A 122,496-nucleotide genomic window follows, 5' to 3' on the forward strand; every position below is an offset into this window, starting at 1 on the left:
TAGTGTAATCACTGTTGTAATGTAGGAAACACAGCAACCAATTTGAACACAGCAAACTCCCACAAACAGCAATGTGATAATGACCAGAAGATATGTTTTTAGTGATGCTGGTCAAGGGATAAACCATGGCTAGGACACTGGGGAGAACTCTTCTGCTCTTTTTCGAAAAACTGCCAAGGATCTTTTACATCCACCTGAGAGGGCAGGCGGGACTTCAGTTTAACATCTCATCCATAAGACAGCACCTCCGACAGTGCAGCACTCCCTCAGTACTGCACTGGAGCGTCAGCCTGGATTATAAACTCAAGTCTTTGGAGTGTGACTTGAACCTGCCGCTTTAATGATTCAGTGGTAAGAGACAACTACCAACTGAGCTAAGAATGAGAATAAGAAGCTAGCATCTTGCAGTGGATGCCTGTAATGGAAAGTGTTGCACTTCTCAGTATTAATATCACTCAAAAGAAAGAAAAAAAGCATAATTAATAAATAAAATAACAACTATATATAGTAAGAGCAGACCACAGGTTTAACACATCAGCATTATTAATATCCTCTAGATCAAAAAAGGGGCAGGGTGAACAGTCAGAGGTCATGATACACATTGGTACCAACCACACAGGTAGAAAGAGGGATGAGGTCCTGCAACAAGACTTGACGGAGCTACGTAGCAGATTAAAAGGCAGGACCTCAAAGGTTGTAATCTCTGGATTACTCCCGTTGCCACGTCCTAGTGAGTATAGGAATAGGAGGACAAGGCAGGTGAATGTGTGGCTGAGGAGATAGTGCAGGAGGGAAGGCTTTAGTTTCCTGGATCACTGGGTCTGTTTCTGGCAAAGGTGGAACCTGTACAAGTTGGACAGGTTGCACCAGAACCGGAATGGGACCAACATCCTTGCTGGGAGGTTTGCTCGTGCTGTTGGGGGAGTGGGGGGGTGGGGGTTTAAACTAATTTAGCAGGGGGATTGGATACAGAGTGGAGGTACAGTAGGGGGTGATACACAATCAAATATAGAAGAGAAACTGAGTCAGTCTGGAAGGCAGAGCAAATATAGACCTGTTAAGGCACAAATGAAAAATGCAAGGCTGGATTGCATCTATTTTAATGCAAGGAGTCTTAATAGGAAGGCAAGTGAATTGAGGGTGTTGATTAGCACATGGGATTATGATATTATTGCTATCACAGAGATATGGTTGAGGGAGGGGCAGGACTGGCAGCTCAATATTCCAGGGTATAGAATCTTCAGGAGTGACAGGAGAGGGGGTAAAAGAGGAGGTGGCATTACACTATTGATCAAGGAGTCAATTACTGCAGTAAGGAGGGATGATATCTTAGAAGGTTCCTCAAATGAGGCTATATGGGTAGAAATTAAAAGCAAAAAGGGGCCAATCACTTGGCTGGGAGTGTACTACAGGCCTCCAAAGAGTCAAAGCGAGATAGAGGAGCAGATATGTAGGCAAATCTCAGAGAGGTGTAAAAATAAATAGGGTAATAATAGTAGGGGATTTCAACTTCCCCAATATCAACTGGGATACCCTTAGTGCAAAAGGCTTAAAGGGGGCAGAATTCTTAAAATGCATTCAGGAGAGCTTTTTGAGCCAGTACGTAGAAAGTCCTACAAGAGAAGAGGAAATAGTGAGAGTTCAGAACCAACTTGTACCCGTTAAGGTGAAGGGTAGGACCAACGTCCAAAGAACCTTGAATGTCAAGGGATATAGAGGATCGGATAAGGGGAAAAAAAGGAGGCTTATGGCAGATTCAAAGCGCTGAAAACAGCGGAGGCACTACAGGATTATAGAAAATGTAGGGGGGTACTTAAAAAAGTAATTAGGAGAGCGAAGAGGGGGCATGAAAAAACACTGGCGGGCAAGATAAAGGAAAATCCTAAGGCGTTTTATAAGTATATTAAGGGCAAGATGATAACCAGGGAAAGAATAGGGCCCATTAGGGACCAAAGTGGCAATCTGTGTGTGGAGCCGGAGGACATAGGTGAGGTTTTAAATGATTACTTTTCATCTGTGTTCACTATGGAGAAGGACGATGTAGATGTTGAGATCAGAGAGGGGGATTGTGATATACTTGAACATATCAACATTGAAAGGGAGGAAATATTAGCTGTTTTAGCAGGCTTAAAAGGGAATAAATCCCCAGGCCCAAATGAGATGTATCCCAGGCTGTTATGTGAGGCAAGGGAGGAGATAGAAGGAGCTCTGACACAACTTTTCAAATCCTCTATGGCCACAGGAGAGGTACCAGACAGGGAATGTGGAACCATTACTCAAGCAGGGTAGCAGGGATAAACCAGGTAATTACAGGCGGGTGAGTCTAACTTCAGTGGTTGGGAAACAATTGGAAAAATTCTGAGGGACAGGATTAATCTTCACTTGGAGAGGCAGGGAGTAATCAGGGATAGTCAGCATGGCTTTGTCAGGGGGAGATCGTGTCTAACTAACTTCACTGAATTTTTCGAGGTGGTGACTAGATGTGTCGATGAGGGTAAAGCAGTTGATGTAGTCTACATGGACTTCAGTAAGGCTTTTGATAAGGTCCTGCATGGGAGCTTGGTTAAGAAGATAAGAGCCCATGGGATCCAGGGCAATTTGGTAAATTGGATCCAAAATTGGCTTAGTGGTAGGGGGCACAGGGTAATGGTCGAGGGTTGTTTTTGCAAGTGGAAGTCTGTGACCAGTGGTGTACCACAGGGATCGGTGCTTGGACCCTTGCTGTTTGTAGTGTACATTAATGATTTAGACATGAATATAGGAGGTATGATCAGTAAGTTCGCAGATGGGCCGAAGGGTCTGTTTCAGTGCTGTATCTCTCTATGACTCTATGACACGAAAATTGGTGGTGTCGTAAATAGTGAGGAGGAAAGCCTTAGTTTACAGGATGATATAAGTGGGGTGATAAGATGGGCAGAGCAGTGGCAAACAGAATTTATTCCTGAGAAGTGTGAGGTGATGCACTTTGGGAGGAGTAACAAGGCAAGGGAATATACATGAGAACATAAGAACTAGGAGCAGGAGTAGGCAATTCAGCCCCTCGAGCCTGCTCCACCATTCAATACGATCATGGTTGATCTCTTCTCGGCCTCAACTCCACTTTCCTGCCCATTCTCCATAACCCTTTAACCCATTACTAATTAAAAACCTGTCTATCTCCTCCTGAAATTTACTCAATGTCCCGGAATCCACCGCACTCTGGGGTAGTGAATTCCACAGACTCACGACCCTTTGAGAGAAGTAATTTCTCCTCATCTCTGTTTTAAATCTGCTATCCCTTATCCTAAAACTATGACCTCTCATTCTAGATTGCCCCACCAGAGAAAACATCCTCTCTACATCTACTTTGTCAATCCCCTTAATCATCTTATATACCTCAATTAGATCGCCTCTCATTCTTCTAAACTCTAGAGAGTAAAGGCCTAAACCGCTCAATCTCTCTTCATAAGACAAACTCCTCATCTCTGGAATCAATCTAGTGAACCTCCTCTAAACTGCCTCCAATGCAACTACATCCCTCCTCAAGTAAGGGGACCAAAACTGTACGCAATACTCCAGGTGTGGTCTCACTAATGCCTTGTACAGTTGCAGCAACACTTCTCTACTTTTATACTCTATTTCTTTAGCAATAAATGCCAAAATTCCATTTGCCTTCCTTATTACCTGCTGTACCTGCATACTAGTTTTCTGCAATTTATGCACGAGGACACCCAGATCCTTCTGTACCGAAGCACTCTGAAGTTTCTCTCCATTTAGATAATAATTTGCCTTTCTATTCTTCTGACAAAAATGGATAACCTCACACTTATCCACGTTAAATTCCATCTGCCAAATTTTGGCCCATTCACCTAACCTATACATATCTATTTGTAAATTTCTTATTTCTTTATTGCAACTGACTGTCCCACCTATCTTAGTATCATCTGCAAATTTGGCTACAGTACGTTCAATCCCTGTATCCAAGTCATTAATATAGATTGTAAATAGTTGGGGCCCAAGGACCAAACCCTGTGGCATCCCACTAGTTACATCTTGCCAACCAGAAAAAGACACATTTATCCCAACTCTCTGTTTTCTGTTGGTTAGCCAATCCTCTATCCAAGCTAATAAATTGCCCCTAACCCCATATGATCTTACCTTGTGTATTAACCTTTTGTGCGGCACCTTATCAAATGCCTTATGGAAGTCCAGATATACTACATCTACAGGATCCCCATTATCCACTTTACTTGTTACATCTTCGAAGAACTCTAGCAAATTAGTCAAACACGATTTACCCTTCATAAAACCATGCTGACTCTGATGGATTGCGTTTTGACTTTCTAAATGTCCTGTTATTACTTCCTTAATAATGGATTCTAACAATTTCCCAACGACAGATGTTAAACTAACTGGTCTATAGTTTCCTACTTTCTCCCTTTTTGAATAAGGGTGTTAGATTAGTATTTTTCCAATCCACTGGAACCTTGCCCGCATCCAGGGAATTTTGGAATATTATAACCAATGGATCCACTATCTCCGCTGCCACTTCCTTTCAGACCCGAGGATTTAAGCCATGGGGATTGTCTGCCTTCGATCCCAATAGTTTGCTCAATACTTTTTCCCTAGTGATGATGATTGGTAGGACCCTACAGAGGGTCAGAGGGTCCTTGGTGTACTCGTCCATAGTTCACTGAAGGCAGCAGCACAGGTAGATAACGTGGTTCGGAAGGCATACGGGATAATTGCTTTTATTAGCCGAGACATAGAATATAAGAGTAGGGAGGTTATGATGGAGCTGTATAAAATGCTAGTTAGGCCACAGCTGGAGTACTGTGTACAGTTCTGGTCACCACACTATAGGAAGGATGTGATTGCACTGGAGAGGGTGCAGAGGAGATTCACCAGGATGTTGCCTGGGCTGGAGCATTTCAGCTATGAAGAAAGACTGAAAAGGCTAGGGTTGTTTTCCTTAGAACAGAGAAGGCTGAGGGGGGATATGATTGAGGTATACAAAATTATGAGGGGCATTGATAGGTTAGATAGGAAGAAACTTTTTTCCTTTAGCAAATGGGTCAATAACCAGGAGGCACAGATTTAAAGTAAGGGGCAAGATGGTCAGAGTGGATTTGAGGAAACAAATTTTCACCCAGAGGGTGGTTGAAATCTGGAACGCACTGCCTGAAGAGGTGGCAGGGGCAGGAACCCTCTCAACATTTATGAAGTATTTGGATGAGCACTTGAAATGCCATAGCATGCAAGGCTATGGTCCAAGTGCTGGAAAGTGGGATTGCAATAGTTAGGTGCTTGATGGCCAGCACAGACACGATGGGCTGAAAGGCCTGTTTCTGTGCTGTATAACTCTATGACTCTATAGAACAAGGTACTTACTCAGTGCTGAAAAGCTAGAAACAGCAGAGGCCGGAAGAGACTTGGGAGTCCATGTACATAGATCATTTAAATGTCATGAACAGGTACAGAATATTATCAAAAAGGCTAGTCGACTTTATATCTAGAGACTAGAATACAAGGGGGTATCAGTCATGCTTCAGCTCTTCAAAGCCCTGGTTAAACCACACCTGGAGGTTACTGTGAGCAGTTCGTGGCACAACACATTAGGAAAGATATATTGCCCTTGGAGGACGTGGAGAGTAGATTCACCAGATTGATACCTGGACTCCAAGGGCTAAAATTTGAGGTGGGATTACACAAACTAGGGTTGTATTCCCTAGAATTTAGAAGGTTCAGAGGTGATGTGGAAGTTTTCAAGATGTTAAAGGGGAATTGATAGGGTAGATGGAGGAAAACTATTTCTGATGGCTGGGGCGTCTAGAGGACATTGCGTAAAAATTAGAAACACATCTTTCGGGGTGAAATTAGGAAACACTTATAAATGCAAAGGGCTGTAGAAGTCTGGAACTCTCTTCTGTAAATAGCAATTGATGCTAGATCAATTGTTAATTTTAAATCTGAGATCGATAGATTTTTGTTAACTAAAAGGTGTTAGTGGATATGGGGCAAAGGTGGGTATATGGAGTTATGTCGCAGATCAGCCATGATCTCATCGAATGGGGGAACAGGCTTAGTGGGTTAAATGGCCTCCTCCTGTTCCTATATGCTTTCAGTGTCCAAGATATGACAGAAATGACAAGAAATGTCATGAGGTTTAGATGATGATTTCAGGGCAACATGTCCTTCACAGAATGAGTCAACTCTGACCTCTAATTTCACATGTACATTCAAGGGCTGATTCTGCAATCTGCAACTTCCAGCGAGGTGTAGCACTTGGAGGGCTTGGAAGTCGCAGGCTTGATATCCTACCCATTGAAAGCCAGCCTTTAAACAGCGAAAGCTAGGCATAAAATCGACTGCCTAGTGCCTGTTTTTCAGGGGCTACACAGCTTCCTGAGGCCCCAAAATGGGGAGCTGGAAGTGGGGCTTGCACAATTCAGATCAGAAATGCACCACCTGCCAAATTGGGTAAGGATAAACAAGAGGGATCCTTTACCCAGACCTGGAGCAGGCTTTAGGCACTGAGCATATGCAAATAAGGGGCCTAATGACTGCTTCAGGTCCCCGCTGTAACACTGGTTGGCCCCAAGGTAGCCAGCGCCAGCACATGCAGGGTAAACCAACCTGAACCAACCTGCTTACATCAACAAAAAGGTAAGGATTTACAACAATCACCATTCTGATAATAACATTGCAATTATACCTAAGTGTCTATAATGCCAGTCTTCCTATTTCCCAATGTTCAATTTGATTAACATAATTTTCATGAAAAATTTTAAACAACAGCTCGATTCATTTTAGTGGGCGTTCTAAATGAAATTTCTGCTTCCTTGGCAAAGGCATCACCATCTTCGAATGGATTGACCTTGGTAATACTATTGTCAAATTATCCATACTAAATTATCATTAATCACACAGTCAGCAATATTGCCAAGGCCGCAATACTGCAAAAACAATAACAGCATTTCAGCGAAATACTGATAGGTTGTGCGTTTACAAAAGTAACTAGAGCTGGTTACAGTTGTAGAGTGAAAGACAGTAAAAATAAACAGTGTCTGACATTGAGAATATGGGTCTGCATAATGAGAGTTACTAAGCACATTTTAATTCTCTGTTTCCTGATTAATGAATTATGTTTCAAACCATTAAGCTTTTTAACCCTAAGACTGCTTGCAAGTTCAGTCAAATGCTGTCTGCCCTTCGCTGATGGCTCTTATCTGCTTTCAGCTCACACCGTGCACAGTAGCCATCAGCTGTGGCTCAGTGGGTAGTACTCTTATCTTTGTATCAGGAAAATCGTGGGTTCAAGCCCTCCTCCAGTGACTTGGCCACATTATCTCTGATGATACGCCCAGCCGAGTGTTGCTGCTGTCTTTAGATTTTAACCTGAGGCCCCATCTACTTTCCCAAGTGAATGTAAAGGATTCTATGGCACTATTCAAAGGAGTTCTCCCCAGGGTTCTGGCCAATATTTATCCCTTAACCCAACATCACTAAAACAAATTATCTGGTCATTTATCACATTGCTGTTTGTGGGCCCTTGGTGCGCTCAAATTGGCTGTTGCATTTCCTTCATTACAGCACCAGCTTCACTTCAAAAGTGCTTCATTGGCTGTAAAGCACTTTGGGACATCCTGAGGTTGTGAAAAGTGTTACATGAATGAAAGTCTTTCTTTCTTCATCAAATGTTACACTCCACAGGGGTGACGATAAGACTGTGCAACACTGAGAGCGTGCTTATTCACAAACATAATAGAAAATATGCACAAATCTCAGTACTTACAGTAAACATTTTAACATACATCTAACAATATGAATTATTTAATTTTTATTCAGTATTATACTTCTTGAGAGATTTACAATTTGAGATTGGTTTGAAATCAGAATATGTGCAATCCATCTCCTTCTCCCTAACTCAATTCGACGACCAATCAAAATAATAATTTTTCATTTCTGAAAACAATGATAGCTTGCTGTGTGGAACAAATAAAAGGGAAATCAGTCATTGGTACCAATTTCTTCTGAAAATAGATCAGGTTTGTGTTGAGTTAATTCACTGTTCAGTAAATTCCTTCCAGTAAACATATGTCCTTCTATGTGTGTCACAATGAAGGAATCCCTGGCTGTTCCTGACAATAGCAGTCATCTCTTAATGGCATTTAAAGTTGTACTGGTGGTTTCAATTATTCTGCATCCATCTCCCTCCCACACCCTCTGCATTCCAGCCCACAAACATACAAATTAGGAGCAGGAGTAGGCCATTCGACTTCTTGAGCCTGCACCACCATGGCTGATCTGATTGCAGCCTTAACTCTACTTTCCTGTCTACCTGCTATAACCTTTGACTTCCTTGTCAATCAAGAATCTATCTAACTCAGCCTTAAATATATTCAATGATCCAGCCTCCACTGCTCTCTGAATTCCACAGACTAACAACCCTCTGAGAGAAAACATTTCCCTTCATCTCCATCTTAAATGGGAGACCCCTTATTTTTCAACTGTGTCCCCTAGTTCCAGTCTCTCCCATATGGGGAAACATCCTCTCAGTATCCACCCTGTCAAGTCCTGACTCGCAATCACAAATATTATTGTATTTCATTTTGTTGGCCCACTCACATTATTATATAGTGAAGGTCCGTTCTCTGATGCCACTCCACTCCCAAAGGCTTCTCTGAGGAATAAGTATGTCTCCCAGTTGCATCTTATTCCAATCAGTTTTGTTTGTGTACTTACAAACATTCGAACAATGACAGACAGGTTAAGATCCTCTGGTCTATCCAGCCTGTCCCACACAATTGTGATACCTTGTGCAGTACAATCTACACACTCACCACAAACCGCAACCCCCCCCCCCCCCCCCCCACCCCCCACCTTCCCCCACTCCTGGCCACCCGAAACCATGTGATCACTTGAGAGAGCTGAAAAACCAGATTAGAAACACAGTCCAATTTGAGGAGAAAAGAAAATCTGAGGAAATTCCTTTCTGACACCCTCTTAAGCTACGGAAACTAGTCCAGGGTATCACAACAGTCTCTTCTGACCTGTTAACTAAAATTCCCATGTAAAATGTTTAAGTGATTCTACATCTTGGGAAATGACAGTCGCACTTCCCAAATGCTGAACAAGAGTGCGGAATTGTAGTCCCTATATTATCAATACTAAAATTAACAGAGCATGTTAACACAAAGAATCACAACTTCAATTGAATCCACAGTAGAAACAGATCCTGACTGAACTGTCATTCATTTCCATTTTACCACTGTCTATTACTTTCATCTCATCCAATTGTCTTTATTTGCTATTTAAAACAAGGTTGGCAAACAAACAGGTGGCTGACTTGACACCAGATGTAGTAGGTGGTTTCATCGTCTAGTAAACCCTAAACCCAGCCTTTGCATGGCTCTTCAAGAGGTTAAAAGTCACCCAAGGTGCTATATAAATGCAAGCCCTTTAACTTTACTAAAGAATACTGAACCTTTCACCTGAGTTCGTCCTGCTGTTCCCATTTCTCTTCTTGCCTAATTTCTCTTATATCAGCAAGTAAAACATATAGAGCTAAAGTATCTGCTTGACTAAACTGGAATTTTTCAGCACAATAGCCCCAAAATTGGCATAACCAGAGCAAAAGATTGGGAAATTTTAAGAGAAAATTGGGTTCAGTGCAACGCGAGCTTCCACCTTTTATTGCACTAGTTTATAAAACATTATGCTAAAAGCAGGTCCTGCCACTAAACTGGCCACGCCCTAAGGGTGAATTAATCACCAATGGGATTTTACACTAATTGCGTACATCTGTAAATCTTCAAGGGGGCTCTAAAAATTAAATTGGATCTTTTGAGCGCACGGACACTGATAAGCAGGTTTTGAAAGTAAAGTTTAAAATAAAACCTAAGAAACTGGCTATTATATCCCAATCTAACCAGAAAATAGTTTTGTATCTTTTTTGAGTCATTTTCAGTCATTTAAAACCCAAGTTACACACAGGATATGCATTGACACTGTGGGCTGAATTTCCCTGTTCCATTGGGGTCAGACTGGGAGGTGGGAGGTGGGAGGGGTCGGAATATTGGGACGGAAGCCAGACATCTTCACGTCCCAGATATTCCGAGGGAGGCCAGCACAGCGGGAGGACCGCACGCTCACATGCGGAGGGAAGGTAATTAAACCAGGTAAACAAGCAATTAACTGCAATTTTACCAGGGTTTTCAGATTTTTCCTGGAGCTTAGTGCCTCGCCAGGTATGAGGAGGTGGTGAGCTAGTGGGAGGTCAGTACTGGCTCCAGACAACTGTAACAACTGAGGCTGAAGAGTGTACTATCTTTCTTTAGTTCCACTTCTCCACGGGTTATAACATATATTTAAATGTTTTACTCAGTTACAGATCCGGTCAATTATATCTTCTATTTTTATTTCAGAATAAAATCCACCAACCAGGTTTCTTTAAGAAACGAGAAAATGATCAATTTATTATAAAATAAGACTTACTCAATAAAGATGCAAAGCTTATTAACACACAGGTTGAAATATGAAAGTTCCCTTCTAAATTAACCACACGCAGGCACGCACACGCACAGACCAGTTAAAGAAAAAATAAAGACGTTTTCTCTGCAGGACAAAGGACAAGAAAAATACTTTGGTCAAATACTTGTGAATTCCTGAAGGAAAGAAAGGAGATGTGATGTTCTCCGCTGGACCTTTGAGTCTGGCGTCCAGGTATTCATAGATGGCTGTCACTGGGATCTTTCTGGAGCAGTTCCCTTCCGGCAATGTCGAGGATTAGTCTGGCAGGCTTTCCAGGAGAAATGTGGCATCAATTTCTCCAGTTCCCACACTGGATTTTCAGGGTTTCTCAAAGAGGTGGAAAAGGATGAGCTGGTGGCTGCTCTCTCAGCAGGCTGACTGACCCCCAACTGATCCAAAATGAAACCCACTCTTTACCGCCATAAAACTTGACATGTCACTACTCTGTAAACAATTCCCCTAGTCACCAAGGCTCCTGCTGTTTACTTAGCTTAAGACTTTATTTTATTCGTTTGAGGAATGTAGGCATCGCTAACTAGGCCAGTATTTATTGTCCATCCCTAATTGCCCTTGAACTGAGTGGCTTGCTTGGCCATTTCAGAGGGCATTTAAGAGTCAACCATATTGCTGTGGGTCTGGAGTCACATGTCGGCCCGAGCAGGTAAGGACGGCAGATCTCCTTCCCTAAAGGATATTTGTGAACCAGATGGATTTTCTTTTTTACAACAATTGACAATGGTTTCATGGTCACCATTTGCCGTGATGGGATTCGAACCCATGCCCCAGAGCATTAGCCTGGGCTCTGGATTACTAGTCCAGTGACTTCCAGTAAGGGTTTGTTTATAAACAAAATCTCAGGACCTTCCAGTGACCTTTAAAAAAAAAGAGTCCAGCATCTATGAAATCTCTTCAGTCTTTAAAATGAATCCATTTCCACAATTTTTTAACACGAGTCCTCAAAAAAATATTTACAAAATGGAAGCACTTCCATAACACAGCAACCATCATGAATCCTAATGTAGCTTGGCAGGGAGGGTGGAACAGCATGGGCATTAGCACTGTCAGTGGGGAGAAGATGAAAAGTTGCCAGAACTGCAGGGGGGCATACCACCAGAGTGTCATCTCGGAGCTGGCACTTGTATGTGTAAAGCAGGGGGTTGGTGAGAGGCCCTGGAGACTGAGAGCATCCACCTGCCATGGGCCTCATTTACTCAGGTTTCGGGTCCTCCAGTGAGGAGGAGCAGCAGGGAGGGAGAGATCTGTAGCCATAGGCAGCAGGTCAGCAGCAAGTGGAAGGCGGGGGGCGGGGGAGAACACAGGAGAAGGGAGCAGAAGGCCATGCAACCAGCCTCCGGCACGAAGAGGTTACCACCATAGAGGGTATGCCCACCCAGGTTCAGCTACCTTCAAATGTCAGAGCAGTAGTGTCGAAGACTCCCCCTCTCCAGGGAGGCTGTCACAGAGCTGTGTGCCGGGATGAAGAATGAGATGAGCCCCATGGAACATAGAGCCACCCAATGCCAGTGGTGCTGAATGTCACTGTGGTGCTGAATTTCTATGCCTCAGGATCATTCCAGGGATCCACTGGAGATACGTGTGGGATCTCCCAGTCTGCAACTCATTGCTGCATCAAGATGGTCACCAATGCCATGTTCAAGAGAGCCAGCCAATACATGCACTTTTGCACTGTCCAGACAGCCTGGCTGAGAGGGCCATAAAGGGTCATCACTGGATTTGCCCCAGATGTAGGGTGTCATTAATTGCAGCATGTGGCCATCAAGGCTCCCACAGACCAGGCAGCAGCCTTCAGCAATAGGAAGGGCTTCCACTCGCTCAACGTACAACTGGTCTGTACTTCCTGCAGGTTCCCAGGAAGCAGCCAAGACACCTACATACAAAGGAAGTAGCAAATGCCAGACCTTTTAAGGCCCCCTGCACACCTTCAGGGATGGATACTGAGTGACAAGGGCTACCCATTGAAGACATGGCTACTGATACTTGTATGGGACCCTAGCACTGCTGCAGAGGAGAGGCATAATACCTGCTCCGGGACAACTCGTACGACCATCTGAAGATGCGGTTCAGATGCCTAGATAGATCTGGTGGATCCCTTCAGTATGCCCCAGCAAGGGGTCTCATGTAAAGTGATGGTGTGCTGTGCTCGGCACAACCTCATGCTAAGGAGGGGAAAGCATTTGAACAATGAGGATATTGTGGAGCGTGATGCCTCCTCCGATGATGAGGAAGATGCTGCCCAAGCACAGCACACTGAAGAGCCCCAGGGACCACAGGCAAGGCAACATGGAATACACACAAGGGAGGCTCGGGACACGCTATTACATGCATATTTCACATGATTCTTAGTGACAAATCCATACAATTCAATAAAGTTTCAGCACTCTGCAGCCCTGCTCTGGTTTCCTTCATTGACCTTGCCATTTGCCTGCACCCACTAAGACATTGGACTGTGGTACAGGGAATGCATTGACCTCATGCAGTGTGGTCCCATCTATCACACCCTTTTACAGAGCCAGGCTACTTCTGAAGTCCCAGCAGCCCACTAGAAATGCAAGGATACCTCTTGCCTTGCCACATCACACATTTATTGGTGAACTAAAAAATTGCAAGGTAGCGTGATTCAACAAAATATCAATCTGTGAACCCCAAGCACCTTTAGGTGATCTTCTTAAATCTCGTACATGGTGCTCCCCACTGTGCTGTCAGCTGAGATGGAGGTAGGCTGTTGACCTTATTACCCCATTGCGCTGAATGACCTTGGCGTTGACCTCTGGCTGTCTGAGGCCTGGAGGGTGTCAGCATACGGAGGGGCTCCTGTTCAAGTGTCATCATGGCTAAGTGAGGCACTTGTGTCACTGGTGGAGGGGCTGAGGAGCCACTGCTCACTCCAGGAGTGTCCTGAGAGCAGCCCCCAGATGCTGCAGGCAGCCACTCCTCTACCCTTTCGGGGAACACTTGACCCTGTTCACGTGAGGAGTGCGAGGACCTGGTGGTGATTCCAAACGCCTTGCCCCACATCACTCCCACCCGCCACCCCCCACCCAAGCTCTCTTCGTCCAGCCATTGGTGTGCAAAGCTCATAGAGTTGAAGATGGCATACAGATCTGCAAGCATCTCTGGCATCCACTGGCTAGTTTGCTGAATATGGCTCTCCATGAGGGTCGCCAATCTCTCCACGAGGGAAGGCAAAGTGCGCACACGCAAGAGACATGGCGGCACTCATGCCTGGATGGACTCCTCCATCATCCGTGCCAAGGTGCACCCAGTCTCTGGAAGTTCCGCCAGATGTTTCCTCACCTCACGCTGCAGCACCAGTCTATGCGCCTTGCTTGCCCCCTATAGTCCTCTGGACATCCGTAGCACAACCTCCGTCAGTTACTCAGGTGTGTCGGGACTGTGCTCATCAGATTGTGATCCCAAATCTACTCACGAGCAGATAACCACTGAAATGAGAACATCTGCGCTGGTGAAGAGTGCATGGAAATGATGTGACATGGAAATGATGCATCCTCTGAGGGTCCCTCCTCCAATTCAGAGATGGACGACTGTGCCCCAAGTCTCTGGAGCTGTCTGATCTTGTCTTTACCCTGCATGAGAGAGAAGATTAATTTGAGGGTGATGTGCATTCCATCACGTCCTTCATACTACTCCTAGTATGGAGCTCTATGTGACCTGTGGTGAACATATGAGCACAATGCCTCGTGTTTTTCAAAGGCTCTCTTGTGCTCATCCATTAGACCACTCACGCTCTCAGGGCTCCACTCCTGTCTCACCATCAGCAATGGAATGGCTGCCATTCTGGCCTCCAAGTTTGAGAGCCTCTTTGCCCTTTCCTTCACATTGTGGGCAGTGGTAAGCACATAGAGGGCTATTGTTAGACACCCGACAAAGATACACACAATGCCTATGATGGTGGCCACCTGACTGTCGCTGGTGGTGCCATATGGATGCCTCCTGCATGCAGCCACTCAGAAGAGGCAGTGCAGGAGTCTACTCTGATGGATGGGGCCATTCACCGAGATGCTGCCTGGCCCCATTGCCATTGTCCAGGTTGTCATTCCTTTTCTAGCCAGCTCACCCTCACGGATAGTCACGTGTAAGCCCCTAAAGAAACAATGTGTGGCGCACTCGCCTTGGTGGATCACATGTGGTCATTAACTCTCTTGCGGCACTGCAGCCAGATTCGAGGGATGACCCCATGGCTGCTGACCTTCTCTGCGATCTCCGTCCAGTCTTGCTTGGTCTGGCGGGTAGGTCTCCTCCTCTTGTCCCGGGGGCAAGAGGACCTCCCGTCTTGCCTGAGCAGTCTGGAGGAGAACCTGCAGGGAGGCATCGCTAAACCATGGAGCCACCAGTGGTCTTCCCTCTGCAATTCCTTGACACAACTTCTTTCTCAGGTTTTCCACTAAGGCTTCTTTTTGGTTGGATCAATTTCACTGAGTACTGGAAGCCCTTTAAATATGGCGCCAGCACTTCCAGCAGCGTGGTCTCATGCCACCACCGCTGCCTTACTGGATACTTCCTCCGCCTCCTGGTTGCTAATTGGCCAGCCACCACAGAATACTAATCCCCAGCCCACTCCCCCACCATCCAAGCTACAATAGCTCCCACTTCCGATCCTGGCAGTGGGACATCAAGCCTTGCCGCAAAATTCTACACTGTGAATAAATATGCTTAATTTATTTGAAAAACCCATTTTCAGTTATATTAATCAAACTGCACCAAGTTACCAAACTTAAATATATCAAGGAATATTTTTTAGAACAACATTTTTTTTTAAATTACATTTTAAATCAGTGCCCAATCGTGCTGGTTCATGTTAGATTTTGTGTTCAGCACTATGCAAATGAGTATGAGCAGAAACACAGAGGATAAAAACATTTTTCAAAATGGATGTATATTGGGTGCAATTTACGTTGGAATTGCCAATTGCACCCAAAATGAAAACTCTACCCAATACTGATTTCCATTCTGTCTGATGGACACATTGGTAAACTGACGAGAGATCATTTACCTGAAACTTTAACTGTTTCTCTCTCCATAGACGCTGCCCAACCTGCTGAGTATTTCCAGCATTTTCTCTTTTCCTATTGATCAGCTTGTGTATGTGCAATCACTGTCACCTGCAGTGTAGAGTAGGTAAGGGGGCATTTAAGAGAAGTGTTCAAAATTATGAATGGTCTTGATAGAGTAAATAAGGAGAAATGGTTTCCATTGGCAGAAGGGTCAGTGACCAGAAGACACAAATTTAAGGTAAAAGAGGTGAGATGAGAATATTTTTGGAGTGAGCAGATTCAATGGTAACTTATAAAAGAGAAGTGGATAAATACTTGTAACAGAGAATATTGCAGGGCTATGGGAAAAGTGTAGGGGGAGTGGGACTAATTGGATAGTTCTTTCAAAGAGGTAGCACAGAGATGATGGCCCAAATGGCTACCACTGTACTGTGCTGATTTTAGGTGGATTCCTGAGCATTAGCAGCCTCTGCGCTTTGCAGAGTCATTTCAAGTTGAGGCAGTTCATTATAACTGCAACGTACATGCCTTGCAGTAGTAGACGCTAAGAACATTATAGCACTTGTTGACAACAGAGTTGGCATACTGATGGAGACTTTGATAACCCTGTCAATATACTAACTCCACTGATTAAACTGCTTGATAAAACTGCCTGGAATTTCAATTTGCTCCTAATTCCTGTGGTCACAGATGAAGGGGTCTCAGTGTGATCTGGGAAAATACACGCAGTCCACTCAATGCAAGATCAACAAAAAATCCACAGCCTCGAAATCCTGAGGTGTGCACAAGACACGCCCTGTTCTGCCCTTTTTTCAGCGATTAAAATAAAACTGGGGCCTCCAGGTGTTTGGCTTTCAAACCCGAGAACCATTTCCTTTAGGCTGCAACTTTATTTTTCTCCATCTGTTAATTTCTTTACTCTTTCTGATCTACATTGGCTCTCAGTCCATCAATGCTTTGATTTTAAAATCCTCATCCTTGTTTTCAAATCCCTCTATGACCTCGCCCCTCCCTATCTCTATAATCTCCTGCAGCCCCACAACCCTCCAGGCATCTGGCAAGTACTTCACCCCACCAGTGGCAACTATGTCTTCAGTCTTCTAGGCCCTAAACTCTGGAATTGCCTCTCTCCTTTCCATCTTTCTACCTCTCTCCTTCTCTAAAACTCTGCTTAAAACCTACCTCTTTGACCAAGCACTTAGATACTTGTCCTAATTTAAGCGCCTTGGGACATTTAACTATGTTACAGGCACTATATAAATGCAAATTATTGTTGTAATTTCCTCTTTGGCTCTATGTCAATTTTGGTCTGATTACACTCCTGTGAAACACCTTGAGACTTTTTCCTACATTAAAGGTCCTATATAAATGCAAGTTGTTCTGCATTATGTGCCCTGCAAGTCGCAAGAAAGGCAGTCCAGCAGCAGCATTCTCTCCCAAGCCAACCTGCCCAGCATCGGGGTGCTAAACACCCAGAACCCGCTCCGCTGGGCTGGATATGTCATTGGCATATCTAACACCAGACTCCCGAAGCAGCTGCTCTGCTCAGAACTTCATCGAGGCAGGAGACTCCCAGGAGGACAACAGAAACACTTTAGAGATGTCCTCGAAGCATCCCTGAACAGATCAAACATCCCTGTCGACTCATGGGAGTCCCTGGCTCGTGACCGTCCTAGGTGGAAAAAGCTCATTTGGGAAGGCATCGTACACCTCGAGAGACTTCATCGGAAACATGCAGAGGAAAAGTCAAGGTGTTTCGGAGGGAGCACACAAACCTCCAAACTACTCATCGACTTGACCCTTCAAGCACCACCTGCTCCTCACGTGGCAGTCTGTAGATCATGCATTGGACTTATCAGCTATCGCAGTACCCATCAAACCAGAGTGGAAGCAAGTCCTTGATCCCGAGGGCCTGCCGAAGAAGAAGCCTGCAAGTCACACATTGTTCAAAACCTTCTGCCAATGCTGCAATGCAACAGCCACTTGAAATTGTTTGGCAGAGATGCATTTGATTCATTGAGGAAAAAAGCTTAACTTCCAGTATGCACTTCCACAAACAATGAGGTAGGGTGTTTGTAAACAAGATAGAGGAACATTAGTTCTGCTTAAAGCCACCTGCAGGGGATAACTTACGAATACTAATGCAAAAGTTGTAGGCCAAGAATTTGTGCTTTAAACGGACAGCATTTCAACTTGCATATCAACTTGTACGTGGTTCATGAGAAAAACCTTGCTTTTTATCTCCACTGGGATTGGAGGTTGTATTACCCAATCAGATATCTTGAAAAGAAGAACGACAGCTTCCTAGACTCAATCAGATTGGCTGGGGAGTGAGACTGGAGCCTATCAGACGAAGACTTGCTTTTGAAAATTGTTCTTTTTAAAGAAATCTTCTGAGCATACCTGGCTGCTGACTGCTATTTTCTTCAAAGATTGCATTTATTTGAAAGCAGGAAGATGTTCCCTGGTCCATTCCTGCCACTGAACTCAAGGAATTGACAAAATAAATTATTCAAAAAAATCTAACTTGTAATGGGATAAAGGCAAAATACTGCAGATGTTGGAAATATGAAATAAAAACAAAAAGTGCTGGAAATACTCAGCAGGTCTGGCAGCATCTGCGGACAGAGAAGCAGAGTCAATGTTTCAGGTCTGTAAGGTCATAGGCCTGAAACGTTAACTCTGCTCCTCTCTCCACAGTTGCTGCCAGACCTGCTGAGTATTTGTAGCACTTTCTGTTTTTATTTCAGATTTCCAGCATATGCAATATTTTGCTTTTATTTTTGTGTTTAATTCACTGCCACTTCTCTTCCAGGAATGCCTACCTTGAAGAAGTTCTGCTCTTCTCTAAATTGCAATGGGGTTGGGAACCACACCCAAATACAAAGTAAATCTCACTCCTCTGGCACTTAAAACCCCCTTCTGTAATTTTTAAATTCAACATAGTTACAAACTGCAGTAAAATAGAATTTTGCATTGACCTCCAGCTTATGTTTTGGTAAGTCCATGTCCCATTGCACCTATGTTCAAGACTGCATGAGCGGTCAGTTTTTTTCTTACTATATTGATTTCTTTGCAGCTGCTGATCAGCTGCTGTTAGTTTTCCAAGTTGCTGTGCGTGACTTAGAGACAGCTTATTTTTCTTCATCATAAAAACAAGAAACTGCTGAAAATCACAAAATCTCATAAAAATTTACAGCACAAGAATAGGCCATTCAGCCCAACTGGATTCTGCTGGTATTCATACTCCACACCAATTTCCTCTCATCAGTCTTCATTTCACCCTATTAATATATCCTTCTATTCCTTTCTCCCTTATATGTTTATCTAGCTTCCCCTTAAATATATCTGTGTTATTCACCTCAACCATTCCATATGGTAGCGAGTTCCACATTCTACATTCTAACTACTCTCTGAGTAGAGGTTTATCCTGAATTCCCTATTAGATTTACTAGTGACTAAACTTATATTGATGGCCCCTAGTTTTGCACTCTCCCACAAGTGGAAACATCTTCTCTACATCTGCCCTATTGAAGTCCTTCATTATTTTAAAGAATTAATTCTCAAATTGAAAAGAGTCCCAAACTGCTCAGTCTTTTTTTTTCCATAGCTGTTCCCTCTGCGTTCTGGTGTCATCCTTGTAAATAATCATTAAGTGTTCCTACACAGAAATAAACCATTCAGCCCAAAACTGTACTTGTGTTTGTCTGCTCAGCATCTGCTTAGTCTAATCCCATTCTCCTGTAAAATAATTTTCAAGCAACTATCTAATTACGATTTTAAAAAATGTCTGAAATCTGCTTCAACCATTCTGCAATTCTAACCAAATACTGTACAAAGATTTATTTTTTAACTTAATTCTTATGATCATGTGTTAAATGTGTGCCCTCTCAGTATCTTCTCAGCAACCAGTGGATCACTATTTATCCTAATCAAGGCACCTAAAATAACATACAGAGCAAATTCAACACTAATCAGTTTCCAATAGCTGTGTTGGGGGGAAGGAGTTGATCTTTTGTCATTCACTGAATCCCTCACTGTCTGGGCACTTCAGCATGAAGCACTCAGAGAGGGTCACTCAATTACTTCTTTAAGCAGATGAATGGCCCATGGCATATTAGGTAGGGAAAGGGAATGACTTTTTTGTTGGAATTGGATAATTATCTGAAAAGGAAAAATTTGCAGGACTATGGGGAAAAGACAGGGACTAGGACTAGGTGGGTTGCTCTTGCAGAGAGCTGGCATGGACATGACAGGCCGAATGGCCTCCTTCCGTGCTATAAACATTCTATGATTCTAATAAAAAAGCAATAAATAAAAAGTAAAGACTCAATAGGTTGGGGCTCTTTTCTCTAGGCAAGAGAAGACTCAGAGGGTGACCTGACAGAGTTCTTTAAAATGATAAAGAGGTTGATAGTGTGATATGTTTGGTTTGTCTATCTAGGAGTTTTCAGTAAGTTTTAACAATAACTAGTTTATTACACATTAACTTAAACATGTCTAACTCTGCTGATGATCATGATGCTTTTCCTACAAGGCTCTCGCTCATGTGATCTCTTATATTATCATATTACTCACACTGTCACAGACATTAACCCTTTCCATCCCTTATACTACAGATAGGGATGTTTCCACTTGTGGCAGAAAGACTGAAACTGGGGTCCATAATTATAAGATAGTGACTGATGAATCCAGTGAGGAATTCAGGAATAACTTGTTTTGGTAGTACAGAACTTGAGTATTGCTGACAATGGAGACATTCTGTTTAAGTTTCTCATCTTGCACTCATCAGGCCCATTTGCAAGAATACCAATCTAAGAGAAACAACAAATTTATATTGTACGAGAAGAGAGTCCTGATTTGTTGGCAAATGGTCTCTGATTGGTAGAGGCATTGCCATGGAGAATAAACTGGTGCAATCTAACAGAGTCCACTTGCCAACCAATCAGCACTCTCTTCTCATACAGTATAAATGAGTTGTTTCCCTTATAATGGTATTCTTTCAAATTGTCCTGATGAGTGCAAAATGAAAAGCTTCAACGGAATGTCACTACTTTCGGCAATACTCAATTAACTTCTTTGCCGAGAGAGTGGTGAGAATGTGGAACTTGCTACCACATTGAGCAGTCGAGGCAAACAGCATGAGTGCATTTAAAAGGAAGCTAGATGAGCATGAGGGACTGGGTGAGTTGCTTTTGCAGAGAGCCAGCATAGACATGACGGGCCGAATGGCCTCCTTCTGTGCTTAACCATTCTGTGAGAAAAGAATAGAAGGATATGCGGATACGGTTAGAGGAAGTTAATAAAGTGGGAGGAGACTTGTGGATCAAGAAACACTAGCATAGACCAGTTGGGCCGAATAGCTCCTTCTGTGCCGTAAATTGCGAGGTTGCTCTCCTCTCCAAAGCTTGGGAAACTTGATAGTGATTGACAGGTGATTGATTCAATGTGGAAGACTTTTAAATGCCCTCTGAAATGGCCTAGCAAACCACTCAGTTATATATAACCGCTATGAAGTCAATAAAGAATGAAACCGGACGGACCACCCGGCATCGATCTAGGCACCGGAAATGACAACGGCAAACCCAGCCCTATCAACCCTGCAAAATCCTCCGTACTAACATCTGGGGGCTTGTGCCAAAGTTGGGAGAGCTGTCCCACAGACTAGTCAAGCAACAGCCTGACATAGTCATACTCATGGAATCATACCTTACAGTCAATGTCCCAGACACTGCCATCACCATCCCTGGGTATGTCCTGTCTCAACAGCAAGACAGACCCAGCAGAGGCGGCGGGCGGCACAGTGGTATACAGTCAGGAGGGAGTTTCCCTGGGAGTCCTCAACATCGACTCCAGACCTTATGAAGTCTCATGGCATCAGGTCAAACACAGGCAAGGAAACCTCCTGCTGATTACCACCTACTGCCTCCCTCAGCTGATGAATCAGTACTCCTCCATGTTGAACACCACTGGAACAAAGCACTGAGGGTGGCAAGGGCACAGAATGTACTCTGGGTGGGGGACTTCAATATCCATCACCAAGAGTGGCTTGGTAGCACCACTACTGACCGAGCTGGCCGAGTCCTAAAGGACATAGCTGCTGGACTGGGTATGTGGCAGGTGGTGACGGAACCAACAAGAGGGAAAAACATATTTGACCTCAGCAATCTGCCTGCTGCAGATGCATCTGTCCATGACAGTATTGGTAGGAGTGACCACCGCACAGTCCTTGTGGAGATGAAGTCCCACCTTCACATTCAGGATACCCTCCATCGTGTTGTGTGGCACTACCACCTTGCTAAATGGAGTAGATTTTGTAGATCTAGCAATGCAAAACTAGGCATCCATCAGTTGCTGTGGGCCATCAGCAATAGCAAAATTGTATTCAATTCAATCTGTAACCTCATGGCATAGCATTCCCCCACTCTATCATTACCATCAAGCCGGAAGACCAACCCTGGTTCAATGAAGAGTGCAGGAGGGCTTGCCAGGAGCAGCACCAGGAATACCTCAAAATGAGGTGTCAACCTGGTGAAGCTACAACCCAGGACTACTTGTATGCCAAACTGTGTAAGCAGCATACGATAGACAGAGCTAAGCAATCCTATAAGCAACGGATCAGATCTAAGCTCTGCAGTCCTGCCACATCCAGCCATGAATGGTGGTGGACAATTAAACAACTAACTGGAGGAGGTGTCTCCACAAAAATATCCCCATCCTCAATGATGGGGGTGCCCAGCACATCAGTGCAAAAGATATGGCTGAGGCATTTGCAACAATCTTCAGCCAGAAGTGCCAATTGGATGATCCATCTTGGCCTCCACCTGAAGTCCCCAGCAGCACAGCCAATTCGATTCACTCCGTGTGATATCAAGAAACGACTAAAGGCACTGGAAACTGCAAAAGCTATGGGCCATGACAATATTCCGGCAATTTTACTGAAGACCTGTGTTCCAGAACTTGCTACGCCCCTGCCAAGCTGTTTCAGTACAACGACAACACAGGCATCTACCCGGCAATGTGGAAAATTGCCCAGGTATGTCCTGTACACAAAAAGCAGGACAAGTCAGGACCGCCCCATCAGCCTACTCTCAATCATCAGTAAAGTGATGGAAGATGTCATTGACAGTGCTATTGAGTGGCACTTGCTTAGCAATAACCTGCTCAGTGATGTTCAGTTTGGGTTCCGCCAGGGTCACTCAGCTCCTGACCTCATTACAGCTTTAGTTCAACCATGGTCAAAAGAGCTGAACTCAAGAGGTGAGGTGAGAGTGACTGCCCTTGACATCAAGGCAGTATTTGATCAAGTATGGCATCAAGTAGCCCTAGCAAAACTGAAGTCAATGGGAATCAGGGGGAAAACTCCCCGGTGGTTGGAGTCATACCTAGTGCATAGGAAGAGGATTGTGGTTGTTGGAGGTCAATCATCTCAGCTCCAGAACATCACTGCAGGAGTTCCTCAGGGTAGTATTCTAGGCACAACCATCTTCAGCTGCTTCATCAATGACCTTCCTTCAATCATAAGGTCAGAAGTAGGAATGCTCACTGATGATTGCACAATGTTCAGCACCATTCGCGACTCTTCAGATACTGAAGTAGTCCTTGTTGAAACGTAGTAAGACCTGGACAATATTCAGGCTTGGGCTAATAAGTGGCAAGTAACATTCGTGCCACACAAGTGCCAGGCAATTATCATCTCAAACAAGAGAGAATCTGACCATCTCCCCTTGACACTCAATGGCATTACCATCGCTGAATCCCCCACTATCAACATCCTGGGGGGTCCCATTGACCAGAAACTGTACTGGAGTAGCCATATAAATACTGTGGCTACAAGAGCAGGTCAGAGGCTAGGAATCCTGCAGCGAGTAACTCACCTCCTAACTCCCCAAAGCCTGTCCACCATCTACAAGGCACAAGTCAGGAGTGCGATAGAATACTCTCCACTTGCCTGGATGGGTGCAGCTCCAACAACACTCAGAAGCTCAACACCATCCAGGACAAAGCAACCCGCTTGATTGGCACATCTCCACAAACATTCGCTCCCTCCACCACTGACACACAGTGGCAGCAGTGTGTACCATCTACAAGATGCACTGCAGCAACTCACCAAGGCTCCTTAGACAGCACCTTCAAAACCCGGGACCTCTACCAACTGGAAGGACAAGGGCAGCAGATGCATGGGAACACCACCACCTGCAAGTTCCCATCCAAGTCACACACCATCCTGTCTTGGAACTATATCTCCATTCCTTCACTGTCACTGGGTCAAAATCCTGGAATTCCCTTCCTAACAGCACTGTGGGTGTACCTACCCCCCATGGACTGCAGCAGTTGAAATTGGCAGCTCACTCCTACCTTCTCAAGGGCAATTAGGGATGGGCAATAAATGCTGGCCTCGAGAGTAATGCCGACATCCCATGAATGAATAGAAAAAAGGTAGCGAGGGGGCGGAGACTCGGCCAGGTGCGCGGTGACGTTCGGAGGCACCTGCCAAGAGGGGAGCAAGTGGGCGCGCGGGGAGGGGGGAACCCGGCGCGGCTGGCGTTGCCAGGGAGACGGCGACAGTGATTGACAGGTGTCCGCGGTGACGTCAGCCGGTATCCCCGCTCCCCGGCTGGCTGCAGCCGCAGTGACAGCGCTGAGCCGTTCAGCTGCTGCCCTTTTCCCTGCAGGTCAGTACGGACAGTCTCCAGCTGACGCTGCTACAATTCATCAGCCATTCAAAATCCTGGTCGGCGCTGTCGATCAGCATAGGTTTGCAATGGCTTCGGGACTGCTGGTGAGCACTTATCGCTTTGAATATGTGCATTTCATTTTATTTAGCCTTGTTTCTGTATCTATCGGTGCATTTGCTTCGGGTGGGCTGGCATTCAACAGGCATTCGGACAGCATTCACTGCTTACAGTGCCATTGCGGGTCGTTGCTAACCGCTGTGACTGGTGCAGTTGATTTTGCAATTTGCAGATATTACGTTGTGATTTTTGACTCAGCGGTCTATTTGAAGTGCACTTGATTGAAATTTCTTCTGACTCGCATTTGCCAAATGGCCTTAACTTTGAGTAACGTTTCTGACATTCATTGTGAACAATTTATTGCACACCTGATTCATTCCCACAGATTGCAGGAAACTGAATATGTATTGTGAGCAAATCATCATTTTTGAATTCTTACATTTTCAGCATATGTTAAAATTGGAAAGCTCCTTCGGTTCCCTCTCCCTCCCAGTTTTGTCATTTTCGGTGGAAAATCCAACACTGAAGGCCTAGGGCATTTGTTTCAACAGCTATCTGCCCCTTGAGGTCAGTGCTATCCCAGAATTTCATGATGTAGTGAGGTTGTTTGACCTTATTGTATTGCCGTCTGCAGGACTACATTTGGTAAATTGCCTCTTGTGCCCTGAATGATTTGGGGCAATACAGCGAAAGTTGCCTCACTAACTAATGTTTCAGACATGTACCTGCATTTAAAGATCATTGGTAACGTCTGAAGGCATTCAGTTTAAGATAGTCAAAGGATTCATTTGAGCAGATAGAAAGCATCTATTTCTGTGGGTGGAGAATCTAGAACCAGGGGACATAATCTCAAAATTAGAGCTAGCCACTTTGAAGGGAAGTCAAGAAGTGCTTTTACGCACGAAGGGTAGGAGAGATCTAATTTTCTTCCCCAAAAGGCTGTGGATGCTGGGAGACAATTGGAGCTTACAAGACTGAGTTCAGGAGATCTGGAATAAAGGCAGGGAAACAGATTCGCGATCAGTCATGTTTGACTTGAATGAGGAAGCAGGCTCGGAATGGAATGGCCTACTCCTGTTCCTATAAACAGATCAACTGGCAGCAGTATTGTGCTTTATTGAATGGTTTCTTTTTCCTCGGTCACTTTGCATTGTCCACCTTTTCTTATTTGCTTAAATGTCCAGTTGGCACAGAGGATAGGACTGTGAGCATTATGTTCTATTAAAAAAAAATATTCCGCTGTAGCAAAATGAGATCCTGTGATTATAATTCATTTTGTCATGTCTTGTTTTGCATGCTTTTTTTATAGTTTTTATTTAAATATATTTTGTTGCACTGCTTATAGTGAGGAGTCTTAATATCGAGGTGATAAATGTTAGTATTACGATTCAAGCCTCTTCCAGATAGTTTTTCTTTTTCCTCACTTCGAGTGCCAAATTTCACATCCACGGGCAAATCTTTTGCTCTCTATGAATCAAAACAAGATTGCGTGTACCAAGGTATCTGAGTGAATAATGGGAACATAGGAATAGGAGTAGATCATTTAGCCCCTTGAGCCTGTTCCACCATTAAGTGGCTGATCTGTAACCTAACTCCATATACCCGGCTTTACCCCATATCCTTTTGATACCTTTGGTTAAGACAAATCTATCAATCTCTGTTTTAAAATTAACAATTGATCCTGCATCAATTGCCATTAGCAGAAGAGGATTCCAAACTTCTATCACACTTTGCATGAAGAAGTGTTTCCTAATTTTGCTCCTTTTAAAAAAAAAAAGCCTCTTTTACTCAGATATATTGGAAATAATGTGGGCTATCCTGGTAATTCCTGATGTCTGTTGAAAATTCTAGAAAAGATCACATTGTCAGAAAATACTTATGTCTCGAGAGAGATACAGCACTGAAACAGGCCCTTCAACCCACTGAGTCTGTGCTGACCCATTTATACTAATCCTACATTAATGTCATATTCCCTACCACATCCCCACCTTCCCTCAATTCTCCTACCACCTACCTATACTAGGGGCCATTTACAATGGCCAACCTATCAACTGCAAGTCTTTGGCTGTGGGAGGAAACCGGAGAACCCGGCGGAAACCCATACGGTCAGAGGGAGAAATTACAAACTTTGCACAGGCGGTACCCAGAACTGAACCCGGGTCGCTGGAGCTGTGAGGCTGCGGTGCTAACCACTGCGCCATTGTGTGTGTGTTTTATCAAGGTAATATGAACAGAAACACAGTAGATTGTGAACATTAAATATTGTTCATCAGTAATTTAAAGTTGCTTCTGATCTTTAAAAGATCTGAATTTCTCACTATTTTGTCAAGTGCGAGAGCTCATAGATTTCTTTGTCACTAAGATTGATGTTATGCTCCAGAAAGCCAGTTGGTGAAGGATAGTACTGGAGCCAATCTTTACTCAGTCTAACATTTATTTTCAGCATGAAACATTACAAGTATATGCCTCATAAATCAACCACCTGCAAATAATTAAACACAATTGATATATAGTTATCAGATTCCATTCTTTCTCTTTAAAGAAAACTTGAAAGTTAATATGCACAAACAAAATTTCAAAACAAGTCAAAAATTTTCATATTCTGTACAAAGCTTTATGTTATGAGATGACCCTCCTCTAGGACCCCCTAACAGTTTCGTCATACACACGTTTATTTTTCTAAAACAGTTGATGACTTGCATCAACCCATTTAATTTTAGAGTTTTCCTTTCTCTCCAGCATTTGTTTCAAGCCAGCAAGGTCAATCCGTAAGCTTTTCTCATTCACTTTTTGTAGAATGTACATTATTCCGCAATGAACAATTATCTATATAATATTCAATGGATATACTATCTTCAGAATGCCCCTTTTATAGAATCTTTCTTAAAATATTTGACAAATAGAATCCCATATCCATTGCCTCAATGAGAGCCAGTGTTTCGGAGGCTAAAGTACTGTAACAACTTTTTATTTTCTTAGCTTTCCAAACTAAAGGACAACATTTCCCATTTTTACCCATCAGAAATATTAAGAAACCAGCTGCACTCAAATGCCCAAAAGGAAGATTAGCATGTGAAATATCACTACAAATAACTAGTTTCATATTCTTTAGGTCACCTAAGGATGAGAACTTAAGTATGCATTTTTCCAGATTTAATTTTTGCATTGTTTTCCTTTAAACATTCTCAATTTTAGGGTGTTTCATCATTGTTCTTAACTCCAACAAATCAAAACTAGCGTCTGGTCTAGTCTGAGTGCACAACCAGTTCAACTGACCAATGAATCTTCACAATTTCTCTGTCTCTTCTTTAGATTTAACATCATCTTTCTGTGATGACTTAGCATGATTAACTGGGAGGGGAATAACACTTTCCAAATAGGATTGTTGATTTAAAGTTATTCCAGGTCTACTCTGCTTAATATGTAAACCAATATATTTAAAAGCCTCAGAAGCCTGACTCTCAATCTTAAGTTCTACTCTAATCTTACTAAGAACACATTTCTCAAAGTCCGCAGCACCACCTTGTAAGAATGCATCACGAAGATGCCAGAAAGTTTCCCTTTATGATACCAATAAAACATTGTGTGATCTGCATTTAGTTGAACACAACTTATTTTCAGCAAAACCGATCTCACCAAAACATACCACACCCTGGAAGCGTCATTCGGGCTGTAGAGGCATGTGTTTAGTTTTCATAGTTTCCCTTCTGCATTTGCTGCCTCTTTGGGCAGTTTCAGAAACACTTCTCTCTGAAAAGTATCGCTCTGCAAAAATGCAGCTTTTATGTAAAGTGATCTACACCCCCATAAATATGTGGCCATAAGACCTAAAAAGATTTTCAAGATTACTTTTCCAGCTGTGGGAGAGTCCACTCTAACATCTGTATCACCCTGTTGCTCTTCAAAACCCCTAGTAGCCAATCTTGCTTTAGCTTTATAAGTCCCATCTACAAGGACCTTTTCAGTACAATCCATCTATGTGACAAAGCTGGCTGCCCCATACCTGGTATCTCAGAATAAATGCCAAACTCTCTCCAACTATCTAATTCCTTTCATTTTACCCCTCATACTAATTTATTCTCAGGTTTATTGGCAGCCACCTAAACTTCATGGTCATGTGGACTTCTGTGTCTGGCTCTGTTCCGAGACTGTTCTGTAGTCTTCATTTCATTGTGTAATCTATTCAAACAAGGCCTTTACTTGCACCTTGATGTCTGTCTGCTACTCCTACTGTGAGATCCCCCTCTTGCACTGTCGGTTACTCTTTTTCCATTACATGATTGTTTACTGACACAAGAGTCACTATTAGAACTTGCGCTGCGATTTTTTTTTTTTACTCTCCACTCTTTCAGTCCATTCTGCCAGTCCATGGACCTCTCTTCTTGGCCATCATCCTGAACATTCAACCTATATTTAAACTTGCCAGTAGCTTTTTCTGCATGCCCCACAATTGTCACATCCCTCCATTCATTAGACCCCTTTGGAATATATGTCACCTGAGTACCCACTCTGGGCAATTAGCCTTTGGATGCGATAGCTCTGTCCTGTGCATCATGATCACTCACATTGCCACTATTCCTTGATTGACTGTATTCTGTTCCTCAGGACTATCACCACAAAATGTATGAACAACTGAGGTACAAGGTGCCTTCTTTACTTCTACCAGCTGCTCACAGTCTGAGATTTTGTAATCAGTCATGAGGAATGAGCCTCAACAATTTGATAACTACTGTCTTAGTTACAACCTATTACCAGGGCCATCCATTCCCTACGACCCTCTATCTTATATTATACATTTAAGGGGTAATTTCAGAATAAGTATATTCCTACTATGAAGAAAAGTTCTAAGGGGAGGACCCACCATCTGTGGTTAACCAAAGAAGTTAAGAAAAGCATCAAACTTAAGGAAAAAGCATATAATTGCACAAAGATGAGTGGCAGGTCAGATGATTGGTCAGAATATAAAGAACGGCAGAGAATGACTAAAAGGTTAATCAGGCGAAAGAAATTAGAGTATGAGAGGGAGCTGGATGGAAATGTAAAAACAGATAGCAAGAGTTTCTGCAGGTATTTAAAAAGGAAAAGAGTAAGTAAAGTGAGTGTTGGTTGGTCCTCTAGAGAGTGAGAATGGGGAGTTAATAGTAGATAATAAGGAAATGGCAGATGAAATGAACAAATATTTTGCTTCTGTCTTCACTACAAAGGATACAAAAAACATTCCGGTAATAGCTGTAAATCAGGAGGTGAAAGGAAGAGAGGAACTTGGTGAAATTACCAAGAGGCAGAAAATGGGTAACTATAAGCCAGTTAGCTTGACGTCTGTCATGGGGCAGGTGTTAGAATCGATCGTTAAGGAGGTTATAGCTAGGCATTTAGAAAAACTCAAGGTAATCGGGAATAGTCAGCATGGTTTTATGAAAGGGAAATCATGGTTAACCAAATTATTCAAGCTCTTTGAAGGAGTATCATGCGCTGTAGATAAAGGGGAGCCCATTGACCTACTGTACTTGGATTTCCAGAAGGCATTTGACAAGGTGTCACATAAAAGGTTATTGCACAAAGTAGGAGCTCATGGTGAAGGGGGTAACATATTAGCATGGATAGAAGATTGGCTGACTGGCAGAAAACAGAGAGTCTGCATAAATGGATCTTTTTCTGAGTGGCAGGATGTGACGAGTGGAGTCCCACAGGGTTCTGTGCTGGGGCCTCAACTTTTTACAATTTATATCAATGACTTAGATGAGGGGAGCGATGGCCTGGTAGCTAAATTTGCAGATGACACAGAGATAGGTAGAAAAGTATGTTGTGAAGAGGACACAAAGAGGTTGCAGACCGATATAGTTATGTTGAGTGAGTGGGCAAAAGTCTGGCAGATGGAGTATAATGTAGGAAAATGTGAAGTTGTTCACTTTGGCAGGAAGAATACAAAAGCAGTGTTACGACCAGGTGAGAAAGAGGTCTAGGATTCCCTTTCAGCCTTCACCTGGTCTTGCTGTAACAGGGTTTAATTTTAAACGGACGGTGTTCTGAACTCCCCCTTGGTTTATCCTTGTTCACCGTTTTCCAATTATAAGGCAAAGAAACCAACACAAACAGGCTTTCTTGGGTTTAAAGAAGAAAAGTTGAAATTTAATGAACTTAAACTCTAATTCAGTTAGCGCCTACAGATACACGCTGCGCCCCACGCTGGCATGCACACGCGATACACGCATGCAAATAGAGACAGAAAAAAGCAGAAGAAAAATAAAGTGGAAAGGTTTTGAGGCAGTATCTGAAGAATTGTTACAGTTCTTCGAGCTCACCGTAGTGTCCCTGATTGTAGGTAGATCTTGCTTTCTGTTGGGCCCCAGTATTATTTTTAAACATTATTTGCTGTAGGAGACTTTTCTCTTTTGGGGTTCATGTGTCTTCAGTGGATTCAGAGGCTTGTGAGAAAGAGATGGGAACAGACAGGTGAGAGATCTTCTCAGTCCAGGAGCAAACTGCTTTCAAAAACTGTTTGTACAAATTCAAAAAACTCAGGTTGCCCAGCAGGTTAGTCATGTGACTAGCTGGTTTGGCCACGTCCGTTTGTGTATTCGGCCATCTTGGCAGTCAACCTGGAATGCGAGCTCCCCCACCTTCAATGTCTGGTGATCAAAAGTCCATTGTGGGTTGAATGTGTCAGGGAACGGGTGCATTGTCCTTCCAAACACTGTCTGTTAATGTGCAAATGTCTTTCCAGCCACGGCTGATCTGTTTAACAAGTCCTTTCTTCACTCCAGTAACAGTTTCAAATCAATGTTCATGACAAAATTCATGTGCCTCATTCTTGGCAGGTGGGGGCCTAGCATGACACAAAGTATTACTTAAACAGAGAACGACTGAAGAATTAGGGCGGCACAGTGGCACAGTGGTTTGCACCGCAGCCTCACAGCTCCAGGGACCCGGGTTCAATTCTGGATACTGCCTGTGTGGAGTTTGCAAGTTCTCCCTGTGTCTGCGTGGGTTTCCTCCGGGTGCTCCGGTTTCCTCCCACATGCCAAAAGACTTTCAGGTTGATAGGTAAATTGGCTATTATAAATTGCCCCTAGTGTAGGTAGGTGGTAGGGAAATATAGGGACAGGTGGGGATGTGGTAGGAATATGGAATTAGTGTAGGATTAGTATAAATGGGTGGTTGATGGTCGGCACAGACTCGGTGGGCCGAAGGGCCTGTTTCAGTGCTGTATCTCTAAAACAAAACAAAAACAAATTCTGGGGTGCAGGGGGATCTCGGTGTTCTAGTGCATGAGTCACAAAAAGTTAGTATGCAGGTACAGCAAGTAATAAAGTAGACTAATGGAATGCTATCCTTTATTAGGAGAGGAATTGAAAATCAAAGTAAGGTTGTTATGCTTCAGTTATACAGGGCATTAGTGAGTCCACATCTCGAATACTGTGTGCTGTTTTGTTCTCCTTATTTAAAGAAGGATGTAAATGCATTGGAGGCGGTTCAGAGGAGGTTTACTAGATTGATACCTGAAATGAGCGGGTTGTCTTATGAGGAAAGGTTGGACAGACTGGGCTTGCTTTCACTGGAGTTTAGAAGAGTGAGGGAGGACTTGATTGAAGTATATAAGATCCTGAACGGTCTTGACAAGATGGATGTGGAAAGGAAGTTTCCTCTTGTGTGTGAGTCCAGAACTAGGGGACACTGTTTTTAAAACTAGGGGTCACCTTTTAGGACAGAGATGAGGAGAAATCTTTTGTCTGAGGGTGTGCGGCTTTGGAACTCGCTGCCACAGAAGGTGGTGGAGGCGGGTCATTGAATATTTTTAAGGCAGAGGTAGATTGATTCCCTTGCCTAACAAGAATCTAAAGTTATCAGGGGTAGATGGGAGTGTGGAATTCGAAACACAAACATTATTGAGGGGCCGAATGGCCTACTTGTGCCCCTAATTCATATGTTTGGAAACCAAATCTCCTGGATTAAATTCTTTCACAGATTGTTTTGTATGATGCCTCAGAGCTGTCTGAATTTCCTCAAAGGACTCCGCCTTGATGAAAGCCGATCTCCTTGCATGTAAAGCATTCAAATGTGCAAAAAAAATTGAACTGATTGTTCCTTTAAAGAGCAGGAGGATTATTGCACAGCACAGAATGCAATTTTGGATTTCGTCCATAGACTGATTGCAGGAACCAATGCCAGGGCAGTTGTCATTTTGCAGTCTGGTTCATCAGCCAAGATTTTATGCAGCATTTCATTGATTACTGCATGATTCCTTTCACAGAGGCCATGGCTGAAAGGACTTTCAGCTGCAGTATTCATGACTATAATGTTCATGTTTTCACACATGTCTCTGAACTCAACGTTGGCAAATTCCCATCCATTATCAGTCAGAAACTTTGCTTGTGCCCCAAGTCTGGTCCCTATTATCATAAGAGGAAATGGGTGAGGTGCTAAATGAGTACTTTGCATCCGTAATCACCAAGGAGAAGGACTTGGGGGATGATGAGCCGAGGGAAGGGAGTGCAGATAGTCTCAGTCATCTCATTATCAAAAAGGAGGAGGTGTTGGATGTCTTGCAAGGCATTAAGGTAGATAAGTCCCCAGGGCCTGATGGGATCTACCCTGGAATACTGAGAGAGGCAAGGGAAGAAATTGCTGGGGCCTTGACAGAAATCTTTGCATCCTCATTGGCTACAGGTGAGGTCCCAGAGAACTGGAGAATAGCCAATGTTGTTCCTTTGTTTAAGAAGGGTGGTAAGGATAATCCAGGAAATTATAGGCCGGTGAGCCTTACGTCAGTGGTAGGGAAACTATTAGAGAGGATTCTTCGGGACAGGATTTACTCCCATCTGGAAACAAACGAACTTATTAGCGAGAGACAGCATGGTTTTGTGAAGGGGAGGTCGTGTCTTATTAATTTGATTGAGTTTTTTGAGGAAGTGACAAAGATGATTGATGAGGGAAGGGCGGTGGATGTTGTCTATATGGACTTCAGTAAACCCTTTGACAAGGTCCCGCATGGCAGACTGGTGCAAAAGGTGAAGTCACACGGGATCAGAGGTGAGCTGGCAAGATGGATACAGAACTGGCTCAGTCACAGAAGACAGAGGGTAACAGTGGATGGGTGTTTTTCTGAATGGAGGGATGTGACTAGTGGTGTTCCGCAGGGATCAGTGCTGTTTGTGGTATATATCAATGATTTGGAGGAAAATGTAGCTGGTCTGATTAGTAAGTTTGTGGACGACAAAAAGGTTGGTGGAGTTGCGGATAATGATGAGGATTGTCAGAGGATACAGCAGGATCTAGATCGGTTGGAGACTTGGGCGGAGAAATGGCAGATGGAGTTTAATCCGGACAAATGTGAGGTAATGCATTTTGGAAGGTCTAATACAGGTGGGAGGTATACAGTAAATGGCAGAACCCTTAGGAGTATTGAGAGGCAGAGAGATCTGGGCGTACAGGTCCACAGGTCACTAAAAGTGGCAACACAGGTGGATAAGGTAGTCAAGAAGGCATACGGCATGCTTGCCTTCATCGGTCGGGGCATAGAGTATAAAAATTGGCAAGTCATGTTGCAGCTGTACAGAACCTTAGTTAGGCCACACTTAGAATATTGCGTGCAATTCTGGTCGCCACACGACCAGAAGGACGTGGAGGCTTTGGAGAGGGTACAGAAGAGGTTTACCAGGATGTTGCCTGGTCTGGAGGGCATTAGCTATGAGGAGAGGTTGGAAAAACTCGGATTGTTTTCACTGGAACGACTGAGGTGGAGGGGTGACATGATAGAGGCTTACAAAGTTATGAGCGGCATGGACAGAGTGGGTAGTCAGAAGCTTTTTCCCAGGGTGGAAGAGTCAGTTACTAGGGGACATAGGTTTAAGGTGCGAGGGGATGTGCGAGACAAGTTTTTTTACACTGAGGGTGGTGAGTGCCTGGAACTTGCTGCCAGGGGAGGTGGTGGAAGCAGATACGATAGTGACGTTTAAGAAACATCTTGACAAATATATGAATAGGAAGGGAATAGAGGGATATGGGCCCCGAAAGTGCAGAAGGTGTTAGTTTAGGCAGGCATCAAGATCGGCGCAGGCTTGGAGGGCTGAATTACCTGTTCCTGTGCTGTACTGTTCTTTAAGAGGTCAGTGTGCCTTTAAGACTGCGAAAAAAAGGACTTTCTGTGAACAGTGACTCAATGTTGACTTGGTATTTGAAGCGCAGGCTGTAAAACTCATATTCAAGCAACAGAAAGATTTACGATTGTCTTGTGTCAGACAAACCCCCACCTGCCAAGACTGAGGCACGCATTATTTTGCCCCATGAACAGAAACTTAAATTTGCAAGCCCTGACTGGAAGGACATTTGCATAATACCAGACAATATTGAAACAATGGGGGCCCCAGCAGTTGCTTCCCAATACACAGAAGTGGTCAGACCAGTTTTAGTCACATGGGTGGCGCAGTGGTTAGCACCGCAGCCTCACAGCTCCAGCGACCCAGGTTCGGTTCTGGGTACTGCCTGTGCGGGGTTTGCAAGTTCTCCCTGTGACCGTGTGGGTTTCCCTCGGGCGCCCTGGTTTCCTCCCACAGCCAAAGACTTGCAGGTTGATAGGTAAATTGGCCATTGTAAATTGCCCCTAGTGTAGGTAGGTGGTAGGAGAATGGTGGGAATGTGGTAGGGAATATAGGATTAATGTATGATTAGTATAAATAGGTGGTTGTTGGTCGGCACAGACTCAGTGGGCTGAAGGGCCTGATTCAGTGCTGTATCTCTCTATGACTCTATAACTATGGCCGTTGCAGAGAATTTGCACTTCCCACCAAGGATTTTTGAAGAGACTAGCCTGCTGGGCAACTTGGGAGTTTTTTAAAAAATTTGAACTCCCAACAAAGGGGATTTGAGTCAGAATGCCGTGTGCTCCTGGAACTGAAGGAAGAATGTCTGCCTGCTCATCTCAAGGAACTAAAACCACACATGAAACTCAAAGAGAAAGGTTTGCTACGTGACCAAAGTTTTAAGAAGATTATTGGGCTCCAATAAAACACAAGAATGTAACTTCAATCAAGGACTACAGCGAGTTCAAGAAACAGTAACAAGTTATTGCCTCAAACTGTTCTATTTATCTTTTCTTCTCTTTTCTGTCCCTATTTTGCATGTTTATATCATGTGTGCATGCTAGCGTGAGCACGTCATATATCCGTAGGCGTGAACCATATTAGGGTTTAAGTTTAAGGTTTAGTAAATTTCATCTTTCTGCTTTAAAGCAAAAAAAAACCAGTTTGTGCTCATTTATTTGCTTTATAATTGGAAAGTTGTGAACAAGGAGTCACAAAGGGGGAGCTCAAAACACAGTATTTAAAATTCCCTCTGAGTATTTTGAAAGGGCTGCTCCTCAAGTTCTGGCTGCACTTCAGTCCCACGCTCCTGATCTTTGGGCACCCGGTGCGGAGGGGCGTGGGCTGGGAGGAGATTCTCCTTGTCGGTCGGCTCCTGGGCCTGGCCAAGGTGGCAATTCACAGGTCCAGGTTGCGGGCCGTCGGGGGGTCCGTCCTCCCTGATTGTCTGCCCCTCTTCCATGGTTACGTTCGCGCCCGGGTTCCCTGGAAAAGGAGCATGCGGTGTCCGCTGGTACGCTTGAGACCTTCCGCGACCGGTGGGCACCGCAGGGACTGGAGTGCATCGTCAACGCAGAGAATGGCATTTTAATTTGAGTTTTTTGTTTATTTTTAATAGTTATTTTAAAAATATGTGTATAAAGGGGGCCTGAGGAATAAAGACCCCCTTGACATAAAAGGGGCCTGGGGTATAAAGGCCACCTTATAAAAACAAAAGTGTTTAAAATTAAACCCTGTTACAATAAGACCAGGTAACGACAGCAAGAGACCCCTAGACACATTGCTCACCTGGTCATAACACTTGTGATTTCACTGTTGAAAGCTTTAAGTTTCAGTTCTGCAATTTGAAAGAGACCAGGGAGCTGTGAGCAGCTAAAAACCAGTTACTGTTGGAGACCTGGGTTTGCAGACCAGAAAAAGAACTCTCCCAGAAAGGAATGCTTGTATCTCTTGTTACAAAAGGATTCTTACATTTGAGTTGAAGCTGTGCTCTGCCTGGAGAGAGAAAAAAGATGTCTGGAGAGAAGACCCAGAGAAAGAGGAGTTGCTGCTCTCTTTGGAGAAAGTCTCCTTTGCTGAGAGGAAGCCTAAATTGTTGAAGGTAGAAAAATTTCTATTGTCTCCAGTCTCTGGAAAATCTGCATCAAGAGTGAGTCCTATTGCCTTTTATGTTTTTGGGAGATCTTGAAATCTCAAGAAAATTTCTACTGTTAAGACTGCTACTTTAAAATTTAAGCAGACCTGTTGCTACAACATTTTGCTGAAAGATCTGTATGACATCTGCTGCAGAGGAATTGCCTTGAACGCCTACCCATTAATCTCACCTGGAGAGACATCGAGTGGCATCTGACTATTCGACTTTGGGACACCTCACCAATCTGGAAATATCCTACCAGACTGTGACAATTAATTATTTTATTATTCCTAAGAAACCCTTACAACTTAAAACAACCTTTTAAAACTGGTTACACTTGGTTTATTAATAAATAGTTAATTTTGTTGTTTAAAGAAACCTGGTTTGTCGTGCTTTATTCTGGGGGATAAATAAAGTGTTTAATTTGGCTAATTTCTGGTAGGTGGGAAACTTTACTAATATGCTGTAACCTGTGGAGTAGCGGGGCTGAATTAAGAGTGCATTCCTCCCGCCTTGGTCGTAATGCTATCCATTTCTTCATGATTTTGTCTACAATCACTTTTGTCCTTACTGTGTATTGTAGAAAGATTAAATCTATAAAATGTAGAATGAAAATATTTCTGGCTTTGTCCCTTCGCTTTAGATCCAAGGCAACTACGTTGTTAAAGTTGCATGCCTATGGAAGGCTTACAATATGGCATGGTGTCGTCCTCCGATGCTTTTTACAGATTTCACGCTTCTCACTAATCTCTTCTGTTAGCCTTGTATATTCTTCATCAACCACACCTGCATCTTTTAGCAGAGTTTTTAATCTTTGACAAGTAGGGTGAGCAAATAGCATAAGTTTAAGAGACTGCTTTTTTCTGAGATTCTTATTACCTGATATCATTAATATTTGCCTCACACTCTGAGAAACATCAGGTTTTGACATCAATATTGTCCTGATTAGGTAAACTACAGATCCCCAAACAATTGCCTTATCATGCTTCATGTCAAGTTTCATATGTGGTGTTTTCTTAGAAAGTTTACTCAACAGCAAACATAGAAAATAGGAGCAGGAGTAGGCCATTTGGCCCTTAGAGCTTGCTCCGCCATTCATTATGTTCATGGCTGATCAGTCAACTCAGTGGCCTGTTCCAGCTTCCGCCCCATACCCTTTGATCCCTTTAGACCCAAGAGCTGTATCTAACTGCTTTTTGAAAACATACAATGTTTTTGGCCTCTACTGCTTTCTGTGATAGCAAATTCCACAGGCTCACAACTCTCTGGGTGAAGAAATTTCTCCTCATCTCAGTCCTGAAAGGTTTACCCCGTATTGGACTATGACCCCTGGTTCTGGACTCCCCCACCATCGGGAACATTCTTCCTGCATCTACCCTGTCAAGTCCTGTTAGAATTTTATACGTTTCTTTGAGATACCCCTCTCACTCTTCTGAATTCTAGCGAATATAATCCTAACTGATTCAATCTCTCCTCATATATCAGTCCTGCCATCCTGGGAATCAGTTTGGTAAACCTTCGCTGCACTCCCTCTATAGCAAGAACATCCTTCCTCAGATAAGGAGACCAAAACTGCACACAATATTCCAGGTGTGGCCTCACCAAGCCTTGTATAATTGCAGCAAGACATCCCTGCTCCTGTACTCGAATCCTCTCGCTATGAAGGCCAACATATCATTTGCCTTTTTTACCACCTGTTGCACCTGCATGCTTACCTTCAGCGACTGGTGTACGAGAACACCCAGGTCTCGCTGCATATTCCCCTCTCTCAGTTTATAGCCATTCAGATAATCTGCCTTCCTGTTTTTGCTACCAAAGTGGATAACCTCACATTATACTGCATCTGCCATGCATTTGCCCACTCACTCAACTTGTCCAAATCACCCTGAAGCCTCTCTGCATCCTCCTCACAACTCACCCTTCCACCCAGCTTTGTGTTATCTGCAAATTTGGAGATATTACATTTAGTTTCCTCATCTAAATCATTAATATATATTGTGAATAGCTGGGGTTCTCGCACCGATCCCTGCGGTATCCCACTAGTCACTGCCTGTCATTCGGAAAAAGACCCATTTATCCCTACACTTTGCTTCCTGTCTGCCAACCAATTTTCTATCCATCGCAATACACTACCCCCAATCACATGTGCTTTAATTTTACACGCTAATCTCTTATGTGGGACTTTGTCGAAAGCCTTCTGAAAGTCCAAATAAACCACATCCACTGGCTGTCCCTCATCAACTCTACTAGTTACATCCTCGAAGAATTCTAATAGATTTGTCAAGCCTGATTTCCCTTTTGTAAATCCATGCTGACTCTGTCCGATTCTACCATTGTTCTCCAAGTGCTCTGCTATAAAATCTTTGAGCAAAGGTGTCTCACTAGAGACTATATCAGTACAGATGATAAAGTTGCTCACTCCAGCTATTTTATGTGGAATTCAAGCTCTCGTTACTGACATCGATGTGTTGTCATTGCCAAACCTAAAGTAGCACTTTTATATTCCTTAACCTTGTGTTGATTCTTGCTTTCTTATGTTCTACTGAGTGAATTTAGATAACATTTTAACCAATGTGTTCCACATACTATGGAAGTGCAAGCAATATCTAGAACAACATCGTTGAACGAGTCCGCAACTAACAGAATTTGTCACAAGAATCAAACTCCTCGTGATTAGTACAATTTGTTCAGATTTATCATTATTTTCCGGCTTCTGCCTCGGAATTCTCTGAGTCATGTCATTTCGAGGACCCTGCCTCTCCACTTTGGGCAGTTTGTTGCATAATGATACTTTTGAGTCGCACCTGAACATAACATAAGAAATAGGAGCAGGAGTGGACCATATGACCCTTCAAGCCTGCTATGCCATTCAATATGATAATGGCTGATCTTGAGCTTCATCTCCACTTTCCCATCCACACCCCATATCCCTTGATTCCGTGAGAGACCAATAATCTGTCCATCTCAGCCTTAAATATATTCATTAATGGTGCATCCATGACCCTCTGGGGTAGAGAATTCCAAAGTTTCACAGCCCTTTGAGTGAAGAAATTTCTCCTTATCTCAGTCCTAAATGATCGACTCCTTATCCTGAAACTGCGCTCCCTTATTCTTGATTCCGTAGTCAGGGGAAACAACGTCTCGGTGTCTATCCTGTCCAGCCCCTTCATAATCTTGAATGTTTCAATGAGATCACTTGTCATTTTTCTAAACTCCAGAAATATAGACCCAATTTACTCAGCATCTCATCATAGGACAACCCTCTCATCCCAGGGACCAATCTAGTGAACCTTTGCTGTACTGCCTCCAATGCAAGCATATTCTTCTTAAATACGGAAACCAAAATTGCACACCGTATTCCAGATGTGGTCTCTCCTAAGCCATGTACAATTGTAGCAAGATTTCTTTATTCTTGTACTCTAATCCCCTTGCAATATAGGCCAACATGCCATTTTCTTTCCTAATTGCTTGCTATACCTGTATGCTAACTTTCTGTGCTCCTTGTACTAGTACACCCAAGTCTCCCTGAATGTCAACATTTACAAGTTTCACACCTTTTTAAAAAATATTCTGCTTTCCTATTCTTATGACCAAAGTAAATAACCTCAAACTTGCTCACATTATACTCCATCTGCCACCTTGTTGCCCATTCACTTAACCTGTCTATATCTCTTTGCAGCCTCTCTGTGTCCTGCTCACAACTTGCATTCCCACCTAGCTTTGTATTGTCAGAAAACTAAGATATATTACTCTCTCTCTTTGTCTAAGTCATTCATATAGATTGTAAATAGCTGAGGCCCCAGCACTGATTCTTGTGGCACTCCACTAGTCACAACTTGCCAACTTGAAAATGCCCCATTTATCCCTACTCTCTGCTTCCTGTCAATTAGCCAATCCTCTATCCATGCTAATATATTATCCCCAACTCCATGAGCCCTTATTTTGTGTATTTACCTTTTGTGTGGCACCTGATTGAATGCCTTTTGGAAATCCAAGTATACTACATCTACTGGTTCCCCTTTAGCTACCCTACTAGTTACATCCTCAAAAAACTAATAAATTTATCAAATCGCATTTCCCTTTCATAAAACCATATTAAGTTGTTCTAATCATACTGTGCTTTTCTAAGTGCATTGTTAAGACTTCCTTATGTTACGACCAGGTGAGCAATGTCTAGGGGTCTTTTGCTGTCTTTACCTGGTCTTATTGTAACAGGGTTTTATTTTTTAAACACATTGTGTTTTGAGCGCCCCTTTGTGTGAATCCTTGTTCACAGTTCCCAATTATCAGCCAAATAACTGAGCACAAACAGGCTTTCTTTGGTTTAAAGCAGAAAGAGGAAATTTATTAAAACCTTAAAACAGATATACGGCGCACTCCTGCTAGCATGCACATGCGATATAAATGTGCAGATAGGAATAGAAAAGAACAGAAGAAAAGATAAGTAGAGCAGTTTGAGGCAATATCTTGTTATTGTTTCTCGAGCTTGCTGTAGTCCTTGATTTGAAGATATGGTCTTGCGGTTCATTGGGGCCCAGTATTAGTCTTAAACCTTTGTTCACGTAGGAAACCTTTCTCTCTTTTCGTTTCACAAGTTTTCACAAGATTCAGTTCCATGGGAAGAGATGAAGGCAGGCAGAAGAGACCTTCTCAGTCCCTGAGCACACGGCGCTCTCTGGCAATTCCTTTGTTGGGAGTTCAAATTCAAAAACAGTCTCTTCACACGCTTGGTTGGAGGTTCAAATTTCTCTGTCACAGCCAGTTAGCCACATGACTCAAACTGTGTATTGGAGACGCAACTGCTGGATTCCCTTTGTCTCAACATTGTCTGTTGCCATGGAAATGTCTTTCCGGTCAATGCTTGCAGTTTTAAGTTTTAATGTTCTTGTGGCGAAATAATGTGTGCCTCAGTCTTGGCAGGTGGGGTTTGCCTGACACTTAATAGATTCCAGCACTTTCCCAATGATTGATGTCAGGCTAACTGGCCTATAGTTCCGTTTTTTTTTTTTTCTTTCTGTCCTTTCTTGAATAGTGGTGCTACATTTACTGACTTCCAATCTGCTGGGACTGTTCCAGAATATAAGGAATTTTGGTAAATTATAACCAGTGCATCCGCTATTTCTTTTCGAATCCTAGGATGTAGGTCATCAAGTCCGGGGATTTGTTGGATTTGAGTCCCTTGAGTTTCTCCAGTAATGTTTCTCTGCTGATATTAATTACCTTAATTCCTCATTTGTATTAGCCCCTAGGTTCCCCTCTGTTACTGGTATGCAACTTGTGTCTTCTATTGTGAAGCCGGACACAAAATATTTGTTCAATGTGTCTCACTCACACAAAGAGCAATCATGAACTACAAAAAAAGAACTGATGGATTAACCTCCCAAAATGGACACACTTTAGGTACAAGACAAAATAGAGTAAGTGGTCATGCGACGTCCCTTGTACTGCAAATATACATAGTCACGACAGAAGTCTGAACCCATCATGATGTCTGGACCAGCCCAGAAGAAAGCTTTAGATATATTAATGGCTACCTTTTCAATCAGTTGGAGTAACAATGACCTTTTCAGTCATAGAGTCTCCAGATTGAAACTCAGGATAATAGTTGTGACCAAACACCACTTTACCGAGATGAGCAACATTCAAACACCATTGTCTAACAATGGCCAGACCTTCAGAGACATTGTATGAAAAGAGCAGGGGAGGGCAACTTTGGTCATCTGACAGAAACTAAGCCTGATTAGTTTTTTTTTTAAAGAAGACATTTTCTGTGCAGAAAACAGCAGAGACAGAAATCCAGCAGCCAGGAGACTGAGAGAGCGATCTATGCCAGCCAAGAAAGTTGAATATCATCTTTTAAAAACTACCTCGTGGCAGAAATGAAGAGGTGACCTTTGAGAACTCCCCATCTAAGAGATTGAAACAGGATCTTCACCATCAGACTGCAACTGAGATTTAACCAAACAAGACTGCAGCAAAACATTTGTCCACTTGAAACTCTCCGATGCTTAACTCTAAGTAACAGGGAGGAAAGGAAAAACAGACCTGCATCGCTTAAATTTTTCCTCCCGGGGGAAACAAACAAGGTTTTCACAATGAATTGTTCTTCAAAACACCAAACCTAAATGCGTGCTATCTTTTAATCTCTATCTTTTCGTGTATGTGTTTGCGCACTCGTGCTGTATACGTGAAGTTGCAAATTTTCAGGTTTGTATAATAAACATTTATCTTTCTTCAAACCTACAAGAAAACCTGTCATTTGTCTGTTTATTGACCATTAAAACACTCAAAGGTTAAAACACAAGTCTAATTTTAAAAAAAACACTCTGTGGTCAGTTGAGAGGTGAAATAGGAGAACTATCCTTATCTTCCGTACCTGTTAGTAACACATATATCTGCCATTTCCTCATTCCCCATGATAATCTTTCCTGTCTCTGCTTCTAAGGGACCAACATTTACTTTAGCTACTCTCTTCCTTTTTATATACTTGCAAAAGCTCTTACAAGCTGTTTTTATATTTCTGGATAGTTTGCTCTCCTCATGTTCTGTTTTTCCCCTTTTTATCAACTTTTTAATGACCCTTTGGTTTCTAAAGCATTCCAAATCCTCAGACTTGCTGCTATTCCTTGCAACAGTAGAAGCCTCTCCTTTTAATCTAATACCATCCTTAACTTCCTTAGTAAACCACAGATGGATCTTTCTCGCTGAGGTTTTGGTTTTCAATTGAATTTATTTTTGTTGAACATTTTGAATTGTTTCTTTAAATGTTTCCTGCTGTTTATTTACCACCATACCTTTTAGTCTATTTACCCAATCAACCTTCACCAGCTCTCCCCTCATACCGACATAATTGGCACTTAGTAACTGTTGTTTGGGCATTCCTGGGATTCATTCGCCTATTATTGCTTTTCCAATTTTGTCTTCTGTTGTAATTGCCAAATCTGCTTGTGATGCTTTCATCCTCATTCTACCTGTCTGTAACTCAACCACTGGACCATTTCAACATCCAGCAATCATTGAGTCCTCTATTCATTGTGTCACCGCGGAATGTCCCATTTGTTCCACAAAGGTTGCAAGAAATGATTCTTTCCCCAGGAACTTCTCAAGGCAGCAGACATCTGATCCAACAGGGAGTCTGTCTCCGAGAACCAAACACCAGTTAGAACCAGGAGCCGGTCCATATGTAACATCTTGGCAAAATCCAGCACTGAAGCAGTGGTCTCTAAATTTAATTTCTGCAATCTTTTATACAGTCTTTAAAGTCCATGATCTATTCCTTCATGAATAACAACCTGTTTTCCAAAATCTATCAAAGTCTGACCATGCCGCATCAGCATTTAACAGATCACCTTGCTTGCAAATTTTATCCAAGAGCTCGAATAGAAGATCCAAACCTTTCTCACTATCCAACTGACATGCATCCAATTTAAAAAAAAAAAAATGTATTTTGTGATTCGTTTCATGGGATGTGGGCGTCGCTGGTCAGGCCTGCATTTATTGCCCATCCCTAATTACCCATGAGAAGGTGGTGGTGAGCTGCCTTCTTGAACCGCTGCAGTCCATGTGGGGTAGGTACACCCACAGTGCTGTTAAGAAGGGAATTCCAGGATTTTGACCCAGCGACTGTGAAGGAATAGCGATATAGTTCCAAGTCAGGATGGTGTGTGGTGTGACCAAGCTTTGGATCGTCTGCGCTAATCTTTCCTTATGTGGCTCAGTGTTAAAGTGCCTTGGGATGTTTTACGACATTAAACACACTTTAAATATTTAAATATAAGTAAATTTAAATTTTAAATTTTTTTTTTAAATTAAGTCGTTGTTGAAGTAATGCTCAATTTCTTTCACCCATGATGGAGTTTAAAACTAGGGGCTATGAATATAAAGATGGTCGCTGATAAATGGACTGCATCCTGGGTTACTGAGAGAAGCAAGGGTAGAATTTATGGAGGCTCTGGCCACAATCTTCCAGTCCTCCTCAGATAAAGGGGTGGTGCCAGAGGATGGGAGGATAGCAAATGTTACACCTCTGTTTTAAAAAAAGGGGAGAGGGATAAATCTGGCAATTGCTAGTGCTCTTCGGGGGGGTTTAAACTAATTCAGCAGGGGAATGGGAACCTAAATTGTAGTTCCAGTGTACAGGATGTTGAGAGTAGTGAGGTCAGTGATAAGGTGACAAGGACGCAAGAGGGAACTGGCAAGCAAGAACTTGGTTTCAAGTGTGTCTACTTCAACGCCATGAGCATCCGGAATAAGGTGGGTGAGCTTGCAGCATGGGGTGGTACCTGGGATCTCGATGTAGTGGCCATTTCGGAGACATGGGTAGAGCAGGGGCAGGAATGGATGTTGCAGGTTCCGGGATTTGGATGTTTCAGTAAGAACAGAGAAGATGGTAAAAGAGGAGGGGGTGTGGCATTGTTAATCAAGGAGAGTATTACAGCAGCAGAAAGGACGTTTGAGGACTCGTCTACTGAGGTAGTATGGGCCGAGGTTAGAAACAGGAGAGGAGAGGTCACCCTGTTGGGAGTCTTCTATAGACCTCCGAATAGTTCCAAAGATGTAGAGGAAAGGATAGCGAAGATGATTCTCGACAGGGGCGAGAGTAACAGGGTAGTAGTTATGGAGGACTTCAACTTTCCAAATATTGACTGGAAATACTAGAGTTCGAGTACTTTAGATGGGTCAGTTTTTGTCCACTGTGTGCAGGAGGGTTTTCTGACACAGTATGTAGACAGGCCAACCAGGGGCGATGCCACATTGGATTTGGTACTGGGTAATGAACCCGGCCAAGTGTTAGATTTAGAAGTTGGTGAGCACTTTGGTGATAGTGATCACAATTTGGTTAGGTTTACCTTAGCGATGGGCAGGGACAGGTATATACTGCAGGGCAAGAATTATAGCTGGGGGAAAGGAAATTATGATGCGATTAGGCAAGATTTAGGATGCGTAGGATGGGGAAGGAAACTGCAGGGGATGGGCATAATCGAAATGTGGAGCTTATTCAAGGAGCAGCTACTGCATGTCCTTGATAAGTATGTACCTGTCAGGCAGGGAGGAAGTTGTCGAGCGAGGGAGCCGTGGTTTACTAAAGGAGTTGAAGCGCTTGTCAAAAGGAAGAAGAAGGCTTATGTTAGGATGAGACGTGACGGCTCAGTTAGGGCGCTTGAGAGTTACAAGCGAGCCAGGAAGGATCTAAAGGGAGAGATAATAAGAGCAAGGAGAGGACACGAGAAGTCATTGGCGGATAGGATCAAGGAAAACCCTAAGGCTTTCTATAGGTATATCAGGAATAAAAGAATGACTAGAGTTAGATTAGGGCCAATCAACGATAGTAGTGGGAAGTTGTGTGTGGAATCAGAGGAGATAGGGGAAGCGTTAAATGAATATTTTTCGTCAGTATTTACAGTAGAGAAAGAAAATGTTGTCGAGGAGAATACTGAGATTCAGACTACTAGGCTAGATGGGATTGAGGTTCACAAGGAGGAGGTGTTAGCAATTTTGGAAAGTGTGAAAATAGATAAGTCCCCTGGGCCAGATGGGATTTATCCTAGGATTCTCTGGGAAGCCAGGGAGGAGATTGCAGAGCCTTTGTCCTTGATCTTTATGTCGTCATTGTCGACAGGAATAGTGCCTGAAGACTGGAGGATAACAAATGTTGTCCCCTTGTTCAAGAAGGGGAGTAGAGATAGTCCTGGTAATTATAGACCTGTGAGCCTTACTTTGGTTGTGGGTAAAATGTTGGAAAAGGTTATAAGAGACAGGATTTATAATCATCTTGAAAAGAATAAGTTCATTAGCGATAGTCAGCACGGTTTTGTGAAGGGTAGGTCGTGCCTCACAAACCTTATTGAGTTTTTCGAGAAGGTGACCAAACAGGTGGATGAGGGTAAAGCAGTGGATGTGGTGTATATGGATTTCAGTAAAGCGTTTGATAAGGTTCCCCATGGTAGGCTATTGCAGAAAATACGGAAGTATGGGGTTGAAGGTGATTTAGAGCTTTGGATCAGAAATTGGCTAGCTGAAAGAAGACAGAGGGTGGTGGTTGATGGCAAATGTTCATCCTGGAGTTTAGTTACCAGTGGTGTACCGCAAGGATCTGTTTTGGGGCCACTGCTGTTTGTCATTTTTATAAATGACCTGGAAGAGGGTGTAGAAGGGTGGGTTAGTAAATTTGCGGATGACACGAAGGTCGGTGGAGTTGTGGATAGTGCCGAAGGATGTTGTAGGGTACAGAGGGACATAGATAGGCTGCAGAGCTGGGCTGAGAGATGGCAAATGGAGTTTAATGTGGAAAAGTGTGAGGTGATTCACTTTGGAAGGAGTAACAGGAATGCAGAGTACTGGGCTAATGGGAAGATTCTTGGTAGTGTAGATGAACAGAGAGATCTTGGTGTCCAGGTACATAAATCCCTGAAAGTTGCTACCCAGGTTAATAGGGCTGTTAAGAAGGCATATGTTGTGTTAGCTTTTATTAGTAGGGGGATCGAGTTTCGGAGCCACGAGGTCATGCTGCAGCTGTACAAAACTCTGGTGAGACCGCACCTGGAGTATTGCGTGCAGTTCTGGTCACCGCATTATAGGAAGGATGTGGAAGCTTTGGAAAGGGTGCAGAGGAGATTTACTAGGATGTTGCCTGGTATGGAGGGAAGGTCTTACGAGGAAAGGCTGAGGGACTTGAGGTTGTTTTCGTTGGAGAGAAGGAGGAGGAGAGGTGACTTAACAGAGACATATAAGATAATCAGAGGGTTAGATAGGGTGGATAGTGAGAGTCTTTTTCCTCGGATGGTGATGGCAAACACGAGGGGACATAGCTTTAAGTTGAGGGGTGATAGATGTAGGACAGATGTTAGAGGTAGTTTCTTTACTCAGAGAGTAGTAGGGGCGTGGAATGCCCTGCCTGCAACAGTAGTAGACTCGCCAACTTTAAGGGCATTTAAGTGGTCATTGGATAAACATATGGATGAAAATGGAATAGTGTAGGTCAGATGGTTTCACAGGTCGGCGCAACATCGAAGGCCGAAGGGCCTGTACTGCGCTGTAATGTTCTAATTTAAAAAAAAATCTAATTTACGGGCCAGTCAGCCTAATGTCGGGAGTAGGGAAACTGAGACACTAGTCCAGGACTAAAATTAATTACCATTTGGAAAAGTATAGGCTAATAAATGAATGTTCGCATGCATTTGTTAAAGGTAAATTGTGTTTGACTAACTTGGCTGAGTTCTTTGAAATAATGGAAAGGTTTTGATGAGGGTGGTGTGGTTGATCTGCATATGGACTTTCAAAAGTTCATATACAAAAGATGTTGGAAGCACCACAAACTAGACTTGTTAGCGACACCATGAAGCCCATGGGATTAAAAGAACATTTGACAGGATTGAATACAAAATTTAGCTAAGGGACAGAAAACGGAGAGTAGTGGTGAACTGTTGTTTCAGACTGGAGGGAAGTATACAGTGGTGGTCACAAGGATTGATATTCGAGCCTGTGCTCTTTTTGATGTATATTAATGGCCTGGTATACAGGGCAAAAATTCAAAGTTTTGCGTCATCTGCAAACTCGCAATGTAGTAAACAATACGGAGGATCGTAACAGACTTCAGAAGGATGCAGACTGACCGGTGAAATGGGCAGACACAAGTGAGATGAAATTTAGCAGAGAAGTGTGAAGTGATGCATTTTGGCAGGAAGAATGAGGAGAGGCAATATAAACTAAATGGTACAATTTTAAACTGGATGCAGGAACAGAAATACCTGGGGATGTATTGTATGCAAATAAGGTGGCAGGATAAATTGAGAAGGCTGTTGCAAAAGCATTTGGGATTCTTGCCTTTATAAAGAGAGGAATCGAGTATAAAAGCAAGGAAGTTATTAACGTCTATAAAACACTGGTTAGGCCTCAGTTGGAGTATTGTGTTCAATTCTGGGGACACCACTTGAGGAAGAATATTAAGGCCTTGGATAGGATACAAAAGTGATTTACTAAAATGGTACCGGGGATGAGGGACTTCATTTACGTGGATAGACTGGAGAACCTGGGGAACTTTCCCTGGAGGAAAGAAGATTAAGCGAAGTTGTTCAAAACCATGAGGGGTTTTGATAGTTTCTCCTTACTTACTCTGTTTCCAGTGGCAAAATGTCGGTGAATTCCTGCTGGTACTGGCGCCCAGGCATGCGCCATGGAGAGGTCACTCCATAGTCGCCTTACAGTGACCGAAACAACATGGAAGGCAGCAGTTACGGGTTATAAGTCCAGCTCAATTGGCGTAGAGATTGGGCGCCACTGTCAGTGGGAGAGGTCATCGCACTTCACTGGACAGCGACTGCCCGCCTCAAACCGGACAGCCCCCGGTCAATAAGGTTCTGTCCCGCCACAGTCCACCTGCTTCAATGGGTGCTTGGAGCTCAGGGTCATTGCCCGAAAAGCGGACTGCAACACCGCACCAAACAGCACGAAAAAAGGAAAGAAGGTACCAGCCCTTCATTTTGCAAGCTGGAACGTCAGAACTATGTGTCCTGAAGAACCAAGACAGCATGGAGTGGGCTTCACCATCAGAAACTCTTTGCTCAGCATGATAGAGCCACCTTCAAATGGCTCAGAACGCATACTGTCCATCCGACTGCTCACTGCCTCTGGTCCAGTACACCTACTCAGCATCTGTGCTCCAACACACTGCTCCCCACCTGAAGATAAAGACCAGTTCTACGAGGAACTCCATAATATCATTAGTAGCATCCCCAATACCAAACATCTGTTCCTGCTGGGGGACTTTAACGCCAGGGTTGGGGCCGACCATGACTCATGGCCCTCCTGCCTTGGGCGCTATGGCATTGGAAGGATGAATGAGAATGGACAGAGACTGCTTGAGTTGTGTACTTATCATAATCTCTGCATCACCAACTCGTTCTTTCACACTAAACCCTGTCACCAGGTTTCTTGGAGGCACCCTAGATCACGTCATTGGCACCAGCTGGACCTCATCGTCACAAGGCGAGCCTCCTTAAACTGTGTTCAAATCACACGCAGCTTCCACAGTGCGGACTGCGACACCGACCACTCCCTGGTGTGCAGCAAGGTTAGACTCAAACCAAAGAAGCTGCATCACTCCAAGCAGAAGGGCCACCCGCGCATCAACACGAGCAGAATTTCTTATCCACAGCTGTTAAAAAAAAAAAATTTCTAAATTCACTTGAAAAAGCCCTTCAAAACACTCCCACAGGGGATGCAGAGACCAAGTGGGCCCACATCAGAGACGCCATCTGAGTCAGCCATGACCACCTATGGCAAACGTGTGAAGCGGAAAGCAGACTGGTTTCAATCTCATTTTGAAGAGCTGGAACCTGTCATAGCCGCTAAGCGCACTGCACTGCTGAACTGCAAAAAAGCCCCCAGCGAGTTAACTTTCGTAGCACTTAAACCAGCCAGAAGCGCTGCGCAAATGACTACTGGCAACACCTATGCAGTCATATTCAGCCGGCCTCAGACACCAGAAACATCAGAGGAATGTATGATGGCATTAAGAGAGCTTTTGGGCCAACCATCAAGAAGATCGCCCCCCTCAAATCTAAATCAGGGGACACAATCACTGACCAACGCAAGCAGATGGACCGCTGGGTTGAGCACTACCTAGAACTGTACTCCAGGGAGAATGTTGTCACCTGAGACCGCCCTCAATGCAGCCCAGTCTCTGCCAGTCATGGATGAGCTGGACGTACAGCCAACAAAATCGGAACTCAATGATGCCATTGATTCTCTACCCAGCGGAAAAGCCCCTGGGAAGGACAGCATTACCCCTGAAATAATCAAGAGTGCCAAGCCTGCCATACTCTCAGCACTCTACGAACTGCTTTGCCTGTGCTGGGCCGAGGGAGCAGTACCACAGGACATGCGCGATGCCAATATCATCACCCTCTATAAAAACAAAGGTGACCGTTGTGACTGCAACAACTACCGTGGAATCTCCCTGCTCAGCATAGTGGGGAAAGTCTTTGCTCGAGTCGCTTTAAATGGGCTCCAGAAGCTGCCCGAGCGTGTCTACCCTGAGGCACCATGTGGCTTTCGAGCAGAGAGATCGACCATTGACATGCTGTTCTCCCTTCGTCAGCGACAGGAGGAATGCCGCGAACAACAGATGCCCCTCGACATTGCTTTCATTTATCTCACCAAAGCCTTTGACCTCGTCAGCAGACGTGATCTCTTCAGACTACTAGAAAAGATCGGATGTCCGCCAAAGCTACTAAGTATCATCACCTCATTCCATGACAATATGAAAGGCACAATTCAGCATAGCGGCACCTCATCAGACCCCTTTCCTATCCTGAGTGGCGTGAAACAGGGCTGTGTTCTCGCACCTACACTGTTTGGGATCATCTTCTCCCTGCTGCTCTCACATGCGTTCAAGTCTTCAGAAGAAGGAATTTTCCTCCACACAAGATCAGGTGGCAGGTTGTTCAACCTTGCCCGCCTAAGAGCGAAGGCCAAAGTACGGAAAGTTCTCATCAGGGAACTCCTCTTTGCTGACGATGCTGCTTTAACATCTCACACTGAAGAGTGTCTGCAGAGTCTCCGACAGGATTGCAGCTGCCTGCAATGAATTTGGCCTAACCATCAGCCTCAAGAAAATGAACATCATGAAACAGGACGTCAGAAATGCTTCATCCATCAATATCGGCGACCACGCTCTGGAAGTGGTTCAAGAGTTCACCTACCTAGGCTCACCTATCGCCAGTAACCTGTCTCTCGATGCAGAAATCACCAAGCGCATGGGAAAGGCTTCCACTGCTATGTCCAGACTGGCCAAGAGAGTGTGGGAAAATGGCGCACTGACACAGAACACAAAAGTCTGAATGTATCAAGCCTGTGTCCTCAGTACCTTGCTCTATGGCAGCGAGGCCTGGACAACGTATGTCAGCCAAGAGCGACATCTCAATTTATTCTATCTTCGCTGTCTCCGGAGAATCCTTGGCATCAGGTGGCAGGACCGCATCTCCAACACAGAAGTCCTCGAGGCGGCCAACATCCCCAGCTTATACACTACTGAGTCAGCGGCGCTTGAGATGGCTTGGCCATGTGAGCCACATGGAAGATGGCAGGATCCCCAAAGACACATTGTACAGCGAGCTCACCGCTTGTATCAGACCTACCGGCCATCCATGTCTCCACTTTAAAGACGTCTGCAAACGCGACATGAAGTCCTGTGACATTGATCACAAGTCGTGGGAGTCAGTTGTCAGCGATCGCCAGAGCTGGCGGGCAGCCATAAAGGCGGGGCTAAAGTGTGGCGAGTCGAAGAGACTTAGCAGTTGGCAGGAAAAAGGACAGAAGCGCAAGGGGAGAGCCAACTGTGTAACAGCCCCGACAACCAATTTTTTCTGCAGCACCTGTGGAAGAGTCTGTCACTCTAGTATTGGCTTTTATAGCCACTCCAGGCGCTGCTCCACAAACCACTGACCACCTCCAGGCGCTTACCCATTGTCTCCCGAGACAAGGAGGCCAAAGAAGAGAAGACTCTGTTTCCATTGGCAAAAGGGTCAGAAACCAGGGGACGTAGATTTAAGGTGATTGACAAAAGACCCAGAGGTAACATGAGGAAGTGAATTATGCATCAAGCTTTTGTGATCTGGAATACACTGTCTGAAAGGGTGGTGGAAGCAGATTCAATAGTAACTTTTTTTTTTAAAAGGGAATTTATTTTATTTATTTAGAGATACAGCACTGAAACAGGCCCTTCGGCCCACCGAGTCTGTGCTGACCAACAACCACCCATTTATACTAACCCTACAGTATTCCCATATTCCCTATCACCTCCCTACACTAAGGGCAATTTACAATGGCCAATTTACCTATCACCTGCAAGTCTTTTGGATGTGGGAGGAAACCAGAGCACCCGGCGAAAACCCACGCAGACACAGGGAGGACTTGCAAACTCCGCACAGGCAGTACCCAGAATCGAACCCGGGTCCCTGGAGCTGTGAGGCTGCAGTGCTAACCACTGCGCCACTGTGCCGCCCTTTAAGTATTAAATACTCAAAGGGGAAATAAATTACAGGACCGGGGGGAAAGAGCAGTGGAGTGGGACTAATTGAATAGCTCTACCAAATGCATGAATGGATTGAAAGACATCCTTCTGCGATGCATCATTCTATGATTCTATTCTATGATAAATGACACTAAGGTATTCAGTAACTTTACTCAGAACAGTGAGAATGTGGAATTCGCTACAATATGGAGTGATGGAGGCGATTTGATGTGTTAAAGGGGAAGTTGGATAAGTAGCATTAGTCAGAAAGATACAGGCCATTTGGCTGAACAGGTCTGTGCTGGTGTTTATGCCTCCTTCCCCCTTATTTCATCTAACCCTATCAGCATATCCTTCTATTCCTTTCTCCCTCACATACTTACCTAACTTTCCCTTAAAAGCATCTGTTATTTGACTCAACCATGCTATGTGATGGCAAATTTCACATTCTTATCTTGAATTCTTATTGATTTTATTAGATTCCAATTCTCTGCATTGTAATTGTAGCTCTGCAGAAAGGACTATGAAAATTCTGCAGAAAAGTAACTACTGTTCCATTATTGTTCCATTGACGCTTGGAGTGAATCTCTCCCAAGTTTTCTTCAGATTTGAAGACTCCATTTAGAAAGGGGTCTCCAAAACTTCATCTGAGCTTGTGCGGATTTGCCTGGGTGATGATTGTCACAACGCCTGCCACTCGAGACAATTGATTCTTGTTTTTAACCTTGAAAGTATTTTGCGTCAGACTTTATTCTCAAAATGGGAAAATGAATGGGGAAGGATTTCTTTTCCTCAGTTTTAAATTATTTTTATTTTCTTGGCCCTTTTGAGAGCTGAGAAGATTGAATTTGCTCTGTGGTCGGAGATCTGAACGTCAAGAGCGAAGCCATCAGCTGCCATGGTTGGATGGCCAAGTCTGCAGATGGCTTTAACCTACCCTGCTCATACACTATCACTTATGTCATCCCCACTTTGCAGTGCTGCTAAAGATCGTGCAGGAATATGCCGTAACTTGATTTCAAAAATACAAAGAGGAAGTAGGACCCACAATAACGGAAAAGATGGAATCTGGCTAATCTGAAACCTTAGGCCAGAATTTTATGTCCCCACCCCCAAACCGAGCAGGCTGGATGACAGAGGGCGGAGTGTAAAATCGGGTGGGATGGGGGGTGCTGTGCTATGTCTGTCAACTACCTGCCTCCGCTGGTATTATACCAGCAGTGGATAGGTACTTCGTCACCTGGGTAGGCTGCCCTGTAAAACGTAGCAGCCTCCCTGTGGCCGTGGTGCCGAGGGGTGTGGATGGGTGGTGACAGGAAGGTGGGTGTTTCTTGCAGAGGGGCTTCCGCCCAGCGACAAGTGCCGCCCCCGCCACCCTTGAGTCACTCCAAAATCCCTCACCAGGGCCTGCCTGATTGGCACCGGCGATCCCAATCCTCACTTACCTGCATTCCAGGCCTTCTCGATGGCTGCTGCTCTGGAGACCACTGCAGTCCCAGCAGTGGCCACCGTTCCCAGTGCTACTGCTGGGACTGAAGAGCTGCCAGTCCTTTGATTAGCCGGCAGCTGTTCGAGGTGGGACGTCCTGCCTTAGAGGGGTGGAAGCCTCAACCTCAGGCAAGTAACTGCCTGAAGACCGTAAAAGTACAGTTGTGGCTTCCAGGGCCGGCAGATGTGGGCTCACCCTCAATCTTCCAGCTGGTGGGCAGGCCCACCACTTCCTCGTTAAATCCCGGCCTTAGAGTTCAGTATAAATCTGGAGCACAATTTTTAAAACCAACAATATATATCCATGTCTGCTGTTCAATACAAGTGAAGACCCTACTATCTGTTATTGGCTCATCTACTCTGGCCCCAAAAATGTGTCTTTATCCCAACCCTAATGATCGCCTCATACACCATCCATGGGTTTTCCTATTTCTTATAGCCTCTGATTAGTTACTTTATACTTCCAGTAAGGACTCAATATTGACCTAAACTTAATAGATTCAAAACGCTTGTAAACAGTGAACTTGTAAAATGAGAGCAGACATGTATCCTACTCATAATTGTGCTCGGACAGGGGATAACTTGGCAAAGCAAGCATTGTAAATTAATGAGCACGGAATGCTGTGACCAATGGATTATAAATGCCATGAAAATATTGTTATTAAATGGAGAGAAGAATAAGTAAATTGCCATTGGGGCTTAATTCTGCCTTTCCCAAAGGCAAAACTGAACTCCAATTGATTGTGATTCTCTTCTTGTAACCTCTGACTTCACAATTAGCAAACAAAAATCCTTTGTTCTCGCAACATGTTCATACCGCGGAACTGGAACACTTCAGAACACTGGCGTCAACACTGTGTACAAGATTGCTTGTGCCCAACTGTTCAAAGGTCACAATAGAGATGTGAAAGGAACCACAGGTGTGTCTTCTTGCATAGTTGTTCAACACTGGCAATTGGGGCTTTCAAGCTTCTGGCAGCAAACCCTTGCAAAACGTTGGCAGAAAGAGATTGTGCTGGTCAACAATGTGAGAACTATATTACTGGCCTTTCAGTGAACAGCTTGGTAGTTTAGCTACCTTCAGCCAGTTTTCGGTTGTGTTGCCAGACTTGACTATTTATACTCCAAAAGCAAGTGCTCAGAGTGCTGCACTGTTGGAGGTGCCATCTCTCAGACGAGACCTTAAACAAAGACCACATCTGTCCCCTCGGGTGGTTGTAAAAAATCCCAAGGCACTATTTCGAACAAGGGCAGGGAAGTTCTCCTTGGTGTCCTGGCAATATTTATCTTTCAATCAATATAAATAAAATGATTATCTGGTCATTCTCATTGCTGTTTGTGGAATCTTGCTGTGCATCCGTTTGCTGCATTTCCTACATTACAATAGCAACTTCGCTTCAAAAAGTACTTTGTTGGCTGAAAAGCATTTTGGGATGTCCTGAGATCATGAAAGGCGCTATATAAATGCGAGTTCTTTCTTTGAGGAATGCCTTGTGCAGGCTTTTCCTTCCCCGTGATGTGGGTCTTGATCTCCTTTCCAGCCTCTACCTCCAGAGGCAGTGGCATTGTAAAGCACAGCAATAGCTAGTGAGAGACAAGGCTGTAAAGTGTATCAAGTCTATTTTACATTGAAGTTGTATTGAAATAACTTGGGAATTGATTACACTATCTTGATTTCTACAGATCAGTGACAATGAAAGTGGTTATGACCTAGACTTGTTTTGTATCCCAAAACACTATGCAGAAGATCTGGAAAGGGTTTTCATTCCTCATGGCCTTATTATGGATCGGTAAGAAATGTTCCTTAATGCTTTGTGTCGGGCATCTTCCATTGTACTGGAGCTAATGTCCTTTATTTCAATTTGAAATGGACTTCAAAGAAGATTCATTATTTTGTTCACAGCACATTGTCCATTTGAATATGTCCTGCCATCTTCAAAAAAGACAGATCAAGTTGAAAAGTTTGTTCAAAACTATATGGGATTCTTGCTTGATAAACAGAGGTATACAGTGCAGAAGCAAGTAAGCTATGAACAAACTCTATAAACGGCTGGTTTGTCCCCAGCTGAAGTATTGGGTTCAATTTTGAACACCAGATTTTAGAAAGGATGTCAAGGCCTTAGAAAGGATGCAGAGAAGATTTATGAGAATGGCACCAGTTAAGTGGAGAGACGACAGAAACTGAGATTATTCCAGCAAATAAGGAGAGACTGTTTCCAGTGGCAAATGGGTCGGTAACCAGAGGTTAGGTAAATGGCAAAAGAACCAGATGTGAAATGAGAAGAATTTTTTTTATATATACGCCTTGAGTTGTTATGATCTGGAATGCAATGCCTGAAAGGCTGGTGGAAGCAGATTCAATCGTAACTTTCCACAAGGAATTTAATCAACATTTGAAGGAATAATGTTTTGGGCTGTATGAAATGGGACTTGGGGAAGAGCTCCTTCAAAAAACTGGCACAAGCACGATGGACCGAATAGCCTCCGGTGCATATCATTCAACGATTCTGTAACTTGTATTTAGATTACGTGAACGCGTGGCTGCTCGGTAATTTGTTGCTTAAAGAGGAGCATGTGTCTGTTTGTTTCTCTCTCTTTTCCCTCTGAGACTGTTGTTTACTAATGCTATTTATAGCGCTGTTTGAGTATCGGCAGCTCTCTCAATTGAATGCCAGCTGTGATTGTCTTTTAAACGTGTGAGGGCTGGATTAGGAGTCACCTTACCTGCCATTAGGCAGGCAGTGCAGGAATCTCCTGTGGCTATTCCCCTGCAAAACAGGTATACTGTTTTGGATACTGTTGGGGGAAAGCAACAACAGCCCAATTCGCTGCACCACGGTTGGCTCTGCTGCACAGGGGAGGAGTAAAAAGTGGAATAGTTATAGAGGATTCAACTGTAAGGGGGATAGATAGGCAATTCTGTGGCCGCAAAAGAGGCCCCAGGATGGTATCTTGCCTCCCTGGTGCTAGGGTCAAGGATGTCTCAGAGCGGTTACAGGACATTCTGAAAGGGGAGGGTGAACAGCCAGTGGCCGTAGTACACATTGGTACAAACGACATAGGTTTTTAAAAAAAAAGGATGAGGTCCTAAAAACAGAATTTAGGGAGTTAGGAAGTAAGTTGAAAAGTAGGACCTGAAAGGTAGTGATCTCAGGATTACTACCAGTGTCACATGCTAGTCAGAGTAGAAATAGCAGGATATATCGGATGAATACGTGGCTGAAGAGATGGTGTGAGGGGGAGGGTTTTAGATTCCTGGGACCAGTTCTGGGGGAGGTGGGACCAGTACAAACTGGACAGGTTACACCTGGGCAGGACCAGGACTGATGTCCTAGGGGGAATATTTGCTAGAGTGGTTGGGGCGGGATTATACTAAAATGGCAGGGGGATGGGAATCTTTGCAAGGAGTCAGAGGAGGGGCGATCAAAGACAAGAACAAAAGACAGTAAGGGGAATAAGAAAAGTGATAGGCAGAGAAATCAAGGGCCAGAATCAGACGGGACCACAGTGAAAAATAGTGGGAAGGGGTCAAGTAATGTTAAAAAGATAAACCTTAAGGCTTTGTGCCTTAACGCGTGGAGCATTCGCAATAAAGTGGATGAATTAATCGCGCAAGTAGATGTAAACGTGTATGATATAGTCGGGATTACAGAGACATGGCTGCAAAGTGACCAGGGATGGGAATTGAACATCCAGGGATATTCAGTATTTAGGAAGGACAGAAAAAAAGCAAAAGGCGGTGGAGTTACATTGCTGGTTAAAGAGGAAATTAACGCAATAGTGAGGAAAGATATTAGCTCTGACGATGTGGAATCTGTGTGGGTAGAGCTGAGAAACACTAAGGGGCAAAAAATGTTAGTGGGGGTTGTATATAGAACCCCAAACTGTAGTGGTGATGTTGGGAATGGCATTAAACAGGAAATTAGAAACACATACAATAAAGGAACATCTGTAATTATGGGTGAATTTAATCTGCATATAGATTGGGCAAATCAAATTAGTCACAGTACTGTAAAGGAGGAATTCTTGGAGTGTATAATGGGATGGTTTTCTGGACCAATACATTGAGGAACCAACTAGTGAACAGGCCATCCTTGACTGGGTATTGTGTAATGAGAGAGGAATAGTTGACAATCGAGTTGTGCGAGTCCCCTTGGGGATGAGCGACCATAATATAGTAGAATTCTTCATCAAGATGGAGAGTGACATAGTTGACTCCGAGACTAGGTTCCTGAATCTTAGTAAAGGAAACTACGAAGGTATGAGGCGCGAGTTGGCTATGATGGATTGGGAAACGTTACTTAAAAGGATGATGGTGGAAAGGCAATGGCAAACATTTAAAGAGCACATGAATGAACTGCAACAATTGTTTATCCCTGTCTGGCGCAAAAGTAAAATGGGAAAGGTAGCCAAACATGGCTTACAAGGGAAATTAGAGATAGCATTAGATCCAAGGAAGAGGCATATAAATTTGCCAGGAGAAACAACTGACCTGAGGATTGGGAACAGTTTGGAATTCAGCAAAGGAGGACCAAGGGATTGATTAAGAAGAGGAAAATAGAGGAAGAGAGCAAGCTTGCAGAGAACAGAAAAACTGACTTTAAAAGTTTCCATAGGTATGTGAAGAGAAAAAGATTGGTGAAGACAAATGCCAGAAACAGGGGAATTTATTATGGGGAATAAAGAAATGGCTGACCAACGAAATGCATACTTTGGTCCTGTCTTCACAAAGGAGGACACAAATATCATACCAGAAATGTTGGGCAACACAGGGCTTAGTGAGAGAGAGGAACTGAAAGAAATCAGTATTAGTAGAGAAATGGTGTTGGGGAAACTGATGGGATTGAAGGCTGATAAATCCCCAGGGCCTGATGGTATGCATCCCAGAGTACTTAAGGAAGTGGCCCTAGAAATAGTGGATGCATTGGTGGTCATCTTCCAAGATTCTATAGACTCTGGAACAGTTCCTAGAGATTGGTGGGTAGCTAATGTAACCCCACTATTTAAAAAGGGAGGTAGAGAGAAAGCAGGGAATTCTAGACCAGTCAGCCTGATGTGGGTAGTGGGGAAAATTCTAGAGTCCATTATCAAAGATTTTATAGCAGAGCACTTAGAGAACAGTGGTAGAATCGGGTAGAGTCAGCATGGATTTACGAAAGGGAAATCGTGCTTGACAAATGTATTAGAATTCTTCGAGGATGTAACTAGTAGAGTTGATGAGGGGGAGCTAGTGGATGTGGTTTATTTGGAATTTCAGAAGGCTTTCGACAGAGTCCCACATAAGAGATTAGCGTGTAAAATTAAAGCGCATGGGATTGGGGGTAGTGTATTGCGATGGATAGAAAATTGGTTGGCAGACAGGAAACGAAGAGTAGGGATAAATGGGTCTTTTTCCGAATGGCAGGCAGTGACTGGTGGGGTACCGCAGGGATCGGTGCTAGAACCTCAGCTATTCACAATATACATTAATGATTTAGATGAGGAAACTAAATGTAATATCTCCAAATTTGCAGATGACACAAAGCTGGGTGGAAGGGTGAGTTGTGAGGAGGATGCAGAGAGGCTTCAGGGTGATTTGGACAAGTTGAGTGAGTGGGCAAATGCATGGCAGTTGCAGTATAATGTGGATAAATGTGAGGTTATCCACTTTGGCAGCAAAAGCAGGAAGGCAGATTCTAATCTGAATGGCTATAAACTGAGAGAGGGGAATATGCAGCGAGACCTGGGTGTTCTCGTACACCAGTCGCTGAAGGTAAGCATGCAGGTGCAACAGGTGGTAAAAAAGGCAAATGGTATGTTGGCCTTCATAGCGAGAGGATTCGTGTACAGGGATGTTTTGCTGCAATTATACAGGGCCTTGGTGAGGCCACACCTGGAATATTGTGTGCAGTTTTGGTCTCCTTATCTGAGGAAGGATGTTCTTGCTATAGAGGAAGTGCTGCGAAGGTTTACCAGACTGATTCCTGGGATGGTGGGACTGACTTATGAGGAGAGATTATGTCGGTTAGGATTCTATTCACTGGAGTTCAGAAGAGTGAGGGGAAAACTCATAGAAACCTATAAAATTCTAACAGGACTTGACAGGGTAGATGCAGGAAGGATGTTCCCAATGGTGGGGGAATCCAGAACTAGCGGTCATAGTCTGGATTACCCCCTATCCTTATTCAGGCCTGAGATGAGAAATTTCTTCACCCAGAGAGTGGTGAACCTATGGAATTTGCTACCACAGAAAGCAGTTGAGGCCAAAACATTACATGTTTTCAAGAAGGAGTTAGATATAGCTCTTGGGTTTAAAGGGATCAAAAGATTTGGGGGGGAAAGTGGGAACAGGTTACTGAGTTGGATGATCAGCCATGATCATAATGAATGGCGGAGCAGGCTCGAAGGGCCTACTCCTGCTCCTATTTTCCATGTTTCCATGTTTCTATGTTTGTGGATTGCTGGGATGCAGGTAGATCTGTGTTTGAGATCTATCCTCAGATTTATTGGGTGGAATTTTATGTTCCCCCTCGGAGGTGGGGAGAGCATTAAAATAGGGGGGATGGTGGCGGAGAGGGACCCCGCCACCATCCTGCTTCCACTGAAATTTAGTCCGGGCGTGGGGTTAGGCCTGTGAATGGCCTTCCTGCCCCGCCACGAATTGAGGCCCTTAACTGGGTAATTTATCCCTAATTAAGGGCCTCTTCCTGCTGCAGCCACATTTACCCGTGCGGCAAACAGCCCTGTCGCCACACGGGAAGTACGGTACGAAAGACCATGCAGGCTGCTTCCTGTCTGGGGTGGGGGGCCCTCATTAAAAGGCACAGTGCCTGAACGGGGGACCCGGCATCGGGAAGGGGAGGGGGTCCACTGTAAGCCACCCCCCTGCCCTTGCTGCCAACCCTCCCACAACCCCCCTCCTCTGCAACCTCCACCCCATGAGACCCCTCCCACTCTGACTTACCTTGAGCCTGGTTCCCGTGCAGCTCCTCGGTGTTTGGTCGCTGCAGCTACAGCAGCATCTACTGCCTCAACGGTGGCACTGCAGCTGCCAACCTAATTGGCCCGCAACTCTGCAAGGCCGGGACTTCTGGCGGCAGAGTCCTAAATTATACAGAAGGCCTGCCGCTGTCCAGTTAAGTGCCTGATTGGCGCTAAATTCAGCAGACTTTCCGTACAAGAGTCAGCGTGGGGATTTCAGCGTTAGAGTTCCTGATGTCGAGACCCCTGCCGCCAGCACAAAATTCCACCCATTTTGTTTTCATTTTTATATAAATTATTTGTAAGTGTGGCTTACTGGGTAGTACTCCTGTCTGTGAATCAGGCGTGTGAGTTCAAATCCCACTCCAGTGCCTTGAACATGTAACCAAGATTGACACAATGCAGAACTCAGGGAGTGCTGCACTGTCAGAGGTGTTGTCTTCTGGATGAGATGTTAAACCAGGGCCCCGTCTGCCCCCTCAGATGGACATAAAAGATCCCATGGCACTCTCTTCAAAGAAGAACAGGTGATTGTACCCCGTGTCCTGGCCAAAATCTATTCATCAGCCAACTTCACAAAAACAGATGATCTGGTCATATCATATTGCATCTTGCTGTGTGCAAATTGTCTCCCAGATTTACATTATTATGCTGACCTACACTACAAAAATAAAATACTTAATTGGCTGTAAAGCACTTTGGGACATCCTGAGGTCATGAAAGGTGCTATATAAATGTAATAAAAACAGAAAATGCTGTAAATTCTCAGCCGGTCAGGCAGCATTTGTGGAGAGAGAAACCGAGTTAACATTTCAGGTCAATTTACCTTTCGTCAGAATTTTCTGATTTTGTTTCAGATTTCCTGCATCCTCAGTACTTTATTTCTATACAAATGTCAGTCTGTCTTAATGTCACAGAAGGGTGATAGCAAGTCGGCAGGTGGTACCAAATCAGGGGTCATGGCAAATTGTGAGGAAGAGCGAATGCAAGTGGAAATGGGATTCTGGGTTTTGTTTATAGGAAAACTGAATTGAAAAATTGGGAAGCAATGTTGAATTTGTGCAAAGTATTTGTTAGGCTGCTGTTGCAGTATCACATGCAGTTCTGAGCATTCCATCATAGGAAGGATATTTGAGCCGCAGAAGGGATACAATGATATGAGGAATGAGAGCTTAAAGTCATGAGACAAAAAGCTTGGTAGCTTGGTAACACGGCAGGCATGTGGATTTAGAAACAACAGCTCATTTGAAGGATAAACTACACCAACTAGTTGGCATGAATGACCTGCTTTTGTTTTGTAAATTGGAGCTCTGACAGCAACAACCACTTGCATTTATTTAGTGCCTTTAATGTAGTAGAAGGTCCCAAGGTGCTTCACAGGAGTTAGCAAATAAAATTTGACACTGAGCCATATAAGTTGATATTAAAGACAAGTGGCCAAAAGCATGGTCAAAAAAGGTAGGTTTAAGGAGAAAAGAGAGGTCGAGAAGTGGAGAGGTTTAGGGGCGAGGCAGTTGAAGGCACGGCCACAAATGATGGAGCGATTTAAAATGGGGGATATGCAAGAGGCCAGAATTGGGGGGAGTGCAGAGCTCTCAAAGGTGCGTAAGGCTGGAGAGATTACAGAACTAGGGAGGGGTGAGGCCATGGAGAGATTTGAAAACTAGGATGGGAATTTTAAAGTTAAGTCATTGCTGGAGTGGGAGCCGATGTAGGTCAACGGGGATGGATGATGGGTGAACAGGACTTGGTATGGGTTCTGATACAGGCAACGGAGTTTTGGATGAGTTCAAGTTTGTGGAAGGTGGAAAGTAGCCTGGGCAGGAGAGTGTTGAAATTGAGAAGAATAAAGGAGGTTCTAATAGAAGCTGGGAATTAAAAAGGTAAGTAGTGAAAGATTTGTTAGTGAATCAGTAACAAGGGCCATAAACGTGGTCACCACTCGAGCTCTGAAGGAGCAAGTTAGAAAGCATGTTTTCACAGGCAAGGTTATTGGAGCAAAAAAAAAATGCTTTTTCCTCAGGTACTAATTAAGTCGGAGACTATAGAATAATTTTAATGGGAATTGTACAGGTATTTGAAAGGTGAGCATATTAAAGGAAATGAGATCATATGAAATGACTTCAATTTAAGCACAGACACCTTGAGTTAAATGACTTCATCTGTGCTTTAGTGTCCATGATGCTATAAATGTCAGTAGCAGCAAATTACCTTTATGGTGATGAGGTGAATGTATCAATTTGATGTAACAAAAAGTGTATAAGTTTTGTTGGGAATAATGGCTTTTTCACTGCCCTTAAAAATTCTTATACATTTGTATTGAACACTGAGTGCTGAAATCCTTCCAGTGAATTATCAACAGGGGTTTGCATGACAGAAAACTTCAAACTATTTATTAAAACAACAAATGTTAGAAAGTACATCGCAGGTCCATCAGTATTAAAGAAAGGAGCTTTAATTTTTCAGATGAATGTTCTAAGAAAAGATCCACACCCAAAATCCCTAACCTTTCCTCTGTATTTCCAGCATTTGGTGTCCTATTTGCGATTTTGAACATTGGCTTTTCAGCAGAGTTGACATTAGAATTTTGAGGCATAATTGTGGTTGTGCAAAATTTTCAAGATATGCTGTGACAGGTTGGGGGGTGGGGGGGGGGTGCGGGTGGTGGGGGTGGAGCCCCAGCAGTGCAATTATACCTTTTTCTCCTTCCGTTCTTAGGCTGTATCTGGAGCCAGCACTTTTTTAAGCTGAAGTATGCTGGAGTAAAGCATTGGTGCGACCAGGGCTGTCACCTCTGGTAGGGGTGCTGGGAGCAAATTGAGGCAATGAATTAAGAGCACTATACGTACTCAATCTATCACTTCATTCTGTTGTCGCCCTTTTTTTGTGAAGGATGGCCAAAAGTGATCTGATAATTCCACCTCCTTTTTCCAGGGCTGCAATTTTGAGTTTCTCTGCCCCTCCAGCTCCCATAATAGACCTGATTTTGACTCTTGTATGCATAAAGTTAAAATATTGAATTAGAAAAAGGTCGGGCACAGCTCCACTCGATGCATCTCTTCAGTCCTTGATGTCACCAGAATACTAATCTGTATTTGGTTGGAAAATAAGAAAATAAAATGGGTGCATTTAGAATTTGCCCCCATTAGACAATGCCTGGTTTTAACATTCATATTGAGACCAGAAGAGTGAGGAAATTTGGGGAAGAAGAAAGGCGAGAGTGAGGTTGAATCGTGTTTCATCATTGAGATATATCATTGAGACTCCTGGATTCAAATCTATGAATATTTAATGGAAACTATGATCTTGGTTACTGGCACATCCATGTGTGTGTACATGTGCATGTTTAAGAAAGTGCATTGCTTTGTTTTTTAGCACTGGGACTGAGGATGTGGCTGAAATTCTGTTTAATTTATTTTGGGCAATTTACTGAGAACACGTGGAAGCTTGCCAACTCTGGGACCTAGATTTGAATCCAGCCCAGAACCATGGACAGAATGTCTCTCTTTGTTTTTCTACCCCCACCCCCACCCACTCTCCCGGGTGCAAGGGTCCTATCAGATATGAACTTTAGCAATGTCAGCGCAGGTCTTGCTAAGAATGGACCCACAGCATTAAACTTAGGAGGAACTATCAAATCCTTTTCACATTTGAAACGCCTTGATTGGATCATCCTTCAATGTTTAAACTCACTTTAGTAAAGTTGCAAAAATAGCAAAAAAGGGACAGGGAAGTACTACAATCACAAGACAGTTAATAGATTGACCAATAGATCTCGTGTGCACACATGCTCTCGCTCTGCAGCAGGAGTCACCAGTCAAGAATGGAAACTGGCAGATTTTACGACTCCCTAGCAAAGGAAATTGAAGCCATTTATATCATCACAGCTGAGATTAGCTACTTCCATATCGAGTGCAAATCAAACATGGGAGGTTTCTGGCATATATGATGTCATTCTGGACCTGATGTCTCGGGAGTACTGTACGGTACTGCCTGAAAGGGTGGTGAAAGCAGGCTTCAGTAGTAACTTTCAAAAGAGAATAGGGTAAATACTTGTTGCCAAACGATTTACAGGGCTACAGGGAAACAGTAGAGGAGTGAGACTAATTGGATAACTCTACCAAGAGATGCACTGCATCATTCTATGATTCTATGCTAGGTACTATATGACTGTACACTACATATTCTTCGTTTTCTCAGGACAGAACGCTTGGCCAGAGATATAACAAAGGATATGGGAGGTGATCACATTGTAGTCCTCTGTGTGCTGAAGGGAGGTTACAAGTTCTTTGCTGACCTTTTAGACTACATCAAGGCTCTGAATAGGAACCAAGATGAGTCACTCCCATTGACCATCGACTTCATCAGGTTGAAGAGTTACTGTGTAAGTATTTCCTTTGCAGCCATAAGAGTTGGGCTCAATGGCCTATTTCTAAGTTTTGTATGATTTGTAAGGAGAGTAGAATAATGTATATCAGCAAACTGAACTGGAGTGATCACACAAGTAAGCTCAACCAATAAGTCATGATTCCAGGATAAGGATCTAAATTGTCTCCTGTTTATCAACCCTCATAATTACTGGGGAGGGGGGAATGTTGCGGGGAGGGGCATTGGGGGTGGGGAAAGGAGTTCTGGGGAAAAGACTAGCTTTTCCAAACATTGTTCTTTTTTTCTTCAACAGTATTCCCTGGCCAGAATCCAGTCTGATTGACAGACTTGGCTCTCTGTTGCAGGGGGAATGCTGCACCCCAGGAGCAGCTAAGTATACTGCTGCTTAGAAGTAGGGAGGGGGTGGTGGTGATGGTGTGGGTTTGTGATGGGTACAGCGTAGTTTGGAGGGTTGGATGCACCCCCGGGGTTTGGAGACAGATGGGACGTTGAGGGAGGGGGTTCGGTGACTGAGAATTGGGGGTGGCAGTTCCAAGCATGCGGAGGGAAACAGGTTAGCTTGCAGGCTGGGGCTGCTCCTGGCTCACAAGTAATGCTGGAAAAACACTTGCCTCTTCCCCGTAGCAATTCTTGTCTCTCTTTTAGCTGCTGGCCAGGATTCAATTTAAAATGGAGTTAAAATTTGAGGCACGTAGCTGCATTAAAATATTTAAATGAGCAATCTGCCTCCTGCGAGTGGTTTGGTTGCTCACTGCCATTAAAACCAGAAGTGAGAAAGTTGGAGTTAGATTCGCTTTTGAGATTTCGAAAATTTTTATAACCCATCCAACCCAAACCCACCTGTTTCTTAGTTTTAAAATTACCCTTGTTTGTTTTGTTTATAGTGCACATATATGTTGGATTTTTCTCTCCTTCTGAAAATGCTGCTACACTTCCACCCATTCCTGCATGAGTCAGCACCTTCTGGAGTCAGATTTCATCTAAGTGACCATTTTTCATGTGTGGGCCTAGACTCGGAGTGTTGGAAGGCTGTTCAACTGTGAGGCCTGTTACAGCTGAGCTCATATCCATGCTTAGTCCAACATGCGCGCAGGTGCTTTTGACAGCAGGGGTCACTGGATAGTGATCCCTAACAGAAGGATCTCTGATTTCTTTTATCTTCCTCCTCTTTGGCCAGGGCCATATAAAGCCCATTTTATCACCTCTACAGTTGCCTCAGGTGAGATCAACTTACTCACTTCAGACTGGGGATTGAACTGGGGCTTTGCAGCTGTGTATAGCTTAAATACATTCACTGCCTCCACCACCAACGCACAGTGGCAGCAGTGTGTACCATCTACAAAATGCACTGTGGCAATGCACCAAGGCTCCTTAGACAGCACCTTCCAAACCCACGACCTCTACCACCTCCAAGGGCAAGAGCAGCAGATGCATGGGAACATCACTACCTGCAAGTTCCCGTCCAAGTCACACACCATCCTGACTTGGAACTATATCGCCGTTCCTTCACTGTCACTGGGTCAAAATCCTGGAACTCCTTTCCTAACAGCACTGTGGGTGTACCTACCTCACAGGGACTGCAGCGGTTCAAGAAGGCAGCTCACCACCACCTTCTCAATGGCAATTAGAGATGGGCAATAAATACTGGCATAGCCAGTGACGCCCACATCCCATGAATGAATTAAAAAAAAATGCACACAGACACTATTAACCGAGCCATTGAGCAGAGATGCATACCAAAGGATTAATAATCGCCCAACTTTCAGTTCACTGAACTTAATAGTCTCACACTAAGCTCTCTTCACAATAGCAATTATTTAACACAAAACAGAGGAACTCGCAGAATCCAGCCACAAATATCTTCATGAAATATAGAAATATGAAGTGCAACAATTCAGTAAATACTAAAATTACAATGCAAACAGCAAGTATGACTGCAGTGGGTTAGATAACTTAGGTTGAAATGATTTTTAAATGAGAACTGAGTTAATTCCTGGTGATATCCCAGTGAATGCTTTAGAATCTCCTGGAGGTGATCTTCCGTCTCTTTAAAAAGTCAATGCTGAAAAGATGGCTACCTCTCCTTCTCTGTTTTATACAGAATGACCAGACTGTAGAGGAGGTGAAAGTTATTGGAGGGGATGACCTATGTATGTTGGCTGGAAAGGTTGGTATAATACTCTCCATTGGCACTAGAATGATTTAACCAAATGCTTCAGTGTCCGAGTGTGCAAAAACTGACTGCTTTATGGTCACTTCAGGTTGGAGGACTGGAATGGCCATAATACAACATACAAGTAAAACCAGTATATAGTGTATCTGCTTTATTTGATTGGGTATCAGTCAGTTCCACAATGGCTTTTTGGTAAATGTACTCCTTGAAGCATCTTGTCCCATACTAAGTTGTGCTCACCCATTATCCCCACCCTCACAGTCCTATACTGCCTCCCTTTCTCCCAACACATTGAATTGAAATTCTTTCTCCTGTTCTGCCGATCCCTTCATTCCTAGGCCCCACCCTATTTCTGCAAAATTCTCCAGCCTGATATCCCCTCCTGAATGCTCTATTCCTCTGTCCTCAATCTTGTGCTCATTGCCCTCCAGCCCCTCAGTTACCTCAGTGGTATCAGAACCATTAGCTGTGTTGGCTTCTATATCTGGAACTCAATCTCTCGCCATCCTTTTTGTAACCCCTCAAAACCTATCTTTTCACTACCTGTTTCAGTCACCCCTTAATTTTGCTTCTCTGGGCTCAGTGTCTATTACTTGCCTCTGTCGACAAAGGGCCCTGGGAGTATTTTTTCTTGTATCAAAGGCACTATATCAGATTCTTGTCATTGTCCCGACCAGCGGTTTCTGCTTTAACTTCGTCACCTTGTTTCTTAAAAGAATGTGCCAAATTGCCCATTTTTTTTCCAGGTTGTAGCCTCTGTTGGTACTGCCATCCAGCATTGGCAGCTGTGCTTAATGCATTCAGTTGCCTGGGCCCTAAGCTCTGGAATTCACTCTGAATGCTTCTCCATCTCTCTCCCCCTCTTTCCTCCTTGAAGACGCTCTTTAAAACCTACCCCTTTCATCAAGCTTTAGGTCACCTATCCGAAGATCTCCTTATGTGGCTTGGTGTCAAATTTTGTTTGATTGTGCTCTGGTGAAGCACCTTGGGATGTTTTACTACATTAATGGTGCTATATAAATGCATGCTGTTGTTGGATTGCTGTAAACAATGCTTGCTTTTTTCTACTGCTAGTTCACACTTTACTGGATTTATTGAATCAACTTTGACAACTTCTCTTATGTGGCTCCATGTCAAATTTTGTTTGTTTCATTGAGACATTTTATTACATTAAAGGCAGAATATAAGTGCAAGTTGTCATTGTTCACTGATCATAGTGTGACCTTCCCCTCCTCCTTTTCTGATGTTCTACCTCATCTGTTTCACACTTTGTTGGGTGCCTCTATTAAGTTCGCACCCAGAAGTGGAGACCGGGCTCATGCTTGCATTTTACCTGCACACGCAGAGTCTCTTGTATATGCATTCCTCTTGCAGTCAACTGCTACTACATATTGCCAGCTTTCCTATGTTTGATCGGGAGACAGTGGAACAACTGTACCCTGGGTGTCAGCCTTGACTCAGTGGGTAGCATGCTTGCCTCTGAGTCAGAGGCTCATGGGTTCAAGGACATGGGTGCATAATCCATGCTGCCACTTCAGTGTAGTGCTGTTGGAGGTGCCATCTCTCAGATGAGATTTTAAACGTGGCTCAGTCTCAAATAAATGTCTTTTTTTCTAAAATATACTCTATTCATAAAAATCTGTTAAATACATTACAGAACAGTTCTAAACAGCACCAAGTCGACAATACAAAGAGTGCGAAGGAGATCAGTTTCCTTCAATACAACCCAAGGAGTTTTCCATGGATCCAGCCCCTCAGTTCACCTTGGTTGGGGGGGTGGGGGGGGGAAACCTTACACAGTGGTCTTTCCCCATTGAGCCTTTGCTGCGGCTGCCCCAAGCTTTAGTGCGTCCCTCATCACGTAGTCCTGGACCTTGGTGTGCGTCGCTGGGAACAGCCCGTAGAGCACAGACTGCTGTGTTACAGAGCTGCTTAGGATGAACCTTGACAAAAACCACTGCATCTCTTTCCACACCTGCTTTGCAAAGACACATTCCAGAAGGAGGTGGGCAACCGTCTCTTCCCCACCACAGCCACCTCGAGGGCATTGTGCGAAGGGGGTGAGACTCCGGGCGTGCAGGAAGGATCTGACTGGGAGGGCTCTTCTTACCACCAGCCAAGCTACATCTCCGTGTTTGTTTGAAAGTTCTGGTGATGAGGTATTCTACCAAATGACTTTGGCAGTCTACTTGGGGAATCATCCGACAGGATCCACCATCTCCTTTTCCCGTAGGGCCTTGAGGACATTTCACTGCCTGATGGAATGGTGGTCAAAGGTGTTTTTCCGCAGAAACTTTCCCACGAAGGATAGGTGGTACGGCACAGTCCAACTGGATGGAGCGTTCCGTGGCAATGTGATCAGGCCCATCCTTCGCAACATTGGGGACAGAGAGAACCTCAGCACATAGTGACACTTGTTGTTTGTGTACTGGGGCTCTATGCACAGCTTGATGCAGCCACACATGAAGGTGGTCATCAGGATGAGGGCGACGTTGGGTACATTTTTCCTGCCCTTATCCAGAGGTTTGAACATCGTGTCCCTCCGGACATGGTCGATTTTGGATCCCCAGGTGAAGCAGAAAATGGCTCAGGTGACCGCCACGGCGCAGGAGTGGGGTATGGGCCAGACCTGCACCACGTACAGCAACAATGTGAGCATCTTGCACCTGATGACCAGGTTCTTACCCACAACGGAGAGAGATCGCTGTTCCCACATGCTCAGTTTATTGTGTACCCTGGCTACTCGCTCCCTCCAAGTTTAGGTGCACGCCCCGGCCCTTCTGAACCATATCCCCAGCACCTTCAGGTAGTCTGACCTGACAGTGAAGGGGACAAAGGATCGGTCGGCCCAGATCCCAAAGAACATGGCCTCGCTCTTGCTGTGGTTAATTTTGGCTCCCGAGGCCAGTTCGAACTGGTCGCAGATGCTCATCAGTCTGCGAACGGACAGCGGATCCAAGCAGAAGACAGCGACGTCGTCCATGTACAGGGAGGTTTTAACCTGAGTGTCACCACTTCCTGGGATTGTCACACCTCTGATGCTTGCATCCTTCCTAATAGACTCAGCAAAGGGTTTAATACAGCAAACAAACAAGACAGGTGAGAGTGGACAGTCCTGTCTGACTCCAGATTTGATCGGGAAACTTTCTGATTCCAACCCGTTGATTGAGACTGCGCTACTGATGTTTATGTAGAGCAGTTTGATCCAATTGCAGATTCCCTCCCCAAATCCCATTTTGGAAAGCACATCCATCATGTAGGTGTGTGATATCCTGTCAAAAGCTTCTCCTGGTCCAGGCTGATGAGGCAGGTGTCCACCCTCCTGTCCCATACCCTTGAGTATCCTTGAGTAGTACGAGACTATCAGAGATCTTCCTGCCAGGTACAGTGCAGGTCTGGTCAAAGTGAATAACCAACTCCAGAGCAGACTTGACTCGACTGGCAGTGACTTTGGACAGAATCCTGTAGTCAACATTAAGCAGAGAGATGGGCCACCAATTTTTTCTGCCCTCTTCCCCCTTCAGCTTGTAGATGAGGGTGATGATGCCTTTCCTCATGGATTCTGACATGCTGCTGGCCAAAAGCATACTCTCGTATACTTCCAGCAGGTCTGGGCCGACCCAGTCCCACAGGGCCGAATACAACTCAACTGGTAAGCCGTCGCTTCCGGGCGTTTTACTTGTCTCAAAGGACTTGATGGCGTTTGTCAGCTCATCCAAAGTTAGTGGCTTGTCCAGTCTCTCCCTCATGCTGTCACCTCTGTGATAGATGACAGGAAGGACTGGGAGGCTCTGCTCTCTGTTGGCTTCACGTCGTACAGCCCAGCATAAAAGGATTTGCTGATCCTTTGTATGTCGGACGGCGAAGACGTTACCGAGCCATCCTCTTCCTTCAGGGTGCTGATCACAGAGCTCTCCCTTTTGGAAGAAGTAACGCGAGTCTCAAATAAATGTAAAAGATCCCATGGCACTATTTGAAGAAGAGCAGTGAGTTCTCACCAGTGTTCTGGCCAATATTTATCCCTCAGAAAGCATCACTTAAAAACAGATTATCTGGTCATTATCACCCTGTTAAGGCAAATTGGCATGCATCCCACATTACAATACTCGCTACATTTGCAATTGCATTGGCTGTTAAGTGCTTTGGGGTGCCCTGAGGTTGTGAAAGGCTCCACATAAATGCAATTTCGTTGTCTTTGTCCCAGTTTCAATGAGTTGTGATCTTAGTTCTACTTCCGTTCACAGTTGTATCTTTTCACTCATCCATTTCAAACAAAGCTTTGAATCTGCAGTATAACAAAAGTGGCAGGAATCAAAGGTCAGTTGTTCCTATAGGATGACAATAGGTGATGGGAGGGTGGGCATAGTATCTTAGAACACAGAAGGAGGCTATTCAGCCCATTGTACCTGCGACAGCTCTCTGAAAAAGAGTTAATAATTAGCCCCACTCCCTGCTCTTTTCCCATAACCCTGAAATTTTTTGTTTAAGCCTTTATCCAATTCCCTTCCACCACCCTTTTCAGGTAGTGCATTCAGTAACAACTCACTTGAATTTTTTTTAAAAACTTCTCACCTCCCTAGCTTTTTTCCCCAATTGTTTTAAATCTTTGTCTTCTGGCTATGGATGTTGGTGTTGTTCTCCACCTGAACAGTCGCCCTAAACCCTTGTGTTAGTTTATTCTCATATTCCTTTATTCTGATTTCCTTGAACCACCTATCTAACCTATTCTTAAACGCTTCAACCCATCTATGGTTCACAATGATACATTTTGAGTAAGCTGGGGACACATTGATGTCTAGTCTCGGTGACCAGCCCAACTATATATGAGAGATTTTCAGCTTCTAGTTCTATCTTTAGAGCCCTCCAAATCAAGGATATGAATTTTAAAATTGAGGTGTTGCTTAACCGGGAGTTTGTGTAGTTCAGCGGGTCCAAGTGTGACCATCGCTTCTCGACTTTTACATTCCATGCCTCTTTCCATAAAACCCAGTTTTTAATTAGCTATTTACGACCTTATCCACTTCATGTCTGGTGAACCGGAACCATCAACCCCCTTTACTATTCGACATCATCCAGACTTCAAAGTATAGTTTTTTTTTAACCATAGTAGTGTGGATTTAAAATAAAATCAAGAAAGGTTGCAACATGGCAGGTGGGGAATGATGGGGGTGTTTTCTCTTTTTCACCTCTCAACTGACCGAAGATATAGTGTGTTTTTATTTGGATTGTGTTTTAACCCTTGAGTGTTTTTAATGGTCAATAAGCAGACAAATGACCAGATTTTCTTGTAGGTTTAAAGAAAAATAAAATATTTATTAGACGATACCTGAAAATATGCACAACATCATCCACTCTCTCACTCATGAAACGATAGCATGCATTTAGGTCTAATGGTTTTAAACAGAGTTCGTTGTGAAACCATGCTGGTTTCCCCGGGAGGAAGATTTATGAGTGGTGCAGGCCTGTTTTTCCTTTTCCTGGTTCACTGAAGTCAATCTTCAGAAAGTTTCAGGTGGGTGGATGCAGATTGCAGACTTCTTTGGTTAAATCTTAGTCACAGTTCAATGGCAAAAAATCCTGTTTTCAATTTCTAAGGTAGGAAGATTCATCTCTGCCTCTAGGTAGTTTAAAGATGGTATTCTGGTGGGTCTTTCTTGCTGGGATGGGTCTCTCTCGCTTCTGACTTTCTCTTAGAAAATGTCTCATAAGCAGTTTTTTTTATCAGAGACTTGGTGTCTGTCAAGTGACCCAAGTTTCTCTTCCATTGTGTTTTCAGAAATGGTGTTTGATGGTGTGGCTATTGTTTAGACAATGGGTTTGGATGTTTCCCCTCTCTCTGCCATCTTGATAAAGTGGTGTTTTTTTAACCCATTATTGTGAGTTTGATTCTGGAGCCTCAATGTCTGAAAAGTCATTGTCCGCCCACCTTGTTGAAGAGGGGTAGCCATTAACACTGAATGGGCCATTTACATTTCTAATGCTTTCTTCAACACTTGACCAGACACAATGATTTGTTCAGGGTTCGAGCAGTTACCATGTGTATTCGCAGTACAGGAGAGGTCACCTGGCCGTTACTCCATCTTGTTTTGCAGCAAAAAGTTGTCCGTTTTGAGTTCAATTTATCAGTTCAATTTATAGTTCATAATTTCTCCTTGTGTGAGCATGATAATTGAAAGAGAGCGAGAGAGCTTGGAGCCTAGTAGTGAGAGAGATTGCCTCCCCTAGGGTGAGAGCCAGAGAGATGTCATTGCCTCCCAGATATGGGAGGAGTATTCGGGTCTTGGATAGCTTTGGGCTATACAGAGCATTGGAGTTGTTGAGGGAAAGAAGTGTTTCAGTGATGGAAACCAACTTTCTGGGAGGCAATGGAGGAAATGGGGGAAGTTCTATTTGAGTTCAGAGGAGATAGTGAGGCTGAGATGTTTGATCGATGAAGGTCAAGAGTGGAGCCAATTAAGGTAAGGTCAAAGCTATCGCATTCCTTACAGAGCTGCTACACTTGTCATCTCACTTATAATTATCTTATAATGCACAAGCTGAATATTGATTATTTAGTTTAAAATTGATAAAATTGTTTTAATCTTTTTTCCCCATCTGCTGACACGTGATGCAGAACGTCCTAATAGTTGAAGTAAGTCAATTATATTCTGCTTTTCTAATGTTATGTGAAGTATGGTTTAAGACTTCTAATATGCTGTAGGTCTCCTAGTTTTCTTCGAAATAGACTTGCATGAAATGTTGATTTTTAAATTTTCATTCTTGTTTTCAAATCCCTCCATGGCCTCACCCCCTGCCTATCTCTAAGCTCTTTCAAATCTGACAAGATCTCTGCACTCCTCCAACACTGGCCTCTTGTGCATTCCCAGTTTTCTTCACTCCACCATTGTCAGCCATGCTTTCAGCTGCTTAGGCCCTGAGCTCTGGAATTCCCTCCCCAAACCTCTCTGATATTTCTCCTCTCTCTCCTTTAAGCCATTCCTTAAAACCTACCTCTTTGACCAAGCTTTTGGTCAATAGCTCCTTATGTGGCTCAAAGTCAAATTTTGTGAGTGATGCTCCCATGAAGCACCTTGGGATGTTTTACTATGTTGAATGTGCTATATAAATGCAAGTTGTTGTATGTATTGAGTACATATCAGTTTGCCCAATGCGCACTACATGTGTCATGCATAATTCATGGCATGTGCAGCATCCTGTGTGCATACTCCCCTCCAACAAGTATATTTCTTTTCATATGGTCTCGTCATCCAATACAGCTTCCTTCAGTAAAGAACACTGACCTGTACACTCAACAAACTGATCTATGATCTTTACCATGGACAGTGCTTTCTTTTTATATAAATATTTTTATAAAAAATATTTAACTTTGTCACAGGCTAAAATTCTGTTGTCTCCCCTCTTGCTGAGTATTGTGTATGGTGCAGATAGACACAGATTCTCAATAAATAATTGTTTTTGCCCATTAAGCATGTTTTGCTTTCAGTCACTGGCATTCTTTCTTGACTCTTAATAATCTTCGAAATAAATCAAGAAGACGAGGCAACAAAAAGTTTGAGTTTAAAAGCCTGTAGATTGTAGACAGTTTAATTGCTCTCAGCTGAAATCTCTATTATGGCTTTTGGGAGCACAGTGTGCCAATTGCTTTATGCCACCTCGTCTGCTGTCATATCACATTCTCACTTCCCACCTGCATATCCCTAGAATGGAAGTGCTTTCAAGTAGCTATGTACAGGAGTATGTAGGTAGACTCTGGTATATGAGAGATTCTGGTTCCCTGATGCTACAGCAACAATTTCTATTTATGTAGAGTCTTAATTGTAGTAAGAGGTCCCAAGATGTTTCTCAGATGTGTAATCAGACAAAATTGGCACAATCACAAAAGATGTTAGGACAGTTGTCCAAAAGCTTGGTGAAAGGTGTAGATTTTAAGAAACGTCTTAAAAGTGGGGGAAGAGAGAAGTGGAGGAGGTTTAGAAAGGGAATTCCAAAGCATAAGGCTCAGTTAGCTGAAGGTATGGCTGCCAATGGAGGAGTGAATAAAATGCACAAGAAGCCAGAATTGCTGGAGCGCAGGGATCTCGAAGGGTTGTCGGAGGAGGCTATGGAGATGGGGCGAGGGCATGGAGTGAGTTGAAAACCAGATTGAGAATTGGAAAATTGTGGTGTTGCTGGACTGGGTGGCCAATGTAGGTCAGCATCTGCAAGGGTGATGGGTAAACAGAATATTAAATAATTAAGGGCCTTAATTGGTGGTGGTGCGGGAAGGCCTTCCTGCCACGGACTTAATTGGGGTGGAGTCGGGGAGATGGCAGGGTCCCGAACTGCCACCATCTCTCACGATTATGCTCTCCCTGCCTCCAAACCTGATGTGGGCGAGAGCATAAAATATCTCCCCTTAAGGCTTTCAGACTCAAGTGAGAGTTCTACCAATAATCCAAGGCTGACATCTGTGGAATATTATGGACAGAGTGCAGGGCTGGGAGGGGCAGTAGTTTATAGTTGGGAGTGGTGATAATGGAATACTATATATTACCAATAATGGTTTTATGAAATATTTTGTATGTTTTCCATTCCCCACCACCACCCCCGCCCCAGCAGCTCATTGAGTTCTTCTATAGCTTGGTAATAATTCACTGTGTCGTGTTGCTTCCCTATCCAGGACATTGTAGAAACTGGTAGAACAATGAAGAAACTTCTTACGCTCTTGGAGAACTACAAGCCCCAAATGGTCAAAGTAGCAAGGTCGGGTATACTTCACCCCTTAAAATTCTACACCGTTGCTCGCCTGGCACAGAGCATTTAAATGTCAGGGGCGAACGTCGGGGATTCTGGTTGCTTAACCCAGGCCCAGCGTGGTTGGTATATGGATGGAAATTGTCCATGCTGTCCTCTTGAATTTCCAACCTGTATTGCCTTTGTGTGAAGCTCTTCCCCTGGATTGTTAAATTTGATGATTTACCCCAGAGATCTAGAAATTACAGCATAGAAGCAGACCATTTGGCCCATCGGGCCTTTGCCAGTAATGTGACATCACTGAGATGTGTCTGACTTTCCAGTTATTCTGGCATGCTCGAGTTGTTTGCTTAATAATTTGAAAGCTTCACTAAGGTGAGTAGAACTACATTTTCCCTCAGCCCCTCAAACCTCTGTGCCCCAAACCCCAATCATGCATTGTGAAGAAGGAGCCCTGCCCTTTGCTAAATTAATGCACACTCTAGTCCTGCGACTTCCTACAGTCAAGTTCCCGCTCCCACTCCCAACAGTTCAGCATTCAGTCAGTGCTACTCTGAATTGTTGGCTCGAAATGTATGCTCAAATCTCTGGAGTAGAACATTAACTCACAACCTTCTGACTTGTAAGTGTTTGTAACCAATTGAGCCAAACTGACAGAGGTTGCAATGCATTGTTGATCCATTCCATATTGGTCGATTTCATTGTATCTTAAAATAGCGACCTTGGAATATTCTGTACTTCCCCCTCCCCCCCCAGAAGATTCCTCTCAAAATAATGGGTTATCAATGTTCCACTCTGGTTGTTTAGTAAATTATTTTAGTGGCTGCGTTTACTGACAACGCAACCACTGAGTGACGCAATACTTGCACATGCACAAATGCAGGCTCTTCAACTGGAACCTCAGTGTCTGCGACGTTCAGGCAGCTGCCAGGATGAAAGATGGCGCTGCTCAATTTATCACAGGAAATGTTTATGGCTAGATCGTTATAGGATACTAACTGTAATCCTCAGATCCATTTAATATTCCAGTAATTCTATTTAAATACAAAAGGAATTTTATGATTGAATTTCCATTGGAAGATAGTGAATTTCAAATGGAAGATCGATGGAAAAGAAGATCGATGGCAGAGTATAAATGTGCTGCCAATTCATTATCGTGATTCGTTTATACAACTGACCAGGACTGATTTCACCTGAACGCAGCTACTAGCTCCCGCCCCACTGGGCGCTTCCCCACCCACCCTCAGCAACTCGCTTCCTCCTCCTCCTCCCCATTGGCTGCTTCACCACCCGTCCCCCCCAGCCGCTCGCTCCAGACTTCGCAACTCACCCCTCCCCCCCCCCCCCCCCCCCACTTCTCTGGCCGATTGTTCCCTGCTCTCCAGTCAGTTGCTCCCTCCCGCCACCCTGCTCCCCAGCCTCTAGCTATAGACCGCACAGCTTCCCTCCTCTCGGCCACTTGCTCCCACGTTTGATCAGTCTCCACGTGCCGCCCAAAGAAGCGAGGTGGGCCGCAAGGGGTGACGGGGCGATGGAGGAGCAAGTGGCTGAGAGGAGGGAAGCATCGCAGCCTGGAGCTAGCGGCTGGAGAGGGGGGGTGGGGGAGGCGGGGAAGCGAGGAGCGAGCAGCCGGAGAGCGGGATGGCGAGGAACGTGGAACAATCGGCCAGTGGAGTGGAGGGGAGCAGCTGAGGGGGGGAGCGATTTCCAGCCTCTAGGTTTCCCATTGAGCCGCTTCCTCCAGCCAAGTGGGGGGCTGGATGCCCGATGACGCTTTATTGCGCATGCGCGAAGATGGACCAGGCGCGGATACGCGATGACGTTGCCGCTGCGCGATGACGTCATCCCACGAATGCGCCACTTAGTCCTGGCAAGGTGGAGCTGCACATGTGCGCATCTTGGTGCACTCTGATAACATCAGCAGGCTGCTGCGTTGTCAGGAATCACTTTGTATTTTAGTTGCATGCAATTTCTAGAGTTGATTGGCTTTGTTTTCTTCAAATCTATTTACAGCTTGTTGTTGAAAAGGACCCCTCGGAGTTCAGGATATAGACCAGACTGTGAGTACTGCACTCCATTCATTTAAATGCTGTCCGAGAAAGAACACTCTTGTCTTGCTCTATTTCGTAGCTGAGCTTACTGGGAGTTTTCAGTTACACCCAGTGACTGGAGGCTACCAGCTACATATCTAACCCAGCCTGTTGCTGGGATGACAAACTGGAGAAAGGATAAATGAGTTTAAGGGCAGAGGTGTCCAAAGTATGATCTGTGAAACCCCTATGGCCTCTCACTCTGCATTCTACTCAGTTTTGAGCAGAATGAACCAACAACAACAACTTGCATTTAGATAGCACCTTTTAATGTAGTAGAACGTACCACGTTGCTTTACAGGAGCCTTATCAAACACAATTTGTCACCAAGCCCCATAAGGAAATATTGGGGCAGACGATCAAAATCTTGATCAAAGAGGTAGGTTCTATGGTGCATCGTAAAGGATGGGAGAGAGAGAGATGGAGGGGTTTAGCGAGGGAATTCCCAATCTTAGGTCCTCAGCAGCTGATGACACTGGCACCAATGGTGGAGCGATTTAAAATCGGAAATGCACTAGAGGCCAGAATTGGAGGAGTGCAGAGAGATCAGAGGGTTGTCGGGCTGGAGGAGGTTACAGAGATCGAGAGGGGCGAGACCATGGTGGGATTTGAAAATGAGCATGTGAATTTTAAAACGGAGTCATTGTCGCTCCAGGAGCCAGCGGAAGTCAGCGAGAACAGGAGAGTTGGGGGAAAGGGACTTGGCATGAGTTGGGATACTAGCAGCAGAGTTTTCGACCAACTCAAGTTTATGTTGGGTGGAAAATGGGAGGCCAGCCAGGAAAGCATTGGGAATAGTCAAGCCCAGCGGTGACTTCCAAACAGTTAAATTGGATTCAAACAGTCTGTTTATAACTTTAGCTTTGATGGGGGCGGGATTGAACTGAGAATGCTTTTATGCAAATTCATTCATGCACGAATTGGAATTCAAGTCTGCAACTCAGCTGGGATGGTGGTAGTGCTTTTATATGTAATTTCTTGATACTATATTTTCTGTTTATAGTTCTTTATATTTGGACTTCAAGAGGGTTCCGTGATATAGAGCTAAGTGGACAAAAAGTCTGGACTCTGCTTTAGGGGATTTAATTGTACAATTAAGGTTGACGTGTGGGAGAAGATCTGAAGTGAAAATAACAGATAGGCAACTTTATGTGGTGGATGAGAAAATGATGCTAGAAAGGAGAAGAATGGATTAGCATTTTGCAGAAGCATCTGCTCTTTGTCTAATACTTGTGATAATTGGCTGTTACTTAAACTAAATCAATTTAATCTGAAATGCTTCGCAAACATCCTTTGGGTTAAACTGTTAAACACTAAACTGAAGTCCTGCTTGCTTGTTTGGCAGGGTTACAATGGAAAAACGGTAAGATTGTCATTCTTCAAGGGGACGTGATGCGGGCTGAAGGGCCTCCTGTATTCAAATCAATTTTAGTTTTTTATAGAATATCCTAGCTGGGCAAGTGACTTTTCTTTTTGCCAGGCTCTGTAGACAGTGATAAACTATTGAATAGGAATTTATTGACTGGTGAAAGACCTACCTAACTCACTTAGCTTGTCAGTCATAGAATCACACTGCACAGAAGGAGACTATTTGGCACATCAACCCTGTGCTCGCCCTCTGTAAAAGCTACTGAATTAATCACATTTCTGTGCTCATTCTCCATATTCCTGCAATTATTTTTCCTTTTCAAGTATTTATCCAATTCCCTTTTGAAAGTTACTATTGAATCTGCTTCCACTGCCCTTTCAGGCAGCGCATTCTGATCACAACAACTCACTTCTCGTCTCCCCGCTGGTTCTTTTGCCACTCATAAGCTGGGCCTGTTCCTGCTTCCCAAAGTGGACCCCCATCCCACAGTAAGTGCCATGGGGAATGGGAGCAGATGCCAATTGCAATGTGCATACTTTTCCTTTTAATCTGGGAGGACTTCCTTCCCAAAAAGAGTTCAGTAGTTTTGGTCGCAGTCTCTCCTGCTGTTTAAAAAAAAATGCATACACATTGTTTTAAAGTCATGAGTACTAACCCCCTTACTGGTCACTGCACTTTCCCCAGTGGCTGGAGAGCATCCATGCAGGCCAGAAATAGTCAAACGTGGCGACTGGTCATTGGTGGCTGTGCCTTCAGTCATCTGGGCCCGAAGCTCTGGAATTCCCTCCCCAAAACCTCTGTGACTCTCCCTCTTGCTGTTTTAAAACACTCCTTAAAACCTATCTCTTTGACCAAGCTTTTGGTCACCTGTCCTAATGTCTGCATCTTTGGCTCGTTGTCATTTGTTGTTTGGTAACGCTCCCGTGAAGCACCTTGGAATGTTGTGCTACATTCCAGGTGCTATATAAATGCAAGTTGTTGTGACTTCACTTCAGGAGGGGAGGAGGGATGCAGAATGTTTTTTTTTTTGTGAACTGGAGATGGTCAGCGGGGAAAGATTGCCCTGTGCTCTGGAACTTGGAAGGAGCGTCCACAATGCGAGTTTGCTGCCTTGACTTTGGCTGTCCAAAAGGGAAGCTGAGGAGAATTTATTTTACACAGTTCTTATGATCTGGAATACAGTGCCAGAAAGAATGGTGGAAGCAGATTCAATAGTCACATTCAAAAGGGAAATGGATATATTGTATAGCAGGAATATGAGGAAAGAGCAGAGGTTGGGGGAGTGGGACTAACTGGGTGGCTTTTTCAAAGAGCCGACACAGGCATAATGAGCTGAATGGCTTCCCTCTATTGTGTCTGATTCTATAACGGACAGTTCCGCCCCAGACATTGGATAGATTTATCAACCAGTTGGATGCTGTAATGGGAAGATGGTGCGATAAGCATTCTGGAAGAGTGAGATCAAATGGACTGAAGATGCAGTTGAAGAAAGTTCCGTCTTGTGATGTGAAATATACCAATGGTCACAGCGTTAACATTTACCTCCTTGTTTTTGCAGTTGTAGGATTTGAAATTCCAGATAAGTTTTTGGTGGGATATGCCCTGGATTACAATGAGTATTTCCGGGACTTGAATGTAAGTATGCAGTGTTACAATTTTTATTTACAATATCAGAAATCTTTTGTCGATGCCTTGGACAGAGTCTGACACTGTGTATTTCTACACAAGTTGCTGTCAGGTTTGTTTCTTTTTCAGATTGCCCCAGCTGTGCTGTAGCTGATGGCTTGTCCTGATTCCTCTTCCACTAACTCATGTGTTTCCTGTTATCCCGTTTTGTTACTTCCTATTAATAACCCTCCACTCATTGCTCAATTCTATTCAGTCTCTTATGGACAATGACCTTGGTTTACAGTCTGATCACATGCCCACTACACTCTGCATTCAGTCCCCTCTCACTACAATGGCTGAACTATTTATGTCTTGCAAGAGGGATGGAGTATAAAAGTAGGGAAGTTGTGCTACAATTGTGCAGGATATTGGTGAGATCACACCTAGAGTACTGCATACAGTTTTGGTCTCCCTATTTAAGGAGGGATATGCTCCCTCGACCTCGCCTCTCCCCTTCTCTTCCTAGCTCGTTAAATAGGATACTATAAAAAGCAGTGTCTTCAGTCTTTCAAGTCTTCTTTGGCCTCCTTATCTCGAGAGACAATGGATAAGAACCTGGAGGTGGTCAGTGGTTTGTGAAGCAGCGCCCGGAGTGGCTATAAAGGCCAATTCTAGAGTGACTGGCTCTTCCACAGGTGCTGCAGAGAAATTTGTTTGTCGGGGCTGTTACACAGTTGGCTCTCCCCTTGCGCCTCTGTCTTTTTTCCTGCCAACTACTAAGTCTCTTCGACTCGCCACACTTTAGCCCCGCCTTTATGGCTGCCCGCCAGCTCAAGTAATTATGATCAATTGACACTAAACTTGTTACTTAATATTTTCAAAAATGTCCAGTTTTCAGACAGCTGGATTTTGGACGTCCAACCTGCACAAACTGTTTCCACTCAGTTGTTCAGAAGGAGTATTCAATTTCCTCCTCTCCTCTCCTCTCCATATCTCTCTTTTCTCCCCCCCCCCCCCCCCCCCCCACTCCATGTGCTGGAAACACGAGTCTCTGCCAGTTGGAATTATTATTGAGGCAGCTCCCAGAGCAAGGCCATCATTGCAATCCAGCGGCTGCCCTCAAATTACATGTCTGTTGCTACTTATTTCTGTCTCTGGCTCAGTGCCACCAGTTCTGGGTGCAGCGACTTTTTACTTTCCTCTCTGAGTCTGCTTTGCTCTCACCCATTTTTGCAGTGGTACAGCATGTTGTCAGAGAGTCCCAGATTTGGGGGTGGGGGGTGGGGAGGGAGGTGAAAGAACAGGGTGAAAGCTGAGGAAGGGGTGGGGGCGGGGGATGAACACGAATGTCACAGATATCCAGCAGTCATCAATGGCATATGGTGTGTGGCTGAAGTGATACAAAATCTGGTTTCTGCAGGAGAAGGATGAGTCACCAATATTCAACACATTTTCTTTCTCCTTCAAGCACAGATATTTGTAATTAAGATTATTTATTTGAATTATTGCATAGAATTGTATAGAAGTTTACAGCATAGGAACAGGCCATTCAGCCCAACATCTGTGCTAGTATTTGTGTTTCACACAAGGCACCTCTCACCCTACTTCATCGAACTCCATCACCATAACCTTCTATTCCTTTACCCCTCATGTGTTTAACGAGCTTCCCCTTAAATGAATCTATAATATTAACCTCAACTACTCCCTGTGGGTAGTGAGTTCCACATTCTCACCACTATCTCGATAGAGGAGTTTCTCCTGAATTCCTTATTGGATTTCTGAGTGACTGTCTGACATGGTTGGATCCCTAGTTCTGGACTCCCCCATTTATCCCCCCCCCCCCCAAACAAGTGGAAGAATCTTGGAGGAGAAATTCATCTCAAATTGTGGCACAAAATGGACAATGGATCTGAATATCAGGTGTGGCGTATATTAGATTGCCTTTTAGTCTTGCTACTAGAGAAAAAAAGTATTACTTTTCTGTGGCGATTGAGTGATTTCTGCCCTTTCCTGGGCCTCATTGTTGCCCAAGTTAATAAGATCCTCGATCCACCATTGGTGGCCCTGCCTTCAGTTGCCTCAGCCCCAAGGTCTGGAATACCCTCCCTGCGCCTCTCTATCTCACTTTCCTCCTTTTAAGACACTCCTTAAAACTTACCTCTTTGACCAAGCTTTTGGTCATTTGACCCAATATCTCCTTATGTTTTATAATGCTCCTATGAAGAACCTTGGGTTGCTTTATTACGTTAAAGGTGCGATATAAATATAACTTGTTATTTGGAATTCAAGCTGAGGACAAGCCATGCCAGGTAGTTACCCACGTGAGTCACTGAGGAGCTGACTTTAGTTTCATGGATGCTTTTTTTTCCCCAATCATCTCCTCACCAAAGCTGCTGAATGTGGCTGGATTAATGTTTCTGGGTGAGTCCAGATAGTGAATGTCAACCAGCTATTTGACTATGGGGCATCACAGCCAAGCCAGGTTCTATTCTCCATAGAGGTTTATAATGCTCACTTTCCATCAAGGGATCACTGGATAGTGATTGACAGTGGGAGTTGTAGTTGGACTCTTCCTTATTCTCTCTTTTCCCACTGCCCCACACCCAAACACCACATCAGGTCAAGGCAACTGCAGGCCACAAATGGTGGATAATAGAGAAAACAAAATGACTGACTAGAATTTATACAGTGTTTTTAATATAATAAAGCATCACAGGGGCATTAGAAAACAAAATATGACAACAAGCCACATAAGGAGATATTGGGGTAAATGACCAAAAGCAATGAGGCAGGTTTTAAGGAGTATCTTAAAGGACAAAAGAGAGGATGAGGAGAGAATTCCTGAGCTTAGGGCTCAGTCAGCTAAAGGCATATCCACCAATGGTGGAGCGATTAAAATCGGGGATGCTGAAGAGGGCAGAATTAGAGAAGCACATATATCTCGGAGGATTGTGCGACTGGAGGAGATTACAGTGGGAGGAGAGGTGAGGCCATGGAGGAGGTTGAAAACGAGGATGAGAATTTTAAAATTGAGGTGCTGCTTAACCAGGAGCCACTGTAGGTCAGTGAGCACGGGGTGGGGTGGAGGGGTGGGGGGCCGGTGATGGGTCAATGGGACTTGGTGCGAGTTGAAACCCACTTGGATAGCCTCATGTTTAAGAAGGGTAGATTGTGGGAGGCCAGCCAGGAATGCGTTAGAATAGTCAAATCTGGAGGTAACAAAGGCATGGATAAGGGTTTCAGCAGCAGATGAGCTGATATTAAGGAGGTGGAAATAGGCGGTTTTAATGAAGTCGTGACTATCTGGTCAGAAGCTCATCTTGGGGTCAAATATGGCACTGAGGTTGTGCAGAGTCTGGTTCAGTGTCAGAGTTGCCAGGGAGAGGATTGGAGTCGGTGACTGAGGAGTGGCGTTTGTGGAGGGGACCAAAGACGATGGCTTCAGTCTTCCCAATATTTAGTTGGAGGAATTTCCTGCTCGTCCAGTGCTGCATGTCAGACATGCAGTCTGACAATTTAGAGAAAATTGGGATGCGTCAAGAGAGGGGTGTTGAGCTAAAGCTGGGTGTTGTCAGTGAACATGTGGATAGTGGCGTGTTTTCAGAAGATCGAAGTGTGTGGTGGGAAAGGGGGGTGTGAGGAGAAGATGTAGAACTGGAAGACATTGCAGAGCGAGAGGGTTGGGAGGCATTAGCACAGTCTAGGGACAGATGATGATCTGGTCTTGTGCATCTTACAGCAAATAATACCTTTGCTCATGAGGTCTTTGAGGGGAGTGGGTTTTGAGCTTTACTTTCCTGCAATGGACCTTTTTAATTTCTAAAACTGTTTCACTGTCTGTTATCTTTATAGTGTATTTGTAGGATTGTGGAAGATGTTTGATCTGTTGAGGATTTGGACTAGATTCTTGTTTATCCTGGACATCAATGAGCCTGCTAACCTTGGGGGTTTTCTGCTGCTAGCCCCTGCATCCCTGGGCTACAGACTGTGAAAATCAGCCAGCATTCCCAATCCGGATCACAACTCAGCCAGCCAGCATTCCCAATCCGGATCACAACTCAGCCAGCCAGCGTTCCCCAATCCGGATCACAACTCAGCCAGCCAGCATTCCCAATCCGGATCACAACTCAGCCAGCCAGCATTCCCCAATCCTGATCACAACTCAGCCAGCCAGCGTTCCCCAATCCTGATCACAACTCAGCCAGCCAGCGTTCCCCAATCCTGGTCACAACTCAACCAGCCAGCATTCCCAATCCTGGTCACAACTCAACCAGCCAGTGTTCCCCAATCCGGATCACAACTCAACCAGCCAGCGTTCCCCAATCCTGGTCACAACTCAGCCAGCCAGCGTTCCCCAATCCTGATAACTCAGCCAGCCAGCGTTCCCCAATCCTGATCACAACTCAGTGAAACCAACTCTAAAGCACATCTGAGTGCATGTTGATTGATGATAGGATTGGACTGTAATATGCAACCACCCTGCCCCAACATAAGTTCATTTCTATAGTGTCACTGTTAAGCTCACACATGGAGAATGGTGTATTGATGAGATACTAGAGGATTCCATTTTTTGAATGTAATGTGAGTCAGTACCTTTTAAAGAGAGAGGAGGTGGGACAATATTGCTGACTGCCACATTGATCTGGATGACCAAATGAATGCAATGGGCTGAATGGCTTTATTCATTCCTACAAGAGGAGACATTAAAACCAAGACCCTATCTGCCTTCGGGTAGATGTAAAAGAGCCCATAGTGCTATTCAAAGAGGAACAAGTGATTTCTCCACAGTAATAAAAACAAAGTGCTGGAAATACTCATCAGGTCTGGCAGCATCTGTGGAGAGAGAAGCAGAGTTAATGTTTCAGGTCTGTTACCGTTCACCAGAACTGGCAAAGATTAGAAAAGAATTAGGTTTTAAGCCAATGAGGGGGTGGGGGGGGGAGGTTGGTGGGGAAGAGAACAGGGAAGGTGTGTGATAGGGCAGAGGGCAGGAGACATTAAATAGCAAAGCTGTCATGGGATAAAGCCAAAGAGTGTGTTAATGTTTGTGGTGAAAGACAAAGCATTAGTCCAGAGAGAGTATTAATGGCAGAGTAATGAGCAACTCTGTCCTCATGAAAAAACAGACACATGGTTAAAAAATAAAATAAAAAAAAATAGAAAAATATTTTTAAAAAAGGTCAGTCATGCTCTGAAATTGTTGAACTCTATGTTCAGTCCTCGAGGCTGTAGCGTGCCTAATCGAAAGATCAGGTGCTACTCCTCGAGCTTGCGTTGATGTTCACTGGAACACTGTAGCAGGCCAAGGACAGAAATGTGAGCAGGGGGGTGTGTTGAAATGGCAAGCAACCAGAAGCTCGGGGTCATGCTTTCAGACTGAGCGGAGGCGTTCTACAAAGCTGCGGCCCAATCTGCATTCGATCTTCCCAATGTAGAGGCGACCACATTGTGAGCAGCGAATACAATATACTAAATTGAAAGAAGTACAAGTAAATCGCTGCTTTACCTGGAAGGAGTGTTTGGGGCTTGGATGGTGAGGAGAGAGGAGGTAAAAGGGCAAGTATTACACCTCCTGAAATTGCATGGGAAGGTGTCATGGGAAGGGAACAAGGTGTCAGGGGTGATGGAGGATTGGACCAGGGCGTCACAAAGGGAATGATCCCTTCGGAATGCTGACAGGGGAAGGGAGGGGAAGGGAAGATGTGTTTGGTGGTGGCATCACGCTGGAGGTGGTGGAAATGGTGGAGGATGATCCTTTGGATGTTGAGGCTGGTGGAAAATGAGGACAAGGGGAACCCTGTCGCAGTTCTGGGAGGAAGGGGAAGGGGTGAGGGCAGAAGTGTGGAGAGTAGGGCAGACACGGTTGAAGACCCTGTCAACCACAGTGGAGGGGAAATCTTTGGTTGAGGAAAAAGGAAGACATATCAGAAGTGCCGTTGTGGAAGGTTGCATCATCAGAGCAGATGCGTCGGAGACGGAGAAACTGGAAGAATCGGATGGAGTCCTTACAGGAAACTGTGTGCAGAGGTATATTCAAGGTAACCTTGGGAGTTGGTGGGCTTATAATGAATATTAGTAGACATTCCATCCCCAGAGATGGAGACCGAGAAGTTGAGGAAGGGAAGGGAAGTGTCGGAGATAGACTATGTAAAGGTGAGAGAAGGGTGGCATTGGAAGCAAAGTTGAAGAATTTTGCCATGGTGTCCCGGTCAAAATTTGTCCCTCAACCAATATCACTAAAACAGACGATTGGGCCATTGTCGCATTGCTATTTGTGGGACCTTGCTGTGTGCAAATTGGCTGCTGTATTTATTTGTATATATTGCAACAACAACCACACCTAAAAAAACAATGTGCTTCACTAGCTGTAAAGCATTTTGTGGCCTACTGAAGTCATGAAAGGCATTATATAAATGCAAGTCTTCTTACAGTTACAGTTGTTCAATACTGAAAACATTGTGTTTTCTATTACAATTCCACTGAAGATTTGTTGAAAAAATAAGTTAACTTTGACTTGCTAAACCAGCAAAACTGTGCAACGGTCATTGAACCTTTTGTTCCTTTTTTTTCTTTCAAAGCATATTTGTGTGATCAGTGAAAAAGGCAGACAGAAATATAAAGTCTGAAGACCCAACGGATTCACTCGCAATAACTTGAAGATTCTGGCAAGGAACGGATCACAGTAGATTCCTAAATGTCCTTGTCCTCACAATCAATCTATTTATATAGTCAGTAGGCAATGGAATGTGTGCAAAAGGCTCCATCTGAAAATGTACATAGCTGAAAATATGTTAGATTATGTTACTATTTTTGTATCATCCGATGGAAATGGCTTAAATTTTTATATTTGAAATGTGCTGCAAAGTTTTCTTTTTGCCCTCCTGGAAACATTGAGAGCAAAAAAATTATTTTTGTATTGAGATGTTTTGTTTATACATGAGAATGACCGAGACGAGGTCTCTGACGCGAATCTCCAGCATCTGTTCAGCTTTGTGTTTCATTCTGGGCAGTGTGAAAGTTGGAGAGGCACGCGGCTAATCTCCCAACATTGGCTTCAACAGGGCAACAGCACTGGTGGTGAGGCATGGCCGTGCCCTGTAGGGATGGGCAGTAGCTCTCTGTTTGCCGAGTTGCCAGTGCAGGGTTGAGAGAGGGGGTGTGCCCAGCGAGGGCCAGTTGATTCTTGTTGAGTCATGCCACCTTCTTTCTTAATCCAAGTTGGGTTAGCCTTCTGTTTATAAAAACCATAATTGAAAACAACAATCAGTGCTTCCACAGCTTGTATATGAAAGGGTGGGGGAGGGGCAGACTTCATATTTAAAAGTTAGACGTTTTAGGGGGTAAAATTGGTCGACACCAGTGGCGTGAAATGAGCTCATAGCGAATCCAATTTCCACCAACTTCAGTGGAGAAGAAAATCAGGGCTTGGTGTAAGACTGGCTGCTGATTCACCTGAGGCGGTTGTGCTCTCCTGGCACAGACCAATCACGATGTACAGCTTAGACATTTCTGGTCAGCCTATTTTGTAAATAAATTCAGGATTGTCCAGTTCGAAACCAGTAAGGTGGCAATCCTGTTCTCCCTCAGCACCATCTCACCACATGTTGCCCAATCCCAACGGCATGCGGTGCTGTGAATCATGGACATTCCTCGTGACCAAATCAAGGGTGACGTAGGTTGCTACCTTCCCCTCTTGGCAAGCCCCAATAGTGGAAGGGTGAAAATGGGTAGATTACATGGGTGGGGACAAGGTGAATACAAGAGAGCAGAACTTCCAGGAAACCATTTGGAATTTCTGCAGGAGTTCTTCAGCTCTTTTGCTGCCACCTGGCAGAAAGAGAGGAGCCATTTACACCATTTCTTCCACCAAAGTGATGGCAGGAAATTGAGAGAAACGAAACCCCACCCACAGCAATTCTACCCCATTCTATTTCTACCCAGCAGTCTAAATAGGCTTTCCTCAGTTTATGTGTCTTGGTTACCATGGCTCCTATTTAAAAGTAATGTTTGCTGAGTGTGTAAAATGCATCAGATATTCTGTGTACTGCATAGATTTGGGCTGTCTACTTCGCTTCCCGCCAGTACCAAGTTTTAATTGAGGTAACACAAGCAGAGGAGCTTGTATTGAGCTTGGCACTATAAGCATTGAAAGTAGGAACACGAGATAGAAATTCTGGTGCTGGGTACGCAGTGTGGTATAGATTTTTGATGATGCATTTGCCATTTCAAGGTCAGCCTAGGCTCATTGGCCATTATTGTATCCTTTAAATTTATTTGAATGTACAGATATGTATGCATCTGCAATAAAGTAATATGTCAAAAATAAAATTGGCTTAGGACAGAAAACAGCGAGTTGTAACAAATGCTTGTTTTTCAGACTGCAGGATGGTGGACAGTGGTGTTCCCCAAGGATCAGTGATGGGACCACTGCATTTCTTTGCTATTTATAAATGACTTAGATCTTGGAATAGAGAATGAGGATGATATAAACTGCCTGCAACAGGACATAGATAGGCTAGCAGAAAGGGCTGACAAGTGGCAGATGGAATTTCATACAAAAAAAGTAAGGTGCATTTTGGCAGAAGGAATAGGGTGAGGCAATATTGACTTAATGATGCATTTCTAAAAAGTGTACAGGAAAAGAGGGACCTGGAGGTGCATGTGCATAAATCTTTGAAGGTGGTAGGACATATTGAGAGAGTGGTTAGCAAGGCATATGGGATCTTGGCCTTCATAAAAAGAGGCATTGAGTATAAAAGTAGGGAAGTTATGCTGAACCCTTATAAAGCTCTGGTTAGGCCCCCAACTAGAGCATAGTGTCCAGTTCTGGTCACCACACTTCAGGAAGGATGTGAGGGTCCTTGAGAGGGTGCAGAGGAGATTTACCAGAATGGTTCCAGGGATGAGGGATTTTAGTTACAAGGTTAGGTTGGAAAAGCTAGATTTGTTCTCCTTGGAACAAAGGAGATTGAGGGGAGATTGGAATCGAGGTGTAACAAGATTATGACCGTTCCCATTAACTGATGCTACAAGGACTAGGGGACACAAATTGAAGGTTTTGGCCAAGCAATGCAGGGGGAATGTGAGGAAAAACTTTTTTATGCAACAAGTGGTAATGACCTGGAACTCACTGCCTAAAAGGGTGGTGGAAGTAGAGACAATCAATGATTTCAAAAGGACATTGGATGGGCACTTGAAGGAAATAAACTTGCAGGGTACGGGGATCGAGCGAGGGAGTGGGGCTGACTGGATTGCTCTGCGAAAAGCTGGCATAGATTATATAGGCCGAATAGCTTCCTTCTATGCCATAAATGACTCTGACAGGCTAAGTTCTATTGAGGATCTAACCTTACTGCCTACAAGGACCTTTAAGGATTTGGTGTATGCTGCCATCGGCAAAGCATCAACCTGCACTGGTTTGTGCACAAATACTAATCATTCTCCGTTATTAATAAAGCCACTGACTGACCTCCTGTGGCATTGCTCCTGGTCACTCTGATGGTGCAATGTGTTAGAATAACGCACTGCGCATGGTAAAAATAGTAACCTTAAGACCAAAAGGATCTAAACACCTTGAGGCCAATTGCATTTGATTGAGGGAAGTTGATGAATCAGCACATGTGCATAGCCAGCATAGACCAGCATGAAATTGACTGGTATTCTTTTTCTCTGAGGCCATTTTGGTATTCTCAAAATGCTTATTTATTTACACCAGTGGGTTTTCTGTGATACTGCGTATGATAGGTTGAAGAATTTTCTATTATATTTATCCCACTAATGGCGGGCTGTGCTTCAGTTCTCTAGATCCTAAGCTCTGCAATTCCCTCCCTAAACCTCTCCACCTTTCTACTGTCTTAGCTCCTTTAAGACACTCCATAAAATCTTAGGACAGGCAGCCAAAAGCTTGGTCAAACGTCTCCTCTGATACCTCGGTGTCAATTTTTAAAATATATCTGGTTACGCTCCTGTGAAACACCTTGGAACGTTTTACGATCTTAAAGGTACAATATAAATGCAAGTTATGACATCCATAGTAGCTTTTAAAAAGGAATTGGGTAAATATTAAAAGCGATAGAGAAAGGGCTGAGAAGTGGGACGAAATGGATTGTTTTTTGAGTGAGCAACACAGCAGTGAGGGGCCTCCTTCCTGTGCTATGGAATTGTTTGATTCTATAATAAATGACATCTTGGGGCAAGATAGCAAAGGACTTGACTGTACTTTTGTAATCCAGCAAGCCTTGGCATGAAGCAAGGGGGAAAATCGGCAAAAGAAAAAAACGAGGAGTGTGGAGGGTTTTACACGCCGTTTAGAAATCTGGAACTGAGCATAGCTGACCAAATTAAGTCTCTATTGAAAGATTTTTTTTTAAAGATCACGATGGTTTTCAACCAATGTGCTTTTGTAAGCTCTAACTTGTAAGACAATCCGTTGTAGGCTTCATTGTAAAATGATCAGTCCACATGGAAAAGTATTGCACACAACAACAACTTGCATTTATATAGCACCTTTAACGTAATAAAACATCCCAAGGTGCTTCACAGGAGCATTATCAGGAGGACAGAGAAGTAGAGAAGCTTGGGGAAGGAATTCTGGAGCCGAGGCAGCTAAATGCCCATCCCCCAATAAAAGATTTAGATAGAAATTAAAAGACATGGTGTAAGAGGAGGCGTGCAGAGAACTCAGATGGTTGTAAGTTAATGAAGGTTATTGAAGGAGGAAGGGATGAGACTATGGAGGGATTTGAAAACAAAGATGAGATATTGCTGGACTTTGAGCAATGTACCCTCTAATTTATTTTTGGAATGCAAGGGCAATTAAGTGAGTGGCCCCTTTCAATTTCTTTTGCGTGGTTGTGCACACACAATAAAGGGGCCAACATGTGCGCGGCCTACACGGGGATTTTCGTGTTGCTGCACAGCCATGCGGTTTAGAGGGAAGGCTGAGGGGGAACCGAAGTAGGTCAGCAAGAACTAAAGTAATGGGTAAATGGGACTTGGTGCGAGTTAGGATATGGGTAGCAGAGTTTTGGATGAGTTCAAATTTATGGAGGGTGGGAGGTTACCCGGGAGAATATTGAATAATCAAATCTGCAGGAAATAAAGGCATGAATGAGGGCTTCAGCAGAAGATAGGCTGAGGAAGGGACAGAGATTGGTGATGTTGCAGAGGTGGAAATAGGCGGTCCTCACGATGGTGTGGACGTATGGTCAGAAGCACAACTTGGGATCAAATAGGATGCTGACATTCTGGGTCAAGATGGTGTCATGGTCCTGTAGTTTTTTTTTTCGGAATATACAGTTTGCCTTTAAGGCTTGCAAGGGATCAGTATTGTTTTAAGAGCCGTCAAGCCTTAGGAGTTAAAAGAAGGTGCATTTTCGTTGCCTTAGAAACAGCCATTTGGAGACTGCGATTCAAAAGGTGCATTCTCTGTACCACGAAAACAGCCACTGGGAGTGAGCCTGATGTGATACATTTGTTACAATTCAGTTTGAACTGGCAGTTAGTAAAACAGTTTGAACACACAGACAGAAGACACAGACAGCTGTGGTGTCAGCACTGAAAAAGAGCTCTCAACCATTTAAACCAGGGCAGCGCAGTGGTTAGCACTGCAGCCTCACAGCTCCAGCGACCTGGGTTCAATTCTGGGTACTGCCTGTGTGGAGTTTGCAAGTTCTCCCTGTGTCTGCGTGGGTTTCCTCCGGGTGCTCCGGTTTCCTCCCACAAGCCAAAAGACTTGCAGGTTGGTAGGTAAATTGGCCATTATAAATTGCCCCTAGTATAGGTAGGTGGTAGGGAAATATAGGGACAGGTGGGGATGTTTGGTAGGAATATGGGATTAGTGTAGGATTAGTATAGATGGGTGGTTGATGGTCGGCACAGACCCAGTGGGCCGAAGGGCCTGTTTCAGTGCTGTATCTCTAAACTGAAGGAAATAGGAATTTTGTCTATTTAATTATTATCTCTTGAAATTCTAAAAAGTCAAGCCAAGACACAGATTTAAATTGAAGTAATTTAAACTGAAGAAAGGGAAATTAGACTGTGACAATCTTTTATCCCTCAAAAACTCTAAAGTCAGATTAATTCTGTTGCAAGTGTTTGCAAGTTGTTAATTGTTGAAATTCGCTGGACTTCGCACAACATTCTGCGAGGACTTTGAACAACATTCTTCAGCGACTTTGAACAGCATTGGACTGTAAATTTGCAAGGACTCTAATTTTTTTCTATTTTAAATGTTGTTTATATCTTCATAGTGTTTAAGAATTTAGTTCTTCTAATTAAAGAATTAATTTGTTGATTTAAAGACACTTGGTTTGGTTAGCCTCATTCGGGGGTTAATAGATGGTACAATTTGGAAAGTTTTTAAATGATCTGTGGAGCGACGGGATTGAATTATCAGTGCGTTTCTCCCACCACTATCAGAATCATATATTTTCATTGGGGGCTTTGACAGGAGCGGTCCGTCGTAACATATTTATTGGGGACTCGTCCAGGATTTGAATAATGTATTAATTGGGGCTCACTCAAGATTTGAATCACATATTGGGTTTCTGGATTTGAATTGTATCTTAATTGGGGGCTCACTCACAGTTGAATCATATTTAATCTGGTGGCTCGCGTCTGGGATCAGAATCAGACCAATCTGGAGGGCTCACATTTGGAATCATAGTAATTACTCGTCTCTGGGATAACATATTTAAATTGGGGTCTTGTGTTTGGCATCAGATTAATTGCTCTCGAGTCCAGGATCTTATCAATTGGAAACTTGATTGTTGGGATTTAAATCTGACACCAATTACAAAGAAATTAAAATAACCAGGTCTCTTGTATAATAAGGTACAATCTATTATGGCATTAGTGGTTGTAGCAGAGGTTTTGAGAAAGAATGTTTCCCTGAGTGACTTGATAATTTTAACTAAGAACAAATTGAAAGAATTGGCAGTGAAATTGGGGTTGGAATTGAAATCAGGTGACAAAAAAGCAGAGATAATTGATATAATAGCTGAACATCTGGAATTGATAGAAGATGATGGTGATAATACAGATGAGGGGCAATACGAGGAACAAGAAAGAGAAAATGAAAGACATAAAGGTCGAACAATGAACAGTACAACAAAGGAACAGGCCATTCGGCCCTCCAAGCCTGCGCCGATCTTGATGCCTGTCTAAACTAAAAACTTTTGCACTTCCGGGGACCGTATCCCTCTATTCCCATTCTATTCATGTATTTGTCAAGATGCCTCTTAAACGTTGCTATTGTACCTGCTTCCACCACCTCCCCCGGCAGCAAGTTCCAGGCACTAACTGTGTAAAGAACTTGCCTCGCACATCCCCTCTAAACTTTGCCCTTCGCACCTTAAACCTATGTCCCCTCGTAACTGACTCTTCCACCCTGGGAAAAAGCTTCTGACTATCCACTCTGTCCATGCCACTCATAACTTTGTAAACCTCTATCATGTCGCCCCTCCACCTCCGTCGTTCCAGTGAAAACAATCCGAGTTTATCCAACCTTTCTTCATAGCTAATGCCCTCCAGACCAGGTAACATCCTGGTAAACCTCTTCTGTGCCCTCTCCAAAGCCTCCACATCCTTCTGATAGTGTGGCGATCAGAATTGCACGCAATATTTTAAGTGTAGCCTAACTAAGGTTCTGTACAGCTGCAGCATAACTTGCCAATTTTTATACTCTATGCCCCGACCGATGAAGGCAAGCATGCCGTATGCCTTCTTGACTACCTTATCCACCTGCGTTGCCACTTTCAGTGACCTGTGGACCTGTACGCCCAGATCTCTCTGCCTGTCAATACTCCTAAGGGTTCTGCCATTTACTGTATACTTCCCACCTGTATTAGATCTTTCAAAATGCATTACCTCACATTCGTCCGGATTAAACTCCATCTGCCATTTCTCCGTCCAAGTCTCCAACCGATCTATATCCTGCTGTATCATCTGACAATCCTCATCATTATCCGCAACTCCACCAACCTTTGTGTCGTCCGCAAACTTATTAATCAGACCAGCTACATTTTCCTCCAAATCATTTATATATAATACAAACAGCAAAGATCCCAGCACTGATCCCTGTGGAACACCACTAGTCACAGCCCTCCATTCAGAAAAGCACCCTTCCACTGCTACCCTCTGTCTTCTATGACTGAACCAGTTCTGTATCCATCTTGCCAGCTCACCTCTGATCCCGTGTGACTTCAGCTTTTGTACCAGTCTGCCATGAGGGACCTTGTCAAAGGCTTTACTGAAGTCCATATAGACAACATCCACTGCCCTTCCTTCATCAATCATCTTTGTCACTTCCTCAAAAAACTCAATCAAGTTAGTGAGACATGACCTCCCCTTCACAAAACCATGCTGCCTCTCGCGAATAAGTTCATTTGTTTCCAAATGGGAGTAAATCCTGTTCCGAAGAATCCTCTCTAATAATTTCCCTACCACTGACATAAGGCTCACCGGCCTATAATTTCCTGGATTATCCTTGCTACACTTCTTAAACAAAGGAACAACATTGGCTATTCTCCAGTCCTCTGGGACCTCACCTGTAGCCAATATAAAGATTTCTGTCAAGGCCTCAGCAATTTCTGGTAGTAAGTCGAAGACTGATGCAGTGGAATTGGCTAGGTTTCAGTTAGAAATGAAAAAACTGGAGCTTCAGCAGGAAAAAGAAACAAAAAAACTTGAGGCAGGAAAAGAATTAAGAAAACTTGAATTGGAGGAAAGGGAGAAAGAGAGAGCATTTCGGAGAGAGAGTGAAAGAGAAGAGAGGGAATTTAAGCTAAAAGAGATGGAACTAAGACAAAGGGGTAGTCTTAAATCCAGGGAAAATTCGGGTCATGAAGAATCTGAGTTTAGATATCAGGACCCAGCAAGAAGTTGTTTTAATTTATACAGGCTCTTCCTAAGTTTGAGGAAAGGGACATAGAGGCATTTTTCATATCTTTTGAAAAATTAGCCAAACAGATGAAATGGCCAAAAGAAAGCTGGACATTGCTCATGCAGGGCAGGCTGGTAGGCAGAGCTCATGAAGCTCATGCCATGCTTTCTGAAGAGGCTTCTGCAGATTATGAGATGTCAAAAAAGGCTATTCTCTCTGCATATGAGTTGGTCCCTGAAGCTTACTGTCAGAAGTTTAGGAACTTGCGGAGATTGACTGGGCAGACGTAGTTAGAATTTGAGCGGGTGAAGCAAATGAATTTTTACGGGCATTAAAGATAGAAACCACGTATGAGAACCTTCGAGAATTGATTCTCTTAGAAGAGTTTAAAAACTCCATTCCTTCAGCAGTGAGACTCATATAAATAACCTGAAAGTTTTGAAAGCTAGGCAAGCAGCAGAGATTGCTAATTATTTTGAGCTTGTGAATAAGCCAACCTATTTTGTCCGTCACCCCCATAAACCCGAGAAGGATAGAAAGTGGGAGAGTGAAAGGAAGGCAAGTAGCCGGGGACAAGGAGGAACAGCTGGGAATGCCCCAGGATCACCTCCTCAGGTCAGAAAGGAAGGTGCTGAAGGTAGAAGTGAGGTTCACAAGTGTTATCATTGCAACAAAACGGGTCATCTTCGTTCACAGTGCTGGAAATTGTGTGATAAACCCATAGGGCTTGTTGGGGTACGCAAAGTTAGTGCAGAGGAAAAGACTCTGACTGAAAGTATAGCAGACCAGGCTGTAGCTTTAACGACAGCTGTGAATGTGAAACCAGATACTAAGATTAAGAGGAGTGTAGAGGTTAAGAATAAACTACCTGAGAGTTATAATGATTTTTTGTCAAAGGGACAGTAACTCCGTATCCTGTAAGTGAGGCAGGAAAACCTAACATTATACTCAAGGATACAGGAGCAACCCAAACACTCTTGCTCAGGAAAGATATGAGGTTTCCACCAGAGAGCGCCTTGAACGCTAAAGTTTTAGTAAATGGAATTGGCTGAGTGTGTATACCCTACAGAATATGCCTAGAGAGTGACTCAATATCTGGGATAGTAACTGTAGGTGTTGTCCACAGTTTACCAGTAAAGGGAGTTGATCTACACCTAGGAAATGATTTGGCTGGATCAAAAATATCTGTTTCTCCTATGGTTACAGAGGAACCAAGTGAAATTAAGGAAATGGAGCAATTACAGGAGCAAGTTCCGAGAATATTTCCTGCGTGTGTTGTTACCCGAGCAATGGCTAAACAGGACCCATTGTCAGAGGTAAAAGGGGCACCACAAATAAATAGTCGGGCATCTGAAACCTTTGGGGATTTAGATAATCAAAATGAGATGTTTAACAGATCGTCTATCATTGCAGCACAGCAAGCTGATCCAGAGATCTACCAAATATCACAGACGGCTCTGTCAGAAGCTGAGCTGAAAGGCTATTCTATGGAAAATGGGGTTTTGAGGAGGAAATGGAGACCGCCTCATAGACCTGCCGACAAAAACTGGACAGTTGTTGAACAGATAGTGGTACCACCTAAATATCGCCAAGGATTATTAAGGATAGCACACGACATTCCTTTTTCAGGACATAGGGGAATTCGGAAGATCAAATCACACGTAAGCAAGCATTATTACTGTCCAGGTCTTACAAAGGATGTGAAACAATTTTGTAGGGCATGTCACACCTGTCAAACGGTGGGAAAACCACAACCTACCATAAAACCAGGAATGAGGTATTCGTGTTGTTACCATCACAGGGAGAATCATTAAAAGCACGGTTCAGTGGCCCACATAGAGTGATAAAAAGAGTGGGTAAGGTAGATTACTTGATTGACACCCCTGATGGCCGGATGAAGAACCGGTTGTGTCACATTAATTTGCTCAAATCATATTACCACAGGGAAGAGGATAAGCCAGTACAGGTATGTCAGGTAATTGGGACTGTGGAGAAGGAAAAGGATAGTGAGGATGAGGCAGAAGCAGGCTTAGGAAATTCTCAGATTGAACCTCCAACTATCCAATCAGCGAACGCAGATGGCTAGGAAAATTAAACAATAGGTTTTTACACTTAGAGGCAAAACAGCGTGAAGTCCTAACCAGGGTTTTCACAATGTTTCAAAAAGTTTGTAGGGATAAGCCAGGATGTACAACCTTAGCCACACATGATGTGGGTATAGGGGAAGCCATTCCTTTAAAACGACATCCTTGTCGCTTAGGTCCAGACAGACAGGCCCAAGTGGAAGCAGAGGTACAATGCATGCTGAAGGGCAGCTTAGATGAAGCTAGACAGGACAGCTGGAATTCACAGATGATCTTGATGACTAAACCTGGTGGGACGGCAAAAACTTGCATAGACTCTAGAAAAGTCACTGTGGAAAGGAAGGCAGACTCCTAGCCAAATTTTCATTTACAGGACTGTCTGGACAGAGTGGGCAACACAATGTGTCTTAAAGAGACAGATGTGTTGGAGGGATACTGTCAAATTCCTTTGACACCCCAGGCTAAGAAAAAATCAGCTTCTGTTACACCGGACAGGGTTTTCCAGTGTCAAGTGATGCCACATAGGTTAAGGGGTACTCGAGAAACTTCTCAGAGAATAGTGAACCCAGTAGTGGTCAGTGCTCCTAGCTGTGCAGCTCACCTGGCTGAGGTAATGGACAATAGGGACACTTGGAAGGAAAACCCGAAACAATTGGAAGACTATGCTTGTAAATTTGAAACAGTTAATTGGAACAACCTTTTGAAAATTTCAAGCCGAAATGTTCTGGTGGAACTTGTTGCTGTAATCTAAACATTTTTTTTTTAGAAATGCCTATATCTGTAAATGCATGGAAAAAAATGTGCTAGCGTTTTTTTCAATTTTTTTTACCATTGTAATGAAACGCATTTCAGGAATGGTGTTTCATTCCGCTAAGGGTGGAGGTGTCATAGTCCTGTAGTTTTTTTTGGGAATGTGTGGTTTGCCTTTAAGGCTTGCAAGGGATCAGTATTGCTTTAAGAGCCGGTAAGCCTTAGGAGTTATAGGAAGGTGCATTTTCGTTGCCTTAGAAACAGCCATTTGCAGACTGCGATTCAAAGGGTGCATTCTTGATACCATGGAAACAGCCACTGGGAGTGAGCCTGATGTGATACATTTGTTACAATTCAGTTTGAACTGGCAGTTAGTAAGACAGTTTGAACACACAGACAGAAGACACAGACAGCTGTGGTGTCAGCACTGAAAAAGAGCTCTCAACCATTTAAACTGAAGGAAATAGGAATTTTGTCTGTTTAATTATTATCTCTTGAAATTCTAAAAAGTCAAGTCAAGCCAAGACACAGATCTCTGGTAATTTAAACTGAAGAAGGAGAAGTTAGACTGTGACAATCTTTTATCCCTCAAAAACTCTAAAGTCATATTGATTCTGTTGAAAGTGTTTGCAAGTTGTTAGTTGTTGAAATTTGCTGGACTTCGAACAACATTCTGCGAGGACTTCAAACAACATTGGACTGTAAAATTTGCAAGGACTCTAATTTTTTTCTATTTTAAATATTGTTTATAGCTTCATAGTGTTTAAGAATTTAGTTCTTCTAATTAAAGGATTAATTTGTTGATTTAAAGACACCTGGTTTGGTTAGCTTCATTCAGGGGTTAATAGATGGTACAATTTGGAAAGTTTTTAAATGATATGTTAGGCGATCTGTGGAGCGATGGGTTTGAATTATCAGTGTGTCTCTCCCACCACAATCAGAATTGTATATTCTGATTGGGGGCTTTGACAGGAGCAGTTGGTCGTAACAATGGCTACAAATGTTTGAGATTTGGCTTTTGCACTAATGTGCTGGGCTCTATCATCATTGAGAATGGTGATGTTTGTGGAACCTCCTTCTCCTGATAGTTGTTTAATTGTCCACAATTCATGGTTAGATGTGGCAGGAGTGCAAAGCTTCATTGTGGGATTTCTTTGCTCTGTCTATCACATGCTGCTTCTGCTCTTTGGCATGCATGTATTCCTGTGTTGTAACTTCACCAGGTTGGCTCCATATTTTTAGGTATTGTTGTGCCTAACACGCACTTACTCTTAAAGAATCCACGGAATCCGATTGGTGAAAGGTATATCAATATTTTATTCACACACTAAATCATCAAGTACAAGCTCTCACTACTTGTACAGTATCAAAACTCATCAAAGTACAAGGTCTCACTACTTGTACAGTATACTACCGGTCAAGAAACGAGGTGATCAGTCTCGGACTTGCGGCTGCTCTTTAGTTCTCTGAGCCCCTGGCTCAGGGTATCTTCTCGAGTGTTCTTCCCAGGGGTTCTCGTACCCTCCTCAGTTTCAGTCAGGGGTTAAATCTTGTTTCTAAGACCCACCCCTCTTACTTACTCATAGGGGGTCTGGTATAATGACATAATGATAATTCCTTATTTGGCTCAGTGAGAACCTGTTCAAAACTTCACAGTTTCCCATTGTCTATTATGAGTTTAATCATATCTGGCGTCCATGATGACTCCCTTTATCTGCTACTTGCAAGGACTGTATCTGGGATCCTCAACATTTTTGCTATACTATCTACAATTCCTCGGCCATCTGTGTGCTGTGCCCGTTTATACTCATCCCGCTTCAACACACTGTTCATTGTTGTGTTACTGGCCCCTTTGTTTTAATTAAGTTCTTATGTGTTTTACTATGTGTTTTTACTAGGTCTACAGTATGTCTGCTGCTGCTCCTGACGCTCTTTTATACCCCTCATTGAACCAGTGTTGATCAGCTGGCTTGATGGTAATGGTAGAGGGAGGGATAGAGGTGGGCCATGAGGTTATAGACTAGTGGAAAATGATTTTGCTGCTGCTGATGACCCACAGCTTCTCATGGATGCCCAGATTGGAGCGGCTAGATCTGTTCTGAATCTATCCCGTTTAGTACAGTGGTAATGCCACACCAATGATGGAGGGTGTCCTCAGTGTGAAGAAGGGACTTTGACTCCGCAAGGAATGTGCAGTGGGCACCCCTACCAATACTGTCATGGACAGATGCATCTATGATAGGTAGATTGGTGAGAGGGAGGACAAGTAGATTTTTCCCTTGTGTTGGTTCTTTTACCACCTGCTGCAGGCACAGTCTAGCAGCTATGTCTTCAGTACTCGGCCAGTAGGGGTGCTACTGAGCTGTTCTAGGCGATGGATATTGAAGTCCTCCACATTCTGCACTCTTGCTGCCCTCAGTGCTTTTTCCAATATGGAGGAATATTTATTCATCAGCTGAGTGAGGGCGGTAGGTGGTAATCAGCAGGTTTCCTTCTGATGTTTGACCTGATGCTATGAGACTTCATGGGATCCAAAGTCGATGTTGAGGACTCCTGGGACACTTCCTCCTGACTGTATGTGCCGCCGCCTCTGGTAAGATGGTGATGGAGGAGTCTGGACATTGGCTGTAAGGTATGATTCGATGGGTATGACTATATCACATTGGTGCTTGACTAATCTACGGCACAACACTCCCAATTTTGGCACAAGTCCCTGAAACATTAGTGAGGAGGACCTTGCAGGATTGACTGTCAAACTCCCTTCTTGTCTATTTTCTAGCCTTTGTTTCCTCTGCCTTCCAAACACGCTTACTAATTTTCTGCCTTCCATTTCCAACTTTTCTTCTCTCCATTCTGAATCTACAGTCAGGTTTCCATCCCCCATCAAAGTTAGTTTAAACCCTTCCGCACACCACTAGCAAAACCCTCTGCTAGGTTATTGGTCCCGGTCCTGTTGAGGTGCAACCCATCTGGCTTGTACAGGTCCCACCTCCCCCAGAAGCGATCCCAATGCCTCAGGAATCTAAAGCCCTCCCTCCTGCACCATCTCTTCAACCACATATTCATCAGCTCTATCTTCCTATTTATGTACTCACGAGCACATGGCACTGGGAGTAATCCGTAGGGCGGCACAGTGGCGCAGTGGTTAGCACCGCAGCCTCACAGCTCCAGGGACCCGGGTTCGATTCCGGGTACTGCCTGTGCGAAGTTTGCAAGTTCTCCCTGTGTCTGCGTGGGTTTTCTCCGGGTGCTCCGGTTTCCTCCCACAAGCCAAAAGACTTGCAGGTTGATAGGTAAATTGGCCATTATAAATTGTCACTAGTATAGGTAGGTCGTAGGGAAATATAGGGACAGGTGGGGATGTTTGGTAGGAATATGGGATTAGTGTAGGATTAGTATAAATGGGTGGTTGATGTTCGGCACAGACTCGGTGGGCCAAAGGGCCTGTTTCAGTGCTGTATCTCTAATCTAATCTAATTACTACCTTTGAGATTCTGCTTATCAATCTCTCTCCTAGCTCCCTAAACTTTGCCTTCAGGAACTCATCCCTCATTCTGCCTATGTCATTGGTGCCGATATGGACCACGACCTCTGGCTTTTCCCCTTTGCCCTCAGAATGTCCTACAGCAGTTGAGTGACATCCTTGGCCCTGGAACCAGGGAGGCAACATATCATTCTGGAGTCATGACTGTGGCCGCAGAAGCGGCTGTCTGTTCCCCTCACTATCAAATCCACGACCACTATTGCTTTTTCACTTTTCTTCCTCCACCACTGTACAGCTGAGCCACCCACAGTGCCATGGACTTGGGTCTGCCTGCACTCCCCAGAGGAACCATCACTAACACTAGCATTCAGAGAGCATTCAGAAGTGAGTTGGAGAGCGAGATGCACTCATGGGATCCCTGTCCTTCTGGTGGTCACTCATTCCCTCACTGCCTGCACATTTTTAAGCTGTGGGGTGACCACTGCCATAAACTTGCTATCCACTCACAGATGCTCCATAGTGGCTCTAGCCGATGCCCAAGCTCTGAAACCAGGAGCTCGAGCTGGAAACACTTCCTGAACAAGTGGCCACAAGAAGCACCAGGATTTCCCACATGGCACAGGATGGGCATTCCACAGGGCTGGAGTGCCCTGTCACACATTTACTTTCTAAACTATTTTCTGGAAACACTTACCATCTACTCACCGATCAGTTCCTTCCCTGGTTGGGACATCACGATAGTTGTTTGGCAGATGTTGCTTTTGTTGTCAAAGATTTCGCTGGAGGCTCTCTCCCTGGCTTTAACTCTTTGCTCACTGTGCTGGGTCTCCACCCAGGTCAGCCAGTGGACATTTTCGTAGTGGTTTGATACAACTCAGTGGCCCATTTCAGACGGCAGTTAAGAGTCAGGCAGATTGCTGTGGGACTGGAGTGAAGTATAGGCCAGACCAGGTAAGAATGGCAGATTTACTTCCCTAAAGGGCATGAGTGAACCAGATGGGTTTTTATGATGATCCAGTAGGTTCATAGTCACCAGACACGGATACTAACTTTTTATTTAATTGAATTGAAATTCATCAGCTGGTGTGAAGGGAATTTGAACTCATATCTCTAGATGATTAGTCCAGGGCTCTGTATTTGTCATCCAGCGACATTACCACTATGCCACCATTCCCTCTATTTCTCGTCTCACTCTATACCTCTATCTCTCTTTTTCTCCCTTTGTCTCTCTCCTTTTGTCTTCCTCTCTCTCCCTCTGTCTCTCCCTGTCTCCATCTCCCCCTCTCTCCCTCTGTCTGTCTCTCTCTCTCCACCCTCTATCTCTCTTCCTCTGTCCCATCTCCCTGACTCTCCCCCCCCCCCCTCTATCTCCTCCCCTTTATCTCTCTCCCCACCTTCTCTATCTCTCTCTATTTCTCCCTCTCTCCGCCTGGTGGCGCCCGGGAGCAGCTCCGTTCTCGGTGACCTCACTCTCCTGCGCCCGCGGGCTGTGAGGTCAGAAAGCTGCGCCGAGCGGATGGATTCCGCCTCCTGGCTGCGGGCGCTGGGTCGCGGCGCGGTGAGTCAGGCTGCCGCTCCGCCATGGGCCCGGGGGATTCGGGCCTGGAAACCCGGAGGCCGGCAGCAGCCGAGATCCCAGGCCGAGGGTCTCTGCCCCCGGGGAGGGAGGCTGTGCTGGGGTTCGGCCATAAACCCCCACCTCCGGGCTGTCAGCTCGGCTGGAGCCTGCTGCACAATTGCCCAGCTGGGGAGGGGGGATGAGGGTGAATGGGTGGAGGAGGGAGGTGGGGTGAGCAGAAAGGATGGGGAACGGGTAGGGATGAAGTTTGGGGATGAGGAGCAGTGGTGGTAGTAGGGGTGGAGAAGAGAGGAAGGGTGGGTGGGTGGGAGTGAGGAGGGGGAATGGAGGGCTGTCTATGAAGAGAGGAGGAAGAGGGGTTTCCTGCTGCAACTCGCTCTCAGTAGAGCAGCTGCTGCCTTTAGGAGAGGAGAGAATCAGACTGAGGGAGCAGGACAGCGCCTGGAACTATTGGTCTTCATCGAGTGATCTGCAATTCTCCTGCTCTGCTTTTTGCAGCTGGTTACTGTACAAACAAAAACTGTCTAATTCTGACTTTAAGGATACTGTGGTGTGATTGCATAGAGTGCAGTTTGCTTGAAGTTTTGTCTCTTAAAGTGATTCAGACATGAGAAATTGATTAGAATGCAGTATTGTAATCCCTCTCTAGGTAATGTCATTGTCCTTGCCTCAACTCATCTGCTGAAACCCTTATCCATGCTTTTGTTACCTCCAGACTTGACCAATGCTCGCTCTCTTGGTCAGCCTCCCATCTTCCAACCTCCATAAACTTAAAGCTCAGCCAATTCTCTGCTGTCTGTGTCCAAACTCTCTCAAAGTTTGCATCATCTCTGAGCACATTGACCTACATTCGCAACTCTGGCAACGCCTCCGTTTTAAAATTCTCATCCACATGTTTAACACTCTCCATGGCCTCACCCCTCCCTATTTCTGTAGCTTGCTCCAGCTCCAGTTGTGTTTAAGATAATTAATGGAGTCAATAGGATAGATCAAATTTTTCCTGTGTTGTGGAAATCCAGGACAAAGAGGCTTAATCTTAAAATTAGAGCTAGGCTGTTTAGGGGTGATGTCAGGAAACGCTTCTTCACACAGATTTCTCTCCCCTCAAGAAGCTGTTGAGGCTGGGATTAACTGAAAATTTCAAAACAGATTGGTAGATTTTTGTTTAGGTGAAGATATCGAGGAACACAGCGAAGATAGGAAAATAAAGTGGAGATACAGATCAACCATGCACTAATTAAATGGTGGAACAGTATCAAGGGGCTGAATGGCTTACCCTTGTTCCTAATGTTTCTAAATCATCATTGTATCGGTGGGTGTACTTGGAATCTCTGAATTGGCTGTTTGTTTTTCACCCCTAGACACGCTCACTCTCAATTACGATAAGAAGAGCCTTGTCAGCACAGACCAATGGCGAGGTCCGTATCGCAAACATTTTAAAAAATAAATTCCCTCATGCTTCAGCAGTTAAAGTTGTGGATATATCAGGCAAGTACAGAAAACTTCTATGTCGTGCACAAACCTTTAGGAAGTGAACAAAGGTTTGGAGAAGGGGTGGTGATGCTTTTATCTAAAATAAGGTTAAAAAGCATAGAAGGGAAGGTGACTTTGCAAATAGTGCTGGCTGTAGCTGATGATTTGCATGCTTCTGACCAGTTTCAGAGCCACTCTGGAAGTGACCCCATAATGGGCTGGTGCCAACATCTCCTGTACTTGTCCAGTAGATAGTCCAGCAGATCAAGACTGGGATGAGGCTTTGATCCCCATTCTCTGCACAGTCAGTTAGCTGATCTCTACTATGATACTAAATTGAGCTCAGTCCCTGTGGAGGGATGGAGAACATTTCAGGGAGCTTCCTCCCAATCCAGTAAACCCGATTGGAAATTGCAAGTGTGTGGGCATGGGGTGAGGGTAGGATCAGGCTCATGTGTATATCCACTGTCTCCTCAATACTCTGTCAGCACTCTTCAAGCCTGTATGCAGATAATCAACATCCTGGGGGTTACCATTGACCAGAAACTGAACTAGAGTAACCATATAAATACCGTGACCTCAAGAGCAGGTCAGAGGCTAGGAATCCTGCGGCAAGTAACTCACCTCCTGACTTCCCAAAGCCTGTCCACCATCTACAAGGCACAAGTCAGGAGTGTGATGGAATACTCTCCACTTGCCTGGATGGGTGCAGCTCCAACAACACTCAAGAAGCTTGACACCATCCAGGACAAAGCAGCCCGCTTGATTGATTGTGGATAGGGTTCCATTCACTCCCTCCACTACAGACGCACAGTGCCATCTACAAGATGCACTGCAGCAACACACCAAGGCTACTTAGACAGCAAATTCCAAACCTGCGACCTCTACCACCTAGAAGAACAAGGGCAGCAGATGTATGGGAACACCACCACCTGCAAGTTCTCCAAGGCACGCACCATCTTGACTTGGAACTATATCGCCATTCCTTCACTGTTGCTGGGTCAAAATCCTGGATCTCCCTTTCTAACAGCACTGTGGGTGTACCTACCTCACATGGACTGCAGAAGTTCAAGAAGGCAGCTCACCACCGCCTTCTCGAGGGCAATTAGGGATGGGCAATAAATGCTGGCCTAGCCAGCGACGCCCACATCCAATGAATAAAAACAAGGACACCTTGAGTGAGATACTGGAGGGCTCGCTGTTCACTTGGAAACGTAATAGAGCTGCAGTTGGGCTTTAGAGGAGCATTGGAGGAGACTGGCATGGAGAATGTGGCTACTGTTTAGTTTTTTTGTGGGGTGTGAGGAGAAAGGGTTCTTGCGTCAGGGAGTGAATTTCACTTCTGGAACAATCACTAGGAGTGACACTTTGGATAAATGTGAATACAGACTGCTGGGACCTGCAGAGGAACAATCAAGTCTGAATGGTTTACACTTGTTTCCTACAGTAATTCACAGAGCAGTCTTTACATTGGGAACCTGTTAAAATAGGGGAAAGTGACGATTGAAAGCAGCATTTCCAATGCGGGATGGAACTACTGCAAACTGTGATCTCACTGGGGTTGGACTGTACTTTTTAAAATTTATTCCCAGTGTCACTCCTGCCTCAACATCAATGACCGTACCAAGTAAATGCTTGTAACATCATCACCAGTTTTTCCTGCAAGCAAGAATTAACCACTTGCTTAGGAGCAGAGTGATATAACCATTTCCTAACCAAACTGTAGACATTCAGTAGCAGAAAGTACCTGGACTGTACACTCGTGAGCAGTGTTCACAGTTTCAACGACCTTGATTCTGGGATGGTCTCGGAGGCACACAAGCAGCCCGTCCCTGTACGTCTGTCAGATGTTTTTTTGTAGGTCAGAACTGTTCTGCTAATGCATTGTAGTTGGAGAATCAGCAGGGCAGTACTTTGAGAAAGACTGACAAACATCTCCATGTGTCATTGGAGATTTTGTATTCTTCCCCCCACTCCGTGCTTTTTTCCACCAGTTTTCTCCAGTGAATCACCTCAAATCATGGTGTTCTGGTTGCGATGCCAAGACACCTACTGTAACTGGCTGTCACTAGCAGCACTTGGCTCCATTTTGACTTCTGTGGGTATGTTAAATACTCAGCCCATGGACACAGGCCAAGCGATTGTTGCACTGCAGCAACAGACCAAGCTTCTTTGGCGGCACCTTACAAACCCATAACCTGTCCCATCTAGAAGAACAAGGGCAGCAAGTACACCACCTCCAAGTGCCCCCTCCAAGTCACACACCACCCAATATGTTGCTGGGTCAAAATCCTGGGACTCCCTCCCGAACAGCTTTTTGGGTGTACCTTCACAACACCGACTGCAGCGGTTCAAGAAGGTGACTCACCACCGCCTTCTCAAGGGCAATTAAGCGATGGACAATAATTGCTGGATTTGCCAGCGATGCCCACATCCCGAGAATGACCTATTTAAAAATGTGCAGGCTTGTGTATCAAGTGAGCATTCAAGGCACCCACAGTCCCACTGTATTACTGATTAAATTCAATTATAAAAAGGGATTAGGCTTTGCTTAAAATTGTTCAGTTCTCTTCATTAAGCCCACTGTGGTGATCCACAAATCAGTGAGCTGCCAGTTATATTGCTCAGAGGTTAGACAACCACGAAGTGCTTTCTCTCCCACAGGAGGTTGCGGGGCCATGTATGAAGTCCATGTTGAATCTGTCGAGTTTAAAGGAAAACGAGTGGTCCAACAACACCAGATGATCAATCAGGTATTAGTGCCTTCAGGTTAGCGCTTTGCATTTCTCTGTGGATGGGGGAAATAACATGGGCCGAGAAGCGGATGGGCGCGAGGTCCCAATGTTATTTCGAGTTAAAACTGAAAGCAGCATTAGTTTCCAAATCAACCTAAATCCATTGGAAGAACGACACTCACCTCACGGGGCATGCAAAGTATCCTGACTTTCCAAATACACACAAGCAATTTTTATAAACATTTACTTGTGTCTCACCTCTACTGAGAACAGCACTCAATGCAGAGTACCATGGCAGTGCTGCTAGCCAATCTTATCAGCACCTTAATCTCGAGTTCTTTTACTGCCCTGCCATATAAACAGGAGGGAGTCCACCTTCTCATCTGTTGCTTCACAGAATGGGTAGGGGGTCAGCTCGTCTTCAGGGCTTTGCATTGAAGAATCAGTGCCCTCTGCATGTCATTGTTTCTGTCCTGTTTAATGGTGCCTTTATGTGCAAGCTTGCTTTTGTTTCCTTCTGTTATTTCAAAACTGAATCTTTATAAGCATTGAAGTGGCTGAAAAATGTGCCAAGTTGTCAGGCTATTAATTTTATTGATGTAATCAGTCTTCTGTGGTGCACAAGATCAGTGAAGACCCTAGTGTATTAAGTCTTGATTAGCTAGTGGTGTCAGCTGTGGTTCATTGGGGAGCGCAATTGCCTCCTGAGTTCAAATCCACTCCAGAATCTTCAGCACATAATCCAGCTGAAACTCCAGTGCAGCACTGAGGGAGTGCTGCACTGTCAGAGATGCTGTCTTTCAGATGAGACGTTAAACTGAGGCTCGTCTGCATTCGGTGGATGTAAACAATCCCAGTATTTCGAAGAAGAGCAGGGGAGTTATCCCTGGCCTCCTAGTTAGTATTTATCCCTCAACCAACATAACTAAGAACAGATTAGCTGGTTATTATCACATTGATTGTGGGACCCTGTTGTACAAAATTTGGCTGCTGTGTTTCCTACATTACCACAGTGACTACACTTCTGAAATACTTAATTGGTCGTAAAGTGCTTTGGGATGTTCTGAGATAGTGAGAGGTGCAATATAATTGCAAGTCTTTTTGTGTCATCCTCAAGTGAAGCACAGCTACTGGAGGCCAGGGGACAAGTGGATTACAGCACGCAGACATTATTTTGTGTCCATTTTAAAGTTCTTTTCATATTTTTATATTCCCATATTAAGCACTGGTGAAAGTGGAGACAATCAATGATTTCAAAAGGAAATTGGCAGGGCACTTGAAGGAAATAAACTTGCATGGTTACAGGGATCGAGCAGGAGAGTGGGACTGACTGGATTGCTCCATGGAGAGCTGGCATAGACCCGATGTGTCGAATGGCGGCCTCCTATGCTGTAAATGACTCTGACTTGTCACATAAGGCGGCACAGTGGCGCAGTGGTTAGCACCGCAGCCTCACAGCTCCAGCGACCCGGGTTCAATTCTGGGTACTGCCTGTGTGGAGTTTGCAAGTTCTCCCTGTGACCACGTGGGTTTCCGTTGAGTGCTCCGGTTTCCTCCCACATGCCAAAGACTTGCAGGTTGATAGGTTAATTGGCCATTACAAATTGCCCCTAGTATAGGTAGGTGGTAGGGGAATATAGGGACAGGTGGGGATATGGGATTAGTGTAGGATTAGTATAAATGGGTGGTTGATGGTCGGCACAGACTCGGTGGGCCGAAGAGCCTGTTTCAGTGCTGTATCTCTAAACTAAACTAAATAATTGCAGCTTCTTGGCAGTGGCGGGAGTGCAGAGCTTCCACTGGTGGGGAGGTTGTCATTATATCCTGTTCAGTTTGCAGCAACGATTATTACTTATAGGAATTGTAAAAATTGATAGAGAATGCGTGCAGGTATTAGATTTTTATCACATTATTGATGTTGCAAGATTCCCAGGAGGCTTCTTCATAAAGGGCAAGTTTTATTCACTTAGATTGTAATCAGTTTGAGAAACGAGGCCCTGTTCTCTCTGATCATGGTGCTATTTTGAAGATAGTTCTCCCTGGTGTCTTGGCCAATATTTATCCCTCGACCTATCAAAAACAGACTATCTGGTAATTATCACAAAGCTGATTGTGGGAGCTGTCTATATGTAAATTGGCTGTCTCGTTTCCTACATTACAACAGTGACGACATTTCAAAGATACTTCATTGGCTGTAAAGCGCTTTGCGGCATCTTGAGATTGTGAAAGATGCTTCATAAATGCAAGTTCTCTTTTTCTTTCTGATTACAGGCATTAAAAGATGAAATCCAAGCCATGCATGGACTGAGGATATTTACTACTGTTCCAAAGTAGCCAGAGGAATGTGACACGAGAAGATTGTCTGTAGAATGAAGCAGACAATGGACTAACAAACACTTGAGATATGCAGCAAATGCACAACAGGGACAAGGAGGAAACCTTGTGGCGGGCCAGGAAAATCTTCCTTGCTGTTGAATATTCCAGGCTTACGTCAATGTATTGCTCTTTCGTCCTTGACCTTGAATGCTGTTCAAGAAATGCTCAGGATTATGTTATTGAATAATTCCAGATCTATTAAAGTAGCCTTTAAACAAAGTATTGAGAGAGAGAATGAAGTCTTTGTGGTAAGACAGTCATGTTCTTTGTACTGCATACAAAATAATTCAAGTCAAGAGGACTTGGAAGTGCTGGCAGGAGAATCAGTATCTGAAAAGGGAAAACGCAGGTTAATGTTTTAGGTGCAGCTTCTTCACGAGAATTAAAAAGTGTGGGAGTGGAGGGGTGGGGAGGAGAAGTGAGGGTTAGCTTTATAGAACTGGCTTAAACAAATTGCGTTCGCATGTCTTGGAAAAGGCAGTTGACTCGTATCGCACAGAGGTGGTTAACGAGTTTAATGTTCCACAGACTGTTAAACCCATTAACAGGAGCCAGCATTTATAACTTATCTTTTAGTTGTTTGCAATCCCTGCATCCTGTGTTTCTATCAAAGGAGGTGGTTTACCTCCCAGTGCTGACCTCAGAGCTTACCCTGGCTTCTCTCTTTTCAGACGCTTTTGGATTGCTGGCAGGAATTACAGTAATTGCTGTTCTTTTCAGGATTGTTGTCACTGTGGTTGACTTCTATTTCAGCAAGATATGTTGGCTGCAACACTGAGGTGTACACTGCCCACTTTCATCACAAGGAAGGTGGTGCTGCAAGGAAATGAACCTCAATGGACTGCTGGCCATCCTTTAAGTATTAGCAGAGGCTGAGGAGTAGGTCATCTGCCCTCTTGTGACATATGAGGATGGGATAGCTTTTTCAACTATTGCCATGACCTGTTTCCACGGCCTCCATTACTGCAGGCACATAACTGACCACACGGCGTGGAGAGCAGTCGGAGTCACTGCTGGAGAGCAGAGGCCAGAATTAGAAAATAGTCTTAGTTTCTTACTTGTTTAGAGATTCAATTTTATAGGTGGCTGCGGCAGTCCTTAATTAGTGTTATCACTAATCATTATTCTGTTAAATGCCAATCTCTGTGTTCCGCAAATGATGTGGAGTTTCTGTTCCTTTAGGACCGGGATTAAAATGTGCACGCTCATATTTTTTAAAAAAATTACTGATACTGGTATTACTTTAAAGTCTATAGTGTTGAAACATTTGAAAGCAGGAGGTAACTGTAGAAGTCATTCTGTACCAGGCAAATCCCACAAGCAGCAGTGAGGTGAATGTCCAGTTTGTCTGTTTCTTGGTTGAGGAAGTGGAGCTGGTTCGGACACCCTGCTTTAAAGATTGCCACATGGTCATTTAATATCCACTTTAATGGGATGTGGCTGTAACATCCTCAGTCTCCCAGCCTTGTAGTCGTCCCTCAATACGGCCCTATGAAGATTATTGTTGAAATCCTTGATCCTGAACACCCCCCTCAGTGTCTTCTGAATGTCTGGTCACTGTTCAGCAATCGAAAAATCAAGCATCCTTAAGTGTAATGTTGAACGGAACTGAAATAGTTCGCAAGGAACTGACCCCAATGTGAGTCTAAAGTTTAAATCTCTCGTGCAGAACGTTAAGCCATTGTCATATCTTATTTGTGTGTGTATGGTTATTCCACTCACCTGGTGTGATGGAAGTGCGAGGCTAGTTCATGCAATGTGGACAGAGGTCTATATGTGTTCCGCAGGGAGCTGAGTCAAAATTTTTACTTTATTTAAAAGGGTATCTTTAGTGCATTACTGGTGTGCAGCCACGTGAGGGCGCTGTTGCTAAGCCTCTGAACAAGTTTTTGCTTTTGTTTATCAATTGGGGTGGTGGGGATATTTTTATAACCTGCGCATCATACAGCAAAGATTATAAATCAAACAGTAACGGACAGGCTTCAGGTGAAGAGCCAAAGATTGTCCAGAACTTGCTGTATTAACAGAACATTTTAAACCCTTTCTATCGCAAATCTGTTTTTGTAATTGTAACCATGCATGTGAGAGGGGCTGATGCTGCAATGAATTATGTCCTCTTCATTGCTGGGATTAAATCTAACCATGGCTGATGGCACGGACGTCCCTCTACTGACTAATACTTCATCAGTTTCTAATGGGTGTGGGTCCATAGCTTAATATTACACATAAATCAGGACTAATGGGCAACCCTCAGGCTGGTTGGTGTGGGGAGCGGAAGCTTCAGATCCTCTCTCTCTCTGATCAGTAAGGGAATTGTCTGACTACTAGTTTGGAAGAACAGCCCTGCCCTGAACAATAATGTGCCTTTCACTTTCAGATACTGGCTGATTTGACCTTCAGCATTCACTTTTTAATTGAGTGTTCTTCAGGACATAGACCTTTTAAATAAAATTTGTACAGTGTTGAGGCTAATAACAGAATGGTTCATATGTACAAGTCACAATATTGGATTGGATTGAGGTGGGTTTATTGATCCAGTGATGTCTTTTTATCCTGCCCACGTGCAGGTACCAACACAAGGTACACTAATATGTTTATGACTGAAGTTGCTTTGGTATTTTTCATATTTCTATTTTCCATCCGTAAACCCTTCGATAGCATCTCTTTGCACTCTAATACCAGTTGTCATTCTTTCAGCCCCGATACCTCGAACTCCTCCACCCCCTCACCATACTTGTGGGATCTTGCTGTGCGTAAATCAGCTAAAGTTCATAATCGCATCACTTCACTTCACTTCATAGTTTGTTGGCTGTGAAACACTTTGGGCTATTATGAGGACGTGATTTTAAAAAAAAACCACTTGCATTTAAACGGTGTTTTATTTCAGACCTGTTATAGCACTGATGGACACATGGAAAGTTGTACATGATATGTGAATCTATTGTCTATATAAAGGTCAATGAAGAGTGAAAAATAAAATTGTGAATAATAGGAGAACAATAAAATATGAAATAATTATTTACTTTATCCCATGTTCCCAGTGATTTTTTGGAGGCTTTTTCTCTCTGGCCTTCTCTTGGGTTGTGAACTGTACCCAATTCCCAGTTGTTGTGGATGCTCATTCAACAGCAACACGTTATATTTATATAGTGCCTTTGATGTAATAAAATGTTCCAAGGGGCTTCACAGGAGCTTGGTCAAAGTGATAGGTTTTAAGGAGTGTCTTAAAGGAGGAAACAAAGGTGGAGAGGTTTCGGGAGGGAATTCCAGAGATTAGGGTCTTGACAAGTGAAGGCACGGCCCCCAATGGTGGAGCGATTAAAATTGGGAATGCTCAAGAGGATGGAAATAGATGAGTGCAGATATCTTGGAGGGTTGTGTGGCTGGAAGAGATTTGGAGGATTTGAAAATGAGGATGAGAATTTTAAAATCAAGATATTGCTTGACCAGGAGCCATTGTAGACTGATGTAAGGATGGTAAGTGAATGGGACCTGGTGTGAGTAAGGACATGGGCAGCAGAATTTTAAATAACCTCAAGTTTAGGGAGGATACAATGTGGGAGACCATCCAGGTGGGCATTAGAATAGTCAAGTCTAGAGGTAACAAAGGCATGAATGATGCTTTCAGCAGCGGATGAGCTGAGGCAGGGTCAAAGCCAGGTGATATTACGCAGGTGGAAATAGGCAGTGTGAATGATGGTGTTGATATGTGGTCGGAAGTCTTGGGGTCAAATATGGCACCAAGGTTGCAAACGTTCTGGGTCAGCCTCAGACAGTTGCCAGTGAGAGCAATGGAGTCAGTGGCTCGGGAATGGGGTTTGGAGCAGGGACCAAAGACAATATCTTCTCAACATTCAATTTCAAGAATAGGAATGCCACACTTCGGGTTGCTAACGGTGCCTGGACATATTGCTGGAGGTTTCATTGCAAGACCTGCCTCGCCCCACACTGCTATTGGATGGCCAACATGTCCATTATCACTGTGTACCAGTTTCCCAAGCCAATCAGAAGCTGAATAGACTTCATTTGGATGATAAGCTTTGGTCAAAGAGCTTTTTTTTAAATCCATTTCCAATTATTATTACTAATAAGTGTTCAAAGAATTTGTCTTTTTTGAAAAGCAAAATTATTTTAACCTACAATTTTTCTCCCATATTTAGTCTCCAATTCCTGGAGACTCCAGGGCAATACTGGACGGTTGGTAACTCTACTGTTACTGACATCATTGTCATCCAGATACTCCATTAGGGTTGTCAGCTCTGCTTAGCTATATTCCTGGTGAGTCATCACATGACTGCCCGCTTCCAATAGCACCCACCCCCCCCCCCCCCACATACTTCTGTCATTAGTTGCCCAACATGTTAATCCATGCAGTGTCCTTCCTTATCATGTTAATTGGCATCTGTTACCTGACTGGATAATTCTTGACATGTCAGTCAAACAGCCCCTTTTCCCAATTTTCAATATTTTATAACTTCTAAACAAAAGTCTTCAAATAAAATATTTTTTAGAAAAATGCCCCACAGTTTTCTGCCCACATTGTTGTTTACGGCAGTGTCCTACAGCTTAGTTTTTTGCCCAAGAGTTGTCCTGGAAGAATGGCAACATTATACTCCACGGGTGTCATTCCCTGAGCGTGTAGTGCTGGTATAGACCCTCAACAGCGGCTGTACATTAACAGAAAATTAAGGATAGCCCATCTGATTTTCCGATAAGGCCACCCAGTGGCTTGAGCTTGGCAACGTCAGAGAGCAAACCTGAAGGGAAACAGTGTGAGAGAGACCACAGGTAAAAATGGTGACAGTCAGCGAGAGTGTTTTTCAGAGGCCAGTTTCTAAAAATGAATCGGAGAGCCCGGAGGTAAGGATGCATAGACTTGAGAGAGTCCCTCGGCAGAGCAACAATACAGTGGGAGAGTTGTAAGTAGTGAGTCCCTGCAGGTAGGCCTCAATCAGAGAGCCCGGAGGTAAGGGAGTGTGTGTAAAATAAAACTAAAATAATGTCAGCACAAAGGAATGAATTGATTGATGAGTAGCTGGTGTGGTTTTTTATGTCCTGATCAGGGACCAGTCTCAAGTTTATAAGTTTTGATAGTCTAATAAATAGAAGCATGGCAGGGCACCTCAGTCCTGTTGAATGTGCCAAGTGGGAACTCCAGGATGCTTCTCACCTCCTGGACAACCAAATGTGTAGGAAATGTTGTCAGTTGGAGGACGTTGAGTGCTGGATTACAGCACTTGAACAGCAGTTGGCATTACTGCAGTGCATCCGCAAAGCTGTGAACTACATGGATAGCATGTTTCTGGAGATGGTCACTCTGCAGCTTAAGAATGTGCAGGCAAAGAAGGAATGGTGACCACCAGACAGACAAGGAGGATCAGACAGGTCGTGCAGGAGTCCCCTGGGTGCATCTTGCTCTCTAACCAGATTATTGGTGAGGGTGATGGTGCCTCTGGGAAATACAGCCAGAGTCAAGGGCACACCATGGGTGGCTCAGCACTAAAGTAGGGGTAGGGTGGGGGGGAGGCTGCAGTAAGAGGAAGGTCAGAGGTCAGGAAAGCAATAGTGATAGGGAGTTTAATAGTTGGGGGAACAAACAGGCATTTCTGTGGCTGAGGATGTGATTCAAGGATGCTACATTGGTGCCAGGGTCAAGATGTCACTGAACAGCTGGAGAGTACTCTGGGGGGTGGCGGGGGGGGAGGGGAGGGTAAACAACAAGGGGTCATGGACTATCTCGGTACTAATGATGTAGATGATATTGGCAGAAAGAGGGAGAAGGTCCTGCAGGCAGATTTTAGGGAGCTAGGAAAGAAATTATGCTGCCAGACCTGCTGAGTATTCCCAACACTTTGTTTTATTAAAGAAATTAATAAGCAAGGCCTCAATAATAGTAAGAATGGAGGGTGCATATCGTGATATGTAGCTGGGAAAGGTCACTCAGACAGAGTACTGTGGTTATCCTGCACAGTTCTGGTTTCTATATTACAGAGAGAATAATAGAAGCACTGGAGAAGGTGCAAAAATAAAATTCACAAGGATGATACCAGAACTGAAAGGATATAACTGAATATAACAATCAGGAGGGATCGAATGGGCTGGGTCTCTTTTCTCTCAAAGTGAAAGACAGATTTTTAAACAGTGCCGATGTAGAGAAGCTGTTTACACTTGTGTGGGAGTCCAAAATTGGTGAGGGGCTTAAATGTAAAATAGTCACTAATAAATCCAACAAAGAACTAAGGAGAAACATTTTTACCCAGAGAGTGGGGAGAATGTGGAACATGCTCCCACAGGGAGTGGTTGAGCTGAATAGCAGAGATGCACTTAAGAGGAAGCTAGATAAGCACATGAGGGAAAAAGGAATAGATGGTTATGCTGATTGGGTTAGATAAGGTAGAGAGGGAGGCGGCTTGTGTGGAGTTTAAATGCCTCTGTAGACCAGTTGAGCTGAATTGCCCATTTCTATGCTGTAAAATTCTATTTATGGAGAGAGTGCAGTTGGGCCCTAGAAGGAAAGTATTGGTAAATGCAGTGAGACTATGGTCTTAAACTGAAGCCTGACTTGATGGGACTGTGGATCAGAGAGTCACTGAGGTCTACATCTTGCCCTTTAGAAACCAGTGACTTCATACAAAGATAAATATCACCACACTTTCTGATAGGCAGCTTACTAGGATTTCAGAGATCAGCAAGAAGGTAATACTAATGACTGGTGCTCAGATACAAGTAGTAATTTCAGAAATCAGAAGCTCAGGATAAATAGGGGTCTGTTAGCACAGTGTCATCAATACCATCATTACAACAGGGCTCGTTTTAGTAGAATGAAGAACTGCCCAAGCTGTACGAGTAGACGCAGTACGATACCCAGAAATCAAAACTGAATACAGCAAAGGATCCAGAGATAGCTACAAGCTTGTCAGCCATGAAGCTCACCAGCACCTTCTCAAGGGCAATTAGGGATGAGCAATAAATGCTGGCCTGGCCATTGACACCCACATCCCATGAACAAATTTTTTTAAAAAGCATACACACACTGCATCCATACTATTCACTGTGAGCGCACAGTGGCTGAAAAACAGAAATTAAATGACAGGCTTTTGAGAACAATGCAGTGTGATGTGTTTACTAAAGGACTGCATAATTGAAATGTTATATGCAACATTAGCCTCATTCTCTCCATGATCTCCAAGCCTTGGGAATTCAGCACTTCACTCAATCTTCACTTCCTGTACCATTCAGCTGTTTGCTTTTAATCTGGTGTGTGTAGCAGGCTTGGGAAAACCAGGTGAATTTGCACCTTTGGTTCCTAAAGCTCTCCACCACTGGCTGTGGTTTCCTTGCTTCATGTAGACTAATTGATAGAGATTGATTGCTATGATTAGTCAACAGCTCCATTCTCATTGTATCACGTGACCACCAGCAACGTGCCCTCTGATTTTTCTTTGCTGTGTGCAGTCCATGCATCATGATACAAGATACATTCAAGACTGCTGTTCGGGCACACACCCGCTTGGCTTAAAGGGAACATTGGTTACCAGGATGGCAGATGCTGAACTAGATGGTACTTTATTCATCTGGCAATTCCGAACAGTAGCACAGAGAACAGCAGCATTGGTGCAAAGGCTGTCAGTCTCACAAAATTGGTGATTTTGGCAGTGCCTCGGGAAACACAATCATTACCCCAAATTCCACCTTTTCAACATAATATATGTTGGCAAATGTGTCCAGTCCCCCTGCGACCGATCAGCCTTTCAAACCCAATGTTAGCCTCACCTAACTTCCCAATATGGTCAGTGAGGATCCACGCTCCAATTGATTTGAGTGTTGACAGGTCGGCTTAAAAGATGCAAGGGGAGGCGGTAGTGTAGTGGTAATGTCACTGGACTAGTAATCCAGAGCCCAGGCTGATGGTCTCGGCTCATGGGTTCAAATCCCACCATGGCAGATGGTGAAATTTGAATTCAATTAAAAAAGATTCTGGAATTAAGAAGCTAGTCTAATGATGGCTGTGAAACCATTGTTGATTCTTATAAAGACCCATCTGGTTCACTAATGTCCTTTCCGGAAGGAAATCTGCTGTCCTTACCTGGTCTGGCCTACATATGACTCCAGACCAACAGGTTGACCCTTAAATGCCCTCTGAAATAGCCTCTAGTAAGCCACTCAGTTCAAGGGCAATTAGGGATGGGCAATAAATGCTGGCCCAGCCAGTGACATCCACATCCCACAAAATGAATAAATTTAAAAAAAACCTGTAGAGTCTTCTGAAGGTGGTCAGCGTGGCCTCCAGGACAGTACTGAAAGGCTGCTGAATTCCAGGAGGTGGCAGCCTCCAGTTAGGACCATGATCAAGCAGGAGTTCAACTCCAGCCCCACAATCTTCCCCTGCCCTGGACACCCGACTTCTTTCCCATGAGATCCTCCCGCCTTGTAACTTACCTTATTGCCAATTAGCCGGCCTTTGCTGCAGGCTGATGGCTCTGGTTGTCCAATCATCTGATACCGTCTGCTGGTCAACTAACGCTTTCCTCCTGTTTCAGGCAGATGTCTGACCAGCAGCCGCGAGGCCAGGAATTAAACTACCCCCGGTTTGGGGCCGGGAGTGCATTTGCAATTCTGTTTATCAGCTGTGTAGGCACTGCTAGTGTAGACAAGTGCGGTAGCCAATTTTGACAGAGCATGATCCCACAAGCAGCAATCTGATAAATGATGATTGCTTTTATGGTGTCAGTTGAGGGTTAAATGTTGGCCAGATATTTGTTGCTTTTCTTCAAACAGTGCCAGGAGATCTTTTACATCCACCTGAGATAGCAGACAAGGCCTTGGTTTAAAGTCTCAGCCAGAAGGCAGCACCTCTGACAGTGCCGCACTCCTTCAGTCAGCCTAGATTTTGTGCTCAAGCCAGTGGTGAGGCTTAGAATCCACAATGTTTATGACTCCGAGGCAAGAGTGCTACCACTGAACCAAGGCTGACACCTATTATGTGGTGCCGTTTTTCAGATCAGACATAAAACCGAGGCTCTTACTGCCATTGCAGGTGGACATGAAAGATCCCGTGGTACAATTTCAAAGAACAGCAGAGGCGTTCACTCCAGAGTCCTGGACAATATTTATTCTTGAACCAACATCACTCAAACAGATTACCTGATCATTAATAAATAAAAAGCAAAACACTGCAGATGCTGGAGATCTGAAATAAAAACCGAAAGTGCTGGAAATACACAGCAAGTCTGGCAGCATTTGTGGAGAGAGAAACAGAGTTAACATTTCAGGTCTGTGAACCTTCTTCAGAGTTGGCAAAGTTTAGAAATCTAATAGGTTTTGAGCAAGTGAAAGGTGGGGGAGGGGAGAAGAAGAACAATAGGGAAGATTTGTGATAGGGCAGAGGGCAGGAGAGATTAAATGACAAAGATGTTATGGAATAAAAGACAAAGGGAGTAGCAATAGCCCATAATAAAAGACAACGCATTTATCCAGAGCAAATTTTAATGGAAGAATAATGAACACATCTGGAATAATGTGTTTGAAAGCAAAAACATGAGAAACAAGTTTAAGACTGGCACATGGTTAAAAAAAAATCAAAATGGGAGTCATGAAGTTGTTGAACTCAATGTTGAGTCCAGAAGGCTGTAAAGTGCCTAATTGGAAGATGAGGTGCTGTTCCTTGAGCTTGCGTTGAGATTCACTGGAACACTGCAGCAGGCAAGGACAGAAATGTGGACATGAAAGCAGGGTGGTGAATTAAAATGGCAAGCAACCAGAAGCTCGGGATCATGCTTGCGGACTGAGTGGAGGTGTTCTGCAAAGCCGTCACCCAATCTGTGTTTGGTCTCCCCAGTGTTTATTTTTATTCTTTCATGGGTTGTGGGCGTCGCCAGCAAATCCAGCATTTGTTGCCCATCCTTAATTGTCCTTGACAAAGGCTGGCTTGCTGGGACATATCAGGGGGCAGTTAAGAGTCAACTGCATTGCTGTGGGTTTGGAGTCACATGTAGGCCAGATCAGGTAAGGATGGCAGATTTCCTTCCCTAAAGGACATTAGCGAACCAGATGGGTTTTTACAACAATCAATGATAGTCTCTTGGCACCATTACTGAGACTAGCGTTCAATTCCAGAATTTTATCTATTGAGGTTTAACTTCCACTAGCTGCCGTGATGGGATTTGAACCAGTGTCCCCAGGGCATTAGGCTGGGCTTCTGGATTACTAGCTCAGTGGCATTGCCACTAGGCCACCATCTCCCCGAAATGTAGAGGAGCCTGCATCGTGAGTAGCGACTAAATTGAAAGAAGTACAAGTAAATTGCTGCTTCACCAGGAAGGATTGTTTGGGGCCTTGGATGGTGAGGAGAGTGGAGGCAAAAAGGCAGGTATTACACCTCCTGCGATTACATGGGAAGGTGCTGTGGGAAGTGAACGAGATGTCGGAGATGTTGGAGGAGTGGACCAGGGTGTCGCGGAGGGAACGGTCCCTTCGGAATGCTGACAGGGGAGGGGAGGGGAAGATGTGTTTGCTGGTGGCATCACGTTGGAGATGATGGAAATGGCAGTGGATAATCCTTTGGATGTGAAGGCTGGTGGGGTGGAAAGATCATTATCTCATTGCTGGTTTTGGTAGCTTGCTGTGCACAAATTGGCTGCGCATTTCCTACATTACAACAATAACTACACTTCAAAAAGTACTTTATTGGCTGTAAAGCGCTTTGGGAAAGTTTTAAGCATGCCCTCCTTTTTTAAAAACAGTTGTGACATGTGTCAGGTAGAAAATATTATTGAGAACCAGGCTGAATATAGAAGGTTCAGAGGGGATGTGAAAAAGCAAATAAGAGAAGCAAAGAGAGAGTATGAAAAGAGACCGGCAGCTAACATAAAAGGGAATCCCAAAGTCTTCTAGAGACATATAAAGTAAAAGGGTGGTAAAAGGAGGAGTGGGGCTGATTAGAGACCAAAAAGGGGATTTATGCATGGAGACAGAGGGCATAGCTGAGGTATTAAATGATTACTTTGCATCTGTCTTTACCAAGGAAGAGGATGCAACCCAGGCAATGGTGAAAGAGGAGATAATTTAGACATTAGAGTGGTTTAAAATTGGTAAGTAAGAGGTATGTCTGCACACAAAGTGGATAAGGCACCTACATCAGATGAGATGCATCCAAGGATACTGAGAGAAGTGAGACTGGAAATTGCTCAGGCACTGGCCATAATTTTTCAGTCTTCCTTAGACTCGTGGGTGTTGCCAGAGGATTGGAGAATTGCAAATGTTACACCCTTGTTCAAAAAAGGGTGTAAAGATAAGCCCAGCAACTACAGGCCAGTCAGAATAATTAAGGACAAAATTAATAGTCACATAGGCAAATGTGGGTTAATTAAAGAAAGCATGGATTTTTTAAGGGAAAATCATGTTTAACTAACTTGCTGGAGTTTTTTGAAGAGGTAACAGAGAGGGTTGATGAGGGCAATGCTGTTGATTGGTGTACATGGACTTCCAAAAGGTGTTTGATACAGTGCCACACTACAGACTTGTGAGCAAAGTTATAGCTCATGGAATAAAAGGAACAGTAGCAACATGGATACGGAATTGGCTGAGTGACAGGAAACAAAGAGTTAATGGATGTTTTTGGGCTGGAGGAAGGTTTGTACTGGAGTTCCCCAGGGGTCAGTGTTGGGATCCTTGCTTTTCCTGATATGTTTTAATGAGCTAGACGTTGGTGTACAGAGCACAGTTTCAAAGTTTTGCAGATGATACAAAACTTGGAAGCATTGTGAACTGTGAGGAGGTTAGTGTAGAACTCCGAAAGGACATAAACAAGTAGGTGG

The 122,496-nt window shown here is 44.1% G+C and overlaps 1 protein-coding gene across 3 annotated transcripts; it reads left to right on the top strand.

The window, feature by feature from the left end:
• The first annotated feature begins 24,085 nt into the window (after positions 1 to 24,085).
• Positions 24,086 to 110,899, top strand: LOC137378723 (hypoxanthine-guanine phosphoribosyltransferase-like). 3 transcript variants are annotated; one of them, XM_068049083.1, is made up of 11 exons: positions 24,148 to 24,327; positions 55,677 to 55,783; positions 65,154 to 65,337; positions 67,444 to 67,509; positions 74,129 to 74,146; positions 76,175 to 76,257; positions 78,262 to 78,308; positions 81,266 to 81,342; positions 105,458 to 105,584; positions 108,234 to 108,322; positions 110,576 to 110,899. In XM_068049083.1, the coding sequence occupies exons 1-11, from the start codon at positions 24,310 to 24,312 to the stop codon at positions 110,636 to 110,638; spliced, it is 879 nt and encodes a 292-aa protein (XP_067905184.1). In that variant the 5' UTR covers positions 24,148 to 24,309; the 3' UTR covers positions 110,639 to 110,899. The 3 variants fall into 3 exon arrangements, with proteins under 3 accessions (XP_067905182.1, XP_067905183.1, XP_067905184.1); XM_068049082.1 differs by lacking the exons at positions 105,458 to 105,584; positions 108,234 to 108,322; positions 110,576 to 110,899 and adding an exon at positions 87,894 to 90,970 and having other exon boundaries at positions 24,137 to 24,327; XM_068049081.1 differs by lacking the exons at positions 81,266 to 81,342; positions 105,458 to 105,584; positions 108,234 to 108,322; positions 110,576 to 110,899 and adding an exon at positions 87,894 to 90,971 and having other exon boundaries at positions 24,086 to 24,327.
• The last annotated feature ends 11,597 nt before the right edge of the window (positions 110,900 to 122,496 follow it).

Source organism: Heterodontus francisci, chromosome 17 (assembly GCF_036365525.1).
Source record: "Heterodontus francisci isolate sHetFra1 chromosome 17, sHetFra1.hap1, whole genome shotgun sequence".
Lineage (NCBI taxonomy): Eukaryota > Metazoa > Chordata > Chondrichthyes > Heterodontiformes > Heterodontidae > Heterodontus > Heterodontus francisci.

Coding starts and splice junctions, on each gene's coding strand:
- LOC137378723 (XM_068049083.1), top strand. Junction 55,784..65,153: donor CATGGCCTTATTATGGATCG/GTAAGAAATGTT, acceptor TCGTTTTCTCAG/GACAGAACGCTTGGCCAGAG. Junction 78,309..81,265: donor TTCAGGATATAGACCAGACT/GTGAGTACTGCA, acceptor TTGTTTTTGCAG/TTGTAGGATTTGAAATTCCA.